This window comes from Zootoca vivipara, chromosome 8 (assembly GCF_963506605.1).
Source record: "Zootoca vivipara chromosome 8, rZooViv1.1, whole genome shotgun sequence".
Classification (NCBI taxonomy): Eukaryota; Metazoa; Chordata; class Lepidosauria; order Squamata; family Lacertidae; genus Zootoca; species Zootoca vivipara.
The window spans coordinates 56,705,421-56,815,609 of record NC_083283.1 but is presented as its reverse complement, the minus strand read 5'-3'; the positions used below and the strand labels follow the sequence as shown (position 1 = coordinate 56,815,609).

At 41.9% G+C, this 110,189-nt stretch overlaps 1 protein-coding gene across 1 annotated transcript; it reads right to left on the bottom strand.

The window, feature by feature from the left end:
• Positions 1 to 46,914: 46,914 nt before the first annotated feature.
• Positions 46,915 to 97,785, bottom strand: CTDP1 (CTD phosphatase subunit 1). The gene is made up of 13 exons (XM_035125056.2): positions 97,024 to 97,785; positions 90,060 to 90,143; positions 88,066 to 88,159; positions 86,862 to 86,990; positions 85,553 to 85,703; positions 80,687 to 80,777; positions 78,699 to 78,865; positions 75,632 to 76,696; positions 74,945 to 75,086; positions 72,374 to 72,604; positions 71,055 to 71,214; positions 65,435 to 65,607; positions 46,915 to 49,884 (listed from the first exon to the last, which is right to left on the bottom strand). Exons 1-13 carry the CDS (start codon positions 97,323 to 97,325, stop codon positions 49,743 to 49,745), a joined length of 2,931 nt encoding a protein of 976 aa, XP_034980947.2. The 5' UTR covers positions 97,326 to 97,785; the 3' UTR covers positions 46,915 to 49,742.
• Between the last annotated feature and the right edge of the window lie 12,404 nt (positions 97,786 to 110,189).

The window sequence follows — 110,189 nt, the reverse complement described above, 5'->3', positions numbered from 1 at the left end:
GACATTTCAACAACTACACCACATTGGCACCTTCTGATCAAGTGCCAATAAAAAATAAAATACTGCAACCAGTGATGGCACCAATAAAGATGCAAAATAAGCAGCGGATAAAGATACATAGATAAGATAGAACTCAATCCATGGCTTAAAATGTTTTTAAAAAGTGGGAGAATAATAGACTGGTATTAAAATAACAGCAATGCATTAAAATAACAGCAATGTAGTTACCAGGAAAACCCTGCTGGGGAGAGGATTACAAAGCAAGTGTGCCACCTCTGAAAATGCTCTCTTTCAGGTCAACAATCACCTTACTTCAGAGGGTAAGGGGCAGGGCAGTCTCGAGCAGGTTGGCCGCCCTGGCGCTGAGGGGCGGAGATCACTCCGGCGTCCCGCCCTCGCAGGGCGCAGCATGTTTGTCGCGTAGCGCCCTGCCTACCGGCCCGCCGCCCTGGCACACCGCGCCACCGGGGGTCTACCTAGAGCCAGCCCTGGTAAGGGGATCTGGAGGAAGGCCAGCACAAGCCATTTTGCTGTCTTAGGCAAAGGGCAAGCTGTCGCCAGCCAGTGAGCAAACAGCACCCACAGCAGGCACAGACACTCACAGACGCCACAACTCGGCTCCCACTGCAGACAGGGGAGCATAGAATCGCAGAACAATAGAATCGTACAGGTGGAAGGGACTCCTAAGGGTCATCTAGTCTAACTCCCTGCTATGCAGGAATCTCAACTTGTGCTTCCCCATCCAATTGAAAACGCAACCTGGACTCTGTTTAACGTTGCAGATGTGCTAGTTGTTTTATTGCTGCGCCTGTCAATGAGTCTGAGCAGCTTGCTACGCAAGCATATACTGGTTTGGATTTTGAAGGTAAAACGTTTGGCTAGCAATTTACCCATATTACAGCTGAACTACTTTTGCACTTTGAGGCATACATTTTTAACATATCTTCAATTACTTACATTCCATTACACATTATGAAGTAGTAGGCATACAAACACTTAAATCCAATCAACAAGTGAATCCTTCCCAAATGTTTATTGTGACAGGTTTTTTAAATTTAGGATCTATACAATCACAAACCCTATCTATACAGCCCTTTTTGCATTTCCGCACTTTCTCATATTTGCATTTGGCCTTGTGGAGGAAACTACATTCTAAGTTGGAACTGCACATTACGTAATTGCAGTTCCCACTGCTAATGAATGAAGCTACTATTTGGTTTTTTAAACACCTTGACTTTAAAGCAGTGGGAACCACTGGAGAGATCTTGCTTATCAGAGATTAATAAAACTACAGCAAACATTATTCCATTTCACCAAACTTCAGAACTGAGTCCTTCTGTTGCTACTGTGGTCATAAATGCAACCACAGGAAAGAGAGAAATTTGTCTTGAATTTTTCCATTTCTTTGTAACTGTGAAAGATACAGAAATCTAGGCTATTTTTACTCCAATCATAGTGGCGTATTTTTTCTTACTGCCATGCACAGTAGTTTTATATTTTCAGGAATCATTAAGAGACAGGTTGCCACACAGCAACAAATAACATATTCAAGTATGTTATAGCTATCACAATCATTTGTCCTTATCCGATAAACACAAGAATCAAATACTCAACAACCCAGAAATAAGAAGACGAATGTTCAGTTTGGTAAACTAAAACCTTACCAAACATATTTTAACCTGTGCTTCACTTAAAATATCAGTCATGACAACATTCTGAGGCTTCTTGGTGCATTTCATTTGGTGTACAGTACAGTTGTTGAATTTTCATGTTGAATTGCTATGGGGGGAAAGGACTATTGCTCAAAAATTAAAAGTGCTGTTTAAACTCAGGTATTACATATTAATAAATAACTTTTGTCATAATTTAGAGACTAGTGCACGGCTCTTAATCAATTCCCCTCCTCTTAGGTTGTCCCACAACAGACTAATCTACCATTTGACAGATTAATTTTTCTGACATGTGGCTGCAACTCTTAGACTGAGTTTACTAATAATACAGAGAGGTGTGAGAACCTTGCTTCAGATCCAAAACATGGAACAACAATTGGTTGGTTTAGGATCTGACCTTTAACAATTTTTAAGTGAACAGTATTAGGATAGAGAGCACAAGCATGTTCAGGTAGATGAAACGTATTTTCCTACCTCACAGAGTTCTTGCATATTTACTTCTGTAATGTTCATCCCCTATAATGTTCATACACATGCACTTTCCCTGTAATTCTTACTCAGAATTAAAGCAGTAGATGAGGAAAAGTTAAATTGTTTATTTTATTTATGCATTTTCCAGTTTACTTTTTACATACATTCATCGTCTTAGCATAGTCTTGTATGGACTTCCCAACCTATCCTTTGCTGAGGAAAACTGAATTTGGTAAGGGCCCTAGACAACACTGTATTTGAGGGGACAGAAGTAGTGCCTTAGTTGAATCTTTCCGCATTTTCTCTTTCATGTCACTTCCCCGATATGTTTAAACTACTGCTGGACTGTCTGGTAGTATAGACATTGGCATCATCAACAACAAAAAATTATTATGAGAGAAATCAGACACTCCATAGCGGCAAAAATACTACCATGGACATTTCTAGAATTTAAAGTCTTTAAAGTTTAATATGAAAGTGACCAGAAGGAGGCATCATCTTCAATCTTGCTTCCAATGTCTTAACTAATTTATAACTTAGAATGTAATGTTAGGACCTCCTGTTATTCTGTTGCACACATCATTACTAAGCCTAAGGATTTTAAGGGACTCCTTGAGCTCAGGATACTCAAGGTCAACCTGTATTTCATGAAGCCTCACCCTGCTTCCAAAATTCCACCTGTTATTTATAATGAAGAGCTCTTTCTTTCACAGTACACAACAGACATCCAGAGACAGCAGATTTTTTGACTACGTTATTTGCTGCAAGCAAGGCAACTGACTTATTTATATTATTAATACACTGCAGGACACCAATGAATACAACATCTTTCCTGCATTTGAGCTTCCTTTCAACATCAGACGCGATCACCCAGGTGATACTTATCTGGATAAACCTGGAATTTTTTATGTTTCTCCTTTGCAATGTCTGCTTCTGATTTCCACTCACAAATAGAGCAGCAGGTTGTCTTTATAATGATCATAACAGAACATTCCAAAACTACCTTCAGAGCAGTGGCAACAGATTAGAGAAGGAAACATTTAAATCAGTAAAAGAGAGGTATGGAATACAAGCCTTATGCATAACTCAGTTTGCTCAAAATAATTGTCCTGTTGGAAGACTCTCATTCCAGAGGTCTCTGAGAATATGTCTGACACTAGATGGCTGGGAGAGCACTACAAAAGCCATGTTTAACATTATCTTCAACCTACTTGCAAAATCTTTCTCAGTTAAGGTCTAATAACGTTAATTAAAATCAAAACCACAGATGAAATAAAGGTCTGCAAGCCCTTGGCAATGCATATAATATAAATACTGTACAGATGTTTATTATAATAACAAAATAGTCAGTATCAGCACTTCTACTTTCAAACAGCACCTAGACCATTTTTTTTATATTACTTGGAAATTAATATATTTCAACGAATGCCTAGCAAATACCTGATCATGCAGCTACCTTGCTGAGAGTCACTGCATGGTGTCATATTATGTACCCTGTTGTGCTAGCACATGCTATAATAACAAACATAACTAAATCCTCATCCAATTAAAGCTGAACTCGTTTTTAAAGCACTAAGAAAGAGTTGATTTCAGAATAAAAGATTTTTAAGCAAATCCCATCCTCCATGCTCACTTCGACTCTTTAGCATGGAAAAAAGTGCTTCTGGGCAAAACAAATTGGATAAATGAAAACAAAAGTTATTATTAAACCCATGTGAGTATTTTTGATCAAAATGGCAAAATAGGACAGTAGCAAGCTTCACATTTTCACTCAGAATAGCAACTGCTCAGGTTTTGAAGGAGCTTTGATTTTCTGGAAGCCCCACTTTATTTGTGAATATATTCAAAAGCACATTCAGAAGTTGAAGATCTATGTAGCGAGCAATCAATCATTGTATGGCAGAGTCTCTGTGACTTGTATCAAATGCCAGTCAACGCTACGCTGTCCACTTTGAAATGCTATGTTTGCTAGTGCTGGAAGTGTCCCTTATGAAATAAACAGATTAAAAGCAGCATTAGAATGAACACTGGAAACAATCACACTCAAAATTAAGTTTAATCTTTCAGTGCAATAGAAGCACCTAAGGTTCTTAAACTCAGCTGTACATTTACTGGGAAAGAATGTGTTTTCTAAAACTTGAAAATGAATAGCCCTTACCTGGACAAATGGAACAAAGTAGGTGGGATTCCAGCTTGCTTCTGGAAATTTTTTAAATCTCAAGCATCAGTGCCCTTTAAGTACAATGCATTGCATAAATTCAACATCTGCTGTAAAAATATTGCATTTGCTTTTCCCCCTTCAAACCTCAAAGAAAACGTTGGGCTATAAGGCTGAAAATAATAGCAATAAGAAGTACTGGGGACAGGTTGAACTCTTGTTTCCTAATAAATGCTAATGATGGAACATGCCAACGGCTATACCTGCACCGTGTTGTTATATTGGCTTTACAGAGATATTGTTGCAGCATATCAGGCAGATAATCTAGTACAAATGTTTAGAGATCAGGGAGTTTGATTTCATTAGCCAGACATAAAAGGGCCACCTGGTGAAACAGAAATAGAGCAGACACTCTGTATGGTGTAGACTAGGCCCACCGTCCCTTCTATAGCCCCATAGCTTCTCAAAGTGTGTGAAATTTTGTCCTCTCCAAAGCATAGCTGCCAAGTTTTCCCTTTTCTCGCGAGGAAGCCTATTCAGGATAAGGGAATTTCCCTTTAAAAAAGGGAAAACTTGGCAGCTATGCTCCAAAGACTGACTGGGATTTTTGCCTCTACAGCCCAACTTTGAAGCCACAATGAACATACTTGACAATCTTCTATGCATCATTTGCACATCTCACCCTCCAATTTCTCTCCGCCCCTCTATATGTCTTATATGAGTTGTTCACAGTAAAAGAGTCTCTAAGGGGCTTGCAAAAAATTAAGAGCCAAAGAAATAGCATGAAAACGAAAAGGCTACATAACAATAAACAGTGCAATAAACATAAGCAGAACCAGCAAAACAACAAAACTTCAATAGTAGAAAATAGGTGTCAATAAACAGCGGAAACAACACTACCTGGTGTCAAAAGGCTATTAATGATAGCACCAGGCAGACTTCACTAGAATGAGCATTCCACAAAGAAAGAGAGAGATACAACAGAAAGAGATTTATCCTTTGTTACCATCCTCTGAATCTCCCTCAGAGTGAACATTCTGTCCTCATACTAGTCCGGCCTGGTGTTACACTGAGTAAATGGGTGGGCACAGCTGAGCTAGACGAAACCCACCTAGACCTCAGTGTCTCCTACAGTGGTCAGATTATTGGTGAGCATGGTCTTATTATTGACCCATCTGGCATTAAACAATAGCACCACCAAACCAGAAAGCTCAGCAGATACTTGTGTGTCGAGGCTTCCCAGAAAATTACCTTAAATAACTCACAACTGACAACAGAATTATGGTTTGGTTTTTGGCAAATAATTTAGGGCCACAACTTTATTAAATACACAATTTTAATCCGAGTGTTGGCTTAGGCTTTTGGTTATTCACTCGTCCTTCCTAAAGAAGGACTATCCCCATCTGTCCATCCAGGACAGGACTCAATCAGCTGTCCCCTTAGGACAGGACTCACCTCATCTGCCCCACGTGGCAGGACTCACATCAGCTGTCACCATTGGACAGGACTCACCTCATCTGCCCACGTGGCAGGACTCACATCAGCTGTCACCATAGGACAGGACTCACCACTGTCCGCTTGGACAGTTCCTGCTCCGACTTCCGCATGGAAGTCAAGTAAACATACCTGGGAGTGAGGAGGTGGCTGCGCCCAGTCATTCCCTCCTCACCTTCACCAAGAATGTTCCTCAAGGCTCTTGCTCTTAAAATTGGGCCCACCATTCCCGCCAATGGCGGGATGGTAAGGACAAGAGTGTAAGCCCCGAGATTCCTTTAACGGAATACTTCTATATGGAGCAAACGGAGGTGAGGGTAGGCATCCGTGTGCCACCCCCTCTACCAACCGATTAACCAACCAAAAGCCTAACCGCCAACCTAACAAGTTGTGACAATTTGCTAGCGCAGTAGGCGAAAACCAAGAGGCACAGCCAATCAGCCAATTGGAAAAATTCCTACTGACCCCTGAATACAGGCGGCCCCGAAGGCAATAGCAATGTCGTGCTAACCTGCAAGAAAGAAAGGGCGGGTGGGAGGGGTTCAAACGCCAGGCAAAAATGTGACCAGAAAATGGTGGACGCAGCTTTAAGAGGGGCCCCAACAACCAATCAGATCCAAGGAATTTGCATACACACGCCCCCCATTACTCAGCATGAGCTGTGGCCTTACACAAACCAAACCCTAAGCTAAATTTCTTAACAGCCCTACCACAATCCGCTTTATATTATATGATATAAAGCGCTTTCTGGGAAAACTGGTGAGGGATGATGCTAAGAAAGGGATGATGCTAAGTATACAGACCTTCAGCTTTTCAGTGGTGGAAATTAAGCATGGAGATATTATGCTCAGATAAGAATGGTCAGATCCACCCGTCAGACTAAATAACAGTCTTGTTGTTTCTCATAAGTGTTCTGAATACCATATAAATAGTGTAAGTCATTTAATATTCATTAGCAGCTGAAAATGTGGCTAAAATGTTAGCGAGCTTAAATATTAACTATTTTCCACTTTGTTCCTCTTCCTTGTATTTAATCTAGGTGAGGCTAACACTATTAGGAAACAAATGACCAGAAAGGCTTGAGCTAGATTAACTGCTGCATTAGGTACAAAGCAGACTGCATAACGGATGGAGTATCTGCCTCCATGAATCTCTGCTCAAGCTCAGGTTCTCATAACGCTTCTGCCATAGTGTTTGGACTCGGCTGAGCTTGGACACCAAACCTAAGGAGGCCACATCTGAAGAGAATAACCAACTCAGACCGCAATCCTGTACATACTTATCAGGGAGAAATCGCTATATAATTCAGCAGGGCTTACTTCTGAGTAATATACAGCTTCTTTGGCATAAACCCACCCTAGGTCACCAGGGTCAACTTCTGAACAAAAGTAAGACACTTAGTTGTTAAGTTAGGTGCTATTTGTAAATTGCACTGCTATTTGTAAATTGCACTGCTCAAATGTATACAAGTAGCTTTGCAGGGGAAGATTGGGAGAAAACCAGAACAACTTGGCCATAACCCAGTGACCTTGAATGCCTCTTGCTATATAGTTTGCAATCTGAGAAAAAAAGATGCAGCAGCTTGTTGAGTCTAAAGACAAGCTTTGTATGTATCAGTGAACAACAGAATGTGGAACTCATCAGGAGCCCAATTAATGTTGCAGCATTATTATTTTTTAACAAAAGACAGCCGTTAATAACAAGTTTTGCTTACATGCACAAGTGTGGGTGTCACTGGACTGTTCCAACCAAATACTTCAACTTATATGTGTTTCCTGCGCCTTGCTTCTACAGGAATGTATCAACCTTTGCTTTAATGCCATGTAATGCTATATATTTGTTGTTAGAATTGTAAAGCCATAGCTTCGCAGAGTACTTGTCAGGCATGAGCTATCTTCACCCCAGAGGATCAGTAAATGGTGCAAATGAAAAGATTATGTATGAAGAGCTGTTGCTGTAGGGAAAATGTGCTGTGAACAATCATCTCATCATTTAATCTTTGGCTTTATCAAACGAAGTATACAAACCATTGTATATGAAGAACACTCAGATTCACAGCAAGAATGGGGGAAATGGAAAAGAAATTGGCTAATGCTCTGTTCCTTACTTTTTCCTAAAGTTGTAGTGACACTAAAGGGGTAGAAAGGGTGCAAAATCCTGGCCCCTTCACATTGTCTTTTGAGAGAACCTCAATGATAGCAGCAACTATAGAACAAACAAATAATTACAGTGTAATCTCACTGTATACAAGTTGTACAAGTGACAATAAAGTATTTCAATAAATACACACACACACACACACACGGCAAAGTGACCCCTTTAGGATTTAGACCAGGCATAGGCAAACTGCGGCCCTCCAGATGTTTGGGACTTCAATTCCTATCATCCCTGACCACTGGTCCTGTTAGCTAGGGATGATGGGAATTGTAGTCCCAAAACATCTGGAGGGCCAGAGTTTGCCTATGCCTGATTTACACCCTATTTTGCCTTTTATTTTCTTTTGTCACCCCACATTGTTGTTCTTAGGCTGCTACTGGCCATTTCCATTTTCTGGAAATGATCCAGAGGTCTTCCTACGGTACAGAAGAGGAAATAAGTGCAAATAATTAACTTAGGTCAAAGCAATATGCATTGTTACCCACTGGCCCTTTTGAAGTTCAGTTTGCATAGGACTAAAGGAGACATTAAGTATTTTCTGCTGTCCTTCTTAGCCTAGCGGGTGATTGGAGTCCTTTCAGAAGTGGATGTGAGGATCAGTTTCACTTCCAGCACAATGAAGGCTCACCATCACTTGGGTTATGTCTGCACTGAATTGCAAAACTTTATTTGGTATCATCTTGGCTCATGTTACTCACCACACAGTTGCCTTCAGATCTGTTCTTCCCAATGCCAGCCATGCTCTATGTGAAAACAAGGCTTTTAAGACATCCTTGCCAAACTTCCTAGTTCATTCTGCTTAAACCATCAGTTTTTGATGTTGATAAATTCTTATTGGGTCCAAGAGGTACTGGAATTCAACTACTGACCTCACTTGCCCCTTACAATTTCTACTGAGCTGTATCAGATGCAGACATAGCATTAATCCAGCTAAGCAGTTTTGTTGAGACAAGTTTTATATTCTCTTTTGCTTCTGGATCCTTATATTCCACCAGGGGTTTATTTTTGCCTACTGCTGCAACATTGAGCAGACATCTTCACTGAACTGTTCACAGTTACAATTGTTTATGCTGAGAGGCACCAGCTAATTGAGAAACCAACCGTGTGTATGAAAAATGTAAATGAATTATGCCAATGTGCTTTGACAAAGCTCTACACTGGTGCCTCACCACAACCATAGGGTAGACATAGGATAATGAGTTAAACCAGGAAAGAACACTGTTAATGTTGGCATGTCTATCTGAATTCCTCCTGTTTTCCCTTATAATACCTCCTCCCCCAGTAAATATTTGTGTGAGACAAATTAGCCTTCATGAGGAATGTTTTGTTGTTGAATTTAATGACAGCTACGATGAAAATAAGACTCCTGTGCTCTGCAGGGCTCCATGCTAGGAAGGGACTTGGTGAGCGGAACTTCTCTTGGTACAATATTGCAGGAGGAATCTTTCTCTGCCAAAATTATCCCTGCCATGTGCTTCTGGGACAGGCTGCACAGCTTTTGACATTAATTTGTAGAATGATCAGTTTTACTGAAAGCACAATATTCTTATATTTTTCTACCTGAAAATGATGAACCGTAAGTATAATTAAAAAACAAAAACAGGGCAAAAGATAGATGGTGTTTAAAATCCAGAGCTACCACTGAAAAATAAATACCGGTAAGTACTCTAAAAATACATTTGACAGTAAGTCTGTTCAAAATGGAATGATTAACTTCAACTTTAGTCTTCACCAATTCCAACCCAGCATGTAGAAATTATTGTTGCAAGTTTGGATACTTCCGCTTTACAGGATTCTGCTCTGGATTTCCTGGTTACACTTCCGAAATAATGTCTTCCAGATTAGATCTCACCTAACAGGAATCAATTTCCTATCTAGAATCCAGTTTTGGGGACAGTCTCTTTGAATCTTCTTAGGCAACATTATAATCTCCATTTGCTCTATAAGGAAATTGAAAGAGTCTGCAACACCAAACCAGTGGCCATGGGGGAAAGACAACCCACCCACTTCTGAAGACCCCTGGAGTGAAGATGCCCCTACCAACTGTCTTCAGGACTTCACCCTCTTAAAAAACAACACCACCACCGCTTTGTAATTCAACGGCAATGCAATACTGAAGAATACTCTCTTCCCCCAAAGATCTTTCCTGGACACTTGGTATACTGTACTGGGAGATTATTTGCAATATGAGGTTATGGGTGCTTGTTAGCATTCATTGTCCTGGTCAGCAAAGCAGTCCTGCCCTGGCACATCATAGAAGAGTTCCATCACCCTGTCAGGGGACCAGCAAAATGTTATGGAGGCTTTTGAACCCTAATGCCATAGGTGGTGGTGGGTTCTGGCACTACCCTTCCCCCTTTATGGTGTTGCTGCTACAGTCCATTTGCTTAGTCACCTTCTGCAACCTTTTGGCTGTGCACTACTAGCATTGGTGAGGAAGGAGAGAGGGCAGCTGGATTGCAACAACTGCATAGCTGTGAAGGAAACAGAAGAATATCAGAGTGATTGGGAAAGTACAGAAAAGGTCAGCCAAAGCAGTTTGGTACTGTGTGTGTGTGTGTGTGTGTGTGCGCGCACACACACACACACACACACACACACACACACACACACACCGTAAACACAGGTATAGTGTTTGATTTTTTTTTTTTACAGTTCAGAAGAAAGGCATGATGGACAGAGGTTTGTAAAAGAACTAGCTGGAGGGAATGAATATAGAGAAAAGTTGCTCCCCAGACCTAGATTTCAGGACCATCCAGTGTTAACTGCTCAGCAGGACAGGCAGAAGGAAGAAGTTATTCATATAGCACATGAATAACTTATGTAGTTCATTACTTCACGTTGTATGTTGATGGCCATTAGTTTAGCAGGCTTCAGGAAAGATTAGGGCAGTATTAATGTATTGATCAATCATCATTATTAGCCACGATAGCTAAGCCGGACCTTGATGTTCAACATAATACCATCCCTGCTATTTCTAATGCTCATGTTTGAGTACTGCTGCTGTGGTCAAAATGGCACCATCCACACATAATACAAAGGCAGGGGAAAGCTAAATGAGGTGGACTGCTAAAAAATAGTAAATAGTCCAGTAAGTAGGAGGAGTACATATGCTCATTGGCCACAGAATTCTGATTGACAGACTGGGGGAAGGACTTGAAAGGCAGGGGGCTGGAGTGGAGTTTCCTGGAAAAGGGACTATCAGGCTGGTATTTTGAAAAGGAACATATTCCACACTGCAAATTTTGGTTGTACCTTAGATTATCTAATGTCATTGGCAAAAAAACCCAGGAAGGCTATCACCATTATTTCCTTGTGAGCTTTCTGGGAGAATATGGGTGGTCACTGTTGAAATGTTGGACTACATAATTCATATGTTCTTAGCAGACCCTTAAACTTTCTGCATGCTGCTTTGTCAACTTTAAAGCTCGGGCAATACAAAATTCTGAAAAGGTAGACAAAACTCGGGTTGAAAAAAAAGCTTAGCAAGAATTTGGCAGGCAGAAGGAGAGGAGTTAGTTACACTGGCAAGAACTCTTGTTCTAATTTTTATTATAAAACTATTTGGGTTCCAGTCTAGTCTCTTTCTTACAGCATCACTAGGGAGAAGCAGCTCACTCGCAAATGTTGCTCTCCATGCGTGAGCTGCTGATGAGAGAGAAGGGCCTGTACTTGGCAGTAAAGGATTCATACACATGGGAGTTACAGGCATGGGGAGCAGATAATCTCTTGGATGTTTAAATTAAAAATGCATTATTTTTCAAGTTATATTTTGAAATGGTCCTTGGAGAGGGAAACTAGGAAACTGTTGTGACGTGGGGTTTGTGATTTCAGCTCTCTTGACAAAACATGCTGGAGACAGTTCTCTAGTAACAGCTCTTTATTAAAGTGAACAAGACTGACTGTGAGGGCAGGAAGGCTACATTTATAGGGACAGGGGACTGGCTAGGAAGGGATACATTTTGGAGGGAACAATATCAGGCAATCACAGTGCTGCCTTTTGGAGGGAACCAATAAGACAGAGGATCCAAATACAGCAGCTTAAATGAACCAATAGTAGCTGTACCCTCTGGAACCAAAAGGCAGTTACTTTATCCTAATGCAAATACAGACAATAATAATACAGATATAAAATCCTTTGACTCAATACACAACACCCCTCCCCCCCTAGTGAGCACAGCAGACGTAATCCCTCAGGTACTGTGGGGTCCTACAACTTCTACCTGATCTCCTGACAACAGGTGTTGCAGGTTCTGGATTGGGTGTTACCTGTGGTGGAGGGGCTGCTATAGGGGTTTCGTCAGGAACAGATGGAGTCCCAGACATCTCAGGGTCCCCTACCTGTACCTCGTCATCCTGAGGACTAGCAGACCCTGGTTCATTTGCTGAAGCCCCTGGTGACTGCACCTCTGGGCCATCTTCACTCTGGTCTTGCAGCTGTGCGTCATTAGCCAGGGATGAATTATCTGACTCCTCCCTGCTGAGCGCCCGGCGCCTCAGCTGATCTATATGTCTCTTCCAAACTTGCCCATTTTCCAAGGTCACATAATAGGACACAGGTCCACTAGCCCGGGTGATCACACCGGCCACCCACCGCGGACCTCGTGAATAGTTCCTCACCCAGACCAGATCTTCAGGGGCGAGATACCTTGTTGTGTCAGTCTCATCCTGGGGGGTTGCTCTTGAATTACGGTTTGGCATTTTATCTGGGTGGACATAATCCAGCACCGTTACCAGTCTTCTACCTAAGAGCAGCTCGGCTGGCGACTTGCCCGTCGCAGTACACGGCGTCGCATGCTGCAAAAATAACATTCGTGCAATGCGAGCCGACCAGTTACCCTCCATTAAGCGCGCAATGGATTCTTTGGCTGTTCGTACCATGCGCTCAGCCTGCCCATTGGAGGATGGGTGAAAGGGCGCGGATGTGACCCCTCTTATGAAGTTATCAGCCAAGAATGCCCTGAATTCTTGGGATACAAAAGCTGCCCCATTATCTGATACAATGGTCTCAGGTAACCCGTGGGTAGCAAACAGCTGCCTCAACACCTTGATTACGGCAGCTGATGCCATGCTAGGGACCATCGCCACTTCTAACCATTTGGAATATGCATCAACGATAACCAAAAAGACCTTCCCTTGGAATGGCCCAGCAAAATCTATGTGCAGCCGGCTCCAGGGAGTCCTGGACTGCTCCCACCAGTGGACTGGTGCTCTGGCCACTTCTGGCCGCACCTCTTGGCATGCCTTGCATGTTCGTACCCATTGTTCTATGTTCTGGTCCATTCCAGGCCACCACACATAACATCGGGCTAGCGACTTCATCCTGACCATTCCTGGGTGTCCCATGTGAAGCGTCTCAAGAACCCTGTTTCTCAGTGGTGCTGGGATGATCACCCTATCTCCCCATAGGAGACAACCCTTATGCATGGACAATTCGTGCTGCCTTGTCGCATAAGGCCTGAATTTTTCTTCATGCGGACCACCTGGCCACCCCCTCCCCACCCAAGTGAGCACACGGGAGAGAACAGCATCTTTCCTCGTTTTCTCAGCTATATCAGTAGCTGTTACAGGAGCCCCCGGAAGTGTTTCTAGCATCATAATGTGCTCCGCTGGAGCAGGATCCTCATTGCTCCCACCAGGAAGGGGCAATCGACTCAGCGCATCAGCGTGGCACAACTGTTTCCCCGGCACATGGGTCAAGGTGTACTGGAACCCATTCAGGAATATTGACCAATGCAACATTCTGGGGGAGAGAATTTGTGGCGTTTGTTTGTTTGGGTTGAACAACCCTAACAGTGGTTTGTGGTCCGTTTCAATGGAGAAATGGCGACCGTACAAATAATCATAGAACTTTTTGATTCCTGACACAATTGCTAGTGCCTCTTTATCAATTTGAGCATAGTTGCGCTCCGTGGGTGACAACGTACGGGAATAGAAAGAGATGGGCTTTTCCGACCCATCCGGTTCCCTATGACTCAGCACAGCCCCCAGGCCGTATTGAGAGGCATCACATGCCAGGACCAGCGGCTTCGACTCATCATAATGAGCAAGGACGCTCCTGCTACTCAGCATTTCTCGCAAGGAGTCAAAAGCCTTCTGCTGCTCCCGCCCCCATCGCCACACAGTCTTTTTCTGCAAAAGTCTATGTAATGGTTCAGCTACCGAAGCTTTCTGGGGTAAGAATGAATGATAAAAGTTAATAAGTCCCAGGAATGACTGCAACTCCGTCTTGTTCTGTGGTCGTGGTGCCTCGATGATGGCCTTAATCTTAGCATCTGTGGGGTGGATGCCTGATGCATCAATTTTAAACCCCAAGAAATCCACAGTTGGCACCCCAAAACTGCATTTTTCTTTTTTCAGTTGCAACCCCACCTCCTTGAACTTGAGCAACACTGCACGGACACGCGCAACCAGTTCCTGTGGGTCTTTTCCAGCAATCAAAACGTCATCAAAAAATGGCAAGACCCCCGGCAGACCCCTTAACAGGCGTTCCATGAGCCCTTGAAAAATCCCTGGGGCCACACAAACTCCGAACTGTAATCTGTTAACTCTGAACGCCCCTTTATGTGTGACAATAGTCTGTGCTTCCGCTGATTGTGGGGTTACTGGCAGCTGTTGGTAAGCTTGTGCCAGGTCAATTTTGGCGAACACCTTGCCCCCAGCCAGTTTAGCCAACAGATGTGATACAACTGGAATGGGGTATGAGTTTCCCCTGAGTGCCTTATTGATAGTACATTTGTAATCTGCACATATCCTGACTTCCCCATTTGCTTTAAGGGGCGTGACGATTGGAGTCTCCCACTTAGCAGAGTCCACGGGTGAGAGAACTCCCTGCTTGACCAATTTATCCAGCTCTGCCTCGATCTTGGGTTGCAGTGCAAATGGCACTCGCCTTGGTTTGAGTCGGATTGGGGCCACCCCAGGGTCCAACTCAAAGTCAACTGGGGGCCCTTTATAACAACCCAGTTTTCCATTAAAGAGACCAGCAAATTCCTTGCATAATGCCTCGCTCATCTCAGGGCAGGTTTGGATTGAATTAAGCCCTGAGATACTCAGTCCCAGGGCGGGGAACCAGTCAGTGCCCAGGAGACTGGGGCGACTGCCCTTCGCAATCACCAGTTTGAGTACAGCCTGTTTGTCCCGGAACTGTACTCTCACGGCACACATTCCCATAACATGGATGCGGCCTGCTGAGTACGACTGCAAGGTTGCCGGGAAGGGCTCCAGAGGGGGCAACTTACCCCTGGGGAAGAATGTCTTCGCAGTCTGGTCCAACACGATGGTGAATGCAGATCCGGAGTCCACCTCCATGTCGCACTGCTGACCCTCAATCTTCACCTTGACGTGTGCCTTGCCTTGCGCTGGAAACTGCACGGCCCTCCCGTTGATCTCCGTTACGTAGTGGCAGTCCTTTAGAAAATGAGGTGCTGTGGGCGGTCTGCGATGCTCCAGTCTAGGTGCTCCTGTCGCTCCCGACGCCGCCGATCTACAGACCCTGGCGATGTGACCCGTCTTTCCGCACGTCCGGCACATAGCATCCCTGAAACGACAACTCTTCCGCTCATGGTTTCCGCCACAACCTGGGCAACTGCCTCGGCGATCTTTGTGCACTGTGCAGGCCTGACGCACCAACTCAACCCCACGGACTGGGCTCTGGCTCGGAGTAGCCTCTAGCTCGTCCATGGCATGCGCAACTTCTATCTGTGGCTTAGTGGCCTTGCGACTGGCATCAAGCTCCTCTCTTTCATAATTCTCCGTGGCGGTGGCCTCCTTCAAGGCTGAAGCAAGGGTAACCTCTTCTTTAGCCACGATGCGTCTTCTGGCTTTCTTGCTGCTCAGACCACCAATAAACCGATCCAGGAGAGTCTCTTCCAGATTTTGGAAGCCGCAGTGCTGAGCGAGCTTCCGGAGTTCAGCCAGAAATGCGGATACAGACTCCCCAGCATGCTGCTGCCTCTTATGGAACTCCATCCGCCGGGCCATCTTGGTCTCAGTAGGCGCCAAGTGGCTTGTTAGGCAGGCAAGAATATCTTTGAGAGATGTCTCACTCAGCTTCGCTGGAGCAAGTAATGCCTTGGCCAGCTTGAAGGTCTCGGGCCCACAGTAGCTCAGGAATGTGGCCCTTCTTTTGCTGGCATCGGTGATCCCTTGAGCCACTGCAAAGAACTCGAAGCGTTCGACGTAGTCTTCCCAGGTGTGGGGCTCTGATGGCTGGAAGGGCTCCAATACCCTTGGACTCTCCATTGTCCTAGCGGGCAGGGTCGTCTTCTCAGCTGGCCAGTGAGTCTTGTTCTCAGCTGCAATCCGGACTCTGAGGCAGGGTTGTGTTTAACCGCTCCTCAGCATTCCGGATCCCATCCTCGTCGCCAGTTGTTGTGACGTGGGGTTTGTGATTTCAGCTCTCTTGACAAAACATGCTGGAGACAGTTCTCTAGTAACAGCTCTTTATTAAAGTGAACAAGACTGACTGTGAGGGCAGGAAGGCTACATTTATAGGGACAGGGGACTGGCTAGGAAGGGATACATTTTGGAGGGAACAATATCAGGCAATCACAGTGCTGCCTTTTGGAGGGAACCAATAAGACAGAGGATCCAAATACAGCAGCTTAAATGAACCAATAGTAGCTGTACCCTCTGGAACCAAAAGGCAGTTACTTTATCCTAATGCAAATACAGACAATAATAATACAGATATAAAATCCTTTGACTCAATACACAACAGAAACAAAAGTAGATTCATTTTATGTAATGTGTATTTTTCTCAAACTACTTATGATTGCCCTAGGAGAGGAAAATTGATGGCTATAATAAAAAAAAAATCACCTGCTCATATATATCAGCTTTTGATTGTTAGTTTGGCTGTGTAAGCCTCCTATACACGTCTAGTCACAAGTAAATCCCATGGACTTCAGTGGTGTTAACTCCCAGGTAAGCAAATATAGGGTTTGCAGTCTTAGGCTTGACAGCCACTAATATAAATAAGAACATGGTTCCTAAACCCAGCCAGCTCCGAATTAGGCATTCTTGTTAAACGCTGACAAATTATTTATAGAGAGAATTTTCTCATTATACATTCAGATGAAAGGCTTTGCAGTGCCCATTGAAATGTTTTCCTAGGAATAATGGCTGATCAGGTACTCATTAGTATCATGGAGAAAAAGAAAATGTTGAAAGGTGTGGGGGGGTGAGAAAATTGATGCTTCTTAAAAATGCTTTCTCTTCAGTTTAGAAACACTCATTGACTAAAAGCCTTTCTCTTTGTCCTTTGTATGGCATAATCAAAGCTATTTAAAACCGGAGCTTTACAATAAGAGCCATTTAACACCAGCAAACCATTTTAAATCTAATATTAGGACTGCATGGAAACATGTAAGAACACAATCATGTGGAGTTTGTGATACCTTTTTGTGTGCAAAACTTTTCTGTGGCGTTCAAATACCCATTTCCTGGTTTGAGCTGTGTGGCGGGTGACCCTTGCTCTGAAAAGTATGGTCAAAATTAAAGAGTTCAGGAACTCGGACCAGACCAAATTTCATAAAATCATGCACAGACTTTACTAAAACAAAACTCTACAAGAGAGAAAAACTCCAAATAATTACACATATTAAAATAGCTCAGGAGGTAAGAAAACAACAAATACTAACTTATCCAGCTAATTAACTGTTATGTACTGAGCTTGGATCCTAGAACAATAGGCAGGTAGGATCCTAGAATGCAACAACCAATTGGCCTGCAGGAGCAGACCAATCAGGCACCAGGAGGAAGTGAATCAGCCTATTAGGACAGTAGGATCCTAGAATGCAACAACTGATTGGCCTGCAGGAGCAGACCAATAAGGCTCCAGGAGGGAAGGAGAATCAGCCAATCACACGGGACCCATTGTGTAAATAATGTGTATAAAGCCAGAGGTTTTTTTGGGGGGGGGGGAATTCATTCACTGTTTGTATGAGCATGAAATCACTATGAGACATAGCTGCCAAGTTTTCCCTTTTCTCGCGAGGAAGCCTATTCAGCATAAGGGAAAATCCCTTTAAAAAAGGGATAACTTGGCAGCTATGCTATGAGACTCCGAGTATATTTCATTAACATAAACACTTACACTTAATTCTCAGTAGGCTGAGCAATGGAACAAGATGCTGCCAAAAGCTCAAATAGACGTTGACCTTGGCTTGGTTGGCTGCCAAGAGCTCTCACCAATCCAGGTTTTATGGGAACTTAGACCATGGGCGTTTTACCTCTTCTACCCCGTTACCTTGTGACACCAGCCTTGAAGCCTTAATGGGAGACAGCTGTATGTATGTAAGCTCATTATTTCTGAGGTTCTATCTAACCCTGGCATCCCCAAACTGCGGCCCTCCAGATGTTTTGGCCTACAACTCCCATGATCCCTAGCTAACAGGACCAGTGGTCGGGGAAGATGGGAATTGTAGCCAAAACATCTGGAGGGCTGGATGTTTGGGGGATGCCTGATCTAACCCATTCCCATAAACTAGTCTTAAAGGGCTGATATCACCACAAGCTGTCAGATCACTGAGCTCATTGTTGTTGGGATTAATCTGAGCCAGAGTTCCCTAGAACTCAGCTTCAAAATCTGCTTTTTATGCCAAAGCACAGCTCTTTGCAACCACGAGCATGTGCAGAGTGCTAACTAGCCACAGTCAGGCATTTGAGGGACATTTATCTAGTTCAGAAGGCAGAGATGGCCGAAATCATTTAGTGCCTGGGATGGAAAGCTGAATTGGAGTCCTCATAACAGTAAAATCCTGTCACCTGAGGCAATCTGCCTCACCTTGCTACCCTTCTCAGAAGATGTGGCTTCAGATATAGTTCTGCCCTGGTGCCCAGGCTAGGGTATGCAGATAGGGTATTTTTTTTCTTTTTTTTCAAGCAAAAATTATGATCATTACAAAAGAAAGAAAATACTTTCTTTCTATATATACCAGGCATCCCCAAACTGTGGCCCTCCAGATGTTTTGGCCTACAACTCCCATGATCCCTAGCTAACAGGACCAGTGGTCAGGGATGAGGGGAATTGTAGTCCAAAACATCTGGAGGGCCAAAGTTTGGGGATGACTGATATATACCATACTATCAAGCATCCATATACAAAAGTTAATTATGCTTTAAGAAACATTATGTAACTTATTGGGTGCCTTTAGTTACTGTTATATATTAACTCGAATGTAAAAATTATATGAGTGAAAAGAGCGTACAAGGTTGAACATTGCCTAAGAATTTTACATTCCAATACTTAACAAACTCAGTTTTTCAGTAACTTTGATGCAGCTTTAATAGTAATGTGGAAGGCCAACTGCAGAGCTGGCCACCATCAGGAAGTGTTCCTGGTCGATCCTACCAAAGGAGAGCCACATTGGGCAGACAAAATGGCTCCAGGTTTGAGCTCTCACATCTGTAAACCAACCTGAGCTTGTTCCAAGAGGGTCACTGGCCTCAATGCCAAGTTCATTTGGTCAGTGCTCTGTGAACATTTCCCTTGGTCTTTCAGACCTGAGATTATCAGGGTCAGCACAAGCAGCACTGCCAAAAAGGGAGACTTGCACAAAATATATCCTCTTCTCCAGGTAGAGGGCAAGGTGTTGTTACCTCTTTCTTGTAGCTGCTTACAACTTCTGATTTGTGCATATAATGCTACAAGCAGCTGTGACGAGGGTGTCACGCTCTGGGTATAGGAAGAGGTTTGGTATATGGTACAAATGCACCAAGCAATAGCTGTTGCTACAAAAAATAATAATCATGAAAGAACTATATAAATATAATTGGATTGAATTGATGATGCTCACACAGCATCCCTTCGGGCTAAATGGGAGGGGGGCCTGGGCTGAGCCGCTGCACAGCATGGCAAGTTCATTAATATTGCAAAGCTACAGGCATACGAAGGATGCTAGTTTGAAGAGTCTCAATAGTAACATAATTAAAAGCACAAGCTTTTTTTATGCTGTTTCAATGTATTACTAACTACGATAGTTTTCACTTTGTTGTAGATTTAACATGGCCGTTCTGCTAAGCAAATGGTAGCGGTTTTGCATGACACTGAACACATTATCATACCACGTTAACCAGTGGCACAGGAAACCATGGTTTGTGCTCATATTGAAGTGATCCCTATATTTTGAGCCCTATATTTAGACATAAAATGGCAGCAACAGGGATGAACGCTTTTGAAATTTCCCCTCACAATACAAAGTAGTTCAGCTGCGTGGAATAAATTTTCATGGATATGTTTTTATCATTAATTACTACCTTGTGTTTTAAAAAGAATAGTTTTAAACATCCCAAAATACTTTACACATAAAAATAACCATGGAAACCAAGCAGGCATGGGCAAGCTTCCGCCCTCCAGATGTTTTGGAACTACAATTCCCATCATCCCTAGCTAACAGGACCAGTGGTCAGGGATGCCTGAGCTAAAGCAAACATATCACAGGTACACAATGAAAAATAATTTAACAAATTAGCTACTGAAAACAGAATTGGATAGGGCAGGGAGTGTTGACCTGCCTTTAAAATGTTAGCTCAGCCATAAAGACCAGTGATACTTGATTGAAATGTTTCTGATTTCAATTTCTGATTAACGACATCTAAATAAACAAAAATAATAAAATACTACATACCCTGAGGTTATGACTACATGTTTATACCGGATCAAATAACCACTGAGAGTAATCCACTGATATAATCCACTGAGAGCAGTCAAGTACAACATTCCTTGTTTTCCTAGAGTGGACATGCAAGGGAATGTTTGGTCCAGCCAGTAAAAACTTCCTGTTCCTCCTGGCCTGGAGCATCCTTTCTTGCATGTGACTAGTGGGTGGGCGTGATCTTTCCAGACCTGGTAAAAGGTCAAGGCATGCTGCCACTCTCTCTCTTTTCCATCTTCCTTTCGTCCTGCGAACTTCCTGGAATGAACTGCTGACTGCCAGCCAAACAGTCCTCCAGATCATCTTTCTTATGGGATAAACCTGTTAGTATAAGTTTGTAACTTTAAGCCTTAAGCCTGCCTTCAGGGATCACACTGTGCTCTGCCTGATCATGAGTAAACTTTCTTTTTGTTACTTATGAATAAGACTGTGGTGTATTTATTCTTTTAGGAGGGATTCAAGGGGTCTTACCAGGAAAATATTAGAACACATTTCAATCTGGACAAGCCAGACTGAATTGTGTATTGTCTTAAGAAGCTCACATGAGTTTGCAACAAATTTTCTGCTGTGAAAAGGGGAATGCACGCTGCTAAGTAAAGGAATTTTCTGGCACAAGTTAGGAAGGATATTAATAAACAATATATCCTCTCCTGCCACCCTGAACATTCCTACAAAGACTGAATGCAGAAAGTGACAAGATACTGTCTAATTGGGATCGAACCAAGGGTTCCCTTCCTCCCATTAAAATAATATTTCTCAGATGTAAGGAGGGAAGCTTGGGATCCAACCCACAACCCTTGAGAGACACAGAGGATGTTATATTAACAGAGACATTCTCAATTTGCTGATAAGGAGAGAAATGACAGGAGTCCAAGCAAGGAAAGAGAAAATTGCAGCAAACAAAGCAAGAGATGGCCATGACACGACTAAGGTTTTATATTATGCCTGCCTCATGTGAGGAACAGAGTCCTTGAAGGGTACTTTTAATTCACTTCAGTGAGGGTTAGAGTCAGGTGAACAATGAATTGCTGTGCAAATTCTGTACTGACAAGATAATAGAATTGGAAGTGAGAAGCACAGAGACTGAACTGGAAGTTAAGCCAGAAGAAGGCTCTCCTCAAAGATTTTCCTGAAGTAAAAAATTATGTATGGGAATGCCGCTGTGTAAAATCTCTCCATTTTTCAAGTCAGGATGGCTGAGAAGAACATATAATCTCCATATTTTCAAACTGCATTGTACATTTAGTCCTCCAGAATACCATTTGATTTCATGGCTCATTTTTAATGCAGTCAAAAGGTGGCAGGTTGCTGGTTTAGCTCCAAAACACCTTGAAGTTGAAGTGCGATTACAGCATCAGACTCAGGTTAACAACTTCCATTCACCAGCTTTAGAAGCCAAAGAATGTTAGGATAATTGTGCCGTGCGGCAATTACAACTAATTATTGTTGTTGTCGTTTTAACAAAGAAAATCTCCAACTTCATTTTAACTGTAGGCAGAAATAATATGTTTGAGTGGAATTAACTGAAGGTTGCTCTTTAAAAAGCAGAATGAGGCTTTATTTTAATGCAGTCAGACAGAGTACATTATGAACTGACAAAAGGAAGAAACTATATGAGAAAGTTGAGTAAGAAAAAAAAGTTCTTTAAAACAGCATCATCGTTGCTGTAAGCCACCCTGAAAACTCAGCTACAGGAAGGCCAGTAAATATTATTAACAAATAAATATTACTGGTTATGGCTGCTGATTGCCCCTTCTTTTGTTAGTCAGGTTGCTGGTTACTAGCAGGAGCTAATGGTTAGGAATTGTTCTTTTGCTCCTTGGGAATGTCTCTGAATTTTTGAATGAGATACTCATCAGAACTAGAGGAAAGGGTGAGGGCAACATTGTTGGCTCCAGTGAAATGGGGGCCTTGCACAACCCTAATGTTTAATAAGTGCTTTAAAGCATAATTTGGTCAGCGGTGAGACAGAGGGGTGGTGGTGGTGGAGACAATTCAGACAGGAACTCTTGTCTGCATCGTCTACTTTATCCCCCTCACAACCACGTGTTTAATTAGGGTTTTAAACTATAATTAAACTTACAATTGGCAATGGTGGAAGGACACTGCTCCCTCTTTTGACAGCACCAGATCGTTCTGCATGGACCTAACCTGGGGGTCCAGGCCTGCCTATGCAAATCTGGGATCAGCCCAACTTGACTCAGTTTGGTTCAGGATCTGGGATTTGTTTGGACCAGATGCAGAGCTATACATTTCACCTCTTGTGGATCTGAGAATTAAACTTAAAACGAATAGAATTAAATTGTGCTTCCCTTTAGCTTGAAACATTCACACATGGCACAAATGCTGCCCGAGAGGCACATTTAAGCTTCTCACACTTATTTCAAGCCATAATAATCCAGCTTTTATATATCACTAATAATATTCATACATAATATTATTTTAAAGCTGGCTCTTCTCTGGTTGGCTTTCTTTATGAACAAGGAGCCTTTAACTACGGTAGGAAAGTGTTGAGGGAGGTGGCAATCCCTTTGGAATTTTTTCAGAGAACCATCCTTGATCATTCTCCTGCTGATCACATTTGCAGGTGTCAGAAAGATTGATGAGATCATAAATAATAAGGGTTATACGTGAGAGGTCTGAACTGTGTTTCAAAATGGCCACAGCCAAATATAGCCAAGCTCATACAGGCCAAGAAAGTAACTCCGTCCAGAGTTCTTACCTCTAACTTACCTGTGTAATTGATGTCGCTGCTTTGCCAGCATTCTGAAGGCTTTTGAGGTTAAGGAAGGAGATGTCAGAATCAGGCCACATTATAGGGCCATCAAAACTTCCCATAGGTAGTGTCTGGCAATGGTGGAGACCATTGTTCTGTTCCATTTCACTTCTGTTCACCTGAATATGGTTATGGCTTGAGTTACTTTCTGCTTGGGCACAATTTTTTTTGCGAGGGGTGTTCCAATCCCAAACTACATACTCTTCAATGTTTCTCTGCTAGAAATAGGGACATCCTATTCCATAATAATAATTTTATTATTTATACCTTGCTCATCTGACTGGGTTGCCCCAGCCACTCTGGGTGGCTTCCAACATACTGTACATCAAAACATAATAAAACATTAAACTTTTTTTTTAAAAAAATATTCCCTATACAGGGCTGCCTTCAGCTGTCCTCTAAAGGTTGTATAGTTACTTATCTCACATAACTCCATACCCTCCAACATTTCTTCGATCAAAATAAGGGTATTCTACAGAAAAGTGGGACATTCCAGGATCAAATCAGAAACCAGGATGGCTTCTGTAAATCTGAGAACTGCCCCTGGAAAACAGGGACACCTGGAGGGTCTGATATTAACAAATCCAGGTTGCACAATTATAGCTGACTGGGAGCAACAAACCCGCTTCAGCAAAAGATTGGACTTTTTACAATGGTGGAAAGTGATGGCTAAATGCCCTGGAAAGGGTAGGCTAACACTTGCTTTGACACAACCTTATCTAAACTTCCCAACAAGTCAAGATGCATACTCAATAAACAGGTCTTCTGGAAGCACCTCTTTTGTGCCATTGCAGCACACAAAGGAGCAAGCTACCTGACCTGCTCACTTAAAAACAAAAACAAAAAAGTCAGGCACATTAATACAGAGTAAAGGGGCACAAGGATGTGGGCTCAGGCCTTTGCCTGTTGTCCGAAGAACTAGACTGACCACAGTTCTAGTTACAGGTAGGTAGCCTTAGACTGACCACAGTAGACTGACCACAGTATTAGAAGTAAATGACCTTCATTAATTGATGAGAGTCACTACCCAAAACTAAACAAGCAGGATGACAATCAAAACCTCACCTTAATATCCTGGCTCACAATAGCTTGAGGCAAAAGTCTTTTGCTCATTTTCTTTGAATGTTAAGAACTTTCCCCTAAGCAGTTTCTCCCTGCTCTAATTGCTGTGAGGTGGATATCAATTTAGTTCCACACAAATGAATTCATCGAGGTGGGGCCTGAAAAACAGGGCTTTCAACCTCCTGCCTGTCAAATGTTTAAAAGAACTTGTTCCCTCTGTGATAACTTTTTATTAGCACCACACGCTTCACTCTGCGTAGAGCTTTTAAAGAGCGGAATATTCTAGAAGTCCAGCTGACCAAAGGTATAATGAGATCTCTAAATGCACGGTGCTATAGGAACTCCAGTTAAATCCCGAATGAGAAACCATCATAATTAAGCCGTGATGCAGAAATGGCCCTGTTTGTTGTGTGCAGAACATAAGATTGCTACTTTGTTTAGGGGCTGAAAAAGAAAATTAAGGTAGTAAAAGTCATGGCACAGTGAGTGATTGGTATCGCTGGACTCTGACAATGCTCACTTAAGTCCTGAAGTTAATGACCCAAATGGCACTTAAACCACAGAGGAGTCATTGGTTGTTAGCTATAATGTTCGGCCTCAACCAGAAAGTTGCCCTTTCCCAGTTTTTTTATTACATTATGATTTCCACCCACCAGCATTACAAGGCTAAGAGCATTACATTAGATTGAACTGGTGAGGGGAAATATTACATATAAAGCAGGGCCATACTCTGATTTCCACCCCCCTCCCAGTAGAATTCTCTTTTTGTGTGTGTGAGTCCACTGGAAAGTATTTCATAGTTCATTAGGCATGTTATTAATATACTGCTGGCCAACTCTGCTTAACTGCTGCTACTGAGTTAATAACTATAACCATATTCTGTATAATGACATAAGTACTTTGGGAGATTATGTGTGGGATAAGAGCAGCAGGGTGATCGGCCGGATGTTTTAAATTATTAGCTAGGGTCTTGAATCCATTAGAGAGCCTGTAGCAGAGAGAACCAAAATACAATTCTACAAAAAGTTAGTTTTCAGTAAGAATCTAGTGCAACAATAAAAATGTAAATGATTGAACACTTTGAAATACAAAAGCAGGAAGTGCATTGCTATAGGAAGCCATTTGTCCTCTCTATTGTCAACTAACCTTTGCTCAGAGCAGGCCCCTTGAAATGAATGGACCTAAATTAGTCATTGTCATTGATTTCAGTGGGTCTACTCTGTGTACAAGTTTGTTGACTGCAACCCAAAAACCTTAGCAGGGCAATGAAAGCAATCTGTGCAGGGCACACACCAAATGTCACCCTCTTAAAAGGACCGTAACCACGACAAAGCTGTGCCACCAACCCCTAATTCAGACACTCTCTCCTGAAGGATACCATGGTCAATGGTATCAAAAGCCACAGAGAGGTTGAGGAGAATTAACAGGGACATATTTCCCCTGGCTCTCTCCTGACAGAGGTCATCGTTCAGGGTGACCAAAGCAGATTCTGTGCCAAAACCAGGCCTAAACCCTGATTGAAATGGATCTAGAAAATCAGTTTCCTCCTGGATCTGATCTACAACAACTCACTCAAGAAACCTGCCCAAGAAGGAGAGATAGACAACTGGCCAGTAGTTGCTTAGATTTTCCAAATCCAGGGAGTGGTTTTCCTCTGCTTCATTCAAGCAGGCAGGGATCATCCCCTCTTCAAAGGAGGCATTAATCACCTCCCTGGCGCAGGCAGCTGTCCCCTCCCTGCTAACTTTTATCAGCCAAGAGGGGTAAGGGTCCAGAGCGCCAGTGGTCACCCTGACTAATCCAAGCACCTTGTGCACACCCTCAAGCCTTACTAACTGAAACTCACCCAACGCAACAGAACTAGACAGTGCTCTGGAGACTCCTGGAGATTCATTTGCTGTAACAGCAGAGTCAAGGTCCTGATGGATGCAAATTATTTTGCCCTCAAAACCCTTTGTGTCATGGAGACTTGGATCGGGAGACCTCAGTACCCTGTGGAACATAGATGGGTGCCAGAATTGCTGCTGGATGAGCGGCCAATGGGAGAGCAGGAAGACAGCATGGAATACCAGGAACACAGGGAAGAAGGGGTTGCACAACCCTTCAGCAGAGAGTGGGCTAAGAACCTGGAGGAACATGACACCCCGCCCCTGCTGTCTCCAAGGGCCAGGAGGAGGATTAGGATGGCAGAACAGCTGGGACTGCCAGTAGGCAGGAGTGCAATATTGAGAGTGCATGACTCATCACCTAAAGGTAATTAAGATCCAGGCCAGAACTTAAAACCAACAGAGTCAAGACCCAGGTGGAGAGTATCTGCCCAGCAACTAAGGGCTATGTAAGAGCAGAGGTAGTAGGCACTCAGGGTTGCTACAACTTTCCGGGTTGGGCACTTGCCCCATCCAACAGTTGCATGGAAGGGGATGTTGGAGGCCAACCGAGGCAGCTACAACAAAGGGAAGCAAGAAGAAAATTGCCTGAAAAGCAAAGGAGTGCATGGGCTATGCCAGGGAGCTTCTGTGATGCCAGATGGCGAGAGGAGGCAAAGGCAAGAGGTACTTTGGGAGAACCATTGTTGCTGACATCTAGGAACCACCAGGAACAGAGAACTGCTGCATAGCTAGCCACTGCATAGAAGCCACCAAGCCTGGTGTTGGGAAGACATGGCCTGGGTGAGCACAGCACATCACCCACTGACCTCAGCTCTCAACGGCCTCTGGGACACTTTGCAAACAAGTCACAGTGAACTACCTGTCACCTCCTTCAGGCCAAGACCTGCATGAGTCTACATAACAGTGGAATTCATCAGAACAGAGCTCCATATTTGAAGGCATCCTTTGCATCAACTTTTGATAACTTTACTATTTAGGTATGGGAACCAGAAAGTGAGATACTTGCGGAGGAGGAACTCATTCCAGTTCTGATGCATTGTGATGCATAATAAAGGTATATGTCAGATAAGAAAAAATATTTAACGAGGCTGTGATGACTAAGAGAAAAAGATAATCTATTCATTTCCCCCCACTTTTTTTTGGAAAAAGAAACAACCATACTACCGGGTTTCAAATCATATTATCAAAGTAAGTCTCTGTTAAGCAAAAGAACTAGAATAAAATCTGGCAAATAAAATCAAATTGTTTAAAAACCAAGCTGTGGCCTAACTGGATTGTGAATTAGGGTCTTAGTAATAGGAATAAGCAGAAGTTGATACCACCATCTGAAATGCTTCAGCATTTAACCTCTTATACAAACTAAGACAAGATGTCTGCTCCTGCACAAGAGAAGCCATTAATATAAGGGTCAAGACCTATTTCCATGTTTTTGCTGAAGGTAATGTCCCCCCCCCCTGATTTGTCCCAATATGGAGGAGGATGAATTAGGGATGAACCACCTGTTTTCAAATACATCGAAGAACCTAACAAAAACTTCTGTTCTAAAGGAATACGCAAAACGTTTAGCAATAGGGATATGCATTGTCAGAAGAAGGTTTTCTGGTAGCCTGCTGCATTTGAGTTCCACCACCGACAAATGATTGTGTCATGGAAGAGCAAGGGATGGACCACTCGGTCATTTAAGATCCCTTAGTCAGGGCTCCCTTCCTTTGCTTTTGTGAACATTTCGTTGAGGTTCTCATTTCCCTTGCCACTGCCATCTGAGAGCCATTGAAAGCCAATGTGGAGTAGTGCTTAGGGTGTTGGACTAAGACCGGGAAGACCAGCCATGAAGCTCACTGGGTGACCTCAAGTGAGTAGGATGGAAACATGGATGGACGTAGCTTGCTCATCCCCCCTTTCTCTCCCCCACAGCATTCTAAACACAAACAAAAAGTAGTAGCTACGGGTCAGACTGTGTACCTACGGGACTGCCTCTCCCGGTATGACCCACAGAGGACATTACGGTCCACAAATAATAACATATTGGAAATCTTGAGTCACAAGGTGGCTAGGCTGGCCTCGACCAGGACCAGGGCCTTCTCAGTACTGGCCCCGACCTGGTGGAACGCTCTGTCCCAGGAGACTAGGGCCCTGCGGGATTTGTCATCTTTTCGTAGGGCCTGCAAGACAGAGCTGTTCCGTTTGGCCTTCGGACTGACGCAGTCTGACGCCACGGTTACCCTCCCCTAAGGTTTTATTTTATAATGGTTTTATCTTATTCCTAGATTTTTAATTTTAAAATTGAATTTTAACATTGTATTAATCTGTGTTTTAACTGAATTGTTTCTTTTATATTTGTGTTGATATTATTTGTTGTTAGCCGCCCTGAGCCCGGTATTGACTGGGAAGGGCGGGGTATAAATAAAAATTATTGTTATTATTATTATTATTATTATTATTATTATTAGTTCTTCAACTCGACACATAGTGAAGTTACAGAATTTGCTGCCACAAAATATGGTCATGGCCTGCCATGTAAAAGGGGTGTAGAGAAATTCATGACGGATAAAGCTATCAATGGCTCCAAGTCACGAGGGCAGACTTCTGCAGCCTGTTTTACCCATGTACACTCCCCACCCCCACCCAATGTAGGACCCTGGAAGATCAGGGCAGACATATAAACCTCTGACTCGACAGGACTTCTTCTTAGAAAGAAAAATAGTTCAATGAATTTAAAACTGAGGCTGGTGAATAAAACTCTTACAGAAAAAAAGAGAGTTAGTGGTCCTTTCTCAAGAATGGAATACATGAGCTAATGGGTTTTTCTTTTTTTGATATGTGGTACTTTATATATATATAAAGAGAATATTTGAAATTGTTAGCGACTATAGCTATTGTTTGGAGATGAGGTGGGGGAGGGGGAGGCTGGCTTTAAAAGCTTCCATTTTGCCCAGTAATGTTGCTGTTTGTCAAAATAGTACATGCTGTAATAATGCAATCCACAGAAGTGCTTATAGGGTTTCCAGCACTCAAGAATTACAGCACCCAGAATAGAAACAGCAATAGCAATCTTGTTACATCTTCACAGAGAAGTGCCCTGATTAATTTGTTGTTGCCTGCATGTGTGTAGAGCATACTGAGGGAAAGAAAATGGATGTACTAAGATGGTGTTCTGTTCAGAAAATGAACTGGTACCCTGTTTCCCCGAAAATAAGACATACCCATAAAATAAGCCGTAGCAGGATTTCTAAGCATTTGCGCAATATAAGCCATACCCCGAAAATAAGACATAGTGATAGGCGCAGTTCTGGAGGGAGCCAAGGAAGAGGCGAGGCTGGACGCGTAATAAAAAACAAGACATCCCCTGAAAATAAGCCATAGTGTGTCTTCTTGAGGAAAAATAAATATAAGATAGTGTCTTATTTTCAGGGAAACATGGTAGGTGACAGTTCCCCTCAGGCACCCAGTTCTACAGCCTAGGGTTGGAATAGCCAAGTGGTGCCTGCCAAAAGCTGCTCAACAACTCTCACGTGCCACAGCCAGCATGGCCAATGGTCAGGCAAAATGGGAGTTGTAGTCCAACATAACAGAGGGCACCCCTGGCCAAGGCCTAGCTCTGGTCAACCCTTAGATATTTGAAGCAATATATATTGGCATGCCTCTCCCAGTAAGAACCTATCCAGCTTCTTTGGTCTTCATCCATCCCATTATCTGGGTGCTACCTCTGAGGGCAGTTCAGAGGCTGGTGGCAAGGAGAGGGCCTTTTCAGTTGTAGCTTCCTGTTTCCGGAACACTCTCCCCAGTGAGTTTCATCTGGCACCATCATTAACAACCTTTTGGCTCTTCTCTTCTCTCAAGCGTTTGATGGATTGTAATAAATGCTCTGTTGCTTGTTGATAAAATGTTTCATGCTTCTGAAGTTTTGCTATTTTGCTGGTTCTGTTTATAGGTCACTCACTGTAATGGATTTATTGCAATGTATCATTTCTGACATTAAGTTATGCCTTTGGCTTGTAATCTTTCGTAAATCGCCAAGAATATATATATATATATATATTGAGAGAGAGAGAGAGAGAGAGAGAGAGAGAGAGAGAGAGAGAGAGAGAGAGAGAGAGCAACTAATACCGTAAGACAACTAACTAATAATACAAATTTGCCAAATGAACTTGTAAAAACCGCCATTTCTCAGTCCTGGCTCTCCATATTTAAAACAGGGGTAATATAGTTTTAATTACTATGCAGAGTGGCTGGTGGAAAGAATGAAGCAAACAATAAAGCAAAGTAATTTGCTTGATTAAATTCTATAAATGATTCATACAAATTAATGTAGAATTTAATGCCTCCCAATTAGCTCCTAAAATATTTGCTGTTGAAAATTAGCAGCATTTTTATGGCTGCTTTGGAAGTATGTTTAACCGAAAAGTCAAGTGCCTGGATGGAGGATTTTTAATAAGACAAATTCGCTGCAGAGCAGTTCCTGGAAAATGGCTTGCCAAAGCAAATGTCAGGCAGCCTTGGCTCCTGTTTGCACTGGCAGACAGCATTCCTTCCTCATGTCTCTTGCAAATGTTCTGTATCAGGCAATGAAGTAGTCCTTCTCTAACAAATGCAAGGGTACTCTGATAAATTAAGCCATCGCCTTCATCTAGCAGCAAATCCTGTGCTGCTTCTACACCCATTCCGGCATCCACATGTACAGAAATAGAAACAATTATCCTTTTCTTTCAACTGCTTGGCCATCATTCCTTTATGGACCCAGGTGGCGCTGTGGTTAAACCACTGAGCCTAGGGCTTGCTGATCAGAAGGTCGGCGGTTCGAATCCCTGTGACGGGGTGAGCTCCTGTTGCTTGGTCCCAGCTCCTGCCAACCTAGCAGTTCGAAAGCACGTCAAAAATGCAAGTAGATAAATAGGAACCGCTACAGCGGGAAGGTAAACGGCGTTTCCATGTGCTGCTCTGGTTTGCCAGAAGCGGCTTTGTCATGCTGGCCACATGACCTGGAAGCTATACGCCGGCTCCCTCGGCCAATAATGCGAGATGAGCGCGCAACCCCAGAGTCGGTCACGACTGGACCTAATGGTCAGGGGTGCCTTTACCTATTTATTTATTTTACGTCACAATCACTAGTTGTATCTTGCATAAATCCTTTAGGTGCGCTGCATTGTCATTCACAGAATGACAGAATTATAGAATCATAAAATTGGAAAGTACCCTAAGGGTCGTGTAGTCCAACCCCCTGCAATGCAGGAATCTCAACTACATCATACATGACAGGTGGCCATCCAATCTCTGCTTAAAAACCTTCAAGGAAGGAGAGTCCACCATCTCTTGTGGACATCTGTTCCACTGCTGAACAGCTCTTATTGTCAGAAAGTCTTTCCTGGTGTTTAGTCAGAATCTCCTTTCTTGTAACTTGAATCCATTGGTTTGGGTCCTAGCCTCTGGAGCAAGGGGAGAAAAAGTTTGCTCCATCTTCCATGTGACAGCCCATTAGTTATTTGAAGATGGCTACTATATTGCCTCTCAGTCTCTTCTTTACCAAGCTAAACATACCCAATTCCCTCAACCATTCCTCATAAGGCTTGGATCCAGACCCTTGATCATCTTGATCACCCTCCTCTGCACATCTTCCAGCTTGTCAATATCCTCCTTAAATTATGGTACCCAGAACTAAACACAGTACTCCAAGTGAGGGCTGACCAAGGCAGAACAGAGCAGGGCCAGATCTTTCCTTGATCTGGACATATTCTACACAACAGGCCCATAGAAGGATCATGCCCGTTTTGTATCCTCTGTAATCCTTCTGCCCCAACAACTGTTCTTGTTACCTGTAATGTTTCATTATAGCTAGTGGGGAGAATAAAGTAGCACATGAAGACAAAAAAAAGGAGGGTGTTAATATGCATCAAAGTTACTTGAGGAAAGCCAAGGCTTTGCTGAGTTTTGAATTTTGAGTAAAATAAAACAACTACTTAAAAGGAATTCAAATTAATTATATAGTTCAAAGTCAGGGGATGTTCAGACTAATCAGATTATGATGTAACTATCTCAGTACAAGGCCTAGAGGCTGAAAAATTATTGCAAAGCAATGGTTTGGTGGATGACTTCTAACAGATGACAGCATAGTGAATTACTTCTGGTGGTGTTGTTTAGCATCCCACAGTTTGGTCAGACTCACGGTGGCTTCAAGAACACTGTCCAACCATCTCATCCTCTGTCATCCCCTTCTCCTTGTCCCCTCCATCTTTCCCAACATCAGGGTCTCTTCCAGGGAGTCTTCTCTTCTCATGAGGTGGCCAAAGTATTGGAGCCTCAGCTTCAGGATCTGTCCTTCCAGTGAGCACTCAGGGCTGATTTCCTTCAGAATGGATAGGTTTGATCTTCTTGCAGTCCATGGGACTCTCAAGAGTCTCCTCCAGCACCATAATTCAAAAGCATCAATCCTTCAGCCTTCTTTATGGCCCAGCTCTCACTTCCATACATCACTACTGGGAAAACTGCAGCTTTAACTATACGGACCTTTATTGGCAAGGTGATGTTTCTGCTTTTTAAGATGCTGTCTAGGTTTGTCATTGCTTTTGCCCCAAGAAGCAGGCGTCTTTTAATTTTGTGACGGCTCTCACCATCTGCAGTGATCATGGAACCCAAGAAAGTAAAATCTCTCACTGCCTTCATTTCTTCCCCTTCTATTTGCCAGGAGGTGATGGGACCAGTGGCCATGAACTTGGGTTTTTTTTTTTTTGAGGTTGAGCTTCAGACCATATACTTCTGGTAAAACATGCTATTATAACAGTTAACAACAAAGAAGCACACTACAAATCATTCTTGGAATGTCACCCATAATAGTTCTTCAACTCTAGTCCAAATTTTCTTTCGAGACCACAGAAACAATAGCAGTTAAATGTTGAATAAGCAGAGGTTTCTTTGGCATGTTCACATCATGCTAAAGAGGCAAGCCTTTTCCCCAGTTCAAATTATTACCCACACTAGGCCTCAGTAAGGAGAAAAAACTTGCTGTTCTTTAAAATGACATCTCAGTAAGCATGCAGTGCTTAAATAAATCATTCCATGATAATTTTCTAGAGCAGCCTGCCCACATGATTTCCTTCTCTGTCACACAGACTGCTGGAAAATATATCTATCTATCTATTTTTACATTTCAAAATGTAAGTTCCAATCTGCTTGGTTTTTTGTTTTGTTTTTTACATTCCATGCATTGAGACATATAGCCAGTTTTACAAAAGGAGCTCTAATTTCTGCTCCACCTCTCCAAAAAGAAGCAAATTATAGCTCTTAGGTTAGGCCCTGATGTGCTGCTTTCCTTGTGATTTGTGCTTGTGCAAACTGAATTTTATCATGTGTTCTCTCTCTATTAATGCTCTCTTATGGAGGTATTTTACAGTGAACATAACAAGTTTATATCTATTCAATAATTTAATAATTTAATAATACTGTAAGTAGATAAATTTGCCTCCACATTCTCAGGCGAGTGGGGCCATGGAAGCCAGCCTTGCCCTGTATGTTCCCATCCCCATTGACTCTGTCTGTCTCTGACTTCTGTGCTTTGAGAATCATAGAGGTGTAGAGCTGGAAGGGACCACAAGGGCCATCTAGTCCAACCCCCCTGCAATGCGGGAATCTTTTTGACCAATGTGTGTCTCGAACCCACGGCCCTGAAATTAAGAGTCATATGCTCTACCAGCTGTTTCCATTTGTGTGAAGGATTCTTAAGGTCCTCGGCTGAAATAGTGTGGAGATTCCCTTAGTCTTCCCACTAAACATGTGGAAGGAGGAGCGCTGGTAGGGATCTTGGAGACAGAGTTAGTATAGATGAACAAGCCTATTGGTGTCCCTATTTTCCAGGGACGTCCCTAAATTAGAGAAGCCGTCCTGGTTTCTGATTTGATCCTGGAATGTCTCACTTTTCCTTAGGATGTCCCTATTTTCACTGGAGAAATGTTGGAGGGTATGGAGTTATCTGACCCATGAGCTATCTGAAGATGATACTGTACAGTCATACCTCGGGTTACAGACGCTTCAGGTTGCGTCTTTTCGGGTTGCACACTGCGCGGACCTGGAAGTACCCGAACGGGTTACTTCTGGGTTTTGGCGCTTGCGCATGTGCAGAAGCACCGAATCATGACCCGTGCGTGCGCAGACGTGGCGCTGCGGGTTGCGAACGCTGTGGGTTGTGAATGTGCCTCCTGCACGGATCACATTCGCAACCCGAGTGTCCACTGTACAGGGAAGGGTTTTTTTTAATGTTTAATTTTTTATATATGTTGGAAGCTGCCCAGAATGGCTGGGGAAACCCAGTAAGATGTGTGAGGTATAAATAGTAAAATTATCATTATGGAATGGGACATCCCTATTTTCATCGGAGAAAGGTTGGAGGCTATGTATCCCCAGCCTCCCATTCATCCAGGTTAACGTTATATCTTGCAGTTACCCTTACCCAGGTCATTGTCCCATTGTTTTCCTTTCATCTTCAGACTCTGTAATTTTCCTTCATTGAAAATAAATAAATAAATCTGAGCATGCACTTTCTCACTTATTCACTCGTCCATACCAATAGATACCTCTTTCATTTGTTTTGTTTTGATTTTGTACTTGTTTATCTATTGCACAGGCCCAGGTCTATTCATAGCTATCAAGTTTTCCCTTTTCTCACGAGGAAGCCTATTCAGCATAAGGGAATTTACCTTAAAAAAAGGGAGAACTTAACAGCTATGGGTCTATTTCATTTTCTATTACGCCTTCCCCCTATGGCAGCCATTTTGTGACTGGTGCCTACAGAACTTCCTCAAAATTCGAAATGTTCCCACTGGCTGAAAAAGACTAGTGACCCCTGGGCTATTTGTTTAACTGCCCCATCGCTGTGAATGTCTTTACTAGTATCGTTGAAATACCTTGGTCTATTATACAAAAAATGACTGGACTATTTACTTGCTAGCAATAACAAGCATGCTATGCAGATTATGGATTTCTTTGCTTTGGCTCTGACAACAGAACTTTATTCAAAACCATGCGCTTGACTGCCACTTGGAATAACCTTGAGGTTTTTTTAATGGGAGTCAGCTTTGGGTTGTATTTTTATGAATATGTCACTTTAAGGTTCCACGTTCTGCTACTGTTCTTTCTGAAGCTGGGCCATCTGCCTTGAATTCAGAAGAAGCCAGAATCTTCAGTACTTCGTGACCTCATCCTGTACTTATAGAAATCTTGTCTTTGTGCAAAACTCTACAATGATTTAAGCTTTAAAAGAGAGAGCCTGCCAAGACCTCAAAAGTACTGGAAGTATGAAAAACGGTATAATTACACATGAGGGGAGATTGCCAGGTAAATTAACTCTTTACGTCTCCTGTCTTCCAAACCTGCTTATAAACTCCACCAAAGCATAGCAACAAGATCCTGCTTTTCTTTATCAAGGAGGCACAGCTATATTTAGACAGATTCTAATGGAAAAACAAAATGTTAATGCAGAACAAAACATAAACGCAGAACCTAATTCTGCTTATTGTTATCTAGGGGATGTGGCAGTCTGCTGAGGGTCTCCTCATGTTTTGCAATTTGTGGGGCTTGGTGGAGACAGAAGGGGAAGTTGCTTGTCTCCCCACAAGCTATAATGCAGAACATGGTCTCACTGTTTATTTATATCCCATTTTTTCCTCCAAGGAATTCAAGGAGACGTACATGGGTTTCCCTCCAGATTTTATCCACCTGATGACCCTGTGAGGTAGGTTAGAGGATAGTCACTGGTCCAGAATCACTCCACAATACTTATTGGCTGAGTATGGCTTTGAAACAATGGTCCCCCAGTCCTTTCTCGCACTCTGTGGCATGTCCCTGCTCGCTCATTACTTATTTCCCTTGCTTACCAATTCCTATGGTTCCTTTATTTAGTACCGGATGCCAGAAGAAAGTGGATGAGGGATAAATAAAAGAAGAGGGCAAGAAGATGGTTGCAGTCCAACCACTTCACTCTAGCCTTGACAAACTGATTCCCCTCCTTTGCCTTTTTCCTTCCATCTCCCCCCTTTCCTTGTATGTCTTGCATTTTTAGTTTGTAAGCCCAGTGGCAAGGTCTGTCTCTTATTACCGCTAGTGCTGTGAGCAATAGTAGTCACAAAAGCAGAATAAAAATTAGAGATATAAGAAGGCATTGTTCTCCAGGCCATCCTGTATTTGTCACATGCAGCATCGTTTCCATTCTGCTGCAGCTTGTCTTCTGCTAACAACTACTGTATGTTATTAATCTTAGTGTCTGCTGTGGCAAAATTACATAACTGGCGCAATCAAGTACATAACTTACAAGGCCATTATGACATTATTCCATTCCATTCCATTCATTTCAGCACAAAAGACACACAATGCAAATGAGAGGGCATGTAATCAATTACATATCGCTTGCAGATTGAAATCAACAGCAGCAGCAGCAACAACACTACCACCACCACCATTAATACCAATTGTGTTCACTGGGTTGATTTCTGTTCTGGACATGAGATGAATAACTGAACATTGACAACTTCCACTCTAGTTTCCATTTTCACCAGAATTGTCTGGCATCCCTAATAAAAAAGTAAGCAAATAAACAAAATTATAAAGCTTAGGAAAGGATGTGATTTTGGTTAACAAGATGAACTGGTTACCTAACTTCTCTGCAGTTTGGGTCACCAAATACTTGAAGGAAGGACAGACTGCAGCGAATGAAGCATTTTTGTTAGCTCTGCTCCGCAGGGTAGCTATTTCATCTCTCAGTATCTTTCCCAGTTGCAGTTTTTGAAAGCTCACTGCAGGAGGTGTGTCTCATTCTTCCTAGAGTTGTAAATTCAGGCTTTCCGTCCAAGCTTTCCCATCTTTTTTTGTTTTGTTTTTGTTTTGCTTGATTGTTCAAATCATGGGCACTCTCCTGCTTATCTTTTACTACAAACCATAACTGCAAACATAGGAAAAAGAAAAGGCTGTGTTTGCCTTTTTCTTTCCTTCCTGAATTCACTCTCCTTGGTCAGATGATGTAGCTGGAAGTTTTTTTTCCTTTAATATAAATATTTAAAGCGTGAATACAGCTGAAGTCTACATAATGGCCGATACACCAGTATGCCTAATGGGGAGGACATACTTTGCAGAGTTGCACAAACAGAATATGAAACTTAGCACACACAACCATATGAAAAGAGTTTTTCTGAGATGGAGGGGAGTCGGGGAGAAGGCAGCTGGGGGCTGCTTGGTTGGAGCTCTTGTAAGTCTGATACAGAAATGGCTGAGGAAGACCCACCCTCCGCCCAATCCCAAACACCACCTGCCCTGTGAGGAGGGTGAGAAAGGCAGGCACAGACAAAATCAGGGCCTGCTCCAGAAGGACAGGCAACTCCCTACCCTCACCACCTTTACATGTTATGTCATTTGTTTTAGTCCTTTAAAATTCGACTGGTTTGGGTGCCTTCACAGAAAGGCAGCATATAAATGCAAAGAATGAACGATTAATCAGTTCAGTGCTGTTCTGCCCCCAGAAAAACAAGAGGAGAGGCGATGAAAATGAAAGAACTGTGAAGATTTTGCCTTCTTCCTCACCTGTCAGTATTTTTTCATTTATTGGATTTATATACCGCCCTTATACCCAGGGGAGTTCACAGAATAAAATCAGAATATAAAACCACACAATATATAATCAAAATTAAAACAACAACAACAACCCAATAAGCTCCCTCCCCACCCCACATTTTAAACCTGTGGGCCTGTATTCCCCTTTACTGCACAAACTGATTTGAGCCAATAAACGGTTGGTAGCTTGGACCACAGGTACCCCTTATACTATAGCAAAGGTTTCCTCTTTTTGGTTTTATGGCTGTTGTCATGGTGACTTGGGTCACATCCACACCACACATTCAAAGCACATGGCTTCCCCTAGGGAATCCTGGGAACTGTGGTTTGTGAAGGGTGCTGGGAATGGTAGAGTTCCCAGGATTCCTTGGGGGAAACTCCTGTCTGTTGAAGTGGTGTAAATATGTGCAAGAAGCATAGGAACACAGGAAGCTCCCTGTTTTAGTCCGGCCATTGGTCCATCTAGATCAGGGGTGGCCAACTCCCAAGAGACTGGGATCTACTCACAGAGTTAAAAACTGGCAGTGATCTACCCCTTTTGGGGTTCAGGTCAAAGTTGTTGAGTTTTTTCAGGGAGAAGGTAAAATGTTGAGCTTTTTTTTGGGGGGGGGGAGTCACAGTTGTTCAGCTTCTTTTGGGGGGGAGCCAATGATGCACGAGTGATCTACTGCAGACGTCCAGTGATCTACCAGTAAAGCATGATCCACCTGTTGGACATGCCTGATCTAGATCAATACCTTATACGCTGTCAGGCATGGCTCTCTTGGGTTCTTTGCCAGCCCTACCTGGGAGATGCCAGGGATTGAACCTGAGAACTTCTGTATGCAAAGCAGATGTTATGTCACGGAGCCACAGCCCTTCCCCCTGGTTCTTGGGTTCTCTTTGTTCCAACTGGTGCTGGGCATTGGGGGGGGGCAGTCTGCTACAGAAACTGATGGCCAGCATCTGCTTTGAGTTTTGTGGCTGTGGACCATTTGCTCTCTTCAAGCCATTCATCATCTGAAGTCACTGAGGGGTCAGGCTCGGCAGTTACATTGTCAGCAGATAGTCAGCCAGCGACATTGGAGCGTTGCTGCACTCATAAACACCAAATTTATGGATGCTGAAAAGAGCAACGTTGCAACCTGTTTAAACGCAATCATGCATGTGGCTCTTACACTTTGTCTCTCTTCTCCATCCCCACAGCTCCTGACTTCAGGGAAATGAGAGGAAACTTAAGAAAGGAGGAAATGTGACCGTGTTACTGGTGAAACAAATGTTTGTGGCAAATGGTACCCGAACTGTATCTTGTTTCCTCATAAAGATGCTGAAGGTGACAGGGGCGTACCCAGGATCAAAACTAGGGGGGGGCAAGCCATGGTCATTCAGGGGCGGGGCCAAGACACGGGAGGGGAGGGGCCACGAAGTGGGAATGTGGGCGGGGCTACGGAGCCCAGGTGAAACTGACCTTTTTTTAGGGAGCTGACACCACGCTTACACATTATCTCTGCTTGGGAAAATAAAACAGGAAACATAAACAAACCTCAGTCAGTAAAGCATGAGACTCTTAATGTTGTGGTTTCAAGCCCCATGTTGGGCAAAATATTCCTGCATTGCAGGGGGTTGGACTAGATGATCCTGGTGGTTCCCATCCAACTATGTGAATGATTCTGTTGTATCTGAAGGGCTGTTCACAGGAAAGATAGAGCAAACTTGTTTTGGGAGAGATGCTTGTGCTGTGATTCCTGCACTGGAGGGGGTTGGTCTAGAGGACCCTCAGGGGTCCCTTCCAACCATCTAGTTCTGTGATCCTATGATTAAAATACTCCAATAAATATAAAAACTGGCTTCTCTGTGGCAGTCACTGGAAAGGGCTCCAGGGGCGGCCATCCCACAGAAAGTTTGGTATGTGCCCTGCCAAACCACCCTCTAGCCCAATCCCCATTCACCAGGTGAGACCTGGTGAGCTGAAGGAGTGCTCTGCAGTGGCAATGGGGCTGCCCAGGAGAGCTTGGCTGGGGATCTATCTATACCTATCTATAGGGCTGATTCATTTTATCTTAGGTAGGATTTAAAGATTAATAAACTGCCAGTGATCAAATCAAACCCAGCTCCTAATTTTAACCCCTCACCCCTCCTGGGAAGAAGAGAAATAAGGGGGGCAGGTGGAGAAGGTCATATGCAGATCTTCAGACATATTTTCTCTCCAGCAAAGACTTGATAGGTGGGGTGCCTTCTGTTCTTACAAAACTTGATTCCCCCCCCACTTTAAAACGTACAAAAAGTTAAAATGCTGAAATAGATTGAATTTCACATCCACTTAATTGGATATTCCCTGGTTCTAGTATTATGAGAAGGATAAAAATCTCTCATTCCCACCCCCAAGTACTTGCCTTTTTTCTAAAAGTTATAATGCCCCAGGTTTTGTAACATTTCCTCATAGGGGAATTGCTCCAACCCCTGGATCATATTGGTCACTCCCCCACCCCGCCAATAATGTGCTTTGCTGCCATAGCAATAAGTATGCTCTCATAGACCCAACCTTCAGCAACATAGCCTTTCAGTTTTGTTCCGTGTACATGCTGTCAATTACTACCTGATAAACTGCAAATATGGTACTCACAGGTACATGATCCACTGAGTCAACCATTCATCCTATTATTTAATGTAAACTGCTTAGCTGCTTGTTTATAGTTGCTTTATACTAAGTCAATTGGTCAATCTTGTTTAGTATTGTCTACACTGACTGGCAGCAGCTTTCCAGAGTTTCTGACTCTACCTGGACATGCCTGCAACTGAACTGTCCTAGGGCAATGCAAGGCAGTTGATCTATACTGAGCTACAGCCCAGAAAGCATAAACCCAGGAACCAGAGGAGCACTTAAGAAATGACAATAACAGTTTGCTATAATTTGGCAAGCTTTGGATACCTAAACCAGCTCAAGAGAGGGGCTTGCATTTCATTGAGGTGAAGAACTGAAATACACAGGTTCTTCCTTTGAAACAAAAGAATGTCAGGGATTTGCAAGATGCAAATTAAATCCCTGCCCCCAGGCAAATCTACTTGGGGTGTGAATTGGATTTGAGCTTCTTTATGTGGCTGTTGAGCTCAAACAAACAACAATAGGCTGGGCACAGGAGGAGCTGCTGCAAAAAAGATATTTTAAAAAGCAAAACTTTTGAGGCCATTTATCATACAGTAATAATTTTCACAATTTGCCAGACCAAAGTGAACTAAAAAGGAGGAAGAAGAAGAAGGAAGGAAGAGCTTGCAGGAAAACCTCCTTCAGTTTGACAGCGAGTCAGGGAGGGAGAGGAACAGCTTTGCTGAGGCTGCTGCTCACAACTCCAGCCGCTGCCTTGCCGGGTGGGGAGGGAAAGGGGAAGCCACTTTTCTGGGAGGGAAGGAGCCCCGCTGGGGCTGCGAGATAGGGAAGGAGCCAAAGGGAGAACAGCAGCTTTGCGGAGGCTGCTTCTCCCGACTCGAGCCGCTGCCTTGCCCGACAGTCAGGCGGGGAGGGGCAGGAGCCGCTTTTCAGGGAGCTGGTCGGCAAGCTGCCGTGTCGGGTGTTTATTTTATTTTAATTTTATTGCTTCTAGAGGGGGGCAGGAGCCCTAACCTGCCGGATGCTGGGTACGCCCCTGGAAGGTGACTTAAATTGCTACTCAGGAGACAGTGATATTGGCAGACTTGCAACAACAACAGTGCTCTTAGTAGGCACCATCTTTTCTATACAGGATTTTGGAAGCCATTCAGTTATTTTGGTAATTAGCATTGATGGGGGGAAAAATGTCAAGGAAGACAACAAGATAATTGACATTTCTTTTTTGGTATCCAGGCCAACTTTTTATTCTTTTAAACCTAATTTATATATTGATGGATCCCTGGCCAAAAAAAAGAGAGAATGTCCAGGACATTTTATACTCTAGCTTTAGCCAACATGCTTGCTTTTGAGGCAGATACTGGCTGCAGTTTTATATACATTTACTAGGGGTTGGAGCAATTCCCCGGTGATGAAAGGTTGCAGCACTTGGGCCTTTTTAACATTTAGAGGAAAGGTAAGTTGGTGAGGGGCATGACTGCAGAGTATAAAATTATGCATAGTGTAGAGCAATGGATACAGAGTCCCCCTCCCCCTCCTTTGAGGATACTGGGATATAGGGATTTCCAATGGAGTTGAATGATGGAAGATTCTGGACAAACAAAATAAAGCACTTCTTCAGACTGCAAATAGTTAAAACTATGGACCTCACTGTGCTGGTCCCATGGGTAATCCAAGAAGCGAGGTCCAAGTCCAGTCTGCAGTCCAAAGAGTCAACGTAGAGTCAGTCCAATGTAGCTGAAGCAGGGTGCAGGGCAGGTCAAGAACAGGAACACAGGCAGGATCTGGCAAACAGCAATGTTGCTCCCGCAACCTGTGATGCGGTCTGACGGCCTTTTATCTCTGATGGGGTAATGGCCGGTCCCGATCCCCTGACAACTCATCACCCTGTCTTGCCCAAAGGCGAGTACTCAGGTCTCTCCTTCTCTCAGACCTGAGTCTCTGCAGCTCGGGAGACGCTGGTGGGTTACTAGACCCAGGAGCTGCCTCAGCCTCTTCTGACTCAGCGAGTAGTGGGTCAGCTGTCGGTGATGACCTAGCTGACGGCAATGAGGTATTCCCCGCATCTGGAGCCAGGACAGGCTCAGGCCCCTGACTCGGCTCAGCTGGTGCTTGTTGCAGGGGAATCTGTGCAGACTGAGGCTCCTCAGAATCAGGCCCCAGACTTGGTTCAGCTGATGTCCGAGGCAGAGGATCTGGTGCGGACTGAGACTTCTCTGGTTCCGAGTCTGAGCCAGAGTCCCAGGCCGTCACACTCACTCCTGCAAGAGGTGCTATTGGCCATCAACCTGGATTTCTTCTAATGAGGATTAGAGAAATCCATGGAGGATAAGGCTATGTTCTACATTCACCGTGGGAGGCAATATGCCTCTGAATCCCCGTCGCTGGGAATTCACAGGTAAGGACAACATTGTTGTGCTAAGGTTCTCCTTGAAGGCATCTCCCACAGGCATCTGATTGGCTATTTTGAGAGCAGGATGCTGGACTATAGACATGCCTTTGGCCTGATCTAGTAGGGCTTTTCTTATGTTCTCAAAGTTAGGGTGAAAGCAACTGCAGTTTAAGTACTGTATTTGTAAGTTAAAGCCTTGTGCAAATGTGAACACAAACCACAGGAGCTACTTCTGGTATACACGTCATGAACCTTTATTCACATGTCCATGTGGAAAAAACTGTTTTAGAGTTCCTTTTAAAAAAAATAAAAAATAGGGGGGGGGGGAGAGAACTGTGGACAGTACAATTTTTCAGCCTGAAAGAACAATTCAGCCCCAACAGGGTGAATAAAAATGCTCCTTTCCTGAGGCAGGTGGTTTCATCTGTAAGAACACACAAGAGAAACATTTATGGCAGCTACGGCTCTGGCTGCAGTCTGCCTAGTCCAACCCACCACTGTTTTCTAGGACAGCAACTCAAGTCACAGCCAAGGAGGGTGTTAGTTGAACGACCTTATTACTAGCAGAAAGTTTCTGCACAAAGAGATGGCACAGGGGAGTTCCCTTGTGATCCGAGGCAATGTGCGCCCAACTGCAAGGACAGGAATGGGAGATTAAACAAACAAGCTGAAGGTTTTCCTCCTCCTTTGCTATTTGACACCAAGCACAAAGCAAGCCTTGCAGTGCCTTGCCATGGTGAACTTGGGAGAGAGCAAGGTTTCACTTCTGAAGCATCTATCACACAAGAACACAGACTTCCAAACTGCACACTCAGTTAAAATGTTAGTCTCAACGTTGATAAAGATGCTTGAGTGGCACATTTAGTACTTGCGTCCTGGTAAAGGTAAAGGTAAAGGGACCCCTGACCATTAGGTCTAGTCGTGACCGACTCTGGGGTTGCACGCTCATCTCGCATTATTGGCCGAGGGAGCCGGCGTATAGTTTCCAGGTCATGTGGCTACCATGACAAAGCCGCTTCTGGCAAACCAGAGCAGCACATGGAAATGCCGTTTACCTTCCTGCTGTAGCGGTTCCTATTTATCTACTTGCATTTTGATGTGCTTTCGAACTGCTAGGTTGGCAGGAACTGGGACCAAGCAATGGGAGCTCACCCCGTCACAGGGATTCAAACTGCCGACCTTCTGATCAGCAAGCCCTAGGCTCAGTGGTTTAACCCACAGCGCCACCTGGGTCCTCTGCGTCCTGGTAGGAAGTTTTATTTCTTTGGGGGTCAATTTGAACTCAAAAGTATTTAATACTGATGTTACTGCTAATAAAGATCGCTTAATCTTTTGCTGGCATCACCCATGAGGCACGGTGAGGTGACTGCCTCGGGTGGCAGAATCCACAGGGGCAGCAGATCTGGCTGGGGGTGGGGAAATGCAATTTTGGTGGTTTGTCTCAGACGACAAAATATTTTGGGCCAGCCTCGTTTCACACAATGCAGAAGCCTAGCCTAACTCTTATCTCTTTTAAGATTCTTACATTTAGGAGTTCTCCTCCTTGAACTATGCACTGTGTGAATGAGTGCTTTTATTTGGTCTGTTCTGAACCTTCCAGCATTTGGCTTCAGGTTCTAGTATTATGAAACACACCCAAAAAGTTCTCCTTGTGCATGCATAATTTAATAGACCTCTAACATGTCTTTCTTCTAAGCCCAAAGCCTCCACAAATATGCACAAAAGGATGCTTCTCCAGAAAAACAACAAGCTAACAGTGAAAGGCTTCTGTAAGCAATGTATTTCTTTTTTCTTTTCTTTTTTAAAGATTCCTTTAAGAGTAAAATTGCCAGCCTGTTAAGGAGGGAGGTCATGACTCTTGCTCCACGGAAATAAGCATCTGCATACAGGCTCATTGCTCAAGTCAATTCTTCAATGACAGCAAGATAAACTGGTCAGACAAACAGAGGAGAAATGTTTGCAGGGAAGAAAGTCTCTCACATGGGTCAAAGTCTCCTCCTCCTCCTCCTCTGTCTTCTTAATTGGAAATGTGCATTCAAGTGCAGGAACAGAGATTCAGCAAACACTGAGCCAAAAAAGAAAACAGGATGCTTGGTTTGAAGATGGAGGGACAGGGGGTTCTGAGAGACTGCACTCAGGTTGTAAACAAAAGAAAGCAGAATGAATACTTTAAAATGGAGGGGGGGTAGTGGAGCCTTTGTTGGTGCCTTGGGTCCTACCCAGCCAGGTGACAAGCCACACACACGAAAAACATCCTGTGGCAATGAAGGAGCTAGCTGGAGTTAAGGTCATTAAACTAGACTTCCGGTTTGGGCCTGGATGTTAGGAGGTTATCATACGGAAGGAAGATACCTGTACAAGCCTGCAAGAAAAGGGTTACTGACTGCATTGCTCTGCCTTTCATTGTTTCCTTTTCCTGGTATCATAGTAGATGCCCCAGACACAAAATATCTGTTTTAATAGAACAGCATTGGTGATGAATAAACAGCATGTTCCTAAATTGTGGAAATACTGTATTTCTTTTAAAAACAAATGTTTCTAACTGTGACAGAATTGAGAGAATTAAATGATACAATGAAACTATTTCTTTGGTCGTTAACAGTTTAACAAGTATCAGTTAAATATGTAGCCAACTGAAATGGAGACAATGGGTCAGGGGTCCCCAAACTAAGGCCCGGGGGCCGGATGCGGCCCACGCAAGCCAATTGTGTGGCCTCTGACAACCCCCGCCGCCCGCTCTTATCAGTGCACTGCAGTGCGGTTGCTCATCTCCGAGTCGGCGCAGCACCAGAAATAGCTTGTGCGCATGTGCAGGCCGGAGGGCGGGGGGATGCGCTCCCATACACACGCACACAATCTATTTCTGGTGCCGCACTTCCCCGGAAGTGCACCGGAAATGACGTCTGCACATGCGCAGAAGCCATTTCCGGCTCCGTGCCACGCCAGAAAAAGCAAGTGTGCGTGCGTATGGGAGTGTGCTCCCTCACCCTCCGGCCCGCCACACGATCAGTGCTGGAGGAACCGGCCCAAAGCCGGGTAAGTTTGGGGACCCCTGCAATGGGTTGTATCAAATGGTGTCTCTCCTTTGATGGAAGGCACTTTTTTGATCCAGTGAAGGTTTCCATCAGTGGAATGGGAAGTCTGTTTTTGTCCATTCCCTCTTCCTCCACAGCACCTGCCCTGCCTAAATCTACCCTCAAGGACTGGGGGGACAGACCCTTTGGAACAATGCTAGAGGTATGGTGAGAGCTGTAGAGAAGGAAACACACTGCCAGCTCACTACACACTTACCATTGGCCCAAATTCTTTCAGCCCTTGAATTTTATTTTCTCTTCTGTAGTAATATATTTTGTTTGATGTTCCTGAGAAAGTATGGTAAGTTATCTGAAGTTTGTAGAATGTAAAAGAACTCTTCTGGATCAAGACAAAGGCCAATTGCCAATCTAATCCACTCTCCTTTCCTCGCAGTGGCCGATCACGACACCTCTGGGAAGCCTGCAAACAGGACCCAATTGCAGCAGCACTCTTTCCGTTTACGATTCTCAGGGACTGGTAAAGAAGTGCTATCTATCTGCTCTCCTGAAGGAATAAAGTTTCTCTAGATCTTAACTGATAGTAGTAGAAAGGGCATGGAAATGGTTGAGCAGCACAACAGTAATTGTATCCACAAATGACAATGCAGAGAAATCCCAAGATTGCCTCAGTTTTATATGGGGAAAAAATAGCCCAATAGATCAATTAGGTACTAACAAGAAGTTGCAACAGGCAAGAAAAAGCAAGCTTGCAGAATGAACTTTGTGTGTAGAGGCCAAACAATGTATTTCTTTTAAAAGGAAATTCCTATACACCTCCTTTCAGTAAAAAAGGTAAAGGACCCCTGGACGGTTAAGTCCGGTCAAACTTGACAATGGGGTGTGGCGCTCATTTCACTTTCAGACTGAGGGAGCTGGCGTTTGTCCGCAGGTTATGTAGCCAGTATAACTAAACAGTTTCTGGTGCAATGGGACACCATGACGAATGCCAGAGTACACGGAAACGCCATATATCTTCTTGCCACAGTGGTACCAATCTATCTACTCACGCTGGTATGCTTTCAAACGGCTAGGTTGGCAGAAGCTGGGACAGAGAAACGGGAGTTCCTGTTCTGCAGACTCGAACTGCCAACCTTCTGATCAGCAAGCCCAAGAAGCTCAGTGGTTTAGCCCACAGTGCCACCTTGCTCCCACTAAAAACCGTGGTACATGAACTCCCTCTATGGATGAGAGGGGGCGATGTTGCCAGCATAACTGGGAGAATAGCTAGATAGCTGTGATCCAAGCCCTGGAAGCCTTCAAATCTTCCCTGCAGCAAAAAGTAAGAATGATTAGGTGGTGCACTTACCTGTGGATGTAGCATACCTACCTATTCCTAGCTCTTTACAGCCCCTTTGTGCAATCTTGCCATATGGGGAGGCAAACAAGTATAAGTCATGAGGCCCTTGATGTGGAGCCACTATTTTCTTGACCTTGGTCTGGAGAGAGGCCTAAAATGTCTATGGCAAGTGAGTTGTGGGTCAACCCGGGAGGGGATAATGAGGCAGGCAGGTACTCCCAGGTACTTGTCTGCATTTCTCTTTTCTTTTTCATAAGCCAAAATTCTTAACCCTGTCACAAAAAACCCCCATAGTTGGCAGAATGTATTAAGTTTAGAAGTTTATTGGAATCAACAGAGGTCTCCAATCTGTATAAAGCATAGTTCTCAACTGCAGAACAAGCACTGCCCCTGTCACCTCCTTAGTCCTGGTAAATATATTTCCTTAGTAAGTACTGGCTTTATGAACTTTTGAAGGGTCTGTCTTTGCACTTCCATGTCCCTGTGTCCTTATAGCTTATTTTGCTGCAGGCGAAAAGCCGGGCTTGTAACCTGTAATGGAGATTTTGTACCCTATGTGTAATCATCACCATCATCATAATCATCAAACAGCGGTTTTTAACCCAGAATAAAGCCAATTGTTATAGAACCGCCATAGAACCAAGAGAGACTAGATTATTGATCAGTGCAACTGCTTCACTTCAAAAGCTACAGCACTTAATTTAAAATGTTCCGTCAGCACAGCTGAGCTGTATATTCAGCCCAAAAAAGACTTTATTAGAGAACTAAATTATTCTTCATACGAATAAAGCAACATTCTTATGATTTATACATAGATACATTTAACTAGGTACATAGTGATTCAGACCGATTTTTACTATGGAAACCTTATGATTCGAATTTGGATGGGGAAAGGAACAAGGAAAAAATGTGAGAAAATACACATTTATTGAAGCTTCATCCTTGCTGGAGATTAGAGGTAAGGAGCTAGTACAGTCATCGCCAATCTGGTGCCATACAGATGTTTTAGACTACAACTCTCATTAGCCTCAGCTAGGGCAAGCTGAGCTACGCAATAGTGATATGCATAATGCTTTGTAATCCCCTCTAGACACATGGTGAGATGCTTTTGAAAAAGAGAATAACTTACAAAGATAGTGTTTGTCACAGCATGGGAACCAGCGGCTCAAAGTAAGAAATTCCATTGAGCTACTGCAAACTCCTTGCACAAAAGGCAAGGAAAAAATCTGGATCCCAACCACATTTTTCACTGACAAAACTACAGGTGACTCATCCCTTGACCGACACACACAATTAATAAGAGAGACTCCAAACCATCAAAACGTGGCTTGAACAATATGACTAAACACATAAAACATCATCTGCTCAAACACAATTCTGTGATCAAACTGCTTTACAAGTATTTCCTGTCAATTCAATTAGCAAGCTCAAAAGGAGGGAAAGCATGGAATGAGAGGATTTCCATCAAAGGCATTTTGATCTTATTCCAAAATATGTTGCTAATTATTTTCATAGAAGTGTAATTTTGGAAAAGGTGCATCTTATTGCATGGAAGCAACCAAAATAGCAACATCAGCACAGTAAATAATGAAATGAGAACAGAGCTTACAAAATGTATTATTTATTATTATTAAATGAAAAGAATCTGTTTTGTAGATCAAATATGAAATAGAATGTACAAAAAACTTTACATCTGTCCTTTGAAAGAAATAAAATGCTATCAGGAATTTGCTAGCAGCAATTCCTTCCAAACACAACACAAAATGCATGAATATGTTTTATGGCAGTACAATACTACACAGAATAGCCTGTGCTAGAACTGCAATTACAGAGAAGTAAAGTTAAAAATCTAAATGGTCTCTCTCTAAAGGATACTAGTCCACAAAGTAACTTAAAAACATGGGAATCAACCATCATATATTCTCTTAGAAGCAAGTGGCAGGTAGGTTGAGTGCAGCGTTCACAAAGCTTGCATATAGCATTCTCAGTTCCTATACAAATATAAATTGTTCTTTATTTTTATTTTTTAAAAATCTTTCTATTTGATAAGAATTCACTGTGAAGAAAACATATCCCGATCAAGATCTTTTGCTTCATCCATGCAATATATTCCTTAGGTATTCTTTCTGAAGCTTGGTACCCAAAGCCGTCATGGCAATTTTTTTTTTAAATGTTCAGATGCAAATCTTTGTACTAACCTCTCAAATAACAAGGTTCTGCAGAGCTCACAACATGTCTTTGGCATCACACCAAGTCCTCCTTTAATACTTTTCCTTTAAAAAAGTATATATTCCTTTAGTAAAACACCCTAAAAACATCTTATTTCAGGTTTTGTAAAATAATGCATTATCACCTCCTTTGTTGCTTTGCAAAATATACACCATATTTGGAGAGGAAAACAGGAAATGCCCACCATTGGAATTCTGAATGGTTGCAAAAAGAAACACATAATTACAAGTCCCCTCCCATATGAAGGTTACATAAAGTCATTCAGTTCGGCTTCCAGTGCTGCCGCCATCTCATCCGCTTCTGAGCTGCTGCCCTCCTCATCGTCATTGCTAGACCCTTTACTAGATTCACTGGCACCATCATCTTCATCCAGCTTTCGCTTATGTCCCCTACAAATTTGGACAGAGAAAATGGACATGATTAAAACAATATCCTTACCCAGTGCTATTCTTCTAGGAAAAGAGGTGCCGGAACTCACCATGAACACCTCCCTCATTCTCTTGCCATTGCAATGGTGCCCACCTGAGAGATACTGGAAACAAGTTTCTGTGAGTTTTGGCTGAAAAAAGCCATGTCTTTAACTGACTAATAGTATAGTCTTCAAATGGAGGATGGCAAGCAGCAGAATCCCTCCCCCAAATATTTCAAAGCTTTTACACTGAGAAGAAAGGTCAATCTCTAAGCACATAACATTTTCTAAGTGCTGTATAGAGATTGAGACGACAGTCCTTCACAATGTAAGAGACATGAAATAAAAGAGCAAGAAAGCAAGAAAATACAGGGACCAAATCTTGAATTTACACAATCTCAGCAGTGTCATTTACACACACAACCCAGCAGCCTGAGTCCACTGGCCAACGGCAGAGGCCAAAATGTGATTTCTTTTAGGTCTGCAAGCCCAAGGAAAGTGTAATAGGACAGTATTCAAAAGAAAGGCATCACTTGCAGTATGATGATGCACGTAAAAGTTCCAAAACTGAAAATGAACCTCCCCCACAACCCCATTACAGGCTACGATAAATTCTAGTTTCAGGCAGATCTCACTTTCTACAAATTTTGTATCAAAGCATTTATTGTCAGACCTTGCTCTATATTGGACAATTACTATGCTCAGGTTTAGAGAGAATTGACCTTGTTCTTTTCTTCTTCTTTTTGGTATATTTTGAATTATTCTGCATTCAATTATCCCTAGAAGCAGAGCCAAGTAATGTTAAACACAAAATACCTATCATAAGAGATGGTATGGATGCAACAAGCAGAGTGTCAAAAACACAGCAATCAAGAAAACCTCACCCTGTTACACTTCCCCCTGTTCTCTGCAGCATCTCCCAACACTGGTGCTCTAATAAATACGCATGTTACTCTCCAATGTCTAAGGAGCCTGTGGTGCATTGCTTTAATACTGTAGGGGCATGGAAGTACACGCCCTATAGAAAATTAATTTCCTTGCATAATGGACTCTTGAACAAATAGTCCTGAAACACTTATGCTCCCTTGAGATGCATCAGTATTTCCATTTTAGGTTACTGCAATAACCAGAATTAGGACCTTCATGTTCCTGAAATCCTTTCCACTCCCCTAGTTAGGAATAAAATTTCATTTATTTGAATCATATTGGTATAGAAAACCAGTTTCACCAACTTTGCTACGAGAGTGTGAACTGTTCTTGCTGGAACTGTAATCACTGCTAATTAATGAGTCACAGAGATGCCAAGTTACAAGTGGCACTACATAATGTTCCGAAATGTAGTCCAAAAAGTCTCTACTGTACTGTCTTGCCAACATAAAAGACAAAATAAAACATGGAAGGTTTGTGCAAGTACTATTCATTACCATTAAGCTGATAGCCAAGATAAATGTGTATTTGTTCCCATGTCTGGCATTTTGCAAAGGGTAAACCTCATAACACACTCTACACAGCACACAAATTTGCCACTCATTTCCCTTGTGTCACTTGGAGAATACAGTACTATAATGCAGCCTTCACCAACCTGGCGCCCTCTAGCTGTTTTAGACCATAGTTCCCAACAGCCTCAGCCAGCAGGCAGGTTGGGCAAGGGTGCTATGTCTGAAGGAGGAATGCAAATATGTAAAAATGGTGTGTGTGATACTGAGTAGCCAGAGCTAGTCTTGTCTCCAAACATTATAGGTGTTCTTTGGGGCACTGGGTGAATGAGCCTAAAACCTGTACACTGCCTAAGTGTAAATTGGCCCCAATACCTCCTCCACTGTCTGGTAGTGGATGGCAAATGGTGGGAAAAGTCCCACGTTGCACTGTGGGTTTTGTACTACCTCCAGTATCAGTGTGCCTCTGAATACCAGTTGCTAATCTATGGCCTTTTAAGCTGTGTGTGTGGTGGATAATGGTGTTTATTTGTGGTATGTATTTTTGTGTTTTTATATTGTAAACTGCCCTGTGATTATCCGATGAAGGGAGGTATGGAAATTATAACAACAGCAATGTTGCGGTGGGGTCATATAGAATCCTATAATTGCAAAGATGGAAGGGACCACATGGGTCATCTGGTCCAACCCCCGGCAATACAGGCATTTTTTTTGCCCAAGGTGGCCATGAATCCATGAACCTGAGATTCAGAATCTCATGCTCTGCCAATTGAGCTATCCCAAAGCTGTCTGTGATAACAGAATGCTGAACTAGATGGGCCTTTGGTCTTATCCAACAGACCTTCCCTTTGAGTTTCTGATGCTTAAGATGAGGAATAGTACTGACTTTCAGAAAGGAGAGGCTAACTCTCTCAGTTTAAAAAAGCCACACCAGTTATGAGCTGAACTCAAACTGGTAATTAGTTTGGCTCAATCACCCCCTGCCCTCCCTGTTAGTGGTATCTCTTTTCTATCCAAAGCATGACTTGTAAGGGTGGGAGGAACCACCAGCAGGGGATATTTTCATTACCTACTGTGATTCTAGTAATACAATGGAAGCTTCAGAGCATGCTCAGAAGCTTTCCATCACTTCAGAGAACTATAGTTCAATTCATTCTGAACTATAGTTCAATCTATTCTACTCTTTTCCTTTCTGCCCCTCAGAAAAGAATATTAGATTTCCTCCCCTGACTGGCAGGAAGCAAGCAAGAGGAAGAGAATAAGAAGAACTGGGAAACAGTGAAGGCTACATTTCCCATTTCCTAGTGCAGCGCCCACAGCATATTTCTTCTTCATACTCTATGTATGTACCCTGAGAGGTCCTATATCCTATTCCCAACATAATTAGTGAGAATTAATGAGGTGGGCATATCCTTTACATGCTTCTCCACCTTGCTGTCTCCTTCCTGTGTGTCAAGCATGCTAAAAAGCAGGTGACAGCACACAAGGAAAGGAAGCTTGATGGTGTACATCTTCTGACATAAGTACATACTAATTGCAGTTAAATACTTTCTTGGGAAATCCAAGGGAAAACAATGTCTCCTGATGTAACTCAAATATTGTTTTTAATCATCTTGAGGTGCAATCATGCTGGGGTAGCTCTGGGAGGATGCCGCAAAAGCTCACATACTTGCATATTTCAAGTGTGTACACACTTAGATCAGCTCCTTACAAAAGATGCAGGAATTATTGCCACTATCAGACACCAAAATACCTAGTGTGAGAAATGCAATCAACACCTTAATTGAGGCCCTTTCATATTTTGCTCATAAAGGTTTTCACAATCAAATCTCCCTTAACAATATTTTTCTTTCCTCTGAGTCCCTACAACAAGGAAGCAACATAGTGATGAAATGATAATCAAAATGTATTAAAAAACTGATTAATGGAAATTATCCCAAGTAATAGGGAAAAATGATAGGATCATGGCTTGTTAAATCAGCACCCGCACACCCTGTACAGCATTTTATGAGAACGGCTTTACTTGCCTTATCTCCAGTTGTTCTTCAAAAGTGACCTGCAATGCCCCCTCTGTGTCCTTCTCTATCAAAAAAAGAGCTGGTCCTTCCTTTCCAACATGTCAGGAAAATCACAGGGAATGAGAGCTGTTCATATTTGGGTCTAGAGCTGGGATTGTGGCCATAGTTTGTCCATATGTGATTTACAGAAACAATGATTAATAACAAATGCTCACATAACTGAAATTCTGCCTCTGTCTTTATATCTTCCTTGAGTAGAAAAGAGGTCAGTATATTAATTGTAGTACTTAACTTTATCCTAATAAAAATAAACATGATAATAAAAAACCCTGTTTGCCCAGAGCAGCAGTCTTCAGTTTATTCAGACATAAACACCCCTGTTTAATTTATATTACTATATTTAATTGTCTTCCCTTAGGGGGTTTCTTGGATCTCTTCACATTAAATCTCTCATGCTGCAATATATGATGGAAGCACCTGGGAGTAAGACCCACTGAAGTCAGTGGCTTACTTCTAAATAGACGTGTATACAATTGCATTGCTATTTTCTAACTTAATCTTGTATGTGTTTTGATGTATAACTGATTTCATATATATATGCATGGATTCACTTCAGTCAATCCCCACAGTACAATTCAGGGAATATTATACTGAAAGCAACTAGTCCAACATCAGTGTGCAGACATTTTAAGTGTTTACTTTTGTGCCAACGAGCCATTAAATATTATAGTGGTCAGGATTAATGCACTTCAGTTATTACAAAGAGCTGAATGGTACATTTTATGAGTTCATTAGGAAAACCTATGTTAGATGCATTTCTGATATCATGAACGATTTTTGTATACTATGGATTACCAATGCTCATTTTAAAACCTAGTGGTTTTTTTAAATAAAAAAATTGAGTTATAAAAGCATTCCACAATAAATGTTACTTGGAATCAGTACAATATATAGAATCCTTAACGGATTAGCTTGCCTCACACAGATTCAGCAGGCTACAAAAAGAGAGCAGGAAAAAGCAAATAACATGTTGCTAAAGGTCAGTGAACAGGCTTGATTAGTTTTCCTGAAAAAGCAAATCTCCATTTCAGACTAACTTAAAAACCTATGCAGCCCCACAACTCATGGCAAAAATACTTCAACACACTGCAAAAAAGGGGGGGAGACATTCTAGCACCATATGCCGATCCTATCCTCACCTTGAGATCACATTATCATGACACACTTCCTTAGCAGGGCTGGCCCAAACATCAGATTGAGACAGTCACGTGCTGAGGGGCTCAGAGCCAGCAGAGTTGTGCGTGTACATGATCTGCTCCATATGCCCTAAGCTAGTCTGCTACCCCTTGAATCAATGCAGAAGGCTGTCTCATTATCACTGTTAAAGTAAGATTCAAGTGTCTGTCTAGTTCAGGGGTCCCCAGACTTACCGGCGTTTGGGCCGCTTCCCACCGCGCCGATCGCGCGGCGGGCCAGAGGACGGGGGAGCACGCGCCCGTGCGCATGCGCACGGGTGCTTACTGGCACGGCGGCGCGCTTCCAGGGTGGAAAAAGCACCGAAAATCCGTTGTGCGCATGCGTATGGGCCCCCCCCCGACCCGGAAGTGCACCAGATATGACCTATTCCGGGTCGGGAGAGGCCCATACGCATGCGCACAAAGGATTTTCGGCGCTTTTTTTCTGACCCGGAAGAGCGCTGCCGCGCTGCGCGCCGTAAGAGCGGGTGGCGGCGGGGGTCGTCGCGGGCCGGATTGGCAGGCCAATTGGGCCGCATCTGGCCCCCGGGCCGTAGTCTGGGGACCCCTGGTCTAGTTGGTTTCTGCATACAGAATGGAAAGACGAGGGTGCAATCTTGCCTTTGCCCCTGGCAGCAAGTTAATACTGGGGTAGTCCGATTTCTTTGTAATACTTTACAACATCAGGTTTTGTTTTGGGTATTTTATTTTTGTTAGCTCCCAAAAGCTACCGTTGTCAAAATCCCAGGCTTAATTTAACACTATGTCTACTGTCACTATCTATCATTCTGCAGTTTTTGACATATAATTAACCTAAATAGCAGCTGTGTCAATTAGAGAGCACATCAGAGTTACATACAAGCTGGTAACGGTAGGGGGGGTGGGAAGTGTTCCTTGCATATACCTTTGACAACTTTCATTGTACTTTTCATATAATAGCAATGGATACTGAAAAGGTATTTCCATGCTTATTTTAGTGTCTTGTCTCTAAGAAAATCCCAGAGCTTGTATTATATTGCTTTTCATGACTTGTTCCCAGAAAGAGCTTGAATAATAATTTGAGTTTGTACAGTACTTGTCTCAGTCTCAGTTGTTCTTGGATTCATTAGGAGGCCTTGGAGAAGCTAGTTATTAGTTTCAACTTTCTGTATCAAAGGCTGTATGATACTCAATTACCTGTTTGGACTACAATGTGAATGAAAGACACTGGGTAGTATAAAAGTATCCAGTTATCTTAACTGGTTTTTCTACATTTTTAAAGAGGTCTGTGAAAAATCCAGATTTGGGAAATAGAAAATTAACCTGAAATATGTTAATCATGTTACTTTCATGTAAAGTACCTGACATTTTGTTGTCAATGCTACACAGAGCTTGCATAATACTTCAAACAAAAGTCACAGCCAAACAGCTTGTTGTTATGGCTTGGGATAATTCTAGCAATTTTAAATTCAAGGTTCAGATGGGAATATGTGTATGAGAGATTGACAAGCCATCTCAGTCCTACTCAGCATTCAAGTAGCAGGAATAATTTTATCTAATTTAGTCTACAGAATGGGGAAAGTGGCAATTCTATTGTAAGCTAGCATTTCGGTTGCCTGTTCCTCCTACAATTCCTGCTTAAGTCCCTGATTGGATATAACATTGATGGGACTCCTAAAACATATAGTGGAATTTTAAAGAGAAATACATTGCTGCTTCCATAACCAAGAAAACTATTCTGAGGAACCAGCATAGGTAGCATCAATATTAATAAGGCCACCTTTCACTAAAAAAGGGGTCAAAGATCCATTAAATGAACAAACCTAACACTGTTAGGATATGGTCCAATTACACTAGCTGTCTTTATGGGTATTATAAAGGAATCCATACACAGCATGTCCATTTTTTGTTTCTGATCTTAAAAATTTACAAACTCCGCTAACCTGAAAGAGTTACCTCGAGTGGAGAACTTTGCCCAGGGTGAGAACGGAAATCGTGTGCCGGCGGCGCAGCGGCAGCAAGAGGCCCCATTAGTGAAAGCAAGCCTCTAGTTAAGAACAGTTTCAGGTTAAGAACCGACCTCCAGAACGAATTACGTTCGTAACTAGAGGTACCACTGTACTTCTAAGCCACTATTGATTGCTTTCAACCTCAGAACAAAACAATGGCTACATCCACAGGGGTTAAACAGGGGTAGCCAACATGGTGCCTCCAGGTGTAACTCTCATCAGCCCCAGCCAGCACAGCCAGTGCATAGGGATGATGGGAGTTGTAGTCCACAATGACATTGGCTAGCCTGTGTTGAATAATGGTTTAGAAATGCAAGTATAAATGTTGGGCTCATGTGTTCCATCCACACTCTATTCCCATTCCTTCTTTACCTTGCATGCAACAACTGAATACTCTTCACTCTCTCGCTGCAAGGATAGCAGTTAGGGAGAGATGGCGAGAAGGGCCTCCCTTCTATTTCATATCATTCTTTGAGATTGCCTATTATCTCTGAACATTTTGATTCTAACCTAAGCGCACAGGTTTATTTGTTTCCAAACAACGAAACGGGAGCAACACAGGACGACAGGGCTTATAAAATAAAACTTTTCTAATGTTTTTAAAATGCGGATTTCACCTAATGTCCTGTAAAAGGAAGCCCTGTACAAGAACAGCTGCTTGTGCAGCAGGGCTTCCCCCCACCCCCTGGTACAGTTAAAAAAATGGCTTGGGGGGCGTGAGAATCCCTAGCACAATGTGTGGGACGGGGGTATAATTCTGTATGGCAAGCTGGTATGGTTGCGCAGATGGAATGATGTGAAGAGCACAACATTGAATCCCACCCCCTATCTTGATTATCTAAAAGGCGGGTTTTAAATCTCCCCACCCTGAAAAACCCCTAAAATGTGCTCCTGGCTAAAGGACACTCATGATCAGTGGAAATTCCCAAAAATGACTAAGAAAAATGTTCCTACTATGATTATCACTCCCCCCCCCCGCCATCATTCTTTTTGCTGGCATTGCCTTTTTCTGTGAAGAAATCACTGTTTGGAGTTTTATTCAGCATCTTTTTGCCACGTCTGACCTTCACACATGCCACTATTGTCTCAAAGCCAAGTCATATTGAGGCTAACAATACTCAAGATCAAGCTATGATAAAAGGGTCTTTTAAAGTTCTCTTTAAACCCTTGAGAGCTTTTCTTACATAACTGAAACTACTTTGACAGCACTGGTGTCTCAAGACATTAAGAAGATAAGACATATTTACGCAGTATTAAAATAAAAAAAGAGAGAAAATATTTTTTGAAGCAACACAGCACTTAAAGTTCATATCATATTAACTGTACTTTTTATTCAGAGCAGGAAATAAACTCACTATTTAGCATTGATGTAGTGCTAAGATGATAGGCATTGTAGAGAAGTATTCCTGCCCTGAGGTCTAATAATATTCATGAGACAGAAAGTAGCAAAAAAGGGGATACTTGGCCATAGATTTATACTTAGAAGTAGAGACAAGATTGGGAAGAGTCACGTGGGAGTGGAGGAGATAAGATAAATAAAGGACACTTCAGGAAAGACTTTTGACCACGGAGGAGGAACTTGGATGAAACTACGTTCTCTAGCAGTGACAGAAATATTGTAATATTTCTCTGTTTCAGACATCAGCAAGACACCTAGGAATGTTATGCTGGGATGACAGTGAGGAGGAGATCAGGGATGGGAGAGGAGACATGACATGACAGAAAACTAGACATCAGCAAGTGGCAGCAAAACACATGAGAGTGAATCAACAATTTTGAGAGCCATGACAGATGAATGAAGGCGGTAAAGACTGTGGCACATATGAGAATAAGGAATGATGATATGGTGGATCAACTGAAGCATAGAATGAAAAAAAATCAGCTTGTATAAGGTATAAAAATCTGCCTGAAAAATATTGCATATGCCAATAACGTTGTTGTTTTTAGTGCATTTCCAGAATGGCTGCACAATTTATATTAGGCCTAGAGTTTGAAATCAGGGGTGGGGAGTTCTATTCCTCTTTTTGTCTTCGAGCAGGAACTACTGAATATCTGAACTGGCCCTAGTAGTTTATCAATTTAAAGAATTAAGAATTTGGAACTCATGGGCAAAGCTCTAGTAAGTATAAAAAAAGTTTTGCACCTGTATTTTTTGTTCAACAACAAAAAAGAAAAATGCCAACGAAAGATGAAAGAATATTTTAAATCTATCACTTGAGCACCATGCATACTTTAAATCATACCATCCTCTGTCAAGTGTTATCAATGCAGTAAAGAACTTAGTAGAATTCAAAGGTTAGATACTTTGTACAGATAATGAAAAGCTCTAATGATAAATGAAAGGGAGATATAAGTCATCATGCTCACATTCATGACCTAGAAAGAAAAACTAGGTATGCTTTTCTTAACTATCCTACTGCAACTAGAGTGGTTTGGGAATGTTACAGTAGAGTAACATCTGGGTATCTAACTACGTTTTGGCTTTTGTCTCTTTTTCTCTCTGAAAATCTTCCAGCTTAAAAATGTGTTTATACAGGGAATAAAATATATCTGCATAAAAATAATGTTATCTATGTTAAGTTCCAGGAAAGAATTTGACCTCCTTTCTCATTGTAAAAACACAATAGAAATATTGATTAATAGACATTTCCAGAGTTCTGTTGCACATATGCACTTTTAGAATCTATTCATCACCCATTCATTACTATAATATGAAAAATGACCCAGACAATTATTTTTCAAATTTATAATATGGGTGCATTTTTCCTGTAAAAGAATGGTTCCCCCCTTATGAATTCATGAATCATGGTCTGTGCCCTATATACCACCCTATGGTTTTTCCTGCACCCAAGATCTATTAAATTACTTGAAAGGAAAAGGAACGACTTGCTATTATTGGGGTTGGTAGTGTATATGTGTCACGGAGCTGCCAGGGAGGGGTCTGGAAAGGAGGGAAGGGACTCAGCAAGCCCAAGAGGAGCCTCTAGTAAGTTATAGGCAGGAAGGGAGAGGGAGGAGCGGAAGAGTTAACGGAAGGAAACTCTGAGGTGGAAAGGGTCTCAGATGCAAGCAAAGAGACTCAGCACCTCCTGCCAAGTTCAGGGACTGATGGGGAGGGTATGCCAGTTCCTTCCTGCAGGAACGAAGGGGGTGGAAAAGACGGGAGCAGAGGAGGAGGCTGGGGCTACCCAGGCTTCTCTGCTGGAGGAAGAGCATTAAATCTCCACTTCCGGAATCTGCTAGCGATGAGTCGGACACATGAAGAGTAACTGCATTCTGTATATAATAAAGAACTGTAAATATATCTCTATGTGAGCAGAGGTATTTCTTGCAGAAAGCTTCCAGACCCCCTCCACAATACACCATTGTTTTATGAAGCTCTTGAATCCTGACATCTCTTCCTGTGACCTTTACTTGTCCAGCTCTACCACTTTCAGCTGTTCTTCAACAACTCTTGCTCTAATACTATGACTTTTCTTCCTCCTGGAACTGCTTTTAAAGAAAACTTTATTTACCTGCTTACTCTCCTTTCTCTGTTGCCTCCCTTGGAAGTAAGCTCCTATGAGAAAGGAACAACTGAGCAATCCATGCTGTTACATGCCTAGTTTGATCCTATATGCCACGGGTGTCAAACACAAGGCCAGGGGGCCAAATCCGGCCCGCCAGACCTCGTCATGTGGCCCGCCGAGCGCCCCAGCCAGCGGGACCTTGCTGCTGAAGTGCTGCGCCGACAAAAGCGCTGACAAACAGCTGGGGCCTGGGGGGGGGGTAGAAAGGCGGCCGGAGCAGTGCTGCGTGGAGCACCCCGAGCCACAGCAGAAGGAGGAGGCAGCTTGCCAGGTCAGCGCCCAGCAGCGCCGCACGGAGAGTCCCGAGCCTCTGCGACGCAGCAGTGCTCTGTAGCACTTTGAATCCTCCTCCTCCTGCCACGGCTCGGCGCCTGGAAATGGCTGCTGCTGCTGCTGAAGCACAGACAAAGCACCCAGCAGCGCTGCGTGGAGGAGCAGGAGGATTCAAAGTGCTACAGAGCACTGCTGCGTCCCAGAGGCTCGGAACTCTCCGTACGGCGCTGCCGGGCACCGACCCGGCAAGCCGCCGCCTTCTCCTCCTCTTGCCTCACCTACTCCTCCTCCTGCCGCGGCTCAGCCTCATGAACGTGAGCTCAGCAGCGGCTCAGCCTCACGAACGTGCAACTCTGAGGTTTTACGCACGTCTCCTAAAACGGACACCCACTGCCTCACGCTGCACGGGAAATGCTTTTTGCCCCTGGGTCCCTTCGCGCTCTTTTCTGGCGCTGAATCAAGGCGACGAACCCCCTTCCCTTTCTTTCTTCCTCTCTCTCGTTCTTATTCTTTCTTTCCCTCTCCTTCCTTCCTTCTTTATCTCTGTCTTCTCTCCCTCTTTCTTTTTCTTTCCTTCTTTATTCCCTTCCTTATTTCCTACTCTTCTTTCTCTCCCCTCTTTCATTCCTTCCTCTCTCCCTCCCACTCCCTCTTTTCTTCCTTCCTTCCTTCCTCCCTCCCCTCCCTCTCCCTCTCCTCAGAAACATAGGATGCTGCTTTATACTTCTGGCCCTTAAACCCTGGAACCAGGAGAACAGCTCCAGTGAGTCAACCTCAGCCAGTCCCTTTGGTGAAGGGTGGTGGCTCACTGGCAGAACATCTGTCCTGCATGCAGAAGGACCCCAGCATCTCCAGGTACCAGTAGCTCTGCAAAGCTCCTGCATGAAACCCTAGCGAGCCTCCACCACCCAGTGCAGTTACCAAAAAATCATGTTTCAATAAATTGTACAATAATTGTACATTTGAATATCTACTTGCCATTATTCTGACTATGTTAGTTATTACTTACATTATTACAAAAAACAGTAATAATTGAATGCAGTGACAATAATTTATGATAATAAAGAGTGGACACATAGTCCTACAGATACAACCAGCCCCTTGCGGGTGACCAAACTGCTGATGCGGCCCCCGATGAATTTGAGTTTGACACCCCTGCTATATGCCATGACCGGAGGGGGGGGGAGCTGTGCAGGGGGAATTAGGAGGAAAGGTGGGATTAAAAAACTAATAAATTTTTAAAAGTGCCCAACCTAAATAGCTTCCTGTTCATGTTCCTGGGTGAAAAGTGCTCAGCTGCCTACAACTTACAGAATTAGCCTTCCATATCAATATTTCATTCCTGCAATTATGCAGTTATATCTTTGGATAACTTGGCCAAGTTATAAATGGCAAGAAATGATACTATTTGAAAATCCTATTAAACATATTGAGAAACAAAACATCAAACCAATGTAGTCTTGTATAACTTTGTATAACTGTAAAATTGGGAGTCTGCTGCAGTGTAGTATGTAGGACAATGAGCTCAGAGTATTTTTCTTATTGAAGAGGATGCTATGAAACGTTTTGTCCAAAATGAGGTTTTGCGGCGCGTTGTAAACCATAACAGTATTATTCATGAGCTTGCATTCCATCAAGCTGTAGATCTGTGGAAACTGTCAAGTGATAGAAGAAAGAAAAATGTAGAGACAACAGACAGTGAAGTTAATAAATTGTTCTGGTGAAAGACATTTGTCTTCCTTAGAAATACCCGTTAAGAGGCTATATATAGGTAACTTCTTGGTATAAGGACAGAGAAAAGTTCAAGAGAATCTCATCCGTCTTCTCGTTTTCAGCAAGTTCTTTGAAGTTTAGGACAATAGGTGTCTTTTTTAATATGGTACTTATGACTTGAACTCTTGCTGCTATTTATTTGACCACTGTTGAAACTGCAAGCACTAATAACAATGTGTGTGGAGAACCCATGTGTAATTCTCATGAAATAAACTTCTGCTTCATCTGATGCTGCACTCTGATTCTGCAGAGAAATTATGGAAGAGTCTAAACTACAGAGGAATGGGGAGGAACTACCCACAACGGAGAAGCACCGTAGATGTTTTCCATTCCTAAGCTCTTTGAGAAACTCCCAAGAGCTCATGGGGAATGTGCATGTTCCAACATACCTTGCAAGATCCATAATGTATTCCCTGTTTTGTTTTTTTAAAAAACTAGTGCTGACCTCTAGATTAATAAATAATTAGAATAGAAGTAATAATAAGTTCTATTATTGAGCAAATGCAGCTAAATGTAATAAATAAATGTTGTATCTCATTATGGAGAAGACTGATGTGTTTCCAATTTTGTTATCTCCATAGGTAGCGAAAAGGAAAATAGCCAGAAGTTATGGTCAAAAAGCACATGCATTTCATGTGCATGAACAATGAAGTACTATGTTCTAAGAAATGTTGAAGTACAAAGGGTGAATTCATTATTCTGAGAAATGAGAAACTAGAGCAGCAATCCTATGGCAAGATCTGCTGGGCTGAGCAGCTTAATATGCAACAGATCTTTGGCTCAGCTGGCTGATTCCCAGGTTGGCCAGCATAAAGTCTGGAACCCTGGTTCAGCAGAAGATATGCTGTCGTAATGTGCTCATTCCAGCCTCAGTTGACTGAACCAAAGCTGGTGTAAGTACCTAAAAAGTGGTGTTCTGGGGATGGAACCAGAGGGGGGTGGGACCTAGGCTGGATCCTAGGCCCATTCAGTTCCATCATGTGACCTGGCAAGTTGGCATTGAACACTGTTTTGAAGACTTGTTTTCCCTCTGCCAGACTTGAGCAGCTGCCGCTGCCTTGCTACTGAATCGGGTTTGGATCAGGTGTAACTTTATGCCAGCTAAACTTACCCTGGCGTGCTTTACATCAGCTCTGTGTGCAAAGGATTACTCACTATGCAAATAGCTGTAACTTTTCACAGAGGTTTGCCAAATCTCTTAAGATATGAGGAACTGGTTTTAGACGGAACAGCTAGCAACTACCCTTAAAAAACGTAAAGGATCCTACTTGTGAAGTATGATTTTAAACTCCCCAGATGTTTTAGAAGGTGCATCTGTCATCTTCATTTCTGGATTTATTAGATTTCTGTAGGTAAAAAAGCATAACAACTGACACTTGGGAGGCTCTGAAGGTCTGTGCACAGAGCTGTTAATAAGAGTGCATGCTTTACAGTGCATGATAATTGGTAGTTTGGGGTCAAGCTAGCAGTCATGAGAGAATTGTTGCCACTGTTAAGGGTACACATCTTATTTCAAAATAGGTTTGAGTAATTTTATGTATTTATTATAGAAGTTGTATTGTGTGCCATATTATTGCCCTGACAGGCAGTACTATAATTTGGAGACCTGAAAAAGCACAGAATTTGCATATCATCTGACCAAGCAAGCATTCAGTTCTATAATAGATGTTAATAATATTGAACATGGTAGGAAACCTGAATAATATTTGAAAATTTAGTTTTATTTGGTAAAAGAGCCATTGTTTCATGTTCTGAATTTTTAAATTACAATGTCTTCTAAAATTTTAAAAGCAAACCTGTGCTCAGTTTTTTGGGGAAAAAGCAAAATGGGTAAGGCTTCAATCTTGTAGTCGTCATACCTTGGTTCTCGAACGGAATCCGTTCCGGAAGTCCATTCAACTTCCGAAAACATTCGAAAACCAAGGTGCGGCTTCCAATTGGCACCAGGTTGGCACCAATTGGCTGCAGGAGCTTCCTGCACTCAATCGGAAGCCATGTTGGACGCTCAGGTTCCAAAGAATGTTCACGAATTGGAACGCTCACTTCTGGGCTTGCGGCATTCGGGAGCCAAAACGTTCGAGTTGCAAGGCGTTTGCGAACCAAGGTACGACTGTATATGCATAGGATTAAGCCCCACAAAACAAATTGGGACTCGACTCTTGAGGAATCATAAACCAGGACTGCACTGTTTTGAGTATGAAATGTCCTAGTCCAAACTTCACCTTGGCCGTAACTTATACAGTGGCCACAGGTAAGGCACCATTTTCTCAGCCTTAGCTGCAACCACTGCAATATAGGGATAAAAAAGGTAAAGGACCCCTGACAGTTTAGTCCAGTCACAAACGACTCTGTGGTTGCAGTGCTCATCTTGCTTTGCTGGCCGAGGGAGCTGACGTTTGTCCACAGACAGTTTTTCCAGGTCATGTGGCCAGCATGACTAAGCTGCTTCTGGCGAAACCAGAGCAGCGCACAGAAACACCATTTACCTTCCCACCGGAGCGGTACCTATTTATCTACTTGCACTTTGAGGTGCTTTGAAGTTGGCAGGAGCTGGGACCGAACAATGGGAGCTCACCCTGTTGTGGGGATTCGAACCGCCGACCTTCCGGTCGGCAAGCCCAAAGCTCAGTGGTTTACATCACAGCGCCACCAGCGTCCCAATATAGGGATAATACTGCCCTAACCTTACAGGCTTGCTATAAGGATTACTGAGACAGTGACTTCATTCAGATGCAACAGTAAACTATGATTTAGCATTATGTGAATGAGCCTCAGGGTCATGCATTTCTCCTCTTTTCTGCTGCTGCCACAAGATTGGAGGTATTCCCTTCAGAATTAAAGTGCTCTCAGTTTATCAACAGGCAATTTTGAATGTTATCATAAACTATGGTTTACTGTGACAGTAATAAGCTGCTGCAAGCCTTGGGTTCATGCACTTTCTTTCTTTCTCTTCTAGCATAGCTGTAATGAGAGATCAGAGGCTTTTGCATCTGTGTTTTTATATGTATATAAACTGCACTTTAACATTTCATCTACACCCAAGGAACTGTAGTTAATGTAAGCCATGGTTATTTCATCCTGGTTCTAGGATCTTCAGCCTTTCTGATGCATACTGGCAGAAATGCTTTGGAAGTCTGTTACATAATTTTTATATGCACTTTAAAGAAGTAGTAGGTGAAAGAAATATAATGCAGAGAACACCAACAGTATTCATTTTAATAAGGTAAAGAGCACATACCTGGGTACACTGCCTGTCAAGCTTCTTTCACTTGAAGATGCTGAAGCAGGTCTCTCTTCTATTTTTACATTTACAGTTTCTTTTGCTTTACTCCGTGGTGCTGCCTTTCCATCTCCTGTCTTCTTTTTTTCACTGTCGCTGTCGTCACTGCCTTCTCCCAATATGTCATCAACCTGCCAAACGATCAAGCGTTAGTAATGACACAACAGTTTAGCAGAAGAATTGCACAATGACTGCATATCCGTATCAAATACTTTCTGATGCATCTTTTAAAATTCCAAGCTTCTCAGGGCAGCATAAGGCAATACGTAAATTAATGCAAGAGTCAAATGAGAACAGAATGCTGAGCAATTACATCTGTGGAAAAAAAAGAGTACCTGCATTTTCATTTAATGTTTTAAATGGGATAAAACTGAATTAAAGTAAACCACAACTTTCCCTCAAAACTGGGTATTGAAAGTAAGCTACAGAAGAAGTTTCAACATGCACATGTTCTTGTTGATGTGTGGGGCTTCAATAAATAATGACTGACTACTTCCAAATCATAGTTGTTTAAAATTAATAGAAAACTCTTGAAAAAGGAAGAGTATATGACGGGAAAGAGTGCAAGAGAGAATTCTACCCCCTATATATAGAGAGAGAACCGGAAAATATATTTAGTGAGAGATGAGTCTGAAAAAGCTCTTAAAAAGTTTTATCCAACACTTCTAAAGCATCCTTTTCTTTTAGGTTGTAGGAATGCTTGAATCAAAGACAGAAAAACTTCAAAGCACCATATTTTTTGGATTGACAGAGCAAACTAGCACAGCAAGTAGGAGGTATTTGTCTAAACTGGTATCCCATTGAGGCTGGTATCCTCCGACTTCAGTAAAATTTCAGAATAAATGTGTTTAGGATTGGACTGCTGAGACAAAAAAGGCTGTGTCCACAATCTAGAGCTTGATATGACTGATATGGATTAACATCTAAGGCATATTTTCTAAGTAATAAAAGAATCCAAAGCTGAAGGAACAGGGATATAATAATACATGTTTGGAGAGAAATGTTTGCAATAACTTGTAATTCCATGTTGTATGTACTTCAGGCAATGGTGAAAAACATTATTTGCTGCTATGATTAAATCCAACTGAAGGTCATACTGAGGAAAAGTGTGGAATTGTGTAATGAGATCTAAGAAATTCTGCGTTAGCCCTAAAAGAAAAGCAGCTACCGGTACTATGATTCTTAACACAAAAAATGTTTTATTAGATTACAACATACAACATTGTATACACATAAGATACAATACATCCAAAGTAATATCAAAAAAACCCAATAAGTAGTTATCCCACACAACCATTTGTGTAGACATAAATGTAGCTTATGTTAACAAAAAAGTATTATATGTTTCATTTTAGTCACGTACATAAAAAGCTGTACTGATCAGTTCTAAAGAATCTTTATCCTTTAAACCTAGTGTCAACTTAATTTTGTTAGACAATTTCCCCACAAGTGCTATTTGACAAACTTTATTATTATTTATTAAAATTGTGTATTGCCCTACACCCACAGGTCTCAGGGAGGTTCAAAGAAGCATTCTCCAAATTCTTCATGCATCTTGTTATTACAAACCTGGACACTAGTAAAAGAGAACTTATTAAAGCTTTAAACTGTAAGTACCTCCCATGAAAAGATTGAGCAGTGGCAACTGTGGACATTCAAAGGCATTTTGTTTGGTAATTGCTTTTATTTCAACAAATATTTGCTACCAGAACTGAGGTCCATGCCTACCACGTACCGGTATGTTGATTAGAGCATAGCAATACACTGTCAATAGAGAAGGTGTGGTGGAAGATAATTCATGTTGCTTGAAACTGCAAAGTTCTGTATTTTCTGCCTTTCACTGAATAAATGCTCCTGCAGAAGTGTTTAATGTTAATGTCTGCATACCAGAGGATGCATACCAGTTACAAGACATGCTGGCGCCCATTGTATTCCTCCAGCACTTGAAATGCAAGTACAGAAATAACTAACATCCTTGAAGCGAACTTATGTATAAATAAAAAATAATAGTGTCTTCTTGGTTGTGCTAAATTGCACTTTACTCTTTAACACACATTCAACCATTCTGCCATTTTAAAGAGAGGGTGGTTTCACTAAATGTGATCTGTTTTCCACATGCAGTTTAAGAATTAAGGTCCCTCCAGCATTCAAGAGAACTTACTTCCGCTTACTTCAGCTACACAGGCATCTAACATACTGACTTAAGAAGTATAGCATCCTCTCAGTCAAAGGCTTTATAATAATAGCATCCGAACTAATTTCTATTCTTTTTTCCCTTGTATTGCCTTGTATCTCCAGAGCTCCCAGGTTGGCTTTTTATGTTATACCAGTAACTTTAATATAGCAGTCTCTCCACCACTACAAGAAAGACACAAAGGGGGAAAAGGCAACAAAACATCCTCTTCTCCCAAACAAAACATTGGGATCAGATAGCCATGTCACTCAACACCTAGTGTCATGCAGATTTTATGAAATATATTTGAGAGATTGTGGGGGGCAAGGCGTTTCCATCAACACCCTTAAACAACCCCCCTCACTTTTGTTAGGGTTATTCAAAGGCAAAAATTAAGCAGGTGCCTACAAATGATTTTTATTTTTGAGATTTTCACTCACACTCCAAGAGTCATAACTCTCCCTGCACCTCTCAATATTATAGGAAAAGGAATTGCAGCCATCCCCCATCTCTCTAGAGTCCACATGGCACACTACTGATGTCATTGAAAGCCACCTTCCATCTTTTCTGATTATTGGTTATACTGGCTGATAGGAGTTAGAGTCTTACAATCTATGGAAGGAACCAGGTTGGCTACCCCATAGGCTCATAGGATGTGTTGGTGGCTTAGAGAATGAAAGGCTTCAGGTGCTAACTTGACTGCTCAAAGTTATTGCCAGCTGATACTACTCTTGGCCTCTGAGGGAGACTAAATTCCTTTGACACATAGGGTTCTGGTAATGAGCTCCACAGCCATCAAGACTGGCACCCATGAGGATGACCAAGGGAGGCTCCTGAAAGGGGGTGCTCACTGGAGAATAGAGTGGAGTTGGCATGGCAGGACACTGGAAAGTGACTGCTGTGTGCTATGGTCTTCTGGTGGTGGAGGAGGAGTCATTGGAGTAATTGTAAAGCAAAGGCAAGATGCCTAGACAAGAAGCCATGAGGCTTAGTGAATGCAACAAGGACATTAGGTCTGCTGATATTCTGGTAGTCTGGGAAGAAATGGCAGGATATGGCTTTTTATTTCTTAACCAGGAAGCTGTGAAATTCTAGCGTTGAAAGTATGCTGAATGTCTTGTAGGCTTTCTACCTTGAAGGGGACCTCAGGAGCTGGTAAACTAAAAACACCTTTCTACCTGAGGTGGAATACCACTGCAACAATGACGTTTGTGAAGACTCTTGGTGCTGACAACAAACACGCAAAACTTGACCTGGTAATGCTACCTTAAACAGTTATGCAAACCTGACAAACTGCTGCCTTTTCCTGGGGGGGGGGGGGGAGAAACACCAGCCTGGACCCAGAAATTTATTTCAACCACTCAGTTGTGAATACACCTTTTGGAGGGGTCTGGTGGTAACATGATTTCCTAAGCCTCCTGTAGGTAGACAAAGGAAAGAATCTCAGAACACTCTTATTTTTATATAAGAGAAAGGGATGGGCAGACTAGAGATTGGGTAGAGTTACAGGCAAAAAACCATGTGCTGCTACATAGCTGCTGTTCCAGAATCACTGGAATCTTGAAGCACTCATCTTCAGGAGCAGAATGCAAACATTTTGTTGCAGGTTACACTTTGATTTCCTGTGCTCTTCAGGGATGCTAAAAATCAACAAGCAGAATATAGTCTCCTTTTGAAACAGAGAAAAGGATCTTGATAAGAAGAAACAAGTGCATACTGTCTAGGTCTGCTTTGTTATAGTGCCACTGAACTATAATGATGACCCTAATTTGCCTGGATAGTGCATAGACAGAAGTGTGGGTGGATGTAGAAGCCTCTGACTTTTGGTGCCTGGTTGTAATCTACTGGACAGAGACAAAAGCCAATCTTGTGTTCTGCCCAGTTGCATCTCTGACCCTGTCTCCTACCTGCATGCAGCTCCCACATTGCCCACAAGGGAATGTAGCCCTCCAGCTGAAATGACAACTATTCCTGTTTTACTCTGTCTTAGGGAATGCAAATGTATCACAGGAGTCTCCAATTCAACTAATTCTAAGTTTCAGGGCACCATAAGACTGGGACACGTTTTAAGAAACAGCCAATCCCCCCCCCAGTACAATTCTACATGCATTCTGGGAAAGCAGCCATGGAGATTGCAAGTCCATTCTGCCTCCAGCAAATGGACCAGCAGGAGACCAAAACAGGCTGAAACACCCAGCACATTTGATGTGTGTGAACATAAAGACAAGTTGAAGCAGAGCTTTCGATTACTAATAGACCTCTGCAAAAACTTGTAAGGACATGACCATTTGTGGGGAAATTTTATTCAACTATTAAAGTAAACAGTGTGTGGTTCTTGGGGAGTTATTCATCTTCAGATTATAGGCTGCTAGCAGTTTCTCCATAGCAGCAGGGGATCCAGCCACTATTTATTTAAAAAATGCCTATGCAGATTGTAGCTGTGGTATTCTTAGTAATTGCCTATACAGGACTTAACATTTTTACAATTCATACAAAAAATAAAAGCTGAGTAGATTGAAATAAATGAAATAATATTCTCTGGAGCAAGCAATTCTGACACACATATATGCAAAATAAAATCAGTATTAGTTAAGAAACTAAGGAAGAAACCTCCATTTCCCCCATTATCCTTTAGCATCCAAATACAAAAGTTTTACTTCTGCGTCATAAGGCTGAAGGGATACAAAGGACATCCTTCATAAGGACACTGCATGATCTATGGGCTGCAGGTGCCACCGAGGCACTAGTGTATCTGCTAAGATTATAGAGAGTCCCTGGATTTCATTTCTAATTGTGTTTCAACTTCATGAATTGCAGTGATAAATTCTGAAGTGTGAAGCAAAAATATTATTGGGTGAAAATGAGATAAAGGAAAAAATCTATGCATCAAGGTATTTCAAGAAATAACTCAACTTCATCTCATTTGAGTGTATGAGTTTCAGAATAAGACTTCATAATATTCAACTTTCATTTCATATCTGCTACACACATAAAAAGTGTTATTTCTTGCCGGGAAAGGAAAGCAGGGTCAGATATTAAGTAACTATACAATAAAAATATGTAATATCTCTTACATGTTCTGCAGTATGTTACATGTAACCAAATATATACAGATGAGCCTCAGGTAGGAAACACTGGGTAATAATTGCAATCAAACTGTGCAGTCAAATTCCCTCTGAACGAATATAAAATGTAAGTTATGCTAAGAAACAGATGATGTTTCCACACTCAAGTTCCAGATGAAGCATTATGATAACCCATTTTATCAATGGAAATTAAAAATTTCATCTTTGAGCTTAACCCTCACTCTTCATCTTCCCATACCCTAGAGGCGCTTGGATATCTCTACTGCATTAAAAATGTGTCACGTCAATTAATTACTCAGCAGTACACAATCAAACTCACCTCTTTATCCATACTTTCTAAATCTTCTTTACAAAGAGTGTATAGTGGCATTGTTTCAGACATACTTGGCTGGCGTTTCCGTTTAGATGGGCCAGGCTCTTCATTCTCACTTGCTGGCATCTCCTCTTCATCAAAAAGCTGTTGGTGTGGTTGAACAACTCTGAAAAAAGATTCAAAAGCTCTGTATTACATAACTGTTATGATCTGAACTGAATAGAATGTCAAGATAGATTAAGTTTGGAATAAAGATCCATTTCAAAACTCATACAGTGGAAAACTTTGCCCTATTCTTCATGTTGCTCAATATGGATTGCCCTCTTCCGCATTTCAAAGACTTCTGAAGGCAATGTCAAAGCTTTATCAATAGTGAGCCACTCATGAGCCTGATTCTCACTGTAGCACTTGTTCTCCCACGGACAAATTAGGTAGAAGTTTGGGAACCTGTCTTCTTTTAAATGTAGAAACAGATAAGCTCTAGGGGATGCAGAACAAAAAAGCATTCATATTACAGGATTTGTGCTTTACTCTATAGCCACCTCACTCGGGACTCTCACCCCACCAGAACACAGACCCCAAACGAAGCCTATGTTTTTTGCCACTAAAAATGGATCCAATTTTTCTAAAGCATTAGAACAGAACAACATTATTTTAAAAAGTCAAAAGTGTTCAGCCCCACTGTAATATGTTTTGGATAATATGAATGTGCTTAACCAGAAGTAACCACAATAAAGGAGAGAGTGAAGAAGGATTCTTGTTTCCCTACTTTTATATTACAGCTGGCTAATCCTGTTTGGGGACTTGACCCCTACACACATTTTATGGTTTCTAAGGCTCCACTGAGTTTGGCAGCAGTGGCAGATTTTTTTTTTAAAAAAAAGTAAATATGGAGCTGGGGTAGGCAGAATCCAGCACCCTGATTGGGATACAAAGCACCTCACTGTTTATCATTCCAGTTCATCATTTCAATTGTTCAACAAGTACAGAGGGAACATTGCCTCACCCTGCTCAGCTGATGATCAGCTAAGGAGGGAAGCTCTCTGTGTGTGTGCGCACCTGTGGCTACCCCAATAGTGCATATTTTTGTGTATGTGAGGGTGTGATATGCACCCCACTCTTGGACTGCCCAATGGTGAATGCAGCCAGGCCAAAAAGGTTAGCCACAATTGTGTTACACTTTTCTTTAGGAAAAATATAGTGTCACACATAGACTCAAGAACACCTATTGCAAGAGGAAAACACACTTGGAATTAGTCTGTCACAATCCTGTTTAAAATCTTAATGCCAAACAAAATGATTTATGAAATGTTATCTTCATCTACCTGAATAAGGAATGTTCCCCATGGACGGGCAGAGAGAGAGGAGAAGCTGGTGCTTGAATATACAAAGACTGACTGGCGCTTTGAGATCCTTTCCTAATTAATTTTCCGGTGTTGGGATCATAAAGCCGAACTTCAGGACCAGGCTGACACTTTGGATGAATGGGAGTTGGGTGGAAAAGAGCAGTCTGGAAAGCACTGTGTATATCTGGAAACATGGCAGGACTGTACTCTCTGTTAGATGAAATGTTTAAAAGACTTAAGTTAGCAAGTCAACATTCCACACACACACACACACACGCATATATAAAAATAAGCACACACATATTTGGCCCACATCTTCTCTCCTGGCTATTTTAGTCCAGTGCTGTCCCACCTGCCCTACACATGATGTCATACAGGGACAGGTATGGGGCATATGTCAAATGTGGGGCAAGTAAGGGCAGGGCTGAAAAGTGCTTTGCAAGTGCTGCTAATTTGCAGGGCCTGCAAAGCTCCTTGTACAGTGCTTCCCAAGCACCCAACAACCAGCACAGCATTGTGCCCAGAACTTCCCAAGTGTTAACACAGGGCTTGAAAAGTTTGTTCAGACGTGTGTGCAGCATTTCCCAGTGTCTGACAATCAACTGGCTGGTGCATGTTTGGAAAGCACTGTGCAAAGGGCTGAGAAAGCCCTTTGAACTCTCTTCCCACTCCAGCAGGCTAACTTGTTGACATATGTCGATCATCTAGTGCAGGCATGTCCAACAGGTAGATCGTGATCTACCGGTAGATCACTGGATGTCTCATCTAGTGCAGGCATGTCCAACAGGTAGATCACTGGATGTCTGCGGTAGATCACTAGTAGATCATTGGCTCCCCCCAAAGAAGCTGAACAACTGTGGCTCCCCTAAAAAAAGCTCAACATTCTACCTCCTTCCTAAAAAAAGCTCAACAAATTTGACCTGAACCCCCAAAAAGAGGGTAGATCACTGCCAGTTTTTAACTTTGTGAGTAGATCGCAGTCTGTTGGGAGTTGGCCACCCCTGATTCTAGTGTCATCAAGCCCACTGTACAAAGGTAAAAATTACATTAACTGCTCAGTCCACTTTTGCCTTTGGCCCTACCCAGAACTGGCACGTGGCCCCCAGAAATTTGCCTAGAAAGTAATGTGGCCCTCGGGCTGAAAAAGGGACCCGTGCCTGTGCCAAACTATGGCTTAGTGCAGTGATGGAAACCCTAATTTAGACCGAACTACATAGAGCCCTTCTACATTGATACAAAGAACTGTACATTAAAAATGTTCTCATTTATCTCTAAAGATTTCCACATTCATAGCTCAGCTGTAAAACAGCAATTATTTCCACAAGAATTCAGTCTTGTGGATCAGATTTATTAGAGTGCACCAAACAAAACCTGTTATTTACATTAAATAACATCAAAGCAATATTTCCAACTACAGAAAACATGCACACATATCCATCTTATTGAAACTATGGAGCTGGTCTGAAGTATCCTTACTCCACCTAGTAAAACACAGCACAATTTATGTAATACCCAGCTTGATATTGGCCAAAGAAAAGCCTTGCCCATTCATGGAAACAATTAATGCTGCATGTCTGGAAGCATTAATTATGTGATGGCACCCTTTAATCCATGCAGGGGTTATTACTAAAGAAGTGTTTATAGGAATGGAGCACTAGCTATCGGTTCTGGCTAGTTTTCATATCTGAATGAATAAAAAGAAGATTAAAACAAAATGCTCCTATGTTTGTGGTGTTCTTGGATCTAGGCTCAGGCCTGGCTGTTCAAGCTGTGGCCAGGAATGCCTATGCAAAATTAAGATGGACACACCATCTGTGCCCCTTTCTGGAACCTTCTTGTCTTGCTATGGTGAGCCATGCGTGCCTTAAGTCACTTCATCTTGATTATTCTACATGCTCTATGGAGCTGTTTTTGAAGACCAGGTGGTTTAGGCTTCTTACACATGGCTCATGTTAACCTCTTTTTGTACCAACTGCATTGTCTGCTTATTTATTTCCAGGGACAATTCAAAGTGCAGGATTTTGACCTGTTAAGTTCTAAACAAATATCTTGGGTTAAGGTTACCCAAAGGACCACCTTTCTCTGTACTGTATACAGTGGAACCTCGGTTTATGAACACATCGGTTTACGAATTTTCAGTTTACGAACGCCGCAGACCCATCTGGAACGGATTAATTCACTTTCCATTACTTTCAATGGGAAAGTTCGCTTCAGTTTATGAACACTTCAGTTTATGAACAGACTTCCGGAACCAATTACACCCATGCTTCGGGTTAAGTACGCTTCAGGATGAGTACTCCACGGACCCGTCTGGAACAGATTAATCCACTTTCCATTACTTTCAATGGGAAAGTTCGCTTCAGTTTATGAATGCTTCAGTTTATGAACAGACTTCCGGAACCAATTGTGTTCATAAACTGAGGTACCACTGTAATCCTGTTTAACTGGGATCTTCTCATTCAGCTATTTGTAAGACTGGATATTAACCGTGAACCCCATAAGATTTTAAACTCAAGTGTATTATTTAAATAATAAAAAATTACATTTTACCTTTGTGTTTTAAGGTAATCATCCTTCAAAGGAAACAGTTGTTCTTCTACTTTGTCCCAACGCTCCAAGCAGCTCCATAACCAGTCTGGATTTACAATATGGAGATTTTTATAGTTCTCAGCTTGCCGTACTTTTTCTGTGCCTATAAACAGCCAAACATTAGCATAGGTGACATAAAGGCTTTTCAATAAATCAGCATATGAGAACAGTTTACAGGGATTAGGTGCTGAATTCAGAGGGACTTAAGAACACAGCTTGGATGCTTTTAACGTTCTCCCCATGTGTTTAAAGCAGTCTCTAACATGGCAATGACTACAATTGTAAAGTCTTAGTTATTTTCACAAAATCGGGATTCAGATGCAAAGGTAAGATAATTTTTTGTGTGCAACGGAGGCATATAGCATTATAGTTTTGCTGACAGGCCCAGCCAACTGTTCAGATAAACAACTTACACATTTCTAGATACCAACAGAAGCAAGAAACAACCTGGGCTAAAGGAGGAATGTCCCCAAAGTGTACAAATGTTCTTCAAAATCACTGAATCCTGGGGATTTCTTAAAACATTCATGCACAGAAATATCTGAACAGCAGTATTAGAAGCTTGCTACATTGCTAGACGCTTCGTATGACCACCTATTCACACGGAGTCCTAGTTCAAACCCATGTTTTGGATTTACTCTTACTTACCAGCTCTTGCTGCAATAAGGTGTGTTGGCTTATTGGGGTCATCTTCATTCAATACTAGGTTTTTTGCAATCTTAGCTCCAAGTGCAGTAGCATGATAATGCTCCCGAGTTTTTTCTATGGGATAATTGGTTGGGTATAATCCACTAAATAATATGGTAACATCTGACAACACTTTTCGTTTCAGTTCTGGCACTATTTTTCTTATATCTGGAATTTCATCTGTTTCTTTTCTCACATATTTATCATACTTTGAGTAATAGTCCGTGTGCACCCGAACAAGAATCTCTTCAAGATATATTAAATGGTCATCACTGTCTGTATCGTCATCTTCCTCTTCCTCCATGCTTTGATCTAAAGATTCTCCCACAGTTATCCCAGATTGCTCACTATTTTGAGATTCTGTCTCTGCCTCTTTCTTGTCCACGCAACCATTTCCTAGGCTACAAAGGCTGTCTTGTTCACTCTCTTCATGTGCTTCCAGATCGAATGCCTTGGGATGTGGATTGATGCTAGGTGAGGATACAGAGTCTGCAGAATGGTTCAACTGTCCGTCCTTTCCTACATTCGTATCAGTTCCCACCATAGGCACTGCACTTTCCTCTAGTACAGGCTGTTTTGATTTTCTCCAGCTTCTCTTTCCTTCATTTTCACTATCTGTAGGAGAAGAGGAGGAGGATTTCCTAGCATCCAACCCACTGTCACTTTCACTATCACTAGACAATTCAAAGTCCAAATAATTTGTACTCTTGTTTTGAATCTGCCGTTTGCCTACAATTGTCCTATTATCGTCGTCTGAAGACACATGAGATTCTTTGGCACTCATCACATCATTAGTAACATCCATTCCATGTTTAGAATCACTTAAGGAGTCTCTAACTTTATCATTGCAATTCAAATCCAAGGATGGAGTCTCACTGCTGATAGAGTTATTGCCATTTACTTCATTTGCAGATTTTTGAATGCCATTGCTTTGTTCGTCTACATTTCCAATATTCTTTGCTTCTTCAGAGTCTCCCGTTACTGTTGCTGGGTCCGATGCCTCTGTTACTTTTGAAGAATGATTTGCTAAATTAAGAGATATGTATGCATATTAAAATGAATCAGTCTTTGAAGTCAAAATGCTTAGTAACAAATATACAAAAGATCTAATAGCTAAAAACACTTAATCCAATTATGCTTATCTTTATTTAAACCAGAAGCCTGGGGTTGTGGTGGGAAATAATAGAAGGTTCCACTTAAGTTTTTTAGGTCAACAAATAACTTGCTCAAAACCTTACATATGTAGCATAGAGATTCAATTGTTTCAGAGGATGAAAAAAAGATTGAACATCCTATTACAACATAGCAACAGGAGAATAGATTTCTAGCACTCAAACACAGCTTGACGTGCCAAGTCACAGGGTACAACAATATATTGCTTTACCCTCATGTGTCCCACCTTTGGCACCCTGTGCCTGGGTAACCCTGCCAAGCACCACCCTGGCATCTACTCTCACCATGCAGAAGTAAAGCAGGGCTAGCTTGTGTGTGACACATGGGGTGGCAGCAGTGGGGTGTGTGTGTGTTCTGTCATTGTGTAGTTCCTCTTAACACAGCCATGCATGGAGGAGGATCACAAGCTTAGAATAGCCCAAGAATGGGGAGATGGAAGGTCCCTTTACACAATCAACAAATAACAAGCCATTAATAAACAAGTAAGGGCACTTGTCTTTTCAGACTTATTGATACTCTGCCTCAGGATTCCAGGCACAAACATCCAAGGCTGCAACTGAGGCCATAAGCTGCAATATTTTTAACTGGAGGGGAGCGGTCTGTAAAGTTTTGTAATGAAGACAACTGCCTTAAAAGGGATCTGATACAGCATGTCTGGCTTTAAAAGCACATTTACTAAACATAAAGAGGAAAACAAAGGTACCAAAAAGGTTAATGTTCTAATTTTAGCACACCCAAATAACTACAGATGGATGTGCTATTTTCTACTAAGCTACTTCAATGGAGCTTAACTTTCACTAAAGGCACCTTTAGTTTCACTGTCACCATCTGAAAACATGCTTACACTACTTGTTAGTTATTTGTTTAGGCTGAGGACTGATTTGGAACTATTCCGAGTCACATTCATTTTCACTAAAGGAAGGTTCTAATAACAACTAGCCTGTGGGCAATTTATCACACTTTATCATCTGCAGTGGTTGTGCTTGTGACTGAGGGGCAAAATAGATATGACATTTCAAAAGTCTGTGTCTTTTGTTTTTGCCCTCCTTTAAACAGCAGCTATGGGGTAGAGGGATTCATATCTGGACCATAGGGTTGAAGACCTTCCAGGGCTCATTTTTCCCAACAAAAATCTCTCCCTGCCACAAGTCAGGTAATACTGTAGTCAATGACAGCTTCAGGGACAAAAATGGTTGTTTGGAATATGCTGATATTTTATGGGAAAACAGCATAACAAGAGAAAGATTTTAAACCCTGCCCTAGGAGCTGCTATTTTTTAAAATGGGGGGGGGAGGACCCATAAGAGTCATGCTTAATATAATACAGTATCTAGTTTGCTTTTCCAAACTATTTTAAACTGCCAAATTTGACTTGAACTGCATCAAATTGTCACATTTTATGGAATAAAAGCAATTTCAGTAATGGAACATTTTTCCCGTGAAAAAAGATGATACCATATTGTATCGTCTTCACAGGAGGCAAGCAAGGAGGCCCTAACACTGTGTTAAATAATGCTGTGCTTCAATTAAAGCATGTATCTTTGGAGAATGCAACTCGTGATTTTAAATTTGTTTTCAACTTGAGGCAACTTGGTGTATTGAGATTCCCCCAAATGCTGTGCAACAAATTATATAGAACCAGTAGGATCTGCCTGAGAAGTAGTGTAAATACAATGAATAAAGGTGGTCCACTATTCTGGTAGTCAAACTGAAAAGGAATCTGAATCTGAAATCCTCACTTCTAATAGTTTTGAAAAACTGTTTTAAGATTAGTTAATGAATTGTTTTAAAACACTATGTTATCGATATGATACCTTGCATATGAAGAGGAAACGAACACACATTAAAACAGTTACCTGTCTTTCTCATTTGAATTTCCCTTGATCCAGGCGGTGCATTAATATCGCCTATGCCCTGAAAGTATACATATTTCTTCACAGTTATCAAATTAGGTGCATATTTCCAGACATCCTCTCTGTCATCAATAATACAAACCATGGAATCACCACAAGGAAATAAGTTTCTAGAAACAGGAGAAAGATTAAGTGAAATGGACTGATTAGATAACTCTTTAAAATGATTCATATTAAGGCATATCTACTCAATAAAGATATAAAATAGGAAGACATTCTAAATTCAAATATTGATTATAGTCCTTTACATTATTAGTTTGTTTTCTTAAAGCACAATGATTAATATTAATCAGTTTTGCTTAAAACTGTCCAGAAGCTGACCAAAGAAAACAAACCATATTGAATTGACATAGATACATATAAATATATATACACATATACATATACATACACAGGACCTTCACTTTTAAATGCACAGAAAATAAAAATCAGATCCACCAAGAATGTTTTTTTATAATCAGCTGTTACAAAGATGGGCAGTAGAAAGCATCACCTGTAACTCTGGCACCTGGAAAACAATTTAATCAATCACTGCTTTCAACTAAGTTATATTATGTGATTAACAAAGTAGTGTCAGGTACCACCTAGTGGTATGAGTGAGGCTGTTCTCCTGGACAAAATGATAAAATTGGCTTATAATCCCAAGAAATTTAGCTTTAACTTTGAATGCCATTAGAATTTTCAAGTTAGGGTGCAGCTGTTTATGACAGAAATGTTGGATATGCAATGGGAGCGCATAACTGCATTATTTAATTTTATTTTTATAAAGGAATCAAAATACTATGACTCAGCTTCTTTGGATGGTAAGAGTAATAGTTTCATACTCAAAGCTTTGATATATGCAGTACATATAGAAACAGCATAACATTCAATCATGCTGTGTAAGAGATTTAAAATAAACCTATTACCCATGAAGATCTGTTTGTATCGATTTGTCAGGCAGGTCAGAGATCCTGCTACACTGATGTATCCAATACAGCTCTGTACAACTAGGAGACAAGTCCTACCTAGCTGCATAGTTCTCTTAGGGCCTGTAATAAATTACTCCCCACTACCAGCTCTACACAGAGAGACTGAAGGAATCATTGGGTTCATGCGTTTCTGCTCCAATCCGCTCACCAAATCTAGAAGATAACGTCTGCGACCAAAGATGCTGAGAACCAAAGATGCTGAGCCTATTTGAATGCAGGCTCTCTGTTTTTCTAGATACTGAATATACTAAACAAAAATGACTTATATCCAGGGCAGGGGAGATTTCTACTGAAATACCTGGGGGATGTTCTGCTGTGGGTGGGTGTGCACAAGTGTAGAGTGTAACACCTGAACAGGCTCCTATTCTGCAGTTCACAAGGTCAAAATAGATATGATGGCAGCACGCCCAACCCCAGTCATGCCAAATCCCTACAAAAGCAGAAGGGGAGGGGGAGGAAGGGGGAGATTTAAAGCATGGTGTGAATGGGCAGAGCTGAACCCTTCCATCACCCATGGTTTCTCCCTGAAGCAACCTTAAGAACAACAACAACATATTTTTGTTCTGATTGAGCTCCATGACACAAAGTAACCTCCATTGGAACACAAGTAGTTTTTAAAAAAGAAGTAGTTTGGGGCAGGGAATTTACAGGGAGACAAAGATGCACTCATATAAATAATTCTAACTCTCATTCCTGCCACCTGAAAATCACTTCAAATGCAAATAGTTATAGAAAAACAAAAGCAATAACAATCTATTTTCTTATCAGTTTCTGATAATGTGGGCAGGATATGATCTCCATTGCTTTACATTAAAAAGGCATTGAGATGTTTATGTTTATGACCAGGAGTGGCAGGTTGGGGAGTTTAAAAAAGCAGTTAAGATACTGAAATTATGTTATTTGTTTCCAGCAGTATCCCTTCAAATGCTTCACGAACAATATTCCAATCCCAATACATACCTAAGGTTCCCAGTTTTAGAATAAGGATCAATACATTCATCCCTTGACAATATTCGATGGGAAAAAAGCTTCTTTTCAGAGTCCAAGAATGCTTTTAAGAAAAAGAAGTTCAAAATTAATATGTATTTTCCACAAGAATCATCATACTTTGTATGATTTTCTCTGGAATACCACAGGATTATTTTAGCCAAAAGCAGCTTTTAATATGAATTACTGTGCATAACTGAAATTTATTAATGAGATCACCAAATACATCCATCTACTACATAAACCATAAATACTACACATAAATCAAGAGATTGGTATAAAGCCATTAAGGCTGCAATCCTATACACCCTTAGAAGCAAGTCTCACTGAATTCAATAAGGATTATTTCAGAGTAGGCATGTATGGTATTGTGCCATAAATAATTGTAATAAATACTTGCTAATATAACTTGCAACATGACTGATAGGGTCACAATAACATGTCTACTCAGAAGAAAGTCCAATGGAAATCCATGGGGTTTTCTCTCAAGCAACTGGGGTTATGAGTGCCTCCTGAATGTTTTTAATAAAACGTGAATTATTGTTAGATAGAAAAAAAGATTTTGAAGTTTATATTTGTAGTTTATTCCTTAAGTGTAAACATAGCATATTTAGGTCAACACATTGGCCAGTCAAGCATCACATCTTGTTTTGTGATACAACAGTATACCATTGTAAACACTTCATAGCAAGTCTCAGCATTAGACGATTTCCCTCATTTGTTCAGTGCCATGTATTGGGTTTGTAGATAGCCAAAGCAGTGGAAAGCATCCTACAATTCTTAAGCAAAATGGGCAAGTTAAGGGAAAGTTTAAATAGGAGTTCTTGTAGTTGCAGGTTTTAAGTTATACTTGTAAGATTTGAACATAAATACTTCTGAGTTATCTTGAAATAGTAAGCTTTGTTTTTAAAAACATGGCTGGATGACAATTGTCTTGAAAAACTGATTTTTAAGGACTATAATCAGGTAAGAATTCTGCATTCGATTTCTAGGCTACTTCCTCATGTTACATAAACCATTTTTAGTTTCATCAGTGGGGGAATCACATTAAAGCAGGCCTGCACTTGTGGTCTGCCAGTCACATGTTGCAGTTTCATAAGCCTCCTGGTTTAGCTGCTTGCCAGAGATTGTCCAAATTAAAGGGTTGTTAAGCATCTGGCACCACAAAATATATGTCAGGGTCAGCTGCATTCTCTTTGGTGGGTCACAGGTTGCATTATTATATATCTGGAGAAGCCCAGTGTAAACTTTGTTTTATAAACTAACACTCAAAATTTCTGAGAAAGTTATTTTAGAATTGTGACCCCTATGGTACTGTGCAATATCCATTTCTAGACATTCAGGGAGTGATGTGATGCTCTTTGAAGGATTTGGATGTTCAGGGGCTTATTGACACATAACTTTCTAGAATTCCCTATAAAATGTTTCAGTGACACACTTTCCAATATCACTAGTCACCTATCAAAAATTGATACATGTAGGCAAAAACTATTGTGTCTTACAGGAATAACTTAAAACCCACAAATACAAGAAAATTTGAGTTAAGGATAGAAGTTCAACCTTAACTCACCCGACTATGCTTAAGAATTTCAGCAAATTCATGTAGGGTCATCCCCTTGCAGTACCTAGGCATAATGAATTGAAAGAATTAGCTAGACAGAACCATCCCCAAGTAAACGTAGAAAGATGTATTGGCCAACTAAAGTGAAATAAGCCACTTAATGTAGAATATAAAGTGAGGTGTGAATATTTTAAATAAAAATGTTACAACAATATTTCCATAAATGGTCTGTTGTTTTTTCCCCATATTCATTATCTACACAAGTCAATTGCTAACTAGATCGGTCGGTGGGCTAGATCAAAACACAAGCCCTCTCCTACAAGCTCCGCACAGCTGAGTGAGTTCACTTTGTGTCCCTTCCTGGAGATAAAGGTAGGACCTTGAACAACAGAAACAGGGAGAAATGACCAGTATATCAGCCAGTATATCAGCTGGACAGTCCTTTATTAATCTATATGTATCAACACATGTAGATTAGGGCTAAGGAGAAAGTGGAAAAAGAAGGAACAGATTCTTCTTAAGAGACCAATTAGCAGAAATAAACAGCTTACATTCAAGAATCAGTTGAGGAATAAATCGGGAAACACTTTCTTTTTTTGTTTTCACCTGCTATTTAATTATATCAGAATAATACATTATGTGTCAACTGAGACTTTCCTAAGAACATATTTCATTTATGGGTGACTTACATTTCCATGCATGAACAACAATACCCAGCAACAAACTCAAAGTAATGGTTATTTAATGACCTGGTTTGCACAATCAAATCATGACTTAACAAGCCAAAATATGAATGACTCCATGCACTTGCATGCAGAGTCCATCACAGAAGTGGAGAAACAAACCAGGAAGCTGCAATTAGCTATGGCTTCCCATTATGTGGGAACCAGAAACAATGATTAATGGTTTCCAAACAAGTGAAGATTCCCAACTCATCCTTAAAAGATTTCCTAATATTCTAATGTGGTTGGAATGAATCTAGCATAGTTTACCAGTATGCATGTAAAGGGAAACTGTGGTTAAGTACAGCTTCAGAGCTCATTTCCCCACTCACATGAAAAGAGGACTTTGGGGCTGCATGAGGGTGATGCAGCCTGTGCAAATCCTAGTTTATTAAGCAGAGTTAATAGATTAAATACATTTTTTTCTCAACCCAAGAACTGCAGGGAACCTTTATGTGCACCCCACCAGCATCCATTCCCATTCTCTTTCACACACATGCGTACACCCATTGGCTGGAAACTGGAATCCAACAATATTTGGAGGGCCACAGGTTTTTCATCAAGGCGCCACTGCACATTAAATGAAGTCTTCATTCAACACAATTTCTCTTTAAATTTACTGCCACCCATAGCTGCCAAGTTATCCCTTTTTTTAAGGGATTTTCCCTTATGCTGAATAGGCTTCCTCGCGAGAAAAGGGAAAACTTGGCAGCTATGCTGCCACCTTGTGTTTGAAGCATGCACACACTATTGTAAACAATGACTGCAATAAAAACCACAGTTGGAGAGTGGATTTTCTTCTTTCAAGCAGAACCATGACACTTCCTATATAGATCTGAGGGAAAAATTGAATCCCTCCACCCAGATTACATACCCCATTCTTTTCAGGGCAGTTATATATTATTCGTCACTTCTGGCTTCTCATGGTCTCATGGCAACGGCAGGAAAGTGAGCCATGAGAGATGCTGACACACTAATTTTCAAAAAGGTTTCCTAAGCCTGCTCTCTCACTCTTGAGAATTCTTGAGGGACAACAGTGATTCTCAAAACAGAAGAAAGTTTGCATCTTGGAGCAAAGTTTGCAAGCTGATCTCATGGCTACATTATCAGATTAGCCATGTACGTTTCCCATTTTTACTCCTCCTCTTCCTGCCTCCCCTCATAGCTTTGTGTAATGCCTGATGAAGCATTCTGGAGAGCCTGAAAGCTTGTGTGACAGTTTGGCTTGTCCCAATGAAGGTACCGCACAATTGCAGATTTTCAGTTTGTTCTTACAAATGAATGTTGCTTTTTGTGTGCTTTGTAAAACCGAGGGCAATATCCAATGAAGTAGTTCAGTTAGTGCATGGACCTCTGGTTGTGCAATGGAACTTCTAACTCTCTTCTCCCTCAGCAACCTCTTTGCTCGTTCTGGGGGTTCCCCCCAAACCTGCAGAACAGATTTGGGGAGGGCATGGGGGGCAACAGGGAGAGATGAAATTCTATAGAGAAGCCAGAAGTTCTTGTGCTAACAGAACTACTACCCTGAGTGCTTTAAATAGGCCAAAGTAACAAGAAGTCAATGATAGAATGCAGTAGGATAAGCATGCTTTCAGCACTAAATAACTTTAATTTACTGCCTGTTGGAATACAGTGGAACCTCGGATTTTGAAAGTAATCTGTTCCGGAGGACCGTTTGAAACATTTGAAATCCGAAACATTTGAAAACTGAAAACTCAATATGGAAGCCTCAATACAATAGGGAAACTCAAAACGGAAGTCGCGTGGCACGTTTGGCTTCCAAAAAGCGTTTGAAAACTGAAGCAGTTACTTCCTAGTTTTTGCCATTCAAAAGCCGAAACGTTCGACTTCCGAGATGCTCAAAAATCGAGGTTCTACTGTATGTATATCCTTCATTCCTCATGTATATGAAACAATGCACCTAGCCACTATTTAGCTGGATCAAAACTCTAAAAAAGGGGTGGTGATCCGATTCTCTCATTCCCATGCTAATGGTATAGCAGGGTATAACAACAATACTTTTGAACAAGATTTGAAAAGCAATTTGGGAACAGCGCTGCAGCCACTTGATAGTTAATGTTCTATACAGTGGTGCTTCGACTTACGAATTTAATCCGTTCTGAAGGCACCTTCGTAGGTCGAAAAATTCGTAAGTCGAAAAGCGTCATTGGAAACGCAATTTCCCATAGGAATGCATTGGAAATGGAAAAATTAGTAAGTTGAAGCAACCCCATCTAAAAATTCGTAAGTTGAAAAAACCCTATCTAAAAACGCTGTGGTTTCCGTTCGGATGTCGAGAAATTCGTAAACGTGCGGCCATTTGCCCCATTCATAAGTTGAAAAATTCGGTTGTTGAGTCATTCGTAAGTCGAGGTACCACTGTATTATGGTACTTAGAATAGAACCATAGAGTTGGAAGGGATCCTGAAAATCATCTAGTCCAACCCCCTGTGATGCAAGAATCTCACCTAGATCATACATGACAGATGGTCATCCAACCTCTGCTTATAAACCTCCAAGGAGTGAGAGTCCATCACCTCTCATGGAATTGCTTACCTGCAATTGTATGTGCATAAAGTCTGCTTCCAAAGGTAAACACATGTAGTTCATACAACTTGGCAATCTTTTCTAGGAACTCTCTGCAATGAGGACGCAACCGTGTATGTAGCATAGGCTCCCCTCGACCTAACTGAAAATGGAATATTCCCTGAAAGGGAGAGATAACACTGGTAAGACTTAAGCTATAACTCATAAATAAAACCCATTTTTGGCATAGGCAGAATGATTTTCAGCTTATAAAAGAATTCAGTTTTCAACCACTATTAGGTGCACCAAACTTTTAAAAATTAGCCGTTTGTATACACTTACAAATATACAGTATAAAGTTCAATAAAAAGAGCAGCCCAGCATTTACATTTGCTTGCCATGGTTTTTATAATATCTCATGAGCTACAACTTCTGTCAGCCCAAGCCAATGCCCAGTAATCATGAGAGTTGTAGTTCAGCAACATCTGGAGTCACAGGCTAGACCACCTTATCATAGAATGACTGAAAATAGTCACTATATGATGAAGTAGTATCAGCTATTTGTCAAGTAGATCAATTTAGTTAAGAATATTTGGGAGCTAGCTAGGTAACTTCAGTTTCATTCCCATTTCTCTAGCTAGGATCCAGAAAGCCCACATGGGCAGCAAGTGTCTTTTCCAGCTCTCTCAGTTGCTACACTGGAGAGTACACCAGACCTCAGAGCAAATTTCGTAACAGCTGAAGTAGGAGAAGTTCCTGAAAAGTCCCAACCTTTATGCACCTCTAGTTGTGTGGGCAAGTACTTTCACTGAATATTCACTAGATGATTATTTAACTAAGTTTCACTCAGAGAAGGTCTATTGGAATTAATGGACCTAACTAGTGTTCATTAATTTCATTTAGTCTATTCTGAGTAAAATTTAGTTGACTACCACCCTTTTCTGGCAAAAAGCAATACAAGCAAATTTCACATGCATTATTTTTATATTATTGATTTTATCCTGTCCCATCCTTAAGGCTGTATTTCTTATTTTCAATGTTTGGACATCAAATTCTAATGGTTGTTTCTTTGTAGCTACTGCAGATTTAGTATGTATGCCAGTATTTTTATTATTGGTTTGTTTTATATTTTCTTACTTTTAGTGCTTAGATGCCTTGATTTTTTTCTGAAAGCTAGAATAATAAACAAGGGCTCATGATCTACTATATATTTTGGAAAGTTTTTATTTGCTATGAATTGGATGCCTCTTAGTTTATGAACTTTATAAAGCATTTCATTATTCTTGAAATATTGAACAGTTTTAATGTATTTTGGCAAAGAACAATAATGTTGCTTTACTCGGTTAGACATCTGTTGGCAGTGCTGTTCTGTTGTATGGATCAATGTCTGGTCCAAATCTACCATTAGCACCAGTTTTCGATTTCTGCGTAGCCTCTCCTGGTCTTCTCTTCCTAACTGCTCAGCTTGCTACAATAAAAACAGAGTATCCCATTAAGTGTATTTGAAGCATAAAATGAGGATTAATTTCAACAGATCTCAGTAGACACAGTGCAACGTACAGTAATTTCAAAGAAGAAAAACAAACAACAGCCAGCCAAAATTCAATTTAAATAGCTCCTTTCACTCATATTAAAGAACAAATGGAAGTGGAACATCATCTTAGAGTTGCCCTCTAGGCCTCCAAAATCCTACCAATTTGTATGTATCAGACTCACTGCATCAACATGTTTAATTAGTGGACTTTGCAGCAAGGCGTTTATTTTAACTTCTGGTATGTGGCAGATGCAGTGTGAATTTTCCTCCTACAAGCGCAAAAAAAGGAGTGCTATCCAATGAAGTACTTCTGTTAGTGCAAAGACTCTTGATTGCAGCAGAACCTCCTTCTCCTCTCATGTGCAACCTAAATTTCTCCTGGAGATTCCTCCAACCCCCCAGAGCAGAACTCTCCATTTGTGCAAATGGAAATCCTTGCACTAATGAAACTATTATGCATGTTGTACAAAGTACTTTTTTATTTATTTGTCATTTCCCATGCTCTTCACGTGCTGTAAAAGCAGCTGGTTTCCTGGGTATAACATTTTACTTGCACCCAGGTGTTTGATGGCCAAAATATACTGTTCGTGGCTACTTTTAAAATATTAGCTGTGAGGGTATGTGACTGTTATACCCATTTTTATTTCAATTTCAACAGTATTTTAATTGTGTTGCTTTACTGCTTTTGTGTTTGGCAAAAAGACTGGGATATAAATTTAATAAGTTTGCCATCTAAACTTGTCTTGGCAGGCTTTGTGCAACAAGAATATGGAGTGAAATCCAAGGGAGCAAGCAGTAGTTCTCCCTTCAAAACTAAAAATTGATTATAACACATCAGAAACATGTATAGCTTAGGATTCCATCTACTTAAAAGAGTTGCTTTCAACTTTAAATTTAGCTAAGACAAACTTGCTGTATTACATGCGTTCATAATGAAGAAATTCTGCTAATTAGATCTGCTGAACTTTGGACCCCTGCCAAAAAAGGGGAAGAGTAGGAGTATACTTACTTCAGAGCTAACCATCAATTCTGGTACACTATGAACCATTGATACAGTTGCTGTGGATACTGGCATATTCTGTGTTCCATTCTTGCTTCGTAACCTAACAACAATGTGAAAGATATCAGACAAATCTTATTAATAACAGTTACAAAAACAAAAAAAATCTAACAGGACTGATCTGTTCCATAAGTTTTAAAGACAACTAACTTATTTATCACTTGCACCAACCAGCCTTAAACAGAGCACACAAACAGTAAATTTACATGGTGTTTAATTGGCAAGCAGAATAATATAATTTAAGAACAGGAAAAATGGCACACCTTGGTACAGTACCCAAGTACATATACACATCTATGTACTTAAATTATTGGCATCCTATGAAGCATATAGAAAAATGGGGAAAAGGATTAGGATTCATTTCTGTTTATTGAGGGAAATGTTAGGCTTTTAGATAGTCTTATGGTGCTGGAGGAGACTCTTGAGAGTCCCATGGACTGTGAGAAGATCAAACCTATCCATTCTTAAGGAAATCAGCCCTGAGTGCTCACTGGAAGGAAAGATCCTGAAGCTGAGGCCACCTCATGAGAAGACTTCCTGGAAAAGACCCTGATGTTGGGCAAGATTGAGGGCACTAGGAGAAGCGGGCGACAAAGGACGAGATGGTTGGGCAGTGTCCTCGCAGCTACAAACATGAGTTTGACCAAACTGCGGGAGGCAGTGGAAGACAGGAGTGCCTGGTGTGCACTGGTCCATGGGGTCACGAAGAGTCGGACACAACTAAACAACAACAACAACAACAACCATTTACAACAAATACCACATTTCTGTTTTGAAATATAAAATTGTTTGGATTTGTGTATGTTTTTGTTTTAATTAAAATTCCAAAAGTGAACTGCATTTGCTCCCAGAAAGAATTAAACTGGAATACTGTATAGGAATACAGGGTGGCAGCATCCCAATAAAAAAACTGCTTTCAGTGTAATGTAGGGATTAGCGTGTTGGATGAAGACCTGGGAGACCAGGATTCTAATCCCCACTCAGCAATGAAGTTCCCTTGGGGGACTTTGGGCCAGTCACTGTATTTTAGCTTAACCTACCTCCATAAGGTTGTTGTGAGGATAAAATGGGGAGGGGAAAAGCCATGTGTGCTATCTTGAGCTCCTTGGAGGAAAATCAAAATAAATAAATAAATAAATAAATAAATAAAGGTGTATGAGCAGTTGTGTAATACTGATTACGCTTGGCTTCAAAATGTTGTTGATCTTCATCCACCCTGCTTCATCTGCACATAAGCTGCCATATGACATCAGTGCGCAGCAGTGCATTTTGATAATTATATCAAGAATATCCTGTTTGGCCTTTGTGAAGACAATGGACACAAAATGGATATTTAAACATGAAGGTTTTTTTTTTACAGGCAACAGCCTTAATCTTTATTTCAAACCCCCAAGACACTCCCATCAATTCTATTAATCAGAACTATTTCAAGAGGTTTAACAAACTTGACTGTATTTCTGGAGACCTGAACAGGGCACAGTTCCTACTACAAAAGAAGTTTTACTGTCGTGGTTTTCTATGTACAACACTGTCACCCATTTGATACTTTATTGTTACATTCATGCCCACTAGTTCTGCAAGTATGTTTTGCGTTCCTTTTGAAAGAATGATTCTTTGGTTTATCCATCAATAAACCTATGCGCATACCTACCAATGTTTTAGTCCGCTGCATACATTTTATGAAGAATGCCATATTTATTATCATCAAACTGATGTTTATTTCTATTTTTTACTATTATGCTGGTGCAAGTTCATATGCCCCGTACTCCCACTTATTTCTGGCACTGCTGGGCATACAATAAACATAAATTGTTCTTTCCAGGTATGAAGAGCATTATTCCAATGCAACGCAATTGATTTCAATTTAAGTTCCTCAAAGGTGACAATCCTCAGTTTAATGCAGCACCATCAGTAGAAGTCAAAGTCCATACTACAATACTCACTGTGTCAAATCCTGGCCACACTCTGCACATAAGCCTTTCATAACAACTGGATGGCTGCATCCTTCCAGCCGCAATAGGACACCTCTGGAAAGCAAAGAAAAATCTTATTTAAGGAAAAACTTAAATATTAACTTAAATGAAATATTATATATTTCATTATATAATATTCTGTATCAGATTAGAAGTAGGGAAATCGGGGTTTACACTGACTGTCACACTGAATACTAGAACAGCAGTTACCAATCTACCTCCTCCACCCAGACCACCTGAAAATTGCTGGGGTGTGTGTGTGCATGGGGGTATCTCAGTAGACCACTCAAAATTGCTCTGCATACTAAAAGCACATATAAATGCACACTTTAATATCAGCATTCTTGCTTTTCTAATGGGGTGAATATGCCTGTTTTGTGAATGAAGTCCTATGAAGCTAAATGTAATGTTTGTTAGCCTCTGATCAGGTTCAGTGTTCATCTTGCTACTGTATTTGGAAGTATGGTAGCTGTCAACTTTTTAATACTCCATCTGTGTGGTGGTCAAGGAGAACCAGTGATCCATAGATCACAGTCTGAAAATCTTGGCAACAGTTGCTTGGTGGACAGAAACATAAAAACTATCCATGATATTTCACAACTTTCTTATGTTGATTCACACAATACAGAATGTGTTTGCTTTATAGTTTTCTTTATGCTTATTTCTACTTATTTTTTTTATAACAGCAGAATCTATCACTGTTCACTTTAGTTATTAAAAAGCCCTCTTTTATAGGATTTAACTGATCCCAGAAAGCATACATTTTACAGAGATATTCTATCTGGGCACAATCCATAGCACAAGGACTGTGCCGCAGTGCAGTGGTAGAACACCTGCTTTGCATGCAGAAGGTAGGACAAGGTATCTCCAGGTAGGGTTGGGAAAGAACCTTGCCTGAAATCCTGGAGAGCCAATCCCAGTCAGCATACGCAATACTGAGATAGATGGACTAATGGTCTGACTCAACATAGGGAAGCTTCCTAATGTTCCTAATTCATTGGGGAGTTCTCCTGAACAATGTCAATGAAATGAATGGATTGTTTGAAATGAATGCTTGATTAAGATCAGGGAAATGGCTTACTGTTGGGAGAGGGCTCATAGCTATCTGAAGTACTGGTTGACAAGTCATTTTAGTTTCACCTCACAGGAATAAAGTTCTTGTCTTGAATGGTGTGTTTTTTTAAGGAGATAAAAATGTAGACCAAGTACTATTTTAAATGGTTTAACAGCATGGCTCTCTTACCATCCTAGAATGGGCTTGTAAAAAGTATGCACAATACTACAACCGAACGTTTTGAGATGATATGAAGTTCTGTGCATTTAGTTTCACTAAAATGGACACACCTCTTGAAAACCCCAAATAGCACATTTTCAAGACACATTTCAATCTGATTTGCCAGTTTTAGCATTGAAATTGGTTTGGTTGCTCAGTGGATGGATGACCTTCACTGTGAAAAGGACTGCAGGGTGTAACTCTGCTAATAATCCTGTGTACCCTCAAGGTTTCTTATTACTCTCTCGCATTACGTACTTCTTATCTGCCTGTTCAAAATGCGAGATGAGGGCACAGCACATTGGTGATTGCACTTACGTATAAGGGAGTGCCATTACCACTGGTCCAATCCATTACATATATGCTATGGGGTGCCACAGGGTTATATCTTGTTGAGACATCTACATGAAACTGTTGCGGAAGATCATACATGCTCTGGAGTAAAGTGTCATCAGTATGTACAGTCCTATCCAGGTGAAATGGTGGCATTTTCTAAGCCATGGGTAGCCAAGATGGTGCCTTTCAGCTGTTGCAGGACTACAACTTGTCTCAATTCTAGGCAGCAAGGTCATCAGGATATCATGCTGACCAATCCTGTTCTACTGCTTTGACTCAGTAATAAGAATGGTGAGGACTAATAAGGTGAAACACTGCATTTGGCTTGTCCTTGCACTACTGTACTTATTAGGGATGCTTAGGCCTGCTCTCAACTCTTTTGTTTATGGTTGCCTAAGTGATATCTTTGCTTAAAGTACTCTTTACCAACTTAGATTAGTGTGCAAATTGTGGCCTTCCAGAACAAATGCAACATTCCCATTGTTATTTTAATAATAATTTAATAATTTATTATTTATACCCCGCCCATCTGGCCGGGTTCCCCCAGCCACTCTGGGCGGCTTCCAACAAAACAGAAATTCTAAAGTACAGAGATCCATCAAACATTAAAATACAGAAATCCATCAAACATTAAAAGCTTCCCTAAACAGGGCTGCCTTGAGATGCCTTCTAAAGGTCTGGTAATTGTTGTTCTCTTTGACCTCTAGTGGGAGGGCATTCCACAGGGTGGGTGCCACTACCGAGAAGGCCCTCTGCCTGGTTCCCTGTAACTTGGCTTCTCGTAGTGAGGGAACCGCCAGAAGGCCCTCGGAGCTGGACCTCAGTGTCCGGGCAGAACGATGGGGGTGGAGACGCTCCTTCAGGTATACCGGACCGAGGCCGTTTAGGGCTTTAAAGGTCAACACCAACACTTTGAATTGTGCTCGGAAACGTACTGGGAGCCAATGTAGGTCTTTCAGGACCGGTGTTATGTGGTCTCGGCGGCCGCTCCCAGTCATCAGTCTAGCTGCCGCATTCTGGATTAGTTGTAGTTTCCGGGTCACCTTCAAAGGTAGCCCCACGTAGAGCGCATTGCAGTAGTCCAAGCGAGAGATAACTAGAGCATGCACCACTCTGGAGAGACAGTCAGTGGGCAGGTAGGGACTCAGCCTGCGTACCAGATGGAGCTGATAAACAGCTGTCTTGGACACAGAGTTGACCTGTGCCTCCATGGACAGCTGTGAGTCTAAGATGACTCCCAGGCTGCGCACCTGGTCTTTCAGGGGCACAGTTACCCCATTCAGGACCAGGGAGTCCTCCACACCCGCCCGCCTCCTGTCCCCCACAAACAGTACTTCTGTCTTGTCAGGATTCAATCTCAATCTGTTAGCCGCCATCCATCCTCCAACCGCCTCCAAGCACTCACACAGGACCTTCACCGCCTTCACTGGTTCTGATTTAAAAGAGAGGTAGAGCTGGGTATCATCAGCATACTGATGGACACCCAGCCCAAACCCCCTGATGATCTCTCCCAGCGGCTGCATATAGATGTTAAAAAGCATGGGGGAGAGGACAGAACCCTGAGGCACCCCACAAGTGAGAGCCCAGGGGTCTGAACACTCATCCCCCACCACCACTTTCTGAACACGGCCCAGGAGGAAGGAGCGGAACCACTGCATGACAGTGCCCCCAGCTCCCAAACCCTCTAGACGATCCAGAAGGATGTTATGGTCGATGGTGTCAAAAGCCGCTGAGAGATCCAGCAGATCCATGTGCTTTCTGTAAAAAGCATTATACTCCTGCAACATGGCAGTTGAAGTTATTAATAGGTACTCAGCATGCTAGGCATATTTTGCTTGTATTGACAAAATGTTGTATTGAAATTGGCTTCCAGTTTGTTACGAGGTATACCTTCAAAGATTTTGATTTTTAAAGCCCCAAACTGCCTGGAAGTGAGGTATCTGAAGGATTGTATTATCCTATGTGAACTCTTTTGTTAAGGTCATCTTCTGGGTGTTTCCTCCTTTGAATAACTTTTTCCTTTTAACACCCTGATTGTGGAATGCTCTTCCCAAGGAGGTTCAGCAGGCATCTCTCGCAATATGTTTTAGGAAGCAATCCTAAGTATGGGAAACCAGTATGATTTATGCAGACCTACCAGTAAGTTGGCTCCTGCCAACCTAGCAGTTCGAAAGCACGTCAAAATGCAAGTAGATAAATAGGAACCGCTACAGCGGGAAGGTAAACGGCGTTTCCATGTGCTGCTCTGGTTTGCCAGAAGCGGCTTTGTCATGCTGGCCACATGACCTGGAAGCTGTACGCCGGCTCCCTCGGCCAATAATGCGAGATGAGCGCGCAACCCCAGAGTCGGTCACGACTGGACCTAATGGTCAGGGGTCCCTTTACCTTTACCAGTAAGTTAACTAGCGTAAAGTACATCATATCCAAACTCTACTCAGGAGCAGTCTGACAGAGGGAAAACAAGCCTTTAAAATAGTTTCTCATCCCCACCATTTGCCTGGAGCACTATTTTTCAGGCTCATAGTACGTAGTGTAAGTTTAGTCAAACTTGGCTCAGCCAGCTTAGCCCTGGTTGAGCTGGGAGGAGGGAGTTATTTACACCTGCGAATCTCTGGCTGACCTGGAGATCTGCCACATCCTAACTAGCTCATCCTGGTGGATCTAGGGTTAGGACCATGCCCTTAGGCATGAAGTAAGAACCATTCAATTCTCAAAAGCCTTGTCTACAGTGTACTTTTGATAATCATGTTTTGGTTGATGCTTTGAATTTTTACACATACACTTAAACAAACAGTCAGGATATTTATTTCAAACAATAAGTAAGGATATACATTTTAAATAAATAAATAAATAATACATGGTAAATGCTTTTATCCACTCCAAAACTGAGCTCAAACAAAAACAGACACTGAATACTCATAAGGCCATTTGCAGGAGGACATCTGCAGGCAGGTAACAGCTAAACTACTTGTTCAGAGCAACACAGGATCCTTGCTGCATGGGAAGAAAAAAAAGGCTAACCCAGAGACCATTAACATGCACATTCGTGTGTGTAAGTATATGTCTGGTACATTTAGGAAACTAGACATCTCAGAAAGGCAAATGAGAAGATGGGGGAGATTTGATCTACTTGATTTCTGTACTAACCACAGAAGGAAAAAAAAGCCCCTTCTTCCTCAGCCAGCATGGAAACCAAGCAGGCACTTGGAGAAAGGAAAGATTCACCTGTCCTTCCTCCACCTGTATTCTTGATAGTGCATCCACAGTGCAGGTCAATATCATATGTAGAAGAGTAGAATTTAAGGTACTATGTACCTCAGTATCTAGATGCACACCCCAAACATCACAGCATCTTTTTGCATACATATATCTCTGGAATGAAGTTAGAGAGTGTAGCTACTCTGAAATCTTCTTTAATAGATAGCTATGTTCAGGGATGACAAGAGTTAAGGTCTATCAACTTCTGGGGTGTGATTGCCCACCTGAAATTTAATGTCTAATTAATTTTACAATAGCATTTCCTGCATTTTTTGTGTTCAGGTACAACATAGGTCAAGAAATCATCACTGCAAATTAGGAATTAAAGAAAAAAGTAACCAAGAGGAAAAACTGTTCTGAACTGGATCAGACTTGTGTAATTGCGTTCTTGAGTATTAGAATGAGTGTTACATTTGTATAAACAGACATAAATTTAAGTGATAAAGTCCAACATATTTAATTTTAACATTTCTTCTACCAAGGCCTTTTAACATTTCTTCTACCAAGAAATTTTACCAAGGCCTGCTTCCTCCACACAGTCTACACTCATGACAGCAGGTCTGACTTATTCAGGTTAATTAAAGTGTCTCTAATCACAGGCTGTTTATCTTGCGGTTACTCACTTTGAGCCCTTGGGCTAGGGTGTGCCACAAATTTAAACACAAACAACACACTCTACATCAGGTTTACATCCCACCCTTCCTTCAAGGAATTCAGACACTTCCTTCTATTCTCACAATAATCCTGTGAAGTAGGTTATCCTGAGACGGCAACTGCCACAAAGTCACTCAGCATGCTTTGCAATTTGTACTCAGTTTCTCTCAATCTATGCCAAATGCTCTAACCATGGCACCATATTGCCTTTCCATATATATAGCTCAAGTCACTGTATTTTATCAGACTCCCCATAATTTGTCCTCCTTTCCTCCTTCTCACCTTTTATAATTTCTTCTGCTGTCAAAGTTTTACTATAAGATCCCCAATGGAGAAACCATGAAATACAACAAGTGGAGGGCTACAGGTTCTCCAGCCCTATATTACAGTAATTAGTTAAATGTCAGGCAGAACATGCACGAAACAGTAAGTAGCTAGTCAAGCTCTACTATGACGTCACAACAAATCATCGAATGGCATAGAAATAATTGAGTAAGAAGGGTCTTATGAGAGCTTTGAGATTTGCTGAGGAAACCCTTCTTGCAATACCACCATACACTGAAATTTGGGGGCCTATGACTAGCCTAGAAAACCTTCTGGGCAATGGCAAAGGCTATGGAAAACTCTCATCCCCGATATATATTGTCCATCTTTCTCCCTCTTCCTATAGGCCTCCTGAACATTAAAGGTGACGGTCTGTTCAGTAATGTAGTCAGGTGGAATAATTTATTTAAATTTGATTGTGTTCTTTGGGGCTTTTAAAAGCTCGTTTTGAATTCTGATTACTTGTTATGCTCTGTGGGCTATAAATAAAAGAAAGCTGTTACCCATGTGCTTAGCCTGTGGCTTGTCTGCACATCTTTGAAAACTTCACTTCAGAAGTGTTAAAGCCATGTGGGAACCTACATTATTGCAACTGGCCTTGCAGACTGCAAAAGCAAGTAAAAACGGGTTGTGTTTCGCCCTTCGCTATTCACTCCTCCTACCGGTACTTCCTCCATGGAGACGGGGAGCAAAGATCGGTTTCCTAACGCGCTTCAACCGAGACCTAAGGAAGGCGGGCGGGCAGCCTGAAGCGCCGCCGGCCGAGCCCACCTCGCTGCGGCGCCTTTTTAAATTAGGGGCCGCATCTGAGCCAGAGGAGGAGCGGGGCCTGGGCTGTCACAGGCGCCGCCGTGGAAGAGGGCGGGGAAGGCACCGGCTGCTCCTCCCGCGCTTTCCCACCTCTCCTCACCCTGTCCCGGATCTTCGCAGGAGAGAGCAGAGCAGAGCGGATACCAGAGGCGCTTCCCAAATCCAGGCGTAGAAGCCGAGGCAAAAGCCACCGGAGGCGGCGTTTTCCCGGGGCCCGGCTCCCCGCCCACTACCCTCCCCAAGCCCCGGCCGACCCCTCCGCCGCCTTCTCGCTCTTACCCGGGCGGGATGACTTGCCCGCGCTGCGCGCACAGCTCCCGCACCACTCCCGGCCGTTCCGCTTTGACCTTTCGCTCGGCTGTCCGCTGCGGGGCGGCCGAGGCTCCAGGCCGGGCCGAGCCCACGATAGGCACGCAAACCGCCAGCACCGAGCCGATCTTCACGGCCGCCCCGGCCGACACTTTCCATTCCAAGAGCCGCAGCGGCTGCGGGCCGGAGACGCGGATCTCCGTCACTTCGGACGCGGCGGCGGCGTCCCCTCCGGAGGAGGAGGACGAGGCGGCCGCTCCCGGTTCCTCCATGGCCTCGGCCGCTGGGGCTCCCTCCGGGGCCGGGCCCGACTCGCCGGGCCCGACTCTGCTAGGGACAGGTCGCTATGGCGACGGGGGCGCCGCTGCCGGTTAAATGAGGAGACTCGAACGCGAAACGTTGCGCTTCCCCCTCCCCCACCCACCAACTACCACCTTTTTTTTTAAAAAAAAAATAACAACAAGAAGTAGTCACGAGCAGCGCCAACTGAGCGCGAGGTCAAGGCTCCGTTGCGCAGGCGCAGGACAGCCTTTTTTCCCCGGGCGCCCGAGCCAGCTTAAAGGGGCCGCCGCGTTAAATCCGGCCCGCCTCTGGAGACAACGAAGGCAATCGGATAATGTAATAGCCTCTGAACACACTCAGCTCCTGGGCGGGGCACGTTTCAGCCACGCCTCCCGGTTCCTTCCTGCATCGCGCGCTCCTATCTTACTGGAGACGCAAGCGCGCGTTCCCTTACACGCCCCTCCGCGTGCGCTACATAACACTGCCCCGTGTTTTTCTGCCCCGTCGAAGGGGATTGTGGGATATAGATGCCGGCTTGCAAAGCTCTTCTAACGTTAACTACAAGTCCCAGCATGCATTTCTCTGGCTGTTTAGGGCATGTGGAGTCGGCTACAGCAAGCAGGACGGCAGCATAGCTGCCAAGTTATCCCTTTTTTTAAGGGATATTCCATTATGCTGAATAGGCTTCCTCGTGAGAAAAGGGAAAACTTGGCAGCTATGGACGGCAGTGGCAGTTGTTTGTTTGCTTGCTTGCTTGCTGATCTGGTTTCCTGGTAGTTGTTTAAAGTGGTACTGTAGTTGACTACAAGGGACCCTACAGAAATTCAGTAATTTTTGTGTGTCCACTAACGAAAAACATTCCAAATAACAAGTCCGTCCTTTATCAAACTTCTGGTGTGGTGATGGAGAATTATGGATTTTAGATGTTTTAAGAAAATTGCCATGTGCATCTTAACAAGTGTTAAGAAGAGAAAAATCAGCTAAAATAGAGATGTTACCGGTAGGTAGCCGTGTTGGTCTGCCATAGTCGAAACTGTTGTAAAAATTTTGCAGAGCTACACGGCCCTAGAATTAAGTGGATCCTTGACCCAGGAAGAGTCCAGGTATCCTGGCAAGCAGACAAAGTTTAAGCGTCTCCTGCCCACCAAATAACAGAGACCAAACCAGGACGTGCGAAGCAAGGCACTTTTATTTTTGCTGTTGCAACAGGGTCCTTCCTCTCACACAGGAGAACAAGGAAGGAACCCCAAACAAAGATGTCTTGCCCTTAAAAAGAGATTTGAAATTGGTTTCAGCCCACCCCCCAGAAGCATCATCCATATGTCACAGAAGGGGTGTAGCCCAAGACCCCCCCTCCCTAGATTCATCATAGGTACATCATGAAAGGGGAGGTCTGGTGGCAGTAATCTGAGCACCCTGGACCCTGCCCCCTGCCCCCAGAACCTAATCAACAAAATTGAGAGATATTTACATTTCCCTGTTTCCCAGCCAAGTTAATCACACCCTTTTGTCTGGCAGTCAGGTATCAGGATGCCAGGGATTATCACTTTAATTCCTGAGACAATGAGAAGGTTCCCCCCACCCCCCTTCTTCCTTGCAGAGGAACACCTGGTCAGAGAGAGTCAAAATGGTGTCAGTCAGGCCTGTTTTCCTGTGCTGCTTCAGACATGTTTCTGTACATTCATGTACATGTTTTATGAACAATTATTATATATATATATATGACCTCAAAATTCTTATAACAATATCCCCCATTTGGGGCTATAATTTTTCTTAAAAATTGTTGCCCCACAAAAGAATAACCAGATGTGTTGTTTTAGTACTTTGGGAGAAGCATTTCTCAAAAATGGTCTACGTATTTCATTTAACAGGATGGTCCACCAATATTGACTGGAAAGTGCAGTTTGTTTGTTTACCCTTTTGTGTGTTCTTCAGGTGTCAAAAGCTAGCTCTCCTCTGGTTGCACACCTCCATCGTGGCACAACAGCAACAATCCCTGGTGAATCCCCTTAGGGCTTTCATATTGACCATGTCGCCTGGCACCCCCCATAGCTGCCACAGGTTTGGACATGTCATGAGAGAGATGCCTTTGCCTTGGGCTTCCTATGGGCCTTTATTATAGGCTCTGGCCTTGCACTGTAGGGAGTTGCCCAGTTGCTCTTAAAGGAAGAAAGCTACTTGCACCTTGGATACACTTGCCCAATTAGAACTGACCCAATTAGAATTTATACAGCCCCATAAAACATGTCCAAATTAGTCAAATTTAACTCTAAAAGGGATCATTCCTGTTAAATCAAGACATAAATACCTTCATTTATCTGGTGTTTCATGGATCTTGGGGCTTATTCTTGGTAAAATGATTTAAAACAATCTAAAATTGTGTAAGAAGGCTGGCACACTGCAGAGTGCCAGGTGGGACAAGAAAACGTGGTCATAAGTTGATCTAATCTAAATACTGGACTATGCAATATCCTGATCCTTTAAAAGGCATACAATAATACAAAAAAAATCATTGGGACACTATACATTAAACATAAAAAAACAATTAAACACAAAATTGGTTCACCCCCCCTCCTTGTGGAAATAACATACTGTCAGACATAGTTCAATGTTTCTGTCGAATATCACACAACATAAAACATAATCATATATCAGTTGTATGTCTTGAGGCCATCATGATCTTGAGACAATTCCGGCTGCTTTTAAATCCTAGGGCACAGAGTCTTGAGGTCAAGGAGAGAGAATGTCCTTGCAATTCACTTTCCCCCTTTGTCCCAAAGTCATTTGACACATTTCAGTGTTCCTATATAACACATAATGCACAAAACCTTCAAATTATTAATTATACGCCACTTGTATATCTTGAGGCAATCAGGTGAACTTGAGATAATTCTTGCTGCTTTTGCATGTATCTCCAACAAGGGGGTTTTCTTGTCTGCCTTCGAGTCACTGGGAGGAAGTTAACAGTACTTCTATGCCAGCACTTCTAAACCTTGCTGAAACGTTATAGCTTTCTAGGTCCTCCTTCTTAGGTTGTGATCAAAGAGATAAAATGTCAATTTGGTTTCCTGTAAAACATCCTTTTGAAAATAGGCCTGCAGGGGGTTGGGGTCTGAAGATATAATTAGCTAAATAATAATAATAATAAATAGTATAATAATGATAAAGTCAAGAAAGGGGAGAATATTCTAGAAATTTCTTCTTGGGAAGCTGCAAAGAATATAAGATCATAGTTAAGCATTTTATTCATCTAAATATTATTATTATCATTCATATTTAATTACTGCTGTTATTGTCTGCTCAGTCAGTTTAATTTACTTCACCTAGTTTGGCTGTGGAGGAAACAAAGGACAAAAATTTTGTTAATTAGGACACAATCGATAAGTTATTAACATTTTCCTTATGTGGTTCTGAATTCTCTTTGAGGTTCACGTATCTTGTTTGAAAGGGATTAATATTATTATTATTATTTACAGGAAAGAATGAGTTAGATGCTACATTTGTATGTACAGAAAGAAAAAGTAGAAATACCAAAAAAAAGATACAAAAATAAAACAATAAAATTTAGATTACCACTCACACAACAATTTTTCAAATGAAATTGGACTTGACACAAAGATATCAGATTTTTTTAAAAAAAGAATTATCATTAAATAATACAAAGACATTATAAATTGGAGAGGAACCTTAAAGATCTGAAGGTGAAATATCCAATTAAGATGGAAAAATGGTAAAATAACGGAAAAAGCTTTGAAATTCATCATAATAAGAAATACTCAGGCAAGACTACCTGACAAAATACAGTCACAAAACAATACCTGGTTATTGTTAGAATAATTTCATAGACATAATGGAAAAACTGATTTAATAAATGGAAGCAGATTATTTATAAGCTAAAGAGAAGCGCCAAAGAGAAATGAAATTACTGTTTGTATCTCCTCACTCCTCACTTTTTCTTTCTTTTTTTTTTTTGTGCTGTGGAAGAAAAAAATTGGCAAAACACTCAATCATTGCTACATTAGAAAAGGGAGGGTTATATTAACATAGGGTAATGCTTCGGGGTGAAATGCAAATGAGAGATAAGTATCCATCCTGAGTACCTGCTAGGAAAGAAATGGAGCCTTTTGTTTGCATAGTCTGTCAACTGGTAGACAGCAATTTTCTATGAATTTCCAAGTGTGGAGGGGGCTTGTTTAGGTGGCGTCCCCCCCCCCCCATTGGGAGATAATTTTGCATTAAGGTTCTGAAAGAATTTCTCTGCACACTGAATCTCAGTATCCTGCTGGAAAGGGAAAATTATTTCATGTGAAAATCAGTCAGGAAATGTTCCTAAAATGTACAGAGTTTTGCATGTTGAACTGGAATTGGCAGCTTCTAAACAGTTGATGGTTCTCAATGGTTCTTTATCTATTTATTTATTTTTACATAAAGAAATTTAAATTTAAGTTTCATGTGCAAAGCATAACCTTGAACCTCTTAATTAATTTATAAACTACTCAAGAGACAGACTTATAGTAGTACTCTGCTATTTATACCTGTGGAAAGAATCTGGCATGTTAAGATTTTGAAACTTGGCAACCATTTAACTTTGATGGACCAGTAACATACATGAGGTTGTTTTCCCTCAGTGGTTCAAAGCTTTACATTAAGAAATTTGAATAATATTTCATGAGCAGATTATAACCTTTTCGCCCCTTAGTTTAAACCTCCTTTTTCTCCTCTATTTTCCTCTTCAAGCTGACATAGCCTCTGTGCATGTACAGAGTTCATGATTCGGCAGTCTATTATACCCTTTTTTTTTTTTTAAAGTGCTGTACCTCTTGACAACATTACCATCTGAATAAAGGAAGGGAAGGGGAAAGAGTAGATTTTAAAGTAGGGTTAGATTTCAAACAAAAGATAGAAACATAGCAGTGTTTTTTTTTTCAGAGCCAGTTTAAATTCTTTTTCCTTGTTTGGAGTCCTAATACAATTTGATACATTGTTTCTTGTTTCTTGCTGCTTAAGAAGCAGGCTTATAAACCTTAAACTAACTTGGAAGCTGCAATAAAAGTTGGGTCAGATTAAAGTCCTAATGAAGTCACCAAATAAACACCTCATACCCCAGGCAAAATAAATCTTGATTTGCCCCCTTTATCTACAGGGTTCGGGGTGAATTCGTAATTGCAAATGTTTTCGTTTGTTTGTTTGTTTTTAATTAATTTATTACAGCCATGGCAGACTAAATTCTCTGCCCCTTTATCTATGGGTAATATGGCCATAGAGCCAGAATTCATAAAATCCTTTGCATTCTCATTGATTTTCAGCCTTACCAATTCCAGACAAAATTTTCTGGCCCTTTATTTACTTGAACTGTTGGCTGGAGTTTTGCAGTTAAAAAAAATAGCTGACAATATGGTGGAAAAAATAACACCAGACATTCATTTTCAATGCATGATATACCATCTCTACCTCTTTCTGAATGGCACCTCAAACTCTTCATGCCAAACTTTAAAAATCTATCTTTCCATCCTTCTCCACCAAAGAGTAATGCTTGACTGAATTCAGGCCATTTCACTATACCACCAGGGTTTAAACTCACTTTTCAGTGCTTACAAACACATTTTCTCTCCCTCCTTTTTCTAAGTTTGGAAAGGGTTGGAAGGGATCTTGAGTAATCTAGTCCCCCCCTTCTGAAATATGGGGATCTCAACACTATCACTGCCCTTAGGATACACATACATTTGAGTACAGACGCCTGACTGGGAAGGAAACACAGGCTATGCCCTATCACGGAAGCACATGTGTGTACTAAGGGAAAAATAAGGAAGGGGAAGATTAAAAGTACCAACGTTATATAGAAGCCTTTAGCAAACCTTAAGATTGGATAAAGATTGGGAAATGTTCAAGACTTTCATATGTGCTTAAACTTTAAACCTTAATAGACAACGTGATAAAAACTTATATAATCACTCCATAAAAAAAAACAATTACACTCTTGTTCCAACTCTGAAAACCAATAATCTTTCCTTGCCAGAAAGCAGAGCTGGGCTGAATTTCAACCCATCACCACATCAGACACATTGCCTTTCACATAGCTCTAAAATGGGGGTTAGAAGGGACCCTGAGGTCATTTAGTCTAACCCTCTAAGATACAGGATTCACAAGATTTGAATGAAAATACCAACTTTATACAGAACCCTTGAGCAGATGAGTTGTTTTTTTCTTAAGAGACTGATATTAGGAGCCCAACAATAACCCTTCTGTCCAACACAATTGAAGTTAAAACTAGACTCAGATAGACAATTCCTGGCTATGGAAGCTCTACCTTTGACAAACAAATCACCTTTATTGGAATAGCTGTTCAATTTTCCTTTAGTCAATATTCATCTAGTCACTTGGAGAAAGACTCCCCTTTGGAGCCTCTCTCAATAACAAACATTTGCACACCTCATTCTCATATTTATAATGTTTAAGATTGATCGGTTCAACATTGTTTCTATACTAGAAATTTAAACAAGTTGGCAGTTTTAACTATGCACACTTAAGAAGGCAGTCTATGGATGTTGTAGCCAATTTAAACACACCCCATAACATTCTAAACCTTGAGTACATCTCTTATCCACTTATAGCTGGAGTTTATGAACATTTTCAAGTTTAAAATATTTTCAAAGCATTGAGCAAGCATTTTTAAACTTACAGCTCGTTATTTTCCTTCATCCTGCCCCCTCTTTTTACTTTTGGAGAGGAAACAATGGCCTTCTACAGCCTCTTTAAAACAAACCTTTACACACTACCTCCACTCTTTTAAATATTTGCCATGTTTTTGGGTTGATCAAGCCCTTACATAAGATTATTTAAGCAAGCTTGCCTTAATTTTTATATTATTTTAAACTATGCATGCTTTAAAAAAGGCAGTCTGTGGGTGTCATGGCCAAATTTTAAACACAAACCCCTAATTTCCTAAACCTGGATTATATCTCTCATTTACTTTAAAGGAAACAACTATCTATAGCAGACACAAGGAACAGACGCACATACACGTAACAGACAACACAGACAACATGTAACATGCAAACATATATAATTTTATACCATAACATACTTTGCAGGATTCCTCACAAAACTTTTCCCATTCAGAGTTCACCAGGGTTAATTTTAAAGCGGAGATTCACTGTATGTTAAAGGAACCTCCTGGTAGCCATTTCCCCTCATCTGGGTGGTCCATAGTAAATCGGACCCTATGTTTTTTTCTTACAAAGTTTTTGCAATTGGTTCCCTTCAAGCTTGTCCGCCCCGGGGATTTCATGCCAATTTAAGAGAACGAATTGGAGTGGACTTTCATCCTCAAAGTCCTTACCGGAGCAAAGCCTCAGTTGTGCTTTGCCTCGGTTGGGAGTCTGGGAAAGGAATTCCTTAGAGTGGGTTGCACCCATTTTACTTCTGTCTTTTTATACTGCAGTTCTGGGTCCCCGACCCTGTTCCTGGACACTCTTAACTTCCCGAGTCTATGACTCACCCCCACGTCCTAGTGGTGTTCCTGCCTGCCGTTCGCGTGCACTAACTACTAGGCGGCCTGGTGCAGCTAAAACCCTATTGGAACCCTCCCACTGGTCATCAATTGCCTGAGGGTTCCACAGCAACTTCCCTGCCTCTTACACACTAGACTCAGGTCCTACTGAACGCTTGCCTACGCAATGTCAGGTCGGAACTGAGGAATACAGAGTAGAAAGGAACAGGCGCACTTGCATTCCCTGGTCACGGGTCCTACCCAACAAGGGTCGCCGTGGCAGGGGGGCGTCTTCACCCGAAGATTAAGAGCAGAGGAATAGGAAACAGAGCTGGGATAGCCAGATTCCCAGATTGGTAGAAAAGCGACAGTTTGCTCAGACTTCTGCTCAGTTTGGCAGAAGGGAGCTGGGACAGTCTTTCTAAGCTCTGCGTTTAACGTAAAGACTGTTGCCCGGGACCTCAGTTCTACTCTGTAACTGTGCCTGGCAGCCTTGCTGCAACTAAGGTCCAAAGAGGAGAGTAGAAAAGGATAGTCCAAGTGGAGAAATAGATTTTTAGTTGCTGTGGTTCTTAGCTCACCCAAGGTGTCCCCTTTTAATACTCACGACCGATCCTTTCAGTCGAATCCCGTTGTCTCCAGCTTCCAACTGGTTCCTAAAAAAAAACAGCCTTGTCCCTTTAAACGTTGCTTCGTCCTGGGGGTCCCGCTTGGACTCTCAATTACTACCAAGTGCCTCGGGTCCTGAGGTTGGTTTACCCCCCTGCAAAAGAGGCAAGGGCGCGCTGGGCTCCCCTTCCTCAGTGAACCCGGAGCTCAAGGCAAAACTGGGTCCCCGAAGTGGTCGCCAAACTGTTGTAAAAATTTTGCAGAGCTACACGGCCCTAGAATTAAGTGGATCCTTGACCCAGGAAGAGTCCAGGTATCCTGGCAAGCAGACAAAGTTTAAGCGTCTCCTGCCCACCAAATAACAGAGACCAAACCAGGACGTGCGAAGCAAGGCACTTTTATTTTTGCTGTTGCAACAGGGTCCTTCCTCTCACACAGGAGAACAAGGAAGGAACCCCAAACAAAGATGTCTTGCCCTTAAAAAGAGATTTGAAATTGGTTTCAGCCCACCCCCCAGAAGCATCATCCATATGTCACAGAAGGGGTGTAGCCCAAGACCCCCCCTCCCTAGATTCATCATAGGTACATCATGAAAGGGGAGGTCTGGTGGCAGTAATCTGAGCACCCTGGACCCTGCCCCCTGCCCCCAGAACCTAATCAACAAAATTGAGAGATATTTACATTTCCCTGTTTCCCAGCCAAGTTAATCACACCCTTTTGTCTGGCAGTCAGGTATCAGGATGCCAGGGATTATCACTTTAATTCCTGAGACAATGAGAAGGTTCCCCCCACCCCCCTTCTTCCTTGCAGAGGAACACCTGGTCAGAGAGAGTCAAAATGGTGTCAGTCAGGCCTGTTTTCCTGTGCTGCTTCAGACATGTTTCTGTACATTCATGTACATGTTTTATGAACAATTATTATATATATATATATGACCTCAAAATTCTTATAACAAAACAAAATAAAAAAAAAATTCCTTCCAGTAGCACCTTGGAGACCAACTAAGTTTGTCATTGGTATGAGCTTTCGTGTGCATGCACACTTCAAATATTTCAGAGATGTTACCAGTACAGTACTTATACAGTATGATGACGGATGCTTATGACAGTTCTATCGTGTACTTGTTAAATGTCCTCACACTGTAGATGTGGGGAGGGAGTTAAAACCACCCTGAATTACTATCACCACATTTTCTGTGCGTGTTTTGGTTTCCAGTAACTTTTCTAATAAAGAGTTTATTTACTTCATAAGATGCATACACTCAAAGTGGTTGACCAAAAGATAAAACCATGCAATCGGGGTGGGGTGGGGATGCAGTTGTTGTTTAGTCGTGTCCGACTCTTTGTGACCCCATGGATACCAGGCACTCCTGTCTTCCACTGCCTCCTGCAGTTTGGTCAAACTCATGTTTGTAGCTTTGAGAACACTGTCCAACTATCTCATCCTCTATCGTCCCCTTCTCCGTCCAGTACTGTACTGTACATTAAAACATACAGCAAATTTATGAAACATTAAAATTCACATCAGCATTTCTAAGCATTTCGGAAGGTTTGTCTGAAGGAGAATGTTTTTAGCAGGCACAGAAAAGAATACAGTGCCGGCTTGATAGCAATAGGAAGGGAGTTCCAAAGTGCTGATACATTAATCAATAGATTTCTTACAAAGGTATTATGTGTAACCTGCTGTTGTCGTTTAGTTGTGTCCAACTCTTCATGACCCCATGGACCAGAGCACGCCAGGCACTCCTGTCTTCCACTCACTCCCGGTAGCTTCGAGAACACTGTCTGTGTCCAACCATCTCGTCCTCTGTTGTCCCCTTCTCCTAGTGCCCTCCATCTTTCCCAACATCAGGGTCTTTTCCAAGGATTCTTCTCTTCTCATGAGGTGGCCAAAGTATTGGAGCCTCAGCTTCAGGATCTGTCCTTCCAGTGAGCACTCAGGGCTGATTTCCTTAAGAATGGATAGGTTTGATCTTCTTGCAGTCCATGGGACTCTCAAGAGTCTCCTCCAGCACCATAATTCAAAAGCATCAATTCTTTGGTGATCAGCCTTCTTTATGGTCCAGCTCTCACTTTCCTACATCACTACTGGGAAAACCATAGCTTTAACTAAACAGACCTTTGTCGGCAAGGTGATAGTGCCAATTACACTGATTGAAGTGGCTGAGTGAGCCTAAAGCCAAAACCTATTGAATAGAAACCAGGGGTTTAATGTTGTTCTGAAAAAGGGTGTGAAGCTACTCGCAAGCTAAAATGGTATGAATATATAATTTAAGAATTTATACAGTAGCTATATTTTTTCTTCACTCAGTATGTACTGTATTCACACTAAATGCATTTGTTAGAAATATAATGTACCCAGGCTTTATGTGAGTACTTTTTGTTAGTTGCTGGGTTTCCAGCAAAATATAATGCCACAAAAAACATACCTTATGTGGTAGCACAAGTAAACTTTACAAAGTTGCTGCTTCCCTTGCCACCCCAACCTTCCTCCCCAAACCTAAAGCCAAAGCCGACTGAATAGAAATCAGGGGTTTAATGTTACTCTGAGAAGGAGTGTGAAGCAACTCACAAGCTAAAATGGTATGGATATATAATTTAAGAGTTTATACAATAACTATTATTATTTTTTGCTTCACTCAGTATGTACTGTATTCATACTAAATGTATTTGATTCTGGTCTGTGGTGGGCTCTTTTGAGAGGTCAACAATGGCTTTGCACTGCATTAATATTCTCTTAGTGGTGAGGATGATGTAACACAAGTATAATAACCAGTGGTGAGATGAGAAACTTGTTTTCCCTTCCCTCCTTTAGTCTATAGTTTATGATACAAGGAGATATGTTCCTTCAGTTATCCTGGGCGCCAAGTTGCCTAGGTCTATATAGGTCAACATGAGCGTATTAAATTCAGCCTGGAAACAAATAGAGAGCCAGTGAAGATCCTTCAGGATTAGTGTTACATGATCCCTGCAGACTGCCTCGGTAATGTTATGTACTACCGTAACTGTAGTTCCTGAATAGTCTTTAAGAACAGCCCTATATAGAACATATTACAACAATCCAAAAGGTAGATTACCAGACCAGGGACACGGTAACCAGGCTCTCTCTGTCCTGGGTTCATTACCGTATATCCTCACACTATGCACCTGTTCCCACAACATGGTAAACTCGTTGGATTTATGAAGGTTTGTGTGAAGGAAGGTTTATTGGTGGGTGTAGGTGATGAGTTTGGAAGCTGAAAGGTACATTGATGGGAGTAGGTATGCTGCCATTCTTCAACACACAAAATAACTATTTTTGCAAGAGGTGCCTGCCCTTTCGGTGAAATGACTGAGCCGTGCAAACCAAACCAAAATCCAAATTCATGAAAATGAAAACTAGCACAAAATAGCTACATTAGGACACACGAAGCTTTATGTTTCATGTGATTATGAGATTTTGCATAAAATAGTCTATCCCCAGGAGCTTTTACTTCAATTGGTGCTAGCAGCTAAGCTAGAACTTGCAAAGCACTGGAATAACAGTCATATTTAATAGGTAACCTGCTTGGCAGTGGTTTTGCAGACTATGGTGTTTTGTGATCACTGAAAAACTACTCAGTAATTCAAAGTGTCAAATGGCAAAACAAAGCTGAAAGATGTCTTGTTCTACAGGCATTATCTTCTGCATTTTGGGCCAGTGCAAAAACGCAAACTAATACGGTAAGCAACAGCATCTACCTATTGCCATCTAAAGCTGCAGTCCTATACATACTCAAAAGTAAGACGGATTAAAATCAGTGGGACTTCTGAGAAAATGTATATGAGGTTGTGAATGTACAAGACTCGGTCATCAACAATAATTTCAGACAATCCATTTTATCTTGAGATCTCAGGATGCGTAACAGTGTTGTATAATATGAAAAGGTAACATTTCCCTATCCCAAAATCTCTCCACCCAAATTTAGAATGTAAACAAAAGGAATGTTAAAGTTGAACCAAAGCTAACCCATTTTATTTGCACTTCCTTAATTGCACTTCACTGCTTCAACACACATACTTAGACATATGTTTTAACTCTGTTACACAAACTGATTGTTCTAAACAGTACCATGCCTCACTCTATCTATGAAAAGATATGGCTAAATAAATATAATGATAGAATTAATTGCCTGTGCAAGCTATCTTCTGGTTGTCAATAATTATTCTGGTTGACAATAAACAGCTCCCTAGATGGTGGTCCATGCTTTTATCGTGTGCAGTGGTGACAGTATATTAGCCTGGCATAGTTTCATTAGGGAGCTCAAATAAACTTAGTAGCTACAACCATAATATTAAGACTGTGGTTTCAGGGAGGGGAATTGACAATGGCTCATATAAAGAAGGAGTGGGGCATTATGATGGAAGCCTACGTAACATTAAATTGAAAAGAATGAAACCTAGCAAAGCAAAGCTCTCTATTAAAGCAGCGAAAAGCAACCTCACTAGCTTTTGCTAAAGTTGTTCAGTAATAAAGCAAATAAATTCCTGGAAACCAAAGCGGTTTGCAATTAGATCCTTGGCTGCACTGATGGCCCTCTGTAATTAGTCCCATAAAAGATACCCAAGTGAAATATTTAACAATGCTGAGGTTGTTGGAGAAAATGTAATCTTTTTCCTGGCCCAAGAGGCTGTTCTGCTTGACCAGAAGCACCCATTTGACCAATTTGTGGATTTTCCTTTTCAGAAAAATGTGCTGCAGTTTCTGACATGAAACCTGGATGAATATATTTTGTCAT

Bases quoted from the DNA above. Each gene is read 5' to 3' on its own strand.
- CTDP1 (XM_035125056.2), bottom strand. From the start codon at position 97,325: ATGGAGGAACCGGGAGCGGCCGCCTCGTCCTCCTCCTCCGGAGGGGAC. The intron at 78,866-80,686 runs GTATGTATTGGG...TCCTGTTTCTAG, and splicing joins TCTAAAACTGGGAACCTTAG to AAACTTATTTCCTTGTGGTG. The intron at 71,215-72,373 runs GTAGATGAAGAT...ATCTTTTTTCAG, and splicing joins GGGGAACATTCCTTATTCAG to AGTTGTTCAACCACACCAAC.